We start from the raw sequence: 144,179 nt of genomic DNA, 5'->3' as shown, positions 1-144,179 counted from the left end.
TTGAAGGGAAGATCTATCTAATCACTTGTGTTTGGTAGGAGCCAAAATGGCCACCTGAATGGACGTGCCTCCACATTGCTCCCAGCAGAGCTGCAACCGCAGTCTTCCCCCTATGGCTGTGCCCACGAATCCTCGTGCAGGTAATGCCGGAGATTGCAGGGGTGCTAGGAGGTTTGCTGAGCAGTGCCCCTCCTCGACGATGACAAAGACAGCAGCTGCTATTGAGTGAGCAATCGCAGTGGGCTACAGTCCCCCTAGATGTGGCCTGCTGCCCTGCGGTGTGGCGGTTGGCCTAGGCCCTAGCCTTACCTCCACCGAGTGAGCCAGAGAGGAGCGGCGCCAGCAGGCTAGCTCCTGACCTCAAGGAGACATTCTAATTCACCTCTCACTAAGGGATAATTCTTTGGGCCATTTAGAGATCCGGAAGGCCGTGGGGAGTGATGGGTTCCCCCTGGAATTTTACCGAGAGTGTCTGGATCGGCTGCCCTGCCTACTCCTGGACATGCTTAAAGAAGAAAAATGCGAATATTCTGGGGGAAATCGAGCGGGCAGGCTGGCAAAACCAGAAGAGACCCTGATACACCCCAACCAGATGGCATTCGTGGGTGAGCTAATGACCGCGGCAAACATACATAAAGCCCTACTGATCATGGAACATGTCACTCACATGGGAGAAAAGTGTGCGATAGCCAGTCTGGATGCACATAAAGCCTTCAATATGGTCCATTGGGCATATATGAAATGGACACTCTGCCGATATGACTTAGGGGTCCAATCCTGTGATGGGTATTTCTTCTTTAGCACCGGTGAAAACGGGTGCCTGGCTGTCGGGCAGCTGGAGTATCTGTATGGGAACCCGGCAAGGGTGTCCTCTGTTGCTGCTAATTTTCACATTTACTACTGCACCATTGGAACAACTGATGGGGCGCAGACATATAGACGATGGGGTTTCTCTGGTGGGCCGACGTAACATAATCACGCTCTATGCAGATGTCATTCTGCTGACATTGTGGGATTCCCAGCAGACATGTTCTGCCATAAACCACACACTGAGGCCATCTGGATTTAAGTTTAACACAACAAATTCATCTCTAATCCAGAAGAGGGTGATACCTCCGTGATACCACTAAAACTAGTCACAGTGCCATTTCAATCCCTGGGCATCAAGTTTAGAAGGGTTCAAAAGGAAACCTATGAACACAATGTGGAAACATTATTACAAACCCTTGAGGCTAACATCACCAGATGGTTAAAATTTCCGATGTTTCTCATGGGTCGCATTGCACTAAGCAAGATGATGATCTTACCAAGGGTGCTTCATGTGCTGACCCATATACCCTTGCTGATCACAGAACAGTGCTTCCGTAAGTTAGATGACCTACTGAGGTTTTTATACTGGGTAAATAGTAGGACAAGGATAGCACTGGAGACACTTAAACACCCATGGGAGAAAGGGAGAATGATTGCTCTTAACTTCAGAGCATATTATTATGCATCACAATTACAAAATGTAGTCCTCTCGGAGGGACCCAACTTGTGGCACACTAGACATACTATTGGCACCTAGGCATCTGTTGTCTACCCCACTCTTGTCTAAGAAAGTAGTTAAAACCACACCAGCACACATCCAGGCGCCGATTACAATATGGAACAGGTCGACTTAGACAGGGGGTCATAAATGTTAGTATTTACCTCAACTAGTTCCATGGAGAAAGATGCTCTGTTAGAGCATCTTTCTACATGGTCATCATTCTCATTACCTTGATGTGTGAGAAAGGTAATGCAGATGGGTATGCCTATAGCACTGGGAAGTCTTTTCCCCTGCCTCTGCGAGAAATTGTAGGTGCCCTCTTATTTTAAGCCGGTTTGGCAGCCACAGTATGAAAAACATGGCCCAGTTTTCTCTGGGAGCCTGAAACATATAGGGTAATTCAAGCACTGCTATCTCTAGTGGAAGGAGGGGACTAGACTCCACTTCCACAAGAGGACAAGCGTATTGAACGCCTAAAAGCATAGCGGCACAGGGACCTGGGGAGGGGGGATTACAAGACATACAGTGGTGCACAGTGTTTGACAACTGCAAATCGGTCATGTGTACCGCGCGATTGAAACTTATACATTATAAGCATATACATAGAACATATGTCACTCCAGCACTGCTGCAGAGAATAAACCCTAATAATGTTGCTACAGGCCCTAGATGTATAACGATAACAGGCATGTAAGTACACATGTGGCGGGAATGTGCCATATTACAACAGTTTTGGAGAGACATAACCACAGAACTGGGGAGGTCTGACAAATATGCCTGTGTGATGTGACATGGTCATGTGCTTGTTAGGTTTGCTCGCTAAGATGAAAAAATAAACAACATTTTAAAATAATAACACTGGGGTTAACCATTGCGAAAAAGGTGGCTTGTGGTCAGGTGGAAGTGGGCGTCCACCCTGACGATGAAACAGTGGGAGAATGAGTTGCTGAAATGATTCACAGCAGAGTGTGGGTTTCACAGGAAACTCCAAGGCAAAAAAAAAACAATCAAGGGGCTCACTTGAATGGGACCTGGGAGCACTATAAGTAGTAATGGAGAAGACTTGGAATGATAGTTGGATAGCCGGTTGGTACACAAGTGTATCATGCAAACGTGTCAGAGGAGGTGGGAAGTCAAAGAAAGTTTTGTACACCGATACACGGTTAATAAGTGGAGGAATAAAGTAGTGGAGTGTCTAACCACAAAGAGGGGGTGGGTGTGGCGGGATATGTTTGTTTTCATCCATTTTGTGGAAGTTGTTGTTCTTAGTGCTTGAAACTTAATAAAACAAATTAACAAAAAAATATATATTTCTTGTGTTTATCATTAAATGCTCGAAGATCCCTTCCTTCAATATGCAGGACTTCAAATTGCGATCAAAAACCCAGGCGCGTAAGAATGCATAATCTATAGGGATATACTGATTACCATACATAAATGTCTAACCGAAGACACCCATCCATTTATAATAACTAAACCGTTTAAGGACCAAAAAAAGATCAATGCGATATCTCTGGTAGTAACCATGCTTAGTTGATAGCTCCCAGGACTAATGATATATGCACACTGATTTAGACCTCGGCGGACGGGTAACTCAGTCACAACGGTGACGGATACCCCGTCTACCAAAATGTAAATCTCATTATGTCCTGTGGGATTTATATTTCTGGGGATGGGATATCATTGTGACTGAGTAACCCGTCCGCCAAGATCTAAATCAGGCCCCGAATTTCCTGAGGCAACAGGTCACAGTTACACAGGTCTAATTTATGATTAAATTCCCAAGCAATACAATCAGTTACCATGAATACACAGTGAAAATTCTTATAAATTCTTCCATAAATATTTCCACTTTTGCAGCATAATCATTTACTCTGGCAACATGTACGTTAATATTTATAACAACTATATAATCCATTCCCATTTTGGCATTGTACAGTTGTGCATGACAGTCTAAAATCCATTTAGTCCTTGTACTAATCACCAACACATTTGGAGCCTACTTGGTAGAGATCATCATCTGGATACCCCCAGATGGCAGCCCTAACGAGTATTTGTATTGCTCTATGAAATCACTGCAGAGAACCGTCTATCAGGGCGTTCTAAGCACATCCAAGTCTCCTGGAAACAAATGCCTCATAGAAATACATGCATATTTCTTGATTGATTAGATTCTTTAGACTATAAATATTACAGGAGAGCATTGCAATTCTGTGCATAATGGCGCAACCCTAGTCTACATCAAGTTTACATTAAGTTATCAAAACCCTCCGCAATGTCATAATCAGAGCTCAGACAAGCATATAGATTCATACAATAAATATAATTCCTCTCTCAACTAAGATCTTTTCGTGGAATGGTGATTTTCATCTAGCCCCACCTATTTGCTTTTTTTCTTCTTTTTGTAAATGGTCTCGATAATGCAGCTTTTCCTTATTTTTACATAGTCCAGCTTGACATTCTAAAATGCTTTTTCAGTGGATTCTGTGCTCTAGGTTTCTGATTCCATGGTGATTTTAATTCTTTGATTTAGAATCTCTCTCCCTTCCTTTAGGAAGTCTTCTCTTACCAACTCAGAAAACAGTCAAGTCTCTATATCTTCCTAATCCCTCACAAAACCCACTTGTTTTACATCATTACAGGAAATGCATTGTAGGCTCGGGCATTTCAAGGAAATATGAAGAAACTGGGACCTGCTTAAGGGCTTTAATTTTCTCTGTCTTTTATTCATTCTTTCCCTTTTTAAGGAAATCTACGAATGTGCATAAGTTCTTCTCATTATAAAGTCCTAATTACATTTTTAAAGTAGAGGCCCTAATATTAATACCTCTTTCTGAAAATCCCTGCGGCATATTTTATTTCCTATCAAAAACGTAGGTAGATATTTCCTCTGTGAATTATTCACATGAGGATTGACGTTTCTTGCTATTTCAACTCTAGTTAGTCCTTTAATCGAAGAAGCACACCTCTCGTTACTTATTTTTAGAATACTTCTAAGACACTCACTAGAGGCTTTCACCCTCTTAGTGTCCCTTACCATGTTAGTTGATTTAAAAAAGGCAGCAGCAAGAAGGAGAGAATTATGTAAAAGCTCTTTTAATTGGGCCACCCCTCTATTCTTGCAAGTGAGTGAGAGAAGGAGAGTAGAAATTGAATCCAAAATAGGATTAGAATTCAACGGCGTGTTTTCTCATAATGTTATTATAGAGTCTAAGATGCCCTGTAAGGCATTGTAGGTTCTCAGAAACGTGAACGTGGTCATGCAAGGGACAGGAAACTCAGGAGTGTTTGAGACGCGCTCAAAGGGACGTTGGCTACTTTCAAACAAAGGGGCATATATTTATGAAAGGTTGGTGTTATGCTTGCACCACACAACGTGGTACATTCATGAGGCAAACCTCTACAACAGATTTTTTTGAAGCCACACAAACCCACTTTGCATGGCTCTGAGTGGTTCATAAATCTGGAGTAAGGCAACACAGTGCAAATTGCTGCGTTACCTTACTCTGCTCTGGATAGATGCCTCATGGGCATTGTGGTGGGTGTTCCCAACTCCCTTGGATTTTGACGCATTTCCAGATTTACAAGGAGTTGCAAACCTGGGACTCTGCCAAAATCTTACGCCTTCCCAGGGGAGGCATAACAAGGGGAAATATCTTTATTTCTCCTGGTTCTTTCCTCATTCTATGTGTGCTGCATAATGCAGCACACATAAAAAGAGAAAAAAGCCTCTCAGGATTGTTTTTGTGAAGGAAGGTGTCCCTTCCTGCACAAAAACAATCCTGCCTACTGCACAGTCACCTTTAGACCATGGTGCAAGGTTGCCTGCATTGGCGCTAGGCTGCCAGAAAGGCACTAGCGCACGGGAAGAGGACAGGAATGTGCTGTATTGGACAAATACAACTCATTCCTGCCCTTTGCCTGTAACGCAGGGTAGTACAGCAAGGTGACTTGCTGTGCTACCATGCACCACTATTTTCATAAATATTCATTTCTAGTGGCATTGAACTATTGGCTGAAACACGTGGAGTTCAGGTTTTCCTTTTTACCCTTGGACTGTGAGTTCAAAATTTTGGATCAATGTTCAGTTGAGTAAAATCCCTCGACACCATATGAGGTAAATAAATTGTCTCCTCATTTTCATGATAGACCTGAAGCTTGCCCTGTGTTCATTCTGTTACAAGCGTTAATCCTACTGATATGGTAGTGAGTTAAATGTTGCCGAAATTTGATGGGGGGAGGGTATTATTGCCCAAAACAGATGACCAGTGGTGTAACAAACATTGAGGGGCGACCCCCTGCAAGGTACGTGGAGGAGCCCCCTCCAGACTCTATCAGGAGCTCTCCAGCTGAATTGCTGTGCTGAGGGCCCCCTGGAGCTTGGGGGGCCCCCCGCACCATGGGGGTTGCGGGCTTCTATGTTACGCCCCTGCAGATGGCTCAGTCGGACTCCTTCTTCGATCTCAGTAAAGAAAGACGGAATTTAAGGCAAATCAACCAAAGCACCATTGTGTGCTGATCTTCGTTGAACACTAGCAGAACTTTTTATTCCATTTGGCAGGCAAGTTCATTTTAAAACTATATTCCTATTTCTTAGTTTTTTAATGGTCATCTTAGTTGCTTCCTCTTTAATTTGACTCAATAAGAGGGAAATCACAATGCTTCTGGCCCAACCACATACTCAATCCCAATTTTCCTCTTCACAGGAAAAAGGGAATAAAAACCACACAAAGGACTCCCAAGTGTACTGAAACCTAACTACAAGCCGGAAGGGACACCGCTACCACCCCAGCAGCTTAAAACAATACCCACTCCACTTCACTAAAATCAGGCCACCCTATGTGCTCTACTCCACCTCGTCCTCCCAAACACAACCATCAAGCTATTTGGCCAACTACTATCTAGACAGATCCTAAAGCCTAGAATCTGCCCGTCGCCCTACTACTAAAGCAGAGCAGATCTGGCAAAAAAGATCAGGACTTCTCCTTCATGGGCCCAAAGGCCATTTTTCCGCGGGAGGTCGGGAAAGCACAAAACCGGCAAAGTTGCCAGCGGTGTCGAAGGAAGTTTGGGCATGTTTCAGCATGTGTGGGACAGGACAAGAGCATAAGCACGCTCAGCCAATTTCGAAGGTATGCAGGCCCACCGCGTCTCAACAGTCAGTCAGCCACAGCAACTAAATCAAAAGCACAGTGAGTATGATGAGGTGCCAGTGGACGCCCCTGGTCCCTCAAGGGACAGAGGAAGATCATCTGTGCTGGGGAACATTCAAGCTCAATACAGAGTGAGACAGCAAGGCAAGATGTATAGACACAAAATCATAAAACATATAACTATTGATGAAGAAGAAGATGTGGACGCAGGCCACCATATAGTCTAATCAATATAATACCTTCATCTGTTTGTAAGAAGGATTAGTAAACAATAACAGGTCTAGCTTTAAGATGGTAATGTATGCAAAAAAACACAGGCATGCACTAAGGCACAGAGGCAATTTCTTCCATGTTACTTTGAAATCTGTCTTCTACTGTATTTCCTATACATATGTCCCATATTTTATTTCAATTGCTTATTGTGCTGCATAGTACCAGTGTCACATGATTAGAGCTCTACCAACACAGTAATGCAAAGTTTGTGAATTAAAAACAGGGCACAGATATAGAAAGCAAAGAAATAGACACACATGCACAAATTGTATGTGTACAATTTGATTTGTTTGGCACATGAAAAACAGACCTATTAGCTTTGACAATGTTTATTGTCAATGGTTTTTATGTTCTCTATAGATCACTACTTCTGTCTCAATTTTAGTGTATGGAGAGGGTTTTAAGATCAAGATTTTGGAAGGAATAAAGAAGTGGTTTGACTAATCCAATAAAATTGGTCAGAGTTTTAAAAGCAGTGTTTCTTTAAGAAAATTTGGCGAAGTGTAGAGGCATTATTATATATTATTGTGCTAAGGAGGATGCATAGTGGTAGAAGATTGTAGTCTTGTGCGAAAGGTTTGACGAGGGATGTGTAGGTGTTTTTGTCTTTTTTGCAAGCAAATTTTGAATTCTCCCAGGAAAACCAGGAGAGTGAGCTGAGTGGTTCTATAAACAAGAACATTGTCAAAAGAACTCTTCTTTACTGCCAGGTGGTCAGTTAAGGATATACAGCCTAAGTAGATTAAGTGCTGTGTTTGTAACCTCCACAATCTCCATGATGGAGCACAGGTATGAGGTGGATTTTATCAAGATAATCAATTTTCTTTAAATAGATTCCTCGTGGCTAAAGGCAACCCACCCACTATTTTTTCTGCTCTGGTCGGGCGAAGGGCATTGTGCAAAGGAGTGGGATTGACACTGAGGAGAACCATGCTTCAGTGAGTGTAATATCATCATGGTCACCATCTTGGATGAGAGCAGATTTGGAGGTTGCCTTAGAGTGCACCGATCTACTGTGTAGAAAGCCAGCTTTGATGTGATGTGCAGAAGATGGGTCCATAGCTGAGAGAGGATTCTTCGGCGACTGCTGGAACAGCTCAATCTTAGATTTTGTGTAATGTGTTTGTCAGACCTGTCAGCCTTAGGGTGGCTTTCCCACAAACCTTTTGCCTTCACCCCTCCTAATGTCACTGCTCTCGTTTTTATTGGTCTTAGGACTCTGCACTTTACCACCGATATCCAGCGCTATAGGGCTTGTTCTCTTTCACCTAAACATAGTAGCATTGGCTTATACCCAATTGGCACATTTAATTTACTTGTAAATGCCTAGAAAAGTGGTAAACAATATGCACGTAGCCTGTAAATTAAATGCTACGAGTGGGCCAGTAGCACCTGTTGTGCCACCCACTCAAGTATCCCTGTAAAACATCTCAGGCCTGCCATTGCAGCCTTTGTGTGCAGTTTTAAGCTGCCATTTCGACTTGGACGAATCAAGCTTTTGCCAGGCCCAAACCTTCCTTTTTAATACATATACGTCACCACTAGGGAGGTCCTGAACAGCCCAGAGGGAAGGGTGCGGAGTACTTAAAAAGTTGGATATGCACTTTTATAGGTCTGGTAGTAAAAAACTCTTACATTTGTTCATCACACTACTGCAAGGCCTTCCTCTCCCATTGGATAAAGCTGAGTTGCCTTATTACATTTAATAAGTAATAACTTTCAATTGGACGCAGGTGAACAGCTCGAGTTTGGTGTCTAAAGAATTGTAATTGAAAGCCCTTTTTAATGGTAAAGTCAGATCCTTAGCCACAATTCTGAAAATGCCACTTCTAATAAGTACATTTACAAAAAAGGGGTTGCATCCTAAAAAGCACTAAGTGGGAGAAGGATCAATCAAATATGAAACAAAGAAAAAAACAACTTGCTATTGATCAATTCAATACAAAGAGATACCAATCAGTACCTTAACCCCGGGTGTCTAAACTATATTATTTTTTTCTCATTTTTTCATTTATCTTCTCTTTTAAGCACAGTCACCTTACCTTTCATACACATAAACCAGCTTCTTAAAACACAAAATCAATAAATCACAGTTCCCTATATCCACAAAACAGGACAAATATTGTGATACATTTCCAAATTATTCACAGTGCAAAGAAATGACATACCACGTAAAGTAGTACATAACTAAAACTTCATTTGAGAGTCATTTTCAGTATTCATACACAATATGAAGTCACCATGAGTCACCATGAGCTTAATCACCTAACATAACCTAATTTAACTAAGAAAGTTAATCACACGCCCAGCAATCAAATGACGCAAAACAAACAAGGGCTGGCTCTAATCAGTAAGGCTGAGCCGGATTATCAAATAACAAGAACAAGGTGCCAATACTGATATCAATAATTCTAATCACAACTGGTCGTCCAAATCAAGAAAGGCAATTCAAGAATGGGGATCGCTATTTAATAGCAGTTTATTTCAATATTAATACAAAACACTCTTTTCTAAATTCATTACATAGTAAACAAAGAACATTGAAAGATTTATAGGACACACCACACTACCATCACTTAAAACATCCATTCAAAAAAATCAGGCATATCACAGTCAAACGAATCAACACACTCATACAGAAATATTTATTATAAGCCTATACCATCATCAAAACCACACAAAGGGACCAAAATTTCCATTGAGTAGATTAGTGTGATGGTGCTTTACACTTCCAAGCTGACAACCTTTTTCATTAATACACCTTGGTGTCGTGAAGTCCCAAAAAAATAGAACCATAGAGCTAAGTTTGGCTGTGTTGTCATCACATTTTTGAAAAGCAAGTATTTACATGTGTTTCCATAGAGGTCACCTGATCATAACTTTATATCCCACCATTGTGTTCAAGTTACGAGCCTTGCTTCATTGGACATATATTTCATGGATCACTGACTAAATATCGAGGGACAAAATATAGACTACCCAAAATATAGATTCCAAAATATCGACAGACAAAATATCGAATTCCTATCTCCAAACAGGTAAGTACCAAAATATCGACCCCAAAATATCGTTTATATATATATACATTATAAAAATATCGAATTTCTTAAAATTAATGTAAAATTAAAAAAATATTAAAAATAAATAGCTAAAATATACATACAAATACTTAAATTACCTTAAAATTATTAAATAACTAATTTAACTTATATAAAAAAAATACAATCATATCTGTTAAAACATATATATATATTAACATAATATTAATAAAAAATACACAATATTATTACCGTAGGATAGCGGAGGTGTAAAAATTACTATTCCCACTCCTGGAAGTGCAACAGTAGGGAAAGCGTTGGATAGCGTAGGGGTAAAAATTACTATTCCCACTCCAGAGAGTGCAACAGCAGGGAAAGTGTTGGATAGCGTAGGAGTAAAAATTACTATTCCCACTCCAGAGAGTGCAACAGTAGGAAAGCGCTGGATAGCGTAGGGGTAAAAATTACTATTCCCACTCCAGAGAGTGCAACAGTAGGGAAAGCGTTGGATAGCGCAGGGGACACGCCTTGGGCGTAAACCAGGCGCTTTACAAAACTCCCTAATAATAATAATAATAATAAAATTACTATTCCCACTCCAGAGAGTGCAACAGTAGGGAAAGCGTTGGATAGCGTAGGGGTAAAAATTACTATTCCCACTCCAGAGAGTGCAACAGTAGGGAAAGCGTTGGATAGCGCAGGGGTAAAAATTACTATTCCCACTCCAGAGAGTGCAACAGTAGGGAAAACGTTGGATAGCGTAGGGGTTAAAATTACTATTCCTACTCCACACAGTGCAACAGTGGGGAAAGCGTTGGATAGCATAGGAGTAAAAATTACTATTCCCACTCCAGAGAGTGCAACAGTAGGGAAAGCGTTGGATAGCGTAGGGGTAAAAATTACTATTCCCACTCCAGAGAGTGCAACAGTAGGGAAAGCGTTGGATAGCGTAGGGGTAAAAATTACTATTCCTACTCCAGAGAGTGCAACAGTAGGGAAAACGTTGGATAGCGTAGGGGTAAAAATGACTATTCCCACTCAGAGAGTGCAACAGTAGGGAAAGCGTTGGATAGCGTAGGGGTAAAAATTACTATTCCCACTCTAGAGAGTGCAACAGTAGGGAAAGCGTTAAATAGCGTAGGGGTAAAAATTACTATTCCCACTCCAGAGAGGGCAACAGTAGGGAAAGCGTTGGATAGCGTAGGAGTAAAAATTACTATTCCCACTCCAGAGAGTGCAACAGTAGGGAAAGCATTGGATAGCGTAGGGGTAAAAATTACTAATCACACTCCAGAGAGTGCAACAGTAGGGAAAGCGTTGGATAGCGTAGGGGTAAAAATTACTATTCCTACTCCAGAGAGTGCAACAGTAGGGAAAGCGTTGGATAGCATAGGGGTAAATTTTACTATTCACACTCTAGTGAAAATAAATTAATATAATTCACATAATCATCAATTAATCAATTATTACAAATTAATTATCAATTAAGAATTAATTAATTACGAATTAAAAATTAATTAACAATTTATTCTAAATAAATACCAATTAATTAATTAACATATTTAATTAATTATAATTAAATTACTTCCCACCCTATTCCCCTATAAACCCACAACCCGCTACAGAAAATAAATTAATTTAATTCACATAATTATCAATTAATCAATTAATAAAAAATATTTATCAATTAAGAATTAATTAATTACCTATTAAAAATTAACTAACAATTTATTCTAAATAAATACCAATTAATTAATTAACATATTTACTTAAATATAATTAAATTACTTCCCACCCTATTCCCCTATAAACCCACAACCCGCTACAGAAAATAAGCTAATTTAATTCACATAATTATCAATTAATCATTTAATAAAAAATAATTATCAATTAAGAATTAATTATTTACCAATTAAAAATTAATTAACAATTTATTCTAAATAAATACCAATTAATTAATTAACATATTTAATTAATTATAAATAAATTACTTCCCACCCTATTCCCCTATAAACCCACAACCCGCTACAGAATTAAATTACACAATAATTAAATAACATAAAATTAAGTACTTAAAATAAATTACAAAAATATATACACTTTTCACACATATACTAACATAAAAAACACTTACAAAATTGCGATATTAAAAATTCGATATTTTTAATAAACTATATTATGTACTTCGATATTTTGACTGTCTATATTTTTAAATTCGATATTACATTACTTACCTTCAAAACGATATTTTTTATGTCTATATTCTGTCCATTCGATATTTTGTCCATTCTATATTTTGGACTCGATATTTTGGTTTGTCTATATTTTGGATTTGATATTTTGACCATTTACCATATTTCATGCCAGATATTGTTCAATGGAATTAGTCTTGTGGATAAACTGACCAAACCTTTCTCTCTGTGCAGCATGCTGGAGTGCCTCACCCGTTAGTCAGATCTTAAACAACCAAATATTTCTCTTTGCTGACCTACTCAAAGGTACACACATTATATGCCATCCAAAAGTTTTGGGCAGATCAAACAGCCATGCGTTATTTGTGGGTACAAATACCTAGGCATTTTAATTCCACATGCAGATTACTATCGTTACATATAGTATTTCTTCAGGCATGGCTTTTTTACCTTTCTGATTCTAGTGGCACTCAAGCTATGTCCCTCATTAGTATTTTGGCCTCCTGCAGCTTGCCACCAGGTTCTCAAAACCTCTTCTTCACTTCTTTAGGCAGCCGCATTCTCTCCTCCATTGTTCTGCTTGTGATGCATGTATATTTTTACACGTCATCAATGTAATGTTGGCCTTTCGTTGGCCCTGTGGTGCTTGAGATTGTGATGGTTTCCAGTCTGGTTCCGCAGGAGCGTCAGGAATCCGGAGAATAATCCTCAGCCTTCCCCTCCAGCCTTTCGACTCTATCAGACTCTAGAGTACCGAATGGCTCGCATGGGGAAAACAGGGAAACAAAACAAGGAAATGTTGGGGAAGACAGTAGATCTTGACTGTGGACTTCAGAGTGGACGTTTGGTGAAACACAGGCTGTAAAGGAAGGAGGATATTACCATCTACACTTAATAACGGTACAATGTATTTGCACAAAGTCTAATACATATATAAGAACCTCACCTACCACATCTAAACTTCTGTACTGTTGGATATGGTGGAAGGGTAGTAGAAGGTGTTCGTGTTTCTGTGTGTAATAAGACAAAAGATAATCAATTCTCTTTTCCAACCTACTTATCGTGTAACAAAAAGGAAATAGAGTAGAGATCTCACTTGTGCTAGTTTCTGGATAAATCTGGAAGAACATTCAATTCTCCTCTCAGGGCTGGATACGTGAATACGAGTCTTTACCTTCCATGTGTACAAGATTATCTGCCACATAAGATTCACAATTAGTTATCCACTCTTGTAACTCCCCCTGGTAAAGTGTAATGAAAGCAGCGCAAGGCGCTGTTACTGTGTTTCTTGGCGCTGAGTCCTGAAATCACACCACACTTTGGTCCACGCAAGTTCCCCGAAAGAATTCCAAAAAGAGGGGTAAATGGTGTGAGGATATACACGATGGGAGTCAGCTAGGTCAGGGAACCATAACACTTTTGCTCGGCAGTGCCCGGCCGGATGGCGGGGAAAGACCCGGCCACCGGGCGGAGCACCAGGAATGGGGGCGAGTATGAAGTTGCAGTGCTCTCGGCAGTGCCCGGCCGGATGGCGGAGATAAACCCGGCAACCGGGCGGAGCACCAGGAAATGGGGGCGAGTATGAAGTTGCAGTGCGCTCGGCAGTGCCCGGCCGGATGGCGGAGATAAACCCGGCCACCGGGCGGAGCACCAGGAATGGGGGAGAGGAAGGAGTGACAGTGCCCGGCCGTATGGCGGGGAATGGTCCCGGCCGCCGGGCGGAGCACAAATTACGTGAGCTAATTAGACACAAAGGGACAAAGACAATTCACACAACATAAACTGACTGTAGGACGAGAAGGGACAGGGCGGCAAAGATTACAGAGGAATAGTTGCAGAAAGCCGCCAAAAGAAACCACCCTCACGGAGGAGGTGGCCGGAACACACAGGATCGAAGTAACAACGAGAAACCGGAAGTCAGGCAAACCGGATCGGGACAAAAGTCAGGCTAGACGCAAGAACGCAAAGCGGCGTTCCTATGATCTAGGCGTCTTATATAGTGTCATGCTTAAGGTTACAGTACGAGTGGGACGTCGGGGCATGACAGAGATCTGTAGTCAGATTGGTTTTGGCTACTGGGCTGATATTATGAACTCATGTATTCATATAAAGTGACATCATGTTTATTTTATGTCCTTGAGAAAAAAATATGTTGGTTATATCGTATCAAAGCCTCAACCATTATTTTAATCACTATTAAAGAAAGGGAAAAAGAGTGAAGAGTGCATCCTCCTGGGAACACCCCTCGCTCCTTGACGGGCATCTTCATTGCTGGATTGATGAATTAATGATGTCACTTATTCAGTCACTTGTATATTCTCAAATATATTGGCAATTTCTGATATCTCATCAAAGCCTGTTTCCGCACTACGTATTTTCATAATCATGAAGGCTTCTTGTCTCAATATTGATCTCTCATCACCAGATTTTATTTGTCTTAGAATAGTCCGTTTTACATCCATCACTCTATGCCTCATTTGTGAGAAATGCTGGACCATTGGAGCCGACACTGTTCGGCGTCTTATTCTTGATTTATGTTGGCTCATGAGATGTCTTTTTTCTTGGGTTGTTTCCCCAACATAAAGTTTGTCACATAGGTACAGAATGCAGTATACTACATTTCTGGATCTGCAATTCGTGAATTCCTTATGTTTCGTTTTGATGTCATTATAGACAAAGGCACACCCTTCAAGGGTTGTTTCACATGCTACACAATTGACACATTTGTGGTGGCCCACTACAGCAGTAATCCAAGTAGGTTCCTAAGACCTTGGTGTGGTTTCTGTTTTTCAGTGTTGGATCTGACTAGTTTATCTTTAATGTTCCTATTGTATGTCAATGCAAATATTGGAAAATCCTTGAAAGGTGCTATTGAAGACACCATGCCCCAATAATTCCATATCGTTTTTCTTACTTCTGTTGTCGTGGGGTCAAAGGTGGTCAACCACACCACTTGTTTAGATGTGTTTCTCTCGACTAATTCAAGTAAATAATCTCTGTCAGTGTACCACGTCCTTTTCATTTCTCTTTTTATCAGTTTATGCAGTTATCTTTGATCTTGCAATTTAAAAATAAGGTGGTTAGCATTGAGGAAGAAATATTTTTTTGAACAATTTCTTCTGATCTTTAAAAACTGACTATACAGTAGATTATCTTTTAAATTCTTCTGGTGATGACTTGAATAATGGAGGAAGGTGTTCCTGTTAGTTTCTTTTGTATAAAGGGTTGTAAAAATGTCATTCCCATCACGTTTTATCGACAAATCCAAAAAGTGCAGCTCATTCTTACTGCGATGTTCTATAAATTTTACATTCAATGTTCTGTTGTTCAACAATTCTCTAAAGTTATTGAGGGTCTCTTCTTCCCTCGCCAAATCACGAAGATGCCATCTATAAATGTCTTCCCCAATCGGATCTTATTCTTGAACGGATTCTAGCCATAGATCCATTTCTCCTTGTATTTTGCCATAAAATCACCGCCATTTCTGGGGTGAAGGGGCATCCCATTGGAGTGCCTTTTACTTGTAGATAGACATTTTTATTAAAATAAAAGAAAATCCTTTTTAAACAGATCGGCGCCAGTTCCAATATGAACCCAGTTGGTACTTCATGTGGTCGCTCTCTTGTTTCTTGGAAATATTCCATTTCTTCAACCCCTGCTTTCTGAGGAATATTCGGATATAGGCTCATGATGTCCAGGGTAACGAATAGGTCCAATTACAGGTCAAAGGTAATATCATTGAGTTTGTTTAGCATATCCATTGTGTCCTTAAGTAACTTGGTATTTGATGAATTAATGGTGTAAACAACACATATATGTATTTGCCCACTGGTACAGAGTTGAATTGACCCCTGAGATGATAGATCTACCTAGTGTATTGTGGGGATCTTTATGAATCTTTATGGAAGTATATACCTGACTGGAATTTGTGGATCTTTGTTGGTCAAAAAGAGTTTTTCTTTTTGCCAGCCAACAGACTCGCCTCTTTCACTCACTCCATTGATTTCTTCTCTGATTGAAGGCTTTGGATCCCCTTGTATTTTCCTATAGTGGGATTCTTGTTGTAATTGCTGGAGAATTGACTGTTCATATTTCGAACGATCCAGTATAACAATTGCTTCACCTTTGTCAGCACGCTTTATGATTATTTTTTAATCTTTTTGTAGTCTCTGCAATGCTTCTCTTTCTTTCCTCTGTAAGTTGAATTTAGTATATCTCCTTTTTGATTCTATATGGTCTAAACCCTGCAGAAAATGTTTTCAAAAGCAATCAATTCTACAGGCATCTTTGCGGTTGGTGGAAAAAAGATGATGGTTTCTTCAGTTCTGAAAAACCGTTTGAAGATAGATTTTCATTTTCCAAAAAGAAAAATTATATTATTTCCAAGTTAATCTGTGTATGATCTGGTGCCTCCGTAGGCACAAATGACATGCCTTTAGTTAAATAACCTTTGTTCAACCTCATCTAATGATCTTGTAGTCAGATTGTAGACCGGTATCAATTGTCTGTCCCCCACCTGTACAATCGCCATCTGGTCTGTATCTCCCCTGTTCCCTGTTTGGAGTTCATCCATCTGCCACCTCTTCCCATCCTTCGACCTCTGCCTAAGAAACTTCCTCTTATAGAGTTTTCAGAGGCGCTAGTTGATGTTTCTGAATCATTGCATTATTACCAGAGTATGATGAACTGTCTGAGAAACGAATAAACTTTCTGGTTCTTCTGCACTGATATTGAATGAGGGTCTTAGTATTTCCCTGAGTGTAGAAGTCTTTCTTTAGATATGGATATACATGTTCTTTCGAAAAATTTATGATGTATTTTTTCAGTTTCTTCTGTTTATAGTTTTCTGTATTAATCTTAAACTCACTAATTTCTTTTTCCATGTGAGACAATAGGCTTCTAGCATCTGCAGTTTCTGGATTGGCTTGTATAGCGTACTCCAATTATTTTATTTGTTACACTAATTTTTTACTAATATGCTCTGCTGTTTAGATAGATAGAATTATCCAATCCCTGGAGCACTTGGATCCAGAGCAGTTGAATTCCCAAAGTTGCTCCAGGTCTTCTATAAATATAACTGGAATGTTTTTCACCTGTAGTCCTACCAGGATGGTTTAAAACCATATTGTACTTGAAAACACAGCACCCCCGTCCCAAAGTCAGCGCCTGCTGCGGAGGCACCAATTGCACCACCCTAGCTGGCCTTGATGGATCGTTCGAAATACAAACAGGAAAATCTCCAGCAATTACAACAAGAATCCCACTATAGGGAAATAAAAGGGGATTCATCCCCTTCAATCAGAAATGAAGGAGTGATTGAAAGAGGTGAGTCCAGTGGCTGGCTAACAGAAAAAGAAAAACCCTTTTTGATGAACAAAGATCCACAAATTCCAGTCATGTATACACTTCCGAACATTCATAAAGATCTCTGCAATCCACTAGGTAGACCCATCATCTTAGTGGTTAAGTCAATTCTGGAACCAGTACCCAAATACGTGGATGTTTTTTTAAAACTAATAATTCATCAAATGCTCACTTACTTAAGGGACGCAAAGGATATGCTAAACAGACTCAAAGTTTTTTTCCTTTGATCCGGCATTAGACCTATTCATAACCCTGGACATCACAAGCCTAAATACGGATATTCCTCAGGAAGTGGGGGTTGAAGCAATAGAATATTTCCTAGAAAAAAGACAGCGACCACATGAAGTACCAACTGGGTTCATATTGGAACTGGCACAGATCTGTTTAAAAAGGAGTTTCTTTTACTTTAATAAAAACTTCTATCTACAAGTAAAAGGAACTGCAATGGGGTGTCCCTTCGCCCCACAAATGGCAGCGGTGTTTATGGCAAAATATGAGGAGAAATGGCTCTTTAGCAAGAATCAATTCAAGAATAACATCTGAACATGGATGTGACTTGTAGACATCTTCTTGATTTGGCAAGGGGAGAAGGATCTGCTCAATAACTTTATAGAATGGTTGAACAACAGAACATTGGACATGAAATGTAGAGGACATTGCAGCAAGAATGAGATGCACGTTTTGGTTTTCTCGATAAAACATGATGAGAATGAAATTTTCACAACCCTTTATTTAAAAGAAACTGAAAGGAAAACCTTCCTCCATTATTCAAGTCATCAACAGAGAGATTTTTTACAAATAATCTACGGTATAGTCAGCTTTTAAGGATTAGAAGAAATTGTTCAAAAAAGAAGAGTTCTTCCTTAATGCTCACCAACTTATTTTGGAATTGCAAGATGGAGGATACCTGCATAAACTGCTCAAAAGAGCGATGAAAAGGGCCTTTTACACTGACACATTATTCACTTGAACCCATTGAGAGAAAAACTTTGAACCAAGAGGTGTGCATGAATACCTTAAACCCCACGACAAAAGAAGTAAAAAAAAATGAAATAGAAACATCGGGGTATGGTGCCTTCAATGGCATGTTTCAAGAGACTTCCAATATTTGCACTGAAATGCAAAAGGAGCATCAAAGATAAACTAGTCTGTTCCAACACTGAAAAACAGAAACCACAGAAAGATCTTAGGAACCTACTAGGATTACCCACACCCACACCCCAGTGGGCTACCATAAATGTGGCAATTGTGTAGCATGTGAAGCAACCATCAAAGGGTGTGACTTTATGCATAATGACATCAAAATTAAACACAAGCATTCGTGAATTGCCGATCCAAAAATGTGGTATACTGCATACTATTCCCATGTAACAAACTTTATGTTGGGCAAACTAACCAAGAAATAAGACATGACATTAGCCAACATAAATTAAGAATAACATGTAGAACGGTGTTGGCTCCAATGATCCAGCATTTCTTATAAATGGGACATAAAGAAATGGATGTAAAATGGACTATTCTAAGACAAATAGAATTTGGCGACTAGAGATCAACATTGAGACAAGAAGTCTTCATGATTATGAAATTATAGTGCGAGAACAGGCCTCATTGAGATGTGTGAAATTGGCAATATATTTTAGAAAAAACAAGTCACTGAGTAAGTGGCATAATTAATTCATCAATTGAGCAACGAAGACGCCCATCAAGAAGCAAGGGGTATTCCCAGGAGGATACACTCTTCAGCTCTTTTCCCTCCTTTCTTTAATAGGAATAAATGAATGGCAGAGACTTTCATACAATCTAGCCAAAATATATTTTTCTCCAGGAAATACAATTACCTTGATGCCAAAAGATATGATTGCGTAAGTTCATAATATCAGCCAATCTGACTACATGTCGCAAGAACAGCCACGGCCCGTGGAGGGAGTTTCGGTGGGGCGGAGAGGCGGGGCGGGGGAGGGGCAGGGTGGGGGGTGCTAAAAATTGACGTATGGATAATTGAAGGTAAGTAAACAATTTAATAAATAAAACAAATTTCGTAGCGCACCCTGCATCACATTTTGCGATGCAGGGCGGGCTACGAAATTCGTTTTATTAATTACATTGTTTACTTACCTTCAATTATCCATACTCTGTTTTTGGCACCCCCCCACCCTGCCCCTCCCCTGTCCCGCCTCTCCGTTCCACCGAAACTCCCTCCACGGGCCGTGGCTGCGCAAGAACCAAAGGGCCAACAAAAGGCCGACGTTATGTTGACGATGTGTAAAGATATAAATATGTCACAAGCAGAACATTGACCATGCCCAGACCAGACCAGATGCAGGAGAGAATGTGGCTGCCTAACGAAGCAAAGAAAGATTTTTGGGAACCAGGGGGCTGGAGTTCTGGACTTTTTGGTTGCGTCCAGAGGTGTCAGGGATAACACCCGAAGACCCCGGAGTTCTACCTGTCTCGGTGCACAAATAAACAGAAACACGGGCTTCTCGATGGTGGCGTCAAAAACCAAAGGTTTATTACTGCAGGGACACAGAAGTCACAGAAACTACACACGGGCAGTGTCTAGGAGCCTGTTCGATTTGTACAAAGAGGGTTGCTCCTTATATACTGAATATTGGGCTTCAGGCAAATTCTTTACATGTTAGCACATTCCAAAACCTTTGTATCTTAAACAATAAATATTTGGCGTTGCACAGGAATCGTCAACAATATCTGATGTCAAAACATTACGAACGAGGGGTTCCCACTATTCCATCATAATCCCATGTCAACTTTTCATTCAAGACCCGGACCGCCTCATCGTAAATTTCGTTACCTCCCCCTAATAAAGGCCCAGAAGGAAAGGAGCAGAGCCAGGTGCAGAAGATAGAAAAGCAGGATAAGAGATGTTTGTGGGTCGTAAATGGGCAAGGCTACCAGATTCGACCGCCTAATCATGATCAGGCCAACGAACACGAGAACCAGTATAGCAGGACTGGCCTCAGGCAGAGGAGGCAACTTCTGTCGAGTCATGCGGCCATGGCGTGTTCTGTTCTAAGGTGCATGTGTCGCTAGCAAGGTGAATCTCCGGCTAAAGCCTACGTGTCCTTAGGTGATAGGGGTCACTGCGTGTCCATTGTCTACGTGAGGGCAAGAAACACAAAATGGCTTCCGTGATCTAAGATGGATGCCATGGGTAGATCAGAAATGTGTTCATAACAGGAGTGCTCTTGCTCGTAGCATAGCGAAAACACCAGGATATGCTAAATGGATCATTTGCGGTTCACTTATACCAAAATTATGTATTTACGACAATGTTGAAAACACGGGTTCAAATTGTCACGGAACCTCAGACCCTCCTTTTGCCCTTACGTAGGCAATTACTCTATGTCCGAGTCTATCTCTATGCTCATCAGGTCAGTGACATGTTGTTGCATCATCATTCTTTCTCGCGCCTTTTCTCCAAACGCAGGTGGTTTTCTGAAACATGTTGCAGCACAAAGACTACACAAAGCGGGACCACACTGGATAATCAGGCAGCATGAGAACAGAAATACTAGGATGACACCAATGACCATCAGAACCTTCCATCCCCACGCTGATACCAGAGTCCAAAACCACTCCATGAAGGACCAGTTTCCCTTGTCTACGTGTATAGAGTCGGAAATCTTGTGTAGCTTAGAGATCGCTTCATAGACGGTTGGAGCATTATTGGGAATAAAAACACAGCAGCTCGATTGGATCATTCTGCATACCCCACCTCGATCTGCAAGTATTACGTCTAGAACCATACGGTTCTGCAACGTCATGAGACGATCCGCCTGAAGCTCAGCTGTCAAGTTACTAAGGGCACCAGCAGTTTCTGTAATAGTAGATTCAACTACCCGTGTTAGCTGACGTAGATTTCTACTATTGGCCATAGGCCCCCAAAACGGAAGGAAACCTTTGAAGAAGTCTCCAGCTTCCTGACCAGCGGTATCTTCCTTGCTGAAGACACCTCTTGCTACTCTGGTCTTGTGATAATCTGAAGAAGCAGTGTATGTCGGAGGCAACAATCGAGCAATATAACATGAACCTGAGAAGTCAGCAGGCAGCCATGTATACGCTCTGTCTTGACAGATGAAGTAAGTACCCCTAGCAGTAAGGAAGGCAGGGGAAGCGTTAGACGGAAACACGTAAGTCTCAACGCACTCACTCCTCCCTAGCTGAGCTCTCGGATTTCTCCCATTTCCTTGCAAACAGACCTGACCTCGGTGAGGCACGACCCAGACTGGAGTGGAGCTTTTACGCTTGCTTTCTCCCAAACTAAGGCGATACTCTGTAGAGTTCCAACTCAAATATACCCGTAATTCATCTCTAGGGTAAGATGGAGTATTATTGACGTCTTTAATCATGTCAATAATTCCCTGGACTAAAGCTTTGTTGGCTGAGTTGTATTTAGTGGAACGTGGTGGACGCGGAGGATAGGTCTCAAGGGCATAGGCAAAAATGGTCTGAAAGGCCTGAAATGATCCATTATAGCTAAAAGGCAAGAGTATTAACTACCAGTTGGTGTTGATGCAAGAGCTGTACAAATGTATTGTTAATAAATTCTGAGCGTCGAGCTTGTTCGTGTTCAGGAAACGAGTGAAAAGAATGCATAGAAGAAACAGTAGAAGTAGCAGGATCAAGGGGAGGTACTGTAGTTACCGGCATAAAAATCAAATGCACACCAAAGACGATTCCACCCACCAACGTTATCAAAACAAATAAAAACGTAACTGCACATTGCATTAGAAAGCATTTGCTGTGAAGTATTCTGTACAGTCTATTTCTGCGAACATAAATTACATTCTCTCGTTGCAGCTCAGGAAGCTCCATCTTCTACAATCCGCTCGCGACCACTGATGATGTGTACGTAGATGAAAATGCCTCTATCAGCCCTGGGAGTTCCCAGAACTAACAGAAAGATCGACCTTGTGTCTGACCCCCGCAGATTCAACTAGGCACACAGCCACGACCCTACGGCTACCCAGACGGCAAGGCAATTTTAAAACAACAAAACAATAGCAAACTTCCTGGCTGGAGGCAATGTATCAAAAAATTCAAATGTGAAAATAGGCAGTTTCCTGCTTTATTTGTCCATATTGCGAGATCGTAAATTGTATCTCAGTTTTGCAGGAGCTGTCTGATCTGGAAACAATGTATTTTCAGCCGACGTTGCAATGTTCACGTTCGCAGATGGCAAATGTTCTTTTGATGCAGATGGCAAATGTTCAGGGTTCAAAAGAGCAGTTTCAGGAGGAGAGCCAGAGTTTGATGTATCAGTGATCAGTTCCGCATCGCTGAAAGGGATGAAACTGGGTATTTGTTCTGCTTCAGAGGCACCGATTCCTTTCTTCACCCAGTTGTCGTAAGGAAGTGGCAGGGGCACACGTTTGACGTGTGTCGTGTGTATCCAATTCTTCCGTCCGGCCACACGAATAGCAGTTCTCGTCGTCAATAACACCTGGAAGGGGCCAACGAATCTGGGCTGAAGATTTTTCGTTCTTGCAAAATTTCTAATGACGACTTGATCCCCAGGTTTCAGCTGATGACCTGGACTCTCCGGTGGCTTTGGCAATGCATCGAAAACCTGTTGGTGAATAAGGCTCAATTTAGCAGTCAAGTCGAAAAGGTAATCAATCAACATTGGATATTCCAGCTGTCTAAATTCTTTTGGCCTAGGCACCCCCCAAACATTGGCGGGACGACCAAAAACTATTTCGTATGGACTAAGCCCTACTCTAGAATGTACAGTTGCTCTCGTTGATAACAAAGCCAAGGGTAGTGCATCTGGCCAGGACAAACCTGTGGATGCCTGTATTTTAGCGAGTTTCAGCTTGAGGGTGCCATTGTAACCCTCAACTAAACCAGCAGACTGGGGATGGTTCGCACTGTGGAACTTTTGTTTAATCCCTAAACCGGCACACACACTCTGCATAACTTTCCCTACGAACTCACTTCCGTTATCTGACCATACAATCCGTGGCATGCCATACCTAGGGAAGTATTCCTTGAGAAGAATTTTGGCAGTGGACAAAGCAGTATTGTCCTTCAGTGGATATGCTTCGATCCATCTGGAGAAAGCACAAACTACCACTAGGACGTACTTTAGATTGTTGCAACGATCCATGTGAATGAAGTCTAACTGAATCACTTCAAAGGGGCAAGAAGGAGGAGCGAAGTGACCTGCAGGTGTGGGGATTCCCTTGCCAGGATTATGCATCAGGCATACCATACAATTTCTCACCACTCTCTCTGCACACTTACTAATCCCATCATTCTTCCAGACTGGAGCCAACATCTTACAAATCCCTTTAGAACTGATATGCGCTGCTCCATGTGCCATCGTTACTACTGCAAGCACATACGCATCAGGCAACATCCAACGCTGTTGTTCCGACAAGTCAATCCAACACCCACTCGAGTCCAATTTACCCGTGCTCTCTTTCCATGCAAGCTTTTCCTCCTCAGTCGCCTCTTTCTGAATTTCTTTCACACTTTCCACTGTGTCCTCACACATTCCAGACTCAGAAATCCATCTTGCAGACGTTGCAACATACATTCTACTCATCATATTTCTAGCTGTCTGTTTAGCAGTCTCATCAGCAAAAGCATTCCCACGACCAACATCATCCGTGATTGCTTTATGAGCGCTGCACTTCACAATCGCAACTTCAGTCGGCAAGGTTAGAGATTCCAACAAGTCATTAACTAGCTGACCATGTTGAATCTTAGTCCCATGGGACGTAATGAAACCTCTCTCTTTCCACAAACGGCCAAAACTATGGGCCACGCCGAACGCGTACTGACTATCTGTGAACACATTCACTCTCTTTCCCTTAGCTAAAACACACGCTCTCGTTAGCGCAATTAATTCCGCAGCTTGGGCAGAATTCTGACTCACTCTTGCAGTCTCCACAATCGTACTCAAAGTCGTTACTGCATAGGCAGCAGTTACATCACCATTCTCCAATTTAAAGCAAGACCCATCAACATACAACGTGCCATCCGGATCTGACAACGGAGTGTCTTTAAGATCAATTCGTCCTTTTGTCTCTTCCTCGGTTCTAAAGCAACAGTCATGTGGTTCGGAATCACTCGACTCTTGACTAGTCGGCAACAATGTTGCTGGATTCAATACATTGCATCTTTTGATCTGAATATGACTCGCTAGCAGTGTCAGCTCATAGCCAGATAATCTAGCACTGGTAAGGTGTTGCGTCTTAGTTCGGTTCATGAGTGTGTCCACAGCATGAGGAACCATAACCACTAGCATGTTGTTCATGACCAAACCAGCAGATTGTCGAATGGAAGCCGCAGCTGCCGCTGTAGCTCTCAAACAACTAGGCAACGCTCTAGCTACCGGATCTAATATTGATGAAAAATACGCACAAGGGCGTTGTTTATCACCAAATTTCTGTGTCAGAACACTCAACGCGCAACCTTCTCTCTCGTGAACATAGAGCGTAAATGGCTTACTGTAGTCAGGAGTACCCAACACAGGAGCTGAACACAGTGCATTTCGTAACTCAGAAAAACTCTCCTGACATTCGGCAGACCATGGCACTGGACTCGGAACATTTTTCCCAGTCAAAGCTACCAACGGTTTTGCCAAAAGAGAAAAATTTGGGATCCACTGCCTACAGTATGAGGTAATACCTAAAAAGGCACGTACTTCTCTCTGTGTGCTAGGAACATTCATCTGTGTAATTGCTTTTATTCTCTCTGGGGTCAACTTCCTTCCCTCCTTTGACAAGAGATGACCTAGGTAGGTCACTTCTTGGCAACAATATTGCATTTTCGAAGGTGACACCTTGTGATTGAAATTAGACAAATGATGCAATAACGAAATTGTAGCTGTTTTGCAAGTTTCCTTGTCATCGGCAGCTACTAGAAGATCATCTACATACTGCACTAAAGCAGAACCAGGAGGAAGTACAAAGGAATCTAACTGGCTTTTTAATCCCTGACTGTAAATGGACGGACTCTCACAATACCCTTGTGGAGCACGTTTAAACCTGAAGCTTCGACCTCTTAAAGAGAAGCCGAAAATATCCTTGCTTTCCTCGGCTATCGGAATGCTGAAAAAGGCATTCTTCAAGTCGATAACTGAAAACCATGTGGCTGTAGCAGGAATCAACGTTAACAATGCAGTTATGTCTGGAACTACAGGGAACTGTGGAATCACAATCTTGTTAACCTCCCTAAGATCTATTACAAACCTATATACTGGAGGTTTTGAAGGATCTGTACGTTTCAGAATTGGCAAGACAGGACTGTTACAGACATTCCCTCTAGTTTCTTCTACTACACCTTTCTCGATCAAATCTTGCACAATTAATAAAAGTGCGCGTTCACCTTCACTAGAGATTCTGTATTGTGGAATTTGTGGAAATTTTACATTCGCTTTCAAAGTAACTACATATGGTGGAATTTCTAAAAGACCTACATCATTAGGACCAGTCGCCCAAAGAGTATAAGGGAGAGAACGCAGCTCTGGTGGGAGCGCATCCATCGACAAGTACATTGGAGAGGTGATTCTTTTACCCAACGTAAGCTGTACTCCTTCCGGAGAACAGTACAATGTCGCATGTAGGCGTTTTAACAAGTCTAAACCAAGCAGATTTTCATTACAACCTGTCGTCAAAATCAAGGGAGCTTTCAATTGACGAGGTCCAACAGAAATAGACAAAGGACCAGATACGGGGTTGTAAACAGGGGCGCCTGAAAAACCTACTGAAACATTTGTTAAGCCAGACAAAGGTGCGCCAGGGAGTTTCTCATGTATGATAGAACTTTTTGCTGCACCAGTATCCAACAGAAACGGTTCGACTACACCTGATGTTGCTACTGCGACATAAGGCCCACTCTGATCTACTGGAACTGATACTACTCCCTCTCTTTGTCCTTGGCTGTCCTAGTACTCATTTTGCTGAAATCCTTCATCAGTTTCACAATAGTCTTCAACATGATACTGCTGAGATCTATTTTGCTGAGCAGACTGACTATTTCGCTGATCAAAATGGTTAGAAGGGCGATCGTTCGTTTGTGGAGGCATAGCACCTCGTCCTCGACCCCTAGAATTTTGCATATAACCACCACGACCTCTCTGAGCTGCCGCAGCATTATTCTGCGCTAAGACTGGACACTCATTCTTATAATGGCCTTCCTTCTTACAGTATGCACACTGGTTCCACTGGTATTGCGGTCTCTGAGAACCATAATCTGTCCTTTGATATGAACCTTGCTGCGTATTAGTCTGATTCGTGCGAGGCGGATATGCTTGCTGTAAAAGAACTTTAGTTTTTAAATCTTTTGTCTTCTTCTCTGATTTTTCCTTCTCCTCTTTATCCCTATTTTCATAGTACTGGGCAGTCGCAAGTATTTGCGCAGTCGTAGAGACAGCCCACGCACTCTCGGAATCTTTCAATTTATTACTAAGTTCGGGCAACAAATTGTGTACAAATTTATCAACGAATAGTCTCTGTCCTCCTTCTGTGCTCATATCCTCACCACTATGATCCACAAAAGTCTCTTCGAACCTTGTGAAAAAGTCGGAAACACTTTCGTCCTTCTTTTGCCTGCATGCGGACAACTTGTCCCAGTTAACGCGCAATGCTGGCATCAGAGTCTTCATTAATTCAATTATTCTACCGGGTAAATTAGCAATTAGAGGTTCGGGTTTGGAACCACCTATTTGCTGACCATCCGCTGCAATTATAGCTGCCCAATCACCACCTAGGGCAACTGGATGATTCTCTTTACGAATTTTAGCCCAAATTGGTTGCGGAACTACATTCCCAAATCCCATGTCAATGTCCGCTAGATTCATCACACAAGCCTCAACTGTCTGTGCTAACTCCTTGTAATATCAGGCTGGATTTTTACGCGGATCAGGCAAGGCCTGCTTTACTGCTAATACTTCAGCTCGCTTCCACGGAATGTGTATCCACACTCTCTGGAATTGGGCCGGAGCGGCAACAATACCATTCGGTACATCAGCTTGCACAGCTTCGCGCCAAATTGGAGGAACCTCCCTCATTGGATATTGGCGATTCTGCTTCGTACTACGTTTTTCTAACTCCCTCGGTGACCGAAGGGATGGGTCATTCCTATAACTTAAAATCAGTTCCATCGCTTCTTTTATATTTTGACCAACTATCATACCTGCAGCAAACTCTTTCTGAACATTAATTAATTCTTCTAGATTTGATTCAGAGCCATCCTCTTCCAATTCCTCACGTAAAAGGGAGCACATTTCATCGAACACATATCGTTGTGTCGGTTCTTTCCATTGCATAAATGTATCTAATACATCTCTAGTACTATATCTTCCACTTTTTGAAATCCATCTAAGAGCTGTGGAATCTAATATTCCCCGTTCTTCAGTACTGGGAAGCTGACTACGTCTCTGCACAGAGTCAGAGGTAGGAGTCTTAATCAGAGTTTTATAGATGGGAGATAGAATATTAGAGACAGAATCAGTGATTCTCCGACGAACATAAAGCGGAGTCATAACACTAGCAGAAGCAGAGAATAAAGTAGCAGTTGGGACAGATAGAACAGGATCAATAGGAGTAGCGGGCAAAGTAGCCTGTGAACTAGCAGGTGTAAGCGATACAGGTATAGGTAAAGAAGCCGGCAACCCTGAAAGAGGGGGTGCCGAAGGAACATTAATATTGACCACAGGAGGTACAGGAGCTTGATTCAGGGGAGCAGGAGCACCAGGTTGTCCAGCAACCGGTAATTGAACATTCGGTAAAGGTGGAGCCGTAGCACCCTGTGCATACGGTGGGGGTGACCGTAACAAGTAAGACAACAGAGGATCGTTTTCAGGGTCCTCTACTATCTTAGCTGTACTTGATGGCAAGGCAGGATAGCACTTGTCTATCGCTAAATTACGCTCTCTGTTGGCCACCTCCATTGCTTTCTCAGACTTGTTGAGTTGCAGCTGCTTAGCAGACTGTTCTAAAGTCAACTCTTGCTCTTTCTGTTCTTTCTTCAACTTTTTAATTTCTCTCTGTTTAGATTCTTTTCGCCAATAACGAAGAGAATCAAACATTGCCGGCCGGGCTTTCTTCTTGAACAATTTCGTTTCTAAATTATCAAGAACTTGGGGTTCAAAACTACCATGCAGTGGCCAACTAAGGACACCGTCTTTCTGCGTATATCGGACCCATACCTCATTATAAGATATAGGACCCACTCCAAACTTACAATACAGATCATAAAGAGGAGTCCCAATCGGAGGAACCAGACATGAGTCCTCCAACCGGGAATCACTGTTGCAACCAAAACACGACAACATACAATTTTTCCGACTTACCATTTTATAACCCGGAACACAGAACAAACAAAAACACGAACAAAGGTGCGCACTCGAACCAAGAACTTAGGCCTACCAAAGCGAACAAATGTATCGATACCCAAACTAAACCAAATGATTATCGTAACTAGAACAACCAGTGATAATCTTACGAAACCAAACCAAACCAAGAACTGAAAAAGGATTTTATCCTAACAGGAACAACCCTTACGAAGTAACCAACTAGCAACCACTTAATACTTAACTGAGGCACTGAAGACGTCACCAAGGAGAAACCCGTCTCGTCTCGCCGTACTAAGGACTGCACCTCGGGTCCAAGACAGGGCGACGGTCAAGGCAACGGACCACTGCAGCCGTCTGAACGGGAACCCTCGTGGAAGAGAACGTCGGGCCACTTTTGCGATATGCCGGGATCGATGAAGTGGGGCGCCTCCCTCAGGAATCTTCACACGAAGCTTCTCGAACTCTTCAGGCTTTTGGACCGGTACCGAATGACGTCGCACCACGTTGGGCGCCAATTGGAGTTCTGGACTTTTTGGTTGCGTCCAGAGGTGTCAGGGATAACACCCGAAGACCCCGGAGTTCTACCTGTCTCGGTGCACAAATAAACAGAAACACGGGCTTCTCGATGGTGGCGTCAAAGACCAAAGGTTTATTACTGCAGGGACACAGAAGTCACAGAAACTACACACGGGCAGTGTCTAGGAGCCTGTTCGATTTGTACAAAGAGGGTTGCTCCTTATATACTGAATATTGGGCTTCAGGCAAATTCTTTACATGTTAGCACATTCCAAAACCTTTGTATCTTAAACAATAAATATTTGGCGTTGCACAGGAATCGTCAACAATATCTGATGTCAAAACATTACGAACGAGGGGTTCCCACTATTCCATCATAATCCCATGTCAACTTTTCATTCAAGACCCGGACCGCCTCATCGTAAATTTCGTTACCTCCCCCTAATAAAGGCCCAGAAGGAAAGGAGCAGAGCCAGGTGCAGAAGATAGAAAAGCAGGATAAGAGATGTTTGTGGGTCGTAAATGGGCAAGGCTACCAGATTCGGCCGCCTAATCATGATCAGGCCAACGAACACGAGAACCAGTATAGCAGGACTGGCCTCAGGCAGAGGAGGCAACTTCTGTCGAGTCATGCGGCCATGGCGTGTTCTGTTCTAAGGTGCACGTGTCGCTAGCAAGGTGAATCTCCGGCTAAAGCCTACGTGTCCTTAGGTGATAGGGGTCACTGCGTGTCCATTGTCTACGTGAGGGCAAGAAACACAAAATGGCTTCCGTGATCTAAGATGGATGCCATGGGTAGATCAGAAATGTGTTCATAACAGGAGTGCTCTTGCTCGTAGCATAGCGAAAACACCAGGATATGCTAAATGGATCATTTGCGGTTCACTTATACCAAAATTATGTATTTACGACAATGTTGAAAACACGGGTTCAAATTGTCACGGAACCTCAGACCCTCCTTTTGCCCTTACGTAGGCAATTACTCTATGTCCGAGTCTATCTCTATGCTCATCAGGTCAGTGACATGTTGTTGCATCATCATTCTTTCTCGCGCCTTTTCTCCAAACGCAGGTGGTTTTCTGAAACATGTTGCAGCACAAAGACTACACAAAGCGGGACCACACTGGATAATCAGGCAGCATGAGAACAGAAATACTAGGATGACACCAATGACCATCAGAACCTTCCATCCCCACGCTGATACCAGAGTCCAAAACCACTCCATGAAGGACCAGTTTCCCTTGTCTACGTGTATAGAGTCGGAAATCTTGTGTAGCTTAGAGATCGCTTCATAGACGGTTGGAGCATTATTGGGAATAAAAACACAGCAGCTCGATTGGATCATTCTGCATACCCCACCTCGATCTGCAAGTATTACGTCTAGAACCATACGGTTCTGCAACGTCATGAGACGATCCGCCTGAAGCTCAGCTGTCAAGTTACTAAGGGCACCAGCAGTTTCTGTAATAGTAGATTCAACTACCCGTGTTAGCTGACGTAGATTTCTACTATTGGCCATAGGCCCCCAAAACGGAAGGAAACCTTTGAAGAAGTCTCCAGCTTCCTGACCAGCGGTATCTTCCTTGCTGAAGACACCTCTTGCTACTCTGGTCTTGTGATAATCTGAAGAAGCAGTGTATGTCGGAGGCAACAATCGAGCAATATAACATGAACCTGAGAAGTCAGCAGGCAGCCATGTATACGCTCTGTCTTGACAGATGAAGTAAGTACCCCTAGCAGTAAGGAAGGCAGGGGAAGCGTTAGACGGAAACACGTAAGTCTCAACGCACTCACTCCTCCCTAGCTGAGCTCTCGGATTTCTCCCATTTCCTTGCAAACAGACCTGACCTCGGTGAGGCACGACCCAGACTGGAGTGGAGCTTTTACGCTTGCTTTCTCCCAAACTAAGGCGATACTCTGTAGAGTTCCAACTCAAATATACCCGTAATTCATCTCTAGGGTAAGATGGAGTATTATTGACGTCTTTAAACATGTCAATAATTCCCTGGACTAAAGCTTTGTTGGCTGAGTTGTATTTAGTGGAACGTGGTGGACGCGGAGGATAGGTCTCAAGGGCATAGGCAAAAATGGTCTGAAAGGCCTGAAATGATCCATTATAGCTAAAAGGCAAGAGTATTAACTACCAGTTGGTGTTGATGCAAGAGCTGTACAAATGTATTGTTAATAAATTCTGAGCGTCGAGCTTGTTCGTGTTCAGGAAACGAGTGAAAAGAATGCATAGAAGAAACAGTAGAAGTAGCAGGATCAAGGGGAGGTACTGTAGTTACCGGCATAAAAATCAAATGCACACCAAAGACGATTCCACCCACCAACGTTATCAAAACAAATAAAAACGTAACTGCACATTGCATTAGAAAGCATTTGCTGTGAAGTATTCTGTACAGTCTATTTCTGCGAACATAAATTACATTCTCTCGTTGCAGCTCAGGAAGCTCCATCTTCTACAATCCGCTCGCGACCACTGATGATGTGTACGTAGATGAAAATGCCTCTATCAGCCCTGGGAGTTCCCAGAACTAACAGAAAGATCGACCTTGTGTCTGACCCCCGCAGATTCAACTAGGCACACAGCCACGACCCTACGGCTACCCAGACGGCAAGGCAATTTTAAAACAACAAAACAATAGCAAACTTCCTGGCTGGAGGCAATGTATCAAAAAATTCAAATGTGAAAATAGGCAGTTTCCTGCTTTATTTGTCCATATTGCGAGATCGTAAATTGTATCTCAGTTTTGCAGGAGCTGTCTGATCTGGAAACAATGTATTTTCAGCCGACGTTGCAATGTTCACGTTCGCAGATGGCAAATGTTCTTTTGATGCAGATGGCAAATGTTCAGGGTTCAAAAGAGCAGTTTCAGGAGGAGAGCCAGAGTTTGATGTATCAGTGATCAGTTCCGCATCGCTGAAAGGGATGAAACTGGGTATGGGCACCCGGTACAGAAGCGAGCATTCTACAGAGTCTCCGCTGCATACTCCCCGCACTACGGGGACCGCCTGGCACCCAAGCCCCGCTAACCACCTCACCGTTAATACAGAACTTCAACGCTACTTGTAGACTCTGACGTCGTGAACTGTGTTGTGGTTAAAGTATTGATAAGGGATCTGCATCTCATCCTGCAACCACCTCGTTGCACTCTTGTAACTACCGCGCACAATCTCAACAGTACCTGGCCTCGAGCGGAGCCGGGTTGGAATTATCACCGGCACCGCGACCTACAGATCCCTTACCTCTACACTTATAGCCCTGAGGAGTCGCAGAAACGGTGTGTTTCTGACGACGAAACACGTGTCGGCTGGCGCATGTTTGAAAAATAAAAGAAGATTTGATATTTTGACTTGTGGACAACCCCTTCAATCGTGAACTTGGAACTTTATGTCCATTGTGACATCTTCTATACTGTTACCTTTTTATAAGTGTGCTGCGAAATTGGTTAGTCTTTGTGGATTGCTCAATGACTATTGAGACAAAGGGAAGATAGGTTTTGTCAGGATGGTCTGACTTAACGAAGGGGAGGATATGTCATCTACCACACTTGCACATCACAAAGGCCCTGCCTGGAAACACTCACAAATGGTTAGTCACTGGTCCTTTGTGTCCCCAGACAAGCTGGCACCAGGGCTTGGAAGAGGGGGATGTCTGACACACCAGGGGAAAATGGATGCCTCTAGAAACTTCTAATACTTCAAAGTGGGTACCAAATATAAATATTGGACCTCAGACCCTAAATCTACAGTACACATCTGCACCTGTGGAAGGCTTAGAAAAAGGCCTGCTGTACTGCTTTCCTGCAATAAGGACTGCCACTCTGCTGTCCTGCTGTCCTCTCGCCTGAGTGAAAAGGACTGGACCTGCATCTTGAACCCAGGACCACCAGAGTAACACCAAGGACTAGGTGGCTGGCTTCCTGATAAGAAGCCTCAGGGACATAAAAGGCTTTCTCGACTTTGAACCCAGCACCTGGACTCTACACCTCTAAGTCCTGCCCTCCCAAGTAATGCCACCCTCAAGCCTGGACCCTTGGAAGGTTGCCTGAAGTTGCTCTGCCAGCCCAACTGTGGCACCAGCAGAACCAATGCATTAGGTGGCAGCACCTCTCAGAAACTCCACATCGGAGTCACTGCGCTATGCACGCCTCACTAAAATCTGCATCGGGACCACTGTGTGACGCATTCCAGGTGCAAGACTTTGCATCAAAGCCACCTTGGAACCACTGCTGCGTGATGCATCTTCGACACAGGTCTACACATTGCAAGAACTTTGTTGATGGCATCCTTGATGACAATGCAGGACTCTGTGTCACAAACCCAGCAACTTTTTCCGGATGTGTGTGTGACACATCTTCAACGCAGGACATCGCATCGTAAGCCCCTCAGTGATTTCGTCCTCGACAACGATGCAGGACCCTGCATCACAGCCTCACAGCTTTCCAGAAATTATGCTGCAGGACATCCCCACACCAGGACCTTGCAGTGCCTCGGCTGCATGATGCATCCTTTACATGGTATCTGGCAATTCTCTGCATCCAGGATTGAAGGTGTCTCATTTAGCGGGCCTAACTTTGTAGTGATTACCTTTCAGGAGCCACTTCGGTTCCCCCTTAATTTTGCATCTTAGATGTTTTATGCTGTCTCCGCACTGCATAACCACATGTAATAAATTTTTCTTTGCAACATCATTCTGGATATACGCTGTAAATGTTGTTTGTTATTCAGGGACTCTTCTTGGGATTTAGTCTATACGTATTGTACAGTGTTGCTTGGAATACATAACAACGTAGTGTACTGTTTTCGGTGCTTATTCAGAAACTGCTTCTAACGTTTTAGACATATGACCCTTTATTGCAACAGTTGCATCTGCCAAAGGATCGCAGTACATTTGCTTCATAATAGACTACGATAGTTACAATACATTTACTGTAAACTTTCTTCATGTCTTTCTTATGTTTACTATGGGCATGCATGAGTGAATAAATGAGTAATGAATGGGGGCAATCTGTTTCCAGGGTTCCCTTGGGTAGTAGAGGCCACGTTCAAGGTTACTGAATTCCCGTGTTACTCTGGGAAGGTTAGAAGAGGTGTGGCGCCGCGGCCAGGGCGACTGACGCTGGAATCTGGGGATCACGGTTCGATCCCCGGTGGCAGGTTAGCCCAGCACCATGTGACTCTGGGCAATAGCTTGCTTAATCTTCCCGACGGCCCCCAGCACCTAGAGACCCTAACGGGTGATTGTGCGCTTTACAAATGTGGATTATTATTATTATTATTATTCAGATGAGGCACCTTGAGCTAGCCAGGATTGGGCTGACAGCTACTGGCGCTGTAGAGAGTCTCAGTCCCTACATTCTGATGTTCTGTTGTCCTAACACACAGTTCTGCTTTACCAGCAGAATACGTGCAACAACTTGGTTCCTGTAGTCGTTCCACACTGTGATTGTGTCCCATTGCGGTCGACCTGAACTTGTAACGTTTTCTTGATCTAGCGCAGCAATATAGCCGCATTTGTCACTTTATGCTTTTTGGCGCTATTTTTACATAAATCTTTAAAAATGCATATCTCTGGTTCTACCAATTGGATGTCATTTGGTATTACATTATTTATTAAATTCTACTTTATTTTTCTAAATTTGTGTGGTATTCTCCTTGTATTCGATTTCACTCCATTACTGTTTGAAGAGCTGCATAAATACTTTATACATTGCTCTAAGTTAAGGCTGACGTTTCTGTGCCAAGCTACCAGGGATTGAGCACAGGTTACTTTAGGGTTGTTTGTGACGTCACCCTGACGAGCATTGTGGTTGCTACTTAAGTAGGGTTTCCGTCCCCCTTCAATCAGTATCCCTATGTCTTACTATGTTTCACTCTGGAGATTGTGATAATAGGATGTCCTGTGGGATTTGTGATCACTCAGTATATGCGTGTTGGCGTTGATAGAGGTTCTGTAAATAAAAGTTTTGAGGTTGGAGTGCGTATTGGACTCTTAGAGGGGAGATTTGACGAGTAGAGCATAAAGGATGTTAAGAGAACAACCCATGGAAGAAGAGTGATTGTGGCAGAGAGAGAGAGAGATGGAGAGTCAGCTTTGCAGATATTGTATCGTGGCATGGGAGGCGATTCAACTTCAATTTGACATCACGCAATTTATCATAGAGAGGATAAGGGATTCGTTTTCTGGTCAGCAGTAAGTGGTTGTAATGAAATGTGAGGTGTCACTCCTCTTATGAATTATGCCTACAGTTAGTCTTTTCTCTTGTTTTGGTAGAGACGGGGTGGACCTGAAGGTAGTTTGAAAGATGGAAAATATATTGAAGGGCAGTGATAACTACTAGGAGAGCTGGGGGTTTGGTTCTTTTTTTTTTTTTTACTTTATTTTGATTATTTCAACCAATAAAAACAATCCCCCCTACAAGTGGCATCAATAATACAAGACGTGTAGACAGTTCGATGACCTCATTATGGCATTATTGGTTACAGAAATCACAGTTCAGGCTGCGTCCATGAGGAATGAAAACACAATCACATTGACAACTGGAGATACAGTTAAGGAACGAGCAGAGCACTATACCAGAATGGACCCAACCTCCCCACTCCCCCCCACCCTCCCCATCAGACCCCGACTCCTCAGAAGAAAATAGTTCAGCACTCGTGCCATCGGAATCGCTTTGAGACAACCCCGTAGCACACATGTCTCGCCATGCGAGCAGATATTCCTGCAGTTTCTCGTCCCTGCGTGTACGCTGCATATGTGTCTCTTCGGCCAGAGACCACTCCCTGACATCTCTAAGCCAGACTGACATCTCAGGAGCCCTCCGCCCCATCCAGGTGATCGCTACTCTACGCCTCGCCAACACCAACATTAATTGCAATAGTTTATAGAAAAGGTTCCTCTTTCTAGGCTTAGGGACCAAGGCTAATAAACAGTGAAGCGGGGCCAGGTCGATCCGAAGGCCGGTTACGGCGTGTATACAACCCACCACCGCCATTCAGAAGCTCCCGACCAAGGGGCAGTCCCAAGCAAGGTGTATGAACCCCGCTCTCTCCACCCCACATCTGGGGCAGTTGTCCCCCCTGTCTTCTGAAATACGCTTCAAGGAAACCGGGGTCAAATAGGTACGATGCATAAAATTGAAGTGTGTTAATTTGAACCTCGCATTGCAGGACACTTTACGTGTGAGGCTGCCTATGCGCTTGCGCTGTCCTGGGTCCAGGGTGATCCCAAGGTCTGTCTCCCAAGCCCCCCATGAGGGAGGGACCGGCGGGGTGGAATCCTGTCGCATGGCTGCATACAGCAAAGATATCAGTCTTCGCCCTCTTCCACAAGAAAGGAGGATGTTCAGGGTATGGGACAGCGGGGGCGCCTCAGGAAATTGGGGCCAGGCCGCTCTCTCCACCTCCTGAAGGCCCCTGTAGTGCAAGTATTGCCCCCCTCCCAGACCGAAGGCCTCTGTGGCCTGTTCAAAGGACACGAAGGACTCATCGGGGTAGAGGTCTGCTAAAGTCTCACAGCTTCCCACTCGCCAGTCCCGAAAGGACATGTGTTCTTCCATGGCAACTATAGGGGCCAAAATCCACACCGGCAACTCCCTATGAAAGGGAGCTCATCTCAATATTCTCTCCACAAACCGCTGCCAGATCTCTGCAGTGTGGCGTACCACATACGGTAATGCCTCATCTGCTCCTCGTCCCCGCATCAATGCCACCCGCAATGCCCGCTCGTCTGCTCTGCCGGCCAGAGGTACCATCTCCCAACTATCAGCTTCTGCTAACCACCGTGCAGCCGGCAATAGCTGAGCCGCATAGTAGTACAAGTCAAACCTCGGCGCCTCTAGGCCCCCCTCCTCCCAGCTCCGGACAATGGTATGGAGGGAAACCCGGCTACGCCGTACCGCCCAGAGTAACGAAGTAAGCAACGTGTTAAGTGTGCGGAAGACTCGCGGGGGAGTGGGCACAGAAAATTCTGAAGGACGTAGAGCGTCCTAGGGAGCATGACCATCTTTGCGACGGCTAGCCGCCCCATAAGGGAGAGCGGCAGGGAGTTCCAAAAGGACAGCGACTGTTGTAGGGATTTAAGAACCCTGTCGATATTAAGGGCCAACAACTGTGCATCTGTTGAAGCCACCTGGATCCCGAGATACCGGAACGCCTCCTGCTCCCAGCGCAGCCCTAGATTCGGCAGATCCGTCAACGGTACGGTACCGTAACCCGCCAGGAAAACATCAGAGACTTCCCGCAATTAAGTTTCAGACCCGAAGCCACCCAAAGTGGTCCAAGTGCTGGAGCAGGACGGGCAACGATTCCCGCGGGGCCATTAAATAAAAGAGGGCGTCGTCCGCATACAGTGAGACCGCGTTACACGTGTCGCCCACTGTGATACCCCACTGCGCCATTTCTGTTCGGACGTGTGTGGTAAATAAATAAATAATACCTCTCTTTTTGACTAGACATATATCATAACAGATAGCTCAATAAATAAGAGTCAAGATTCGAGGTAGTAGGAGTTTCGCAGGTTTATTACAGCATAAGGACAGGAACAGGACAACCTGCATAGGAATAGGATGGCAGGGCCCAGCAGCTGCTGGGGCTGGATCTGGGATGAGCGCGCTGACTTTTAATAACAATACATGAGTATATATACAAAACGCAAACACATAGCATTACATTGCAGTAGGCGTAGCAGTGGGTGGAGCAGAAGGCGTGACGCGTAGCAGTCGCGAAAGATAAGGGCGAAAAGAGGTGTAACTGGGCGTATACATAGACATGTGATGCAAACGTAACAGAATATGTCATGAATGGGGCGGAAACCATGGAGGGGGCTACCTAAGGAGCCGGGACCTCTAACCTGATGGTGCGCGCAAACTAGCAATGACGTATCACTAGGAGAAGCTGGGGGCTTCGAACTCTGTGCTAGGAGCAGAGACTGAAGTCTGGAGAGTCAGGGCGACATGTACCTAAACAGTATCTAGTATCTGATGTTTAGAGAACATGTTGATATAAACTAGAAGTTAGGAGGGGAAAGGCTGACTTGATTCTAAGACTGGACCATGCATTATTCTACATGTAGTGCGTGATGAAGAATATTAAATGACCATTGAATGCAGTATTTCTCTAACGTGGAGACGTGAAGGCTAGACAATGACGGAAACTATTGATGAGGTTCAGTAGCTTAGGAATGCAGAGAAGGAGGACTGAACTGATAACTGGAATCATAACATATTCTTGGCAGACTCAGAGACAGAGCCAGGCTGGGCCGGGCACTGCAAGGCAGGAAGTAAGTGGAGGGTCGAGGATACAGGTGGGGGCTGTATCGCTCCTCAGCGAGGCTTCAGGAGACAGGAACTGAATCTGGTGTCCAGGCCCTTTTGAGGCCTAGAAACGGGGACTTTATAATAGAATAACGTGCACACTGAGAAACGTGGCAACGTAGCTTTACATAGGCCTGATATTCGTAGTATTCACGAGGACTGGAAACTGGCATACTAGAGGTGGACACAACTGTAATTGCGTCATTAATCGGACATGGGGAATGCATATGCATATTTAATCATGCACACATAACATATGATGGATGACACGTAGGGACACAGAACATGGCAAAATTTACTTTTCCACATTCCCTCCTTGTCACTACGTTTCCATCAGGAAACATCAATTTTCATGATACCGTCTATCATTTCATACAGTATCATTTGCTCGTCTCGAATTATCCTGGAACGGGATTTAGAACGGGGCTTGGGACTAGGAATACAAGAGGTAGCACAAATGCTGCAAATCGCAGGGCCACATTGTATACAGAGGCAGCAGCTGAATATGATCGCTACTGCAATACCTAGAAAGGACAATATTTTCCATCCCCATGCGGAAATTATATTCCAGAACCAACCGGACCATGTCCAGGTGCCTGGATCTTGGTGTATCAGATGGGCAATTTTATGGAGTCTGGTTATAGCTGAATAAACAGACGGCGCGTTATTTGGAATGAAAATGCAGCAACTAGATCCGATGACTCTACAGGCCCCGCCCCTATCGGCCAGTATGACGTCAAGGACGAGACGATTCTGTAAAACGACAAATCTCATAGCAGATTGCTCTTCGGTTAAGTTACCTAGAGCAGAGGCAGTCACATTTACTACAGCTTCAAGGGTTCTGGTTAACCTACGGATTAGCTTACTATTCTGGATAGGTCCTATACAGAAGAAGAAACCTCTGTTGAAATCTGTATACTGTTCTAGAGCAGTTTCAGTATAATCGACAATTGGGGACTCCCTTCTATGTCTAATGTGTACTAGATGTGTATTTCTATGATAATCAGGTGGGGCTAGGAAAACTGGTGGCAGTAGAAAGGCAATGTAACAGGTTCCCTCCCAATCGAGGGGCAGACGAACATATGCGGTTTGACCACAAATAAAATAAGAATGACGTGAAGCTTTGAAAATAGATTTCCCACTGTCACTATACTTGACAACAGTAGTACAATCACTATGTCCTACATGTACGGAACCATTATTTCGGACACATAATTCGCCTTTGACTGGTAGTACTGAAATAGCAGGTAAGTCTGGAGTAGTATCAGACTGAACATTCAGGACCATAAAATTCGACGAATAATTACCTAAATTATACACTTCATTTTCTAGATCTAAACCTGTTCTGTGGGGGAGACCTTGCTTGTCTGGAAAACATGTACTGTTAAGAAAAGACATATCTGTTGAGGATGACGTTAACGTGGACCATGCTCCACACGAACCATTATGTGAGAATGGATAAGGAAAAAGTGGCAGGACTCCCTTCGGTGTCTGGAAAGGGGGGAGTCGACCACACACCCAACAATTAGTGGCATTGCTGGTCTGGTGTGAGTAATGTAACATGCGGATAAAGGAGTTATTTCGCATAGCGAGGCGGTAAGAGAGTTCATGAGGAGGCAGATCACTAAACGTGTGCTCTACTGTAGCATTAGCAGACTTATTTACATGAAGAACTGGGAAATACAAGAAAAATGCATAACTGGTGCAGGAAATCATAATGCTGAGAAACAATATGAAACATAGAAAAACGATACATCGGATTGAGTTTTGACTAACTCTCTCACTATGGGGGTCTATTTTATACATGTCAGAAACAGTCTAACCGTTTCACCTAGGGGAGGACTTAGACAATCAAACTGACTGACTTATTTTACTAGACCGGAGTTTTAGCTTGTACTCCTGTTGCGGAGTTTTCTCTAACAGGGGAGGGGTTGTAGCAATGTCTTTTGCGGGACAGTCCTTGAGAACAATGCTTTGGCAATCCTTCAAATCCTGAGAAATGTTCTTTAAGACGGGTTTCAGTCCATTAAAAAGTTTAATATGAGAAAGGTGCACCCAGCCTTTGCGTCCTTCCAACTTCACGGCTGTACGGGTGGTGAGGAGGACCTGTCGGGGCTCTTTCCAACGAGGCTCCAGCGGACTTGATCTGTCAAAGTTGCGGACCATCACCATGGATCCTGGAACGATTTCGTGCGGTGCCACCTCGGTATTGTCTGGAAATGCGGCGGCAACCTGTGAACGACAAGAGTTGAGGGCAGACATCAAGGAAGCTAGGTAATCTGTCAGCATATTACTTGAAACATCGGTAATACTTCGGGGTCTAGGAGTACCCCACATGTTAGGGGGGCGGCCGAAAACGACCTCATACGGGGACAGACCTGATCTGGAATGTGCGACCATACGCATATAAAATAAAGCGACTGGTAGAGCTACTAGCCAGTCCACACCTTTTTCTTTACATACTTTAGCGATACGGATTTTCAGAGTCTGATTATGTCTCTCTACGAGACCGGCTGCTTCAGGATGGCGTACACAATGGAACTTCCACTGGTACCCTAACAAAAGGGAAACATGCTTCATGAGTTCAGATGAGAATGGCTGGCCGTTATCAGAATATACGACTCTAGGGAGTCCATAACGGGGGAAGAACTCACGAACCAACTGCTTGGCAGTGGTCGCGGCTGTGTAATCTGGGACTGGATATGCTTCTGTCCACCTGGACAAAGCGCATACAACTACAAGGACATACTTGAAACCTCGACATCGCTCCATCTGAATATAATCCATCTGGAGGACTTCAAAAGGGTGGTCAGGAGGCTGGAATCCACCTTGTTCCACTGGGACACTTTTACCTGGATTAAACTGACAACATATCATACAGGTACGGACTTTCTGCTTGGCTGCAGCTCGTAAATGCTTGTTGAACCAAATGTTCTGGATACTGTCTAACATAGCTTTTTCTCCTAAATGTGCTGGACTATGTGCGGTATTAATAATGACTTGAACCATAGAGTCGGGGAGAAACCATGTGGCTCTACCCTTCGTTAACCATCCTTGATCTGTCTGGACCCCTCCTTGTTCGGACCATTTCTTGATTTCTTCAGGAGTAGCATGTAACTGGATATCTATGACATCTTGTGTAGGGTCCTTAACTGTCATACATGTAGTCGGATCTGGAGCATGTGTCTGTGTCGGATTAACTTGAATGTCTGGAGTCTGTGCTGTAAGCTTGGCTGTGCGATCTGCTAGATCATTACCTTGGGAAATAATGTCAGTAACTTTCGTATGTGCTTTGCACTTCATGATAGCAATAGATGTCGGTAAGTGTATGGCATCTAACAGAGCTTGAATAAGGAGACCATGCTGAATCTTGGTTCCATGAGAAGTCATGAAACCTCTCTCTTGCCAGAGCACTCCGAAGTCGTGTACAACTCCAAATGCGTAACGTGAATCTGTGTAAACATTAACTTTCAAGTTCTTGGCGTGTATGCAGGCTTGTGTCAGAGCAACTAGCTCTGATGCTTGAGCGGACAGGGTATCAATACGGTGTGTTTCAATAACTTCAGTGTCAGTAGTCACTGCATACGCGGCGACTAGTTCTCCTGTACTAGTTCTTAGGCATGAACCATCCACATAAAGTGTCAGGTCGGGATCTGGTAGCGGAATATCTGTCAGATCTTGTCTTGGCTTTGTCGTAATGTTAACTACTTCCACGCAATCATGTGTGGCTGGATTTGAATTAACTGATGGTAACAGTGTAGCAGGATTCAGGATGTTGCAGCGTCTGATTTCTATGTGTGGCTGGAACAGTGTCAATTCATAACCTGTTAAACGTGCAATTGTCAAGTGCTGAGTCTGTGTTCGGTTTAAAAGAACTTCCACGGAATGTGGAACTTGTACTGTCAAGGTATGTCCTAAGACTATGGAATCACTTTGTCTGATAGCTAGTGCTGTGGCTGCAACTGACTTGAGGCACGCAGGCAGAGCCTGGGCTACAGGATCTAATGTGCTCGAAAAATAAGCACAGGGCTTGTATTGTCCTGCTTGATCTTGTGTGAGAACAGATAATGCTGTACCTTCACGTTCAGTGACGAAAAGTGTAAAAGGCTTACTGTAGTTCGGTGTTGCTAGAACTGGAGCTTGGCATAGGGCTTTCTTTAACTCATTGAAACTAAGTGTATGTTCAGATGTCCAAGGGAGGACAGTCGATACGGCTGCCTCCTGTGTCGTTAACTGTATCAGTGGCTTGGCTAGAAATGCATACTGGGGAATCCATTGTCTGCAGTAAGAAGTGAGGCCGATAAAAGCACGTACCTCCTTCTGGGTCTTGGGCTGGGGAAGACTCGCTATTAACTGGATACGGTCTGGTGTCAACTGCCTACCCCTCTTGGACAGTAAGTGTCCTAAGTAGACCACTTGCTGGACACAGAATTGAAGCTTAGAAGGGGACACCTTGTGCCCCATCTCGGCTAGGAAATACAAGACTGTAAGGGATGCTCGCTCGCAAGCACGTTCAGAACGGGCTGTGATCAGTAGATCATCGACATACTGGAGTAGGGCAGTGTCAGTTGGCATGTGAATGTTGTCTAGTTGTCTCTTGAGTGCTTGACTGTAAATACTAGGACTTTCTGTGAAACCTTGAGGAGCTCGTGTAAACATATAGCTCCTTCCATTTAAACAAAATCCGAAAAGAAACTGGCTGTCTGGATGAATAGGAACACTGAAAAATGCGTTCTTGAGGTCTATGACAGTGAAGAACGTGGCTTCGGAATCAATGGCCGTTAATAGGGAAGAGATATCTGGGACAACTGGGTACTGCGGAATAATACATTTATTAAGCTCTCGTAGGTCAATCACTAATCGATATACTGGGGGTGCATTTGGATCAGTACGTTTCATGACTGGAATGATCGGAGAATTACATACATTGGAGTCAGTTTCTACAACCACTCCTTGAGCAATAAGCTCGTCAATAATTTTGGATAAGGCTGCTACAGCCTCAGGTGGCAATCTGTACTGTCTGATTCGTGGCAACACTACACCTGGCTTGAGAGTCACACGATAGGGTGTGATTTGCATGTAACCTACATCAGTTGGACCTTGCGCCCATAAGTGCTGCGGAACATTAGACAGTCTTGAATCAAAATCTCGTAATACATAGTGACCCTTAAAGTCACGTAGGAACAATCGTATTCCCTCTGGGGAACAGCATATAACTGCACCTAACTCTTTCAGTGTCTTAATGCCTAATAGATTTTCTGGACATGACTTAGTAAGTAACAGATCAGTAGTGCGGGACAATGGACCTACTTCTAGAGTAACTGGCTTTGAAATCTCATTTACGATAGGTTTTCCTGAAAATCCAAGGGAAACATTTCTTGAGCCTGAGAGCGGAGCCCCTGGAACTTCGGCGTGACTAATTGTGGTCCTACTTGCCCCTGTATCAATCAAAAACTTTCTGTCTTTCCCTAATACTTGACTGTGAACATAGGGACCTTCTTGATCTACAGGTATCTCGATGAGAGGCAAGCCTACCTCCCTCTCTAGGCTGTTTCATGAATACTGCTGGTACTCTGGATACTCAGACTGTGCATACTGGTACATCTGCTGTGTAACGTGCTGTGTTGCAGCAATAGGCTGCGGTGCGGTAACTGTCTGTGGTGCATTCTGTGACTGAGGAGTCTGTGAAACTTGTTCTTGTCTAGGCGGACGTGGTCTTTCTTTAGTCTTACCAGTAGCTATGTTGTGTTTCAGAACTGCACACTCATTTATGAAATGACCTGGCTGTTTACAATAATTGCAGTTCCCTTTAACGGGAGCTGCAGGATGACTGGCTTGATTCGGACCCCTCTTCTGACTGTCTTGAGGAACAGATTGTGCAACTAGTACTTTCATTTTCGTGTCTTTCATACGTTTTCTCTCGTGTTCTTGTTCTTCTCTGATTCTATTCTGGTGGTATTGAAGCATTTGCAACATCTGGGACGGGGTATTAGCTTGCCAGGTACTTTCGACTTTCAGAACTCGATTTTTAATTTGTGGGCTTGAATTCTCGACTAATTTAGTAACAAAAAGGTGAGGGTATGACTCACTACTTGTCTTGAGGCCACTGTTGATACTGAAACATTTTTCAAATCTAGAATAAAAATCACTAATATCCTCATCTTGCTTCTGTTTACAGGCTGAGATTGCATCCCAGTCTTCTTTTCTCGTTGTCAATAATCTGGGTAAAACTTGTATTAATAATTCCGGTAATTCTTTACATTTATCTCCAAGACCGGTACCTGGTACTCGTGCCTTGTCTTCAGCTTCTAGAACTGCCCAATCGATCTTTTTCTCTCCCACCTCCCATTCTTTTTCCTTGAGCTTTTCATACACCCCTGCGGGCAACAGGACCTTTAACATTTTAATTATATCTGGATATGTGTATTCTCCCATACGGAGCATGTCTTTTAATTCTCTATGGAACCCTGCTGGATCTTTATCATGACAGGGAATTAATTTCTTCATCTCGAGGAGTTCCATCTTTGTTATTGGAGTGTAAACAAACACTCGTTCTAGTTCGCCACCCATTCCTTTGACTGGGTGGACTTCTCGTAACGGATTCTGTCTCTCCATGTAAAATGGTTTACTTTCTGGGGGTGAGACATGAACAAAATGCGGGTTCAGAAACGTTCTATATTTGTGACGCTGTTCTAGAATGACACTAATTAAGTCGGTACCTAAACCTTTCCATCTATACTGGAGTAACTCGTTCAGGACATCATGTAACGGGCCTGGATCAGAGTGCTGACCCTCATACAATGTAATGAGGTGCTGGATCATATACATACCCACCAGTCGTTGCTCGGCTGGGGACATTTTCAGAAACATTTGTGCCACTATTTCGTCTGGAAAAGTGGTAGAATCAGTAATCCATCGGACTGCTGATCGGGCTAGTTCTTGTTCATGCATGGTACTTAACTCACTGTAACCGATTCGTGATTTCAGAATGTGATCGGTAGCTTGGAATACTTGTTCTAGGGAACCTTGTTCTGGTGCTGGAGAATGAGAAATAGACTTGTGTTCTAGGCGTAAATGGCGATCTGGAAATCTAGATTTTCCTACATACGCTATTCTGGCGGAATTCTCGTCCTCTACCTCTTCAGTATCAGAGTTACTTTCTTTCTCGCTTACTTGTGCTGCTTTACGTTGTTCGTGTATCTTTATTATTTCTCTACGGATTTTCTTGTACATACTCTCCATAGCACCGACGGTCTTGTGCTTACCCTCGGCTATATTATCACTCCACCTTGTCAGGGTTCTCATTTCGGCCGGATCCTTAGACGGGTAATCTTGTTCTCTTATTAGACAATTGATCAGAAACTTTAATATCATGAGCTGGATCTCGGCTTTCCTTTGAGACATGGCCTCGCTAATACTTTCTGGATCATCCCCTGTACGGATGAAACGATATATTCTGTCTAGATCTTCTTTCATATTCGGTAAGGTGACTAGATACTCGGCCACCTTTCTTACGCGGAATGAATATAAAACCATATTATCCTCGCCTGGGACTGGATCATAGCCGCATTCGGCAAGGGATTTTCTTATTTCTGCTACAGTCTGATGTCTAGGCGTACGCTGTGACGCTTGTGCATGTAATTCGGATAACGTTAAACGCTTGTGTGGCGGCGGGGTTTGAGGAGTACCTCCCCCTGCGGCCCCTAAACTGGAGTCGTCTACTGAGGCTCTTCGTCCTGGCAGAGTGGGAAATGGAAATGTAGGCTGGACTTGTATGGCGGGCTGGACCGGGGGTACCGTAACAGGTACTCCGGTGTCTGGAGAAGCGGGAAGTGCCTGATTTACAGGGACTGGCGGGGCGCGAACAGGATTTGCATATTCTGGGATTGTGTCGTCCAAATAGGACGAAATAAAAATATCAGCTGCGGTCTGTTTGTGACGTAGCTTGGTCGGAACTAATGGTGGCGGGAAATTACTGGATGCCTCTGGGGTCGCTTTTGGCAAGCCCTCGGCAAGGAGAGGATACATACCCCTAATAAGGGCATGCCTCTGTCTGTCTGACTGTTCGGCTTTGACTTGTTCACCTATCTCGATTAGTTCTTTTTCTTGTGCTCGTTCTAAGGATTCTCTACTTAATTCTGACTTTCTGATTTCCTTTTCAGTTCTTTTATGAGCTTCTTTACGCCATAACTCGATGGCATCTTTCTGTGACTGTCTGGCTTTCTTTTTCCATAATGCTTCTTCTACTCGCATGATGCACTCGGCATCCCATGTACCCGATACGGGCCATCTATACTTTTCTTCTAACTGTTTGGTATACTCTACCCATAAATCTAGATACAATATGGCGCTTATGCCATGCTTCTGATACATAAAATGACCTGGACTGTCCCTCGGCGGAACAGGAACTGCTTCTTCTAACAAACCCTTTCTAGTTTTTAGCTGACGTAATCTCGAAAAGAGAGACATTGTAAACTTGAATCGGAACACAATACAATACACGAGGAACAATAACAACTGGGAAAACAATTCAGGCATACCACGACATTGGAAATACATTGAACAACATCATAACATAACAGTTCGGACAGAATTTTACCTGGAATACTGAGAACAGAAACACAAGAATTTCTCGAGAACGGAACAGACTAGAGTTTACTGGATGCACTGCTGAAACAGTACGGAACATACCGGTCCCATAAAGGGACGCATCAAGACCCGTATCCACCTAGGTGAACACTTCGTTTGTGAGTCTGTGTACCACCAACCCACGGACCAGAGTCAATTTAGATTGACCCTGTCTAGATACTACCCCAGTAATGGTACTCACCGGGCAGCAAGAACGGAAAGCCTCGGACTGGACTGGACTGCTACGACGACGGACGACGAACTTCGGACTTCAGTTACGGGTGGGCCTCCGGATACCTCGGACCTTGGACTCTTGGCTTGGGCTCTGGTCGGGACTCGCCGCGTTCCTCCACCGTCTCGTTTGGATGCTGGACCGCCTCCTCCGTCTCCTCCGTGGGCCTGAGGGATACTTGAAGCAGAAATATCTGCCGGTGCACAGAAGAGTTCCGTCACGACTGCAGAGGGTCAGGGGGTCGGCGTGGCTTCACCGACGCGTGGGGAAAGGGCAAGTCCCTATTCGGGCGCCATTATGTGGTAAATAAATAAATAATACCTCTCTTTTTGACTAGACATATATCATAACAGATAGCTCAATAAATAAGAGTCAAGATTCGAGGTAGTAGGAGTTTCGCAGGTTTATTACAGCATAAGGACAGGAACAGGACAACCTGCATAGGAATAGGATGGCAGGGCCCAGCAGCTGCTGGGGCTGGATCTGGGATGAGCGCGCTGACTTTTAATAACAATACATGAGTATATATACATAACGCAAACACATAGCATTACATTGCAGTAGGCGTAGCAGTGGGTGGAGCAGAAGGCGTGACGCGTAGCAGTCGCGAAAGATAAGGGCGAAAAGAGGTGTAACTGGGCGTATACATAGACATGTGATGCAAACGTAACAGAATATGTCATGAATGGGGCGGAAACCATGGAGGGGGCTACCTAAGGAGCCGGGACCTCTAACCTGATGGTGCGCGCAAACTAGCAATGACGTATCACTAGGAGAAGCTGGGGGCTTCGAACTCTGTGCTAGGAGCAGAGACTGAAGTCTGGAGAGTCAGGGCGACATGTACCTAAACAGTATCTAGTATCTGATGTTTAGAGAACATGTTGATATAAACTAGAAGTTAGGAGGGGAAAGGCTGACTTGATTCTAAGACTGGACCATGCATTATTCTACATGTAGTGCGTGATGAAGAATATTAAATGACCATTGAATGCAGTATTTCTCTAACGTGGAGACGTGAAGGCTAGACAATGACGGAAACTATTGATGAGGTTCAGTAGCTTAGGAATGCAGAGAAGGAGGACTGAACTGATAACTGGAATCATAACATATTCTTGGCAGACTCAGAGACAGAGCCAGGCTGGGCCGGGCACTGCAAGGCAGGAAGTAAGTGGAGGGTCGAGGATACAGGTGGGGGCTGTATCGCTCCTCAGCGAGGCTTCAGGAGACAGGAACTGAATCTGGTGTCCAGGCCCTTTTGAGGCCTAGAAACGGGGACTTTATAATAGAATAACGTGCACACTGAGAAACGTGGCAACGTAGCTTTACATAGGCCTGATATTCGTAGTATTCACGAGGACTGGAAACTGGCATACTAGAGGTGGACACAACTGTAATTGCGTCATTAATCGGACATGGGGAATGCATATGCATATTTAATCATGCACACATAACATATGATGGATGACACGTAGGGACACAGAACATGGCAAAATTTACTTTTCCACACGTGGACCGTCAAAGGCTCGATCGCCAGGGCAAAAAGGAGCGGTGAGAGGGGACACCCCTGCCGCGTGCCCCGTCCCAAGAGCCATTCCTCTGATCGTGCTGCACCGAGCCGCACCCTGGCCCGAGGTGCTTTGTATAGTATGCGGACCCAGCGGCAGAAGTCAGGGCCTAGCCCCACCACCCGGAGGACCTCCAGCAGGTACCCCCAGTCGACGGTGTCGAACGCTTTAGCGAGATCAATCGACACTAGGACCATACAATCCTCCCTGTCGCGTACCTCATGGATAATGTGATTCAATCGCCTTAGGTTCATGGCGGTGTTGCGGCCAGGGATAAACCCACATTGGTCGGAGTGTACCAGGTGGGCCATATGCGGCGCCAGCTGGGTGGCTAATAGTTTGGGCAAAATCTTCACGTCCGTGTTTATCATGGTGATGGGGCGGTACACCACAGGGTCACAGCCATCCCCGCCCGGCTTCAGGATCAGACAGATTTCGCCCTGGTTCATAATGGGCGGAAGGGTTTCACATTCAAACGCCTCAAGGTACACTTGTAAGAGGAGGCGGGCAAGAGTATCGCCGAATGTCTGATAGAATTCAGGGGGAAGCCATCACCCCCCGGTGATTTAGCCCTCGGCAGGCAAGCCATCGCAGCCTTCACCTCATGGAGCGTCAATACTTTATCCAATTCTTCTGCGTCTTCCTTCGGAAGGGCCTGGAGGGTCAGCTCCTGGAGATAAGGGAGGTAGGAGGCCTCAGGAACTGCGGGATCCGCGGCATATACTGTTTGCAGGTGGGATTGGAGGACCCGGGGAATGCCCACTTCTGAGTGTACCATTCCTCCCGCAGGCCCCTTCAGGGCCACATTCCTCTCCGGGGTGGACTCACGTCTGAGAATCCAGGCCAATAGCCAGCCCGATTTGTCCCCTTCACGATGGAGACGCTGCCGATACTGGCCAAGAGTGTATTTGTCTAGACGGTTCAGTATGTCAGGCACACACGATCGGGCTGCCTGTTCCGACTCTTGATTCATGTCGTCGGGATCCGACAACTTTTGCTGGCGCAGAAGATCATCCTCTGCCTCACGTAAGTCTCGAAGCAGCTGCTTCCGGACCCCATAGGTGAGGGCCATACATTCGCCTCGTATTACCGCCTTCAGGGCGTCCCATTTGGTAGAATAGGCAAGGTCCCCCCCTCCCAGTTCAGATCTAAGTAATTAGTGGTGTGCGGTCTCCACATGGTCCCACCCCACTTGGTCCTGTAAGAGGTCTACTGCCATCCTCCAGGTTCGAGGGCGGGAGAGCTGGCTCCGGAGAGTGGTTGGACAAGAAACGGGCCTGATGTGTGATCGTTAGGGAGATAGAAGCGTCAACATTAGCAGTCAGAACCTTGTCCAGTCGGCTATGTGTGTTATGAGTGGGTGAAAAACATGTATACAATTTCTGTGTCGGGTTACCTAGACGCCACACATCGCTGACCCCTAAGTTCTGCATCACCTCCCTAAGTCGCGCTGTCATGCGTGGTTTCGTGCCTGTGCGGGGTGGAAATCTATCTAAGACTGGGTCCAACACACAATTAAAGTCCCCGAACCAAAGCAGAGGGGCCTCCAGGTCCGGAATAAGGACCTCCTGTAGGTGAAAAAAGAAGTCAGGGTCGTCCACATTGGGTGCGTATGAGTTCAGTATTGAGAGATCCCTCCCGTCTAGCTTCACCCGCAGGAGCAGGTACCTGCCAATTATATCCGCCTCCACATATTGGACGGCGAACGGGACCCCAGGGGCCACCCAAATCAGGACCCCCCTAGCATACGTAGAAAAGGAGGAGTGGAACACTTGGCCCCGCCACTTTTTTCCTAACTTTTGGGCTCCCTCATCATCTAGGTGAGTCTCCTGCAGAGATGCAATTGAGATTCCGTGTCTTCGGAGGAAGGATAGAACCCTGTGCCTCTTGGTGCATGTGCCTAGCCCCCTCATGTTCCAGCTTACGAACTTGTATCCCATGGCTGTTGATAGCGCCCCTCCGGGCCTACAGCTCTACTACCAGTGATCCGCCAACCCTGTGCCCAAACTGTGATACACCTGATGCCTGCAACAATCCCCCCCAACATTTCCCCCCACAACCCCAACCACCCCCCACCCACGAGCAATATTTCTGCAACAACTAAACACGCTAATATGCCCTTCCCCTGCCGGTGCCAGGACGTACACAGCACTCCCATACGTCCAGATGGGTTAAACCACCCCAACAACGAAAGAAATAAGATCCCTCCCCCATTCAACTCCCAGCATTGCCAGCAATAGTAACAATCATGTGGAACTCGGACTCATGGAAAATAGACACATTCACATCAGCTGGGACAGTCGCCCCTCTCCAGTGCCCACCCACCCACCAGGTCAAGCATATCCGAGTAAACAAAGTCCCCCATTGTCACCAGTAGGATGTGATCCAAGGGATCCCGCCAGTGTTCACCATATGGGGACCATCAGCGTGACAGCATAATTTCCCTCAGGACTGGCTCTCTGTCACAGACGAGGAGCACCCCCCCGTCTCAGGGATCATGTCTACGGTAGGTGGGAGGGCCTCCACAGGAGGCGGCAAAGTGTCCGGGACCAGTATCTCATCCTGAGGGTGATCTCGTCGAACCTCCGGGAGATCTCCAGACTCCGAGGATTCCAACCGAAGGGCTCCGTCGTCTCCCACCGTGACCCTTCGCCTCTCCTCATGGTCAGTGACATCCGTTGAGCTCTGGCGTCTAGTGCCACAGTTCCTTGCACGACGAGTCCCCCACGTCTTCCTGGATCCCCCACGTTCCCCCAGCGGAAGGGCGTCCCCCCTGATCTCCAGCCACTCCATACCTCTTCAGGACCCTCAAAGAAGTGTGCCTTGCCTTGGGATATGACCTTAAGTTTGGCGGGGTAAAGGAGCATATACTGGAGGTTTATTTCTCGCAACTTCTGCTTGACCGCTAAGAAGGATTTTTGTTGTTCCTGGACCGGACGGGTGTAATCCGGGTACACGGACACCCTGGAATTCTCAAAGGTGAGATCCGCTGTCTCCCTCGCTGCCCGCAGGATGCAGTCCTTGTCTCGGTAGTTCAATATTTTAGCGATGAGAGCCCGCGGCAGGGCGCCGGGCTTCGATGGTGGGAGTAACGCTCTATGCGCTCGCTCGATAACAAATACATCCGACAGCCCTGTAGGACAAGGTGTGGTGCGGATCCAGTGTTCCAGGAAGCGTTTGGCATTCCCCGACTCTGCGCGCTCCGGAATGCCAAGAACTCTGATGTTGCTGCGCCGTGCCCGCCCTTCAGTATCCTCCACCCTTCGCTCCAGCTCCCCCGTAGAGGCAGAGAGCCTCGAAACTGTCTGTTTGAGGGACGCCACCTCCTCCTACAGTTGGACTATATTCCCCTCCGCTGCCGTGACTTTGTCCATCACCTTGCGGAGATCTGCTCTCAGGAGATTTACGTCTATGGATACCGTCTCTATCTGTCTTTCCAAGGCACTGTGGGACCCCTGTTTCGCCTTCAGTATCTCAGCCCGGGAGGGCTTGGGGGTTTGGTTCTTGACAGCATTTTGATCGTTGACAGTGTAGAAGTAGCTGTGTTCCAGATTATAGTCCTGACTATCTTGATTTATGTTGACATTGTGCTATCAGTTTTTATTCTCTCAGGAGTTTAGGGTGGTAATGTGGAAAAAGAGAGCTTTTTAGGGTCAAATGAGCGTGTTGGCTGTCTTAAAAAACCCTCATTCACGTATGTGATACCGTGACGGTATATCTTGATTATCCGCTTGTGTACATACGTGAAAAGCATCATCCATGGGTCCTTTCAAGTGCTTTCCTCCACCTGGAGGGAGACCTACTGGCGATTAAAGTAGTGATCAGAAATGGTGAACCTGTGAATCAAGTGAGTTTTAAAATTCCCTCCATCTCTCAATGATATATTTTATTATAATGGAGATGGGGAATGTGGTGAATAGCTAGAAGGGCTATTGTTCTATTGCACCTACTTTTAAAAGGTGGGTGATCAGTGGTCCACATGTTTCAGCCCCTGCGGTGCCCAAACAGGTCGGCGGGCTTTCTTCAGGATCATTGTCGTGCATGTGACCAAAATGATGGCGTGCGTGTATAAGCTGTTGCACTTACCCTTCTTCTCAGATGTTATGGGTCTAAAGTACCTATAACTTATACTTCCGCTATTGCGCTTCCTTGTGGGTCATGCAGAGGTTTCCTCACTTAATATGGGGAGGCAAGGTCACGACTTGTGCTTACTCCATCTGCTATGCCCCGGTTTTTAGGGTCTTCAGGATATCAATGCTCAATTAGCATGGCTTTGTAAAAAAAAAAAAGTAACACAGAGCATAGCACTGTTTGTTTTGTAGTACCTTGCGTTGTGGAGGTGATACATTGATGGAGCATGAGCGTTCCGGCCACCCACCCATGAATTTTCATGCAAACCCATACGCGTGGCTGACGTTACTTCCTTCTTGCATGTTTGCTGCATTTTGCAGCATATATACAAATAGGAATATGCCTCTATAAATAGTTTTGTGCAAGAATGAATCCCTTCTTGTACAAAAACAATTTTGATCATAACAGAGGCATCCCTGCGTTGTGATGCCAGGGTGTCTCATTGGAAATCATACGTGCGCCGGCGCTAGGAGAAATCAGATCTGCACCATATCTTCGTAACTATGCCGCAGATCTGCTTTCTTCCTTACCCTCAACGCAGCATGTGAAATCTTATGAATTGGATCCATGGTGGGAGGCTCCTTGGTGACTCACTCCAGAGGCCTGGGGGCATATTTACTAAGAAACTCTGCATTTGGGGGGAAAAAAAGCTGAAACGCACATCACAAAATCTTTTTTTTCTCCTGAGGAGGATAGTTCTTTTAACCTCCACAGCCACTGGTCGAGCTTGAGCTTCTCACCTCCAGATCACAAATTTCAAAAAATAAAATTTACCTGAAGGGCTCCTCGCCTGATGTGGAACTCAATGAGGAAGAACACTATCTGGAGCTTCAAAGGTGTAGAGCTGTTCGCAGGATAGGTACACACAGATTGATCCAGCGGACTTTAAGAAGTTCAGAATACAAAACAGAGTGAACATAATTGTGAGAAGTTGGCCTGATATATGATGTTTCCAATTCTGGTACCACCTTGTATCAGTCCAAATAACCCCTTATGGTGTCTGGTTGTAAGTCAACCTTATAGACAAGCTATCTTAAGGGTAGCATAGACTAAGCAGCCTTAAAGGCTCAACTCAAGAGGTCGTGTTAAGCGAGCTGTTTTACCAATCACAGTCCTGTAATATCAAATGAAAGGACACCACACAAGTATATATTATAAAAATATATGTATTTATTACTAAAAATAATCCCCAGTACTCTTTATGAATAAAGGGGCACAAGCGTTAAATCAAAAGCACAGTATAACATACAAAGTTGCACAATTATGGATGAGGGCGGGGGGCCACTCAGACCATATACTAAACAAGTGGTATAAGAGATACCAATCGAACAGTGGTTAGGCCTAGGGCCTAGGGAATCGCTGGGAGCAGTCGGGACAAGCAATGCTGAAGTCGGGAAAAGCCCGCGGGATTCGGGTGCAGCGCTGAAAGCGCACGCATGCACCAATGTTAGTCAATGGTGCGTAAAAGTTACACAATTAGAGTTTTAGGACACTTCCAATGAACCTAGAAAGACAAAACTTAAGACACAGACCCTAGAGGTGTGTACCAGTGTGGGAACACCGGCGTTGCAATGTTACCTCACCCACAGGAAGCGGGTGCACAGGGTCGAAGTAGTGTCGGGTTTCATCACGCTGGTTCTTGGTTCTTGAAGCTGAAGAGGCTGCAGGCGCTGTGAAGGAGAAGTGTCCGGTGGGATCCAAGGGTGGATCGAAGTCGAAAAGTACCTGAAAGCAGAGGGGACAGAGTCTGGGTCACTCAGCAGTGACCAGAGTGGAACCAGGATGGAACCAGGCAATGTCGGGCGCCATCATGTGGTTGTTGAGGAGCTTCTCTCCACTGTCACGTGGGCTCTGGGGCATCTGCGATGTCCAGGAGCAGGTCACAATCTGTCCCACGTAGGTTCTCGCCGTCGGCGCTGTCGGCTTCAAGATTGGAGCAAACAACACTTGGCAAAAGCAATCCATGCGGAACCGGGAGATTGCTTCTCACTCGGACCAGGAGGGTCAGAGTGGGGGCTCCTTTTCTGGGGAGCTGGTGCAAATCTGGAGCAACGAGAATCGCAGGTTGTATTTCGGTTTTCGTCGGCACAGGGGCCACAAGCCAGCTGGCAAGGGACTGGCCAACGCGTTGAGCCAAAAGAAGCAGAAGGGCCCCACGCGGCACTCGTCGAGTGTGGAGGGCTGAACTTCGGTGCAAGAGTGGCTCAGGGATGGGGCTTCTCAAACCCCGGTGTACAGCTTCAAGGGTCACTCGTGGGCTGTACGGTCAGCGTCTCGTGGTCTTTCCAAGATGGCGTGCCCCACGCTTCCGGTCGCCTCCACGGGTCTCAGCTCTGCAGGGACTGTGGATCGGGCTGTAGGAAGGCAGGCAAGCTTGATCTCGTTGATCTCTGTTGCTCGAGTTCCGGCGGGAACTGCAACAAAGCAGACGTCGATGGCTGGATGGTGCCTGTTTGCACAGGGTGGTCACTCCTTGACCACAAGGGAGATTCTTCAGTCTTCTACGTTGAGTAGGATGTCGAAGGGTCCAGAGTTTCATTTCTTATGTTTCATCAGGATAATCTGAAGTGCTTTGGCACTGCTCCCATTCTTATACCAATCTAGGGGGCTGGATTACCTGCTAGGTCCCCTCCTATGGGTGGGACCCAGGAAGGGGGTGGTTACACCCCTTTCCTTTGATCCAGGCCGCGCTGGGTCGGGGGCTGGGGTGCCCCAGAACCGGTTTGGCCGGTTTATGCAAGGGGCAGCCTTGTGCGCCCCAAGCAGTGTCTGGTTTCTTTCAAACCTCCCTGCTACAATCCACTATCTCCTGTCTGGGGGGGTGTGACACCTCCCTGCGACGGGAAACCCTTTGTCCAGGCCCCTTTGGCTGAGTTTCGGTCAGCTTCAGGGGGTCAGACTTGTGTCTGTGGCAGAAGCATCCATTTTGTGGATCTGAGGTTCTATTAGAATTTAACCGCATTTCAGTAAAGTAACATGTCTTCTCCCTCTAGAGGGCTGGAATGCTATCCCCGTCGCCAGGACTGGCGAGGGGATAGTATTCCAAATCGTATGACACCTTACACGACATGTTTTGATAAAGCCAAACCAAAGTTGCTATATAACCGCGAGGATTATAATGCACTTAAGAGTATATGGTATGGCATTATCCTGAAGCAGCTTAGGGAGTTGTTCCCGACAGCTGCAGATAGGCTCAGCTCATGCTAGAGCTCCATCTCACATTAAACCACGCACTCTGCCTCCAGGATTGATGAGGCCTTCCATAGGAGTGGCTCACAGGTTTATATGTGTCCAGATATAGGTTTAGATATAGGTATACTATATCTAAGCAAGGGGTGATTACACCACCTTGCCCCAGCTGAGTGATCAGCCAGTTGTGTCAATTTAAGAACCAGCCAGGGGTGGCAAAAGATATGCTGCAGCCCCTGGTAGGCCTTGGTGGCACCTATGCCCTGAGCACCTATAGTGCATGGTACAGGGGCTGACAAGGAGTCCATTTCCAATTGGGGTATGTACCTATAGCACATGTATTATAATTTAGAGAGAGAACAGCAGGCTGGGGGTCTGATTAGCAGGCCCACAGCCTCAGTAAGTCGAAAACCAGTGAAGCAAAAGCAAAAATTTGGGGTGACCATAGGATAGCAGACCCTACTCTCCTACACAACCCCCCCCCCCCAAACGCAGGGACATTAAACTAACCTTGACCAGATAAGTCTTCATGTTCTAAGTGGAAGTACCTGGAGAGACCATCTGCATTACCATGGTCAGTCCCTGGGCTGTGCTCCACTGTAAAGTCCATCCCCTGTAGGGAAATGGACCACCTGAGCAGTTTGGGATTTTCACCCTTCATCTGATTTAGCCACAAGAGGGGCTTATGGTCTGTCTGAACTAGGAAGTGCGTTCCAAACAAGTATGGCCTCAACTTCTTCAGGGCCCAAACCACAGCAAAGGCCTCCCTCTCAATGGCTGACCAACGTTTCTCCCTGGGGGTCAGCCTTCTGCTAATAAAAGCAATGGGCTGGTCTTGACCATCTTGATTAAGTTGTGAAAGTACAGCTCCCACCCCCAACTCAGAAGCATCTGTCTGTACAATGAACTGTTTGGAGTAGTCAGGACTCTTCAGGATAGGTGCAGAGCACATGGCCTTCTTCAGGTCATCAAATGCCTTTTGACAGCTAACTGTCCACTGAACCTTTTTTGGCATCTTCTTGGATGTCAAGTCATTTAATGGTGTCACAATGGACCCATAGTTTTTCACAAACTTTCTGTAACACCCAGTCAGGCCCAAGAAGGCTCTGACTTGTGTCTGGGTAGTTGGAGGAGCCCAGTCCTGTATGGTCTGGATCTTGCTCTCCAGTGGCTGAACCTGACCCCCACCTACTAGGTGGCCCAGGTATACAACCCTACTCTGCCCTATCTGGCACTTGGTAGCCTTGATAGTCAGGCCTGCCTTTTGCAGGGACTCAAGAACTTTCTTCAGGTGGATCAGGTGATCCTCCAAGGTGGAGCTAAAGACAGCAATATCATCTAGATATGCTGCACAAAAGTCATCCAACCCAGCAAGGACTTGATTCACCAACCTTTGGAAAGTGGCAGGTGCATTCTTCAAACCAAAGGGCATTACCACAAACTGATGATGTCCACCAGGGGTAGAGAATGCTGTCTTGGCTTTTGACTCTCCGGCTAGTCTGATCTGCCAGTAGCCAGCTGTCAAATCAAATGTGCTCAGAAACTTGGCAGAAGCCAATTTATCAATGAGCTCATCTGCTCTTGGAATGGGATATGCATCTGTCCTAGTGACAGCATTGAGACCTCTGTAGTCCACACAAAATCTCATTTCTCTCTTTCCATCTTGGGTATGAGGTTTTGGCACAAGGACCACTGGGCTTGCCCATGGGCTCTCTGATGGCTCAATCACTCCAAGCTCCAACATCTTTTGCACCTCAGCCTTTATACAATCCCTGACATGGTCAGGTTGCCTGTAGATCTTATTCTTCACAGGCAGACTGTCACCAGTGTCCACCTCATGGGTGCACCAGTTAGTTTGACTGGGTGTGAGTGAAAACAAGTGTCTGTGGGCTTGCAAAACTTGTCTGCAGTCCATCTGCTGCTGGTCAGTGAGGCTGCCTGCCAAGGCTACTCCATCAACTGAACCATCATCAGGGTTCTGGGAAAGCAGGTCTGGGAGAGGGTCACTCTCTTCCTCCTGTTCCCCATCTGTGGCCATGAGCAAGCTCATGTCCTCCCTGTCCACAAATGCTTTCAAACGATTTACATGGAGCACCCTGTGGGGGCTCCTAGGGGTTCCAAAGTCAACCAGATGGGTGACTTCTCCCTTTTTCTCAATGATAGGGTAGGGTCCAGTCCATTTGTCCTGGAGTGCTGCTGGGGCCACTGGCTCCAACACCCACACCTTCTGCCCTGGCTGGGACTCAACCAGAACAGCCTTTTGGTCATGCCAAGCTTTCTGTAATTCTTGACTGGCCTCCAGGTTTTTGGATGCTCTTTCCATATACTCAGCCATCCTGGAGCGGAGACCAAGTACATAGTCCACAACATCTAGCTTAGGCTTTTTGAGAGGTAACTCCCATCCTTCCTTCACCAAACATAGTGGACCCCTCACAGGGTGGCCAAACAAAAGTTCAAAAGGGCTGTAGCCAACCCCCTTCTGTGGGACCTCTCTGTAAGCAAAGAGCAAGCAGGGTAAAAGGATGTCCCATTTCCGCCTGAGCTTCTCTGGTAAACCTTTTATCATTCCCTTGAGGGTCTTGTTGAATCTCTCCACAAGCCCATTGCACTGTGGGTGATAGGGAGTGGTAAACTTGTAGTTTACTCCACACTCCTTCCACATTGCTTTTAGATATCCAGACATGAAGTTTGTACCTCTGTCTGATAGTACCTCCTTTGGGAAGCCCACTCTTGAGAAAACTGCAATGAGGGCTTTTGCCACCACAGGTGCTGTGGTGGTCCTTAGGGGAATTGCCTCTGGGTACCTGGTGGCATGATCCACTACCACCAGTATAAATCTGTGCCCAGATGCTGTTTGAGGATCCATGGGACCCACAATGTCTATTCCAACACGTTCAAAGGGCACCCCCACCACAGGTAGTGGTATCAGGGGGGCCTTTGTTGTGCCACCTTACTTACCACTGGCTTGGCAAGTGACACAGGAGCGACAAAACTCCTTGACATTTTCTGACATATGAGGCCAGTGAAAGTGTGGAACAAGCCTGTCCCAAGTCTTGTTCTGGCCTAAGTGTCCTGCAAGGGGAATATCATGGGCCAAGGTGAGAAGTAAACCCCTAAACTTCAAAGGTATAACCAACCTCCTGGTTGTACCAGGCTTGGGGTCTCTAGCCTCTGAGTAAAGGAGTCCATCATCCCAATAAACTTTATGGGCACCTTGAGCATTCCCTTAAGCCTCAGCAGCAGCTTGCTGTCTGAGGGGTTCAAGTGAAGGGCAATCTAATTGAGCCTGCCCCAGGTCTGCCCTTGAGGGTCCCCCTGTCCCCAGAAACTCAACCTGATCAGGCTCAAGTTCCTCTGAGACAGTCTCCTCTTGGACTGCAGAATCAGTTTCCTCTGAAATCTGATCCTCAACCTGGGGCAAGGGGGAAGGCACAGCCTTAACCCTTTTGCTCCTTCTCTTGGGTTGTGGTTGGTCTATTGTTCCAAGATCCACCACTGGTTCAGGAAGGCACTTCTTAGCCTGAGTCCTTGTCACTGCAAGGACATGTGCTGAAATCCCTAGCATTTCTGCATGAGTCCTGTACTCCACTTCTGACCAAACTGAGCTTTCAAGATCATTTCCTAACAGACAGTCTACTGGGAGGTCTGCACTCACAACAACTTTCTTTAGGCCATCTACCCCTCCCCAGGAGAAGTTCACAACAGCCACACTATGTGAAGTAGTGGAGTTGCTTGCATTGGTCACTAGGTAACTTTCACCTAGTACAATCTGTCCAGGGTCCACAAAGTCAGGTGTCACCATAGTGACACTGGCACATGTGTCCCTGTAGGCCTGAGCCAGTTTCTCATTTATCAAAGGCGTCTGCCTATATTTGCCTAGGTTACTGGGACTCACTGCAGTGGACAAAGCCAAGTCCACATCATATAGGAGAACTGCCTGAGTAGGGATTCTGACTAGGCCAGATTCCATCTCAGTACCCAAGGTTAATGTTAATGTTATAGTAATTTATATAGCGCACGGCTGCCCCAGCCAAGGGGCGTCCCGGCGCTGCGAGCAGACAGAAAGCAGAGAGTTAGAGGCGCAGAGAAGTGAAAGAATTATTGGAAGAGATGAGTTTTGATGGCCTTTCTGAAGGCTAAAAGGTCCTGTATACCGCGGATAGCTTCGGGAAGACTATTCCATAGCTTGGCAGCCAGGAAGCTAAAGGATCGTCCGCCTACTCTGGCCAGTCTGGTGCGGGGGATGATCGCAAGATGTTGTCCCTCTGAGCGGAGCGACCTCCTAGGGATGTACTCTGACAGGAGGGGGCACAGCATTGGGGGAGATGCGGTTTTAAGAATTTTAAAGGCTAAACACAGTGCCTTAAACTGGATCCTTTTACCCACCGGGAGCCAGTGCAATTTTTTCAAGGCTCCGGATACCGAGGAATGGCGAGGGAGACCTATCAGAGCCCTGGCTGCCGCATTCTGGACTCTCTGCAGTCTGGTGGTTTCGGCAAGGTTTGCCCCCAGTAAGAGAGAGCTGGCATAGTCCAGTCTAGAAAGGATAGTCGCCTGAACAATTAGCTGGCGAGTGCGGCAGTCAAAGAACTTCAAAATAGGTCTGATGTTACGTAAAATGGCGAAGCAAGTGGCAGCCACCTTTTTAGTGTGGTGAGTGAACTTTAGTGCAGAGTCCACCCAGACTCCCAGATTTTTAACGCATTCCTTAGGCTTGGGAGGTTGGCCTAAGACCTCAGGCCACCAGTTGTCTCCCCAGGACGAGGTGTTTTTCCCCAGGAGCAGTATCTCTGTTTTCCCGGCGTTCAGTTGGAGGAAATTCGCCGTCATCCAGTTGGTGATGTCAGTAAGTGTCTGTTTGAAGTGATAAGCCTCCAGACCACTGTTGTCATTAAGAGCCACCACCAACTGGGTATCATCCGCATAGGATACCAGTGCTAGTCCGTTCCTTCTAGCCACCTCTGCCAGAGGGCGGACATAGACATTGAACAGGGTAGGGCTCAGGGAAGAACCCTGCGGCACTCCCGTTCCGATGTTATGCTCCTTAGAGATGTAAGGGGGAGTGGAGACTCTGAAAGACCTGTTTGAAAGGAAGTCTCTAAACCATCCCAAGGCTATCCCTGTAATTCCAATTTCCTCCAGTCTCGTCAGAAGGACCTCGTGTGACACCGTATCGAAGGCAGCACTGAGGTCCAACAGGACCAGTGCTGCCGTTCCGCCGGTGTCAAGAATGGTACGGAGGTCCTCTGTAACACTGAGCAAGGCTGTCTCGGTGCTGTGACCAGCTCTAAACCCGTGTTGGGAGTCATCCAGAATGTTGTTGGTAAGAAGGAAGTTGGTCAGAATGTTATTGACATGAGCCTCGATGATTTTGGCAGGTCAGGGAAGCAGGGAGATGGGCCTAAAATTCTCAGGAAGCGTAGGGTCTAAGGTAGGTTTTTTTAAGATGGGGGAAACCCAAGCCTGCTTCCATTTGGAAGGAATTCTGGCGGTAGAAAGAGACAAGTTGATGATGTCTCGAATATGTTCTGTGATAAGTTCATGAGCTTCACAGAAAGCATCCGGTTTTAGGGGATCCGCCGGGGAGCCAGATTTAATTTTTCTGCCAATTTTTTGAAAGCTCTCTCGCTCGAATGTAGGAAGAGAGGAGAGAGAGGGCCTGGTAGGGTCAAAAATGGCCGATGACTGCAGTCATTTTGGGAAGGTGTCATAGATTTTCTTAATCTTATTGTTGAAAAAATTAGCCATCTTATTGCAGAGGTCAGGGGAAGTAGTGGTAGTGATGACAGTTTTTTTCACAGTGAGGTCTTTCAAAATTTTAAAAACAGATTTCGAGGTGTTGGAGCTATTGCTGATTTCATTAGCATAGTATGCTGCTCTTGTTCTGCAAACCTTACGGTGATAAGTTTTTTGGAGTAGGACATAATTCTGTTTGAGGTTGGCATCGTAGTTTTTCCTCCAACCCCTCTCCGCCTTTTTGCATTCCTTTTTCAAAGTTGCTAATTCAGAGTTGTACCAGGGACTAGCCGTGTGGGTACGGGCCTTGGTCCATCTGGCAGGGATCAGGGTGTCAAGTGCCTGGGTGATCCAGAGGCAAAACTGGTCATATCCTACATCCAGGTCTTCACTTAGGGGCGGGGGGTTTAACACCAGGAGGTTATGTAAATCTTCGAGGTGAAGTTTTCTCCATGGTCGTTTTTGAACTACCGGAGTAGGCACCGCTGCAGGGCTCGAGTTGCAAAAGATAGACAGTATTACTAAATGGTGGTCTGTCCAGGTCATGGGAATAGGCGGGCCTGCGGATCCACTCGTGATATTAGAAAAGATGGGATCAAGAAGGTGTCCCGCTCTGTGGGTGGGACCACTTACGAGTTGATTAAGTTGGAAGGCCGCGAGATCCGCAAGAAAAGTAGCAACTTTGGGCTCGGTGTCTCTGTCAAGATGTAAATTAAGATCACCTGTGATCGTAAAGTTAGCAGTTTTGGTAATGTTAGTGCCCAAATACTGTAGGAGTGAGTTAATGAAAGGGGCGTCTGCGCCAGGGGGTCTATAGATCAAAAGGCCAGTAGCGCAGAACTGTGGGTTGGCTTTGATGGAAAAGCGAGCGCTTTCGCTTCCCTTAATGTCCACTTTGATTAATTGGCAGTCAAGATGAGATTTGATTATGAGCGCTAATCCCCCCCTCTCGTGCTCCTGTTCACAGTGTGTATGGTATAACCCGTAGGAGTAGCTAGGTTACAGACCGAGTCCATATCTTCAAGGAGCCACGTCTCGGTCATGAACAGGGCATCAAGAGAGTGATCTATTAAGAGGTCATGGATTTCTAAATGATGTTTCTGCATAGATCTAACATTCAGGTGACCTATCCTGAGAGCCTGGCCCTGAGGCGGTTTGGGTTTAGTTTTAGTAGTAGAGCAGAGTTGGGAGGGGTGTAGTAGGGGATGTGGTATATGGGCTGGGTTGCGTCTTGCACAAGAACAGGTGAAGTGTTGAAGACCCAGCAACTCTGCTTTAGAGTAGCACATCTTACCGCCTTATTAGCAGATAGAAGGAACAGTATGCCTTGTGCCTGGCGCTGCCTTAGCGCGGACGGGCGCAGACGGGCAGCTCTTTGGCGGGTCTTCGGCGGGGCTGCGCGCGATCGCTGCGCGCTCGTGGTACAGCGAGGGCTAAATAGCCCAGAGGAAGTTGACCACTAGAGCGCTAACCGCTCTTCGTGCAGGCCGACCGGAAGTGCCTGCGGACCCCTACGAGGAGTTACAGGGAGGCGGCTCCAACAATCAGTGATGGCGTGTGGTGCAGGGGGGTATTGAATTTTAAAAATGCACAATTTTACGAAGCACAAATGACAAATTACTAAATCACAACAGAAATTAAAATGCTATTTAAAATCAAAGCGCTGTCTTTCTCTTACTGCCCAGGTCAGTTCGCCAAGCGGGTCGGGGACACTGCCACTGTCTCTTTCCCGCAGCGCGCTGCAGCCCCTGCTCAGCCTAAATAGCCCAGAGGAAGTTGACCACTAGAGCGCTAACCGCTCTTCGTGCAGGCCGACCGGAAGTGCCTGCGGACCCCTACGAGGAGTTACAGGGAGGCGGCTCCAACAATCAGTGATGGCGTGTGGTGCAGGGGGGTATTGAATTTTAAAAATGCACAATTTTACGAAGCACAAATTACAAATTACTAAATCACAACAGAAATTAAAATGCTATTTAAAATCAAAGCGCTGTCTTTCTCTTACTGCCCAGGTCAGTTCGCCAAGCGGGTCGGGGACACTGCCACTGTCTCCTTCTCCCCACTATACCCTTAGGTTGTGTACCACCACTGCTAACTGTACTAGGGGGTGCAGGTGCTTTAGGAGCTGCAGTGGTGGGGACTGGATTTTTCTTGGTGCAGTCACTGCCCTAGTGTGAAACTGATTTGCAGGTATTACACCAAGGTTTCTTTGGGCCATCATTCTTCTTTTTCTTGTTTCCATTTTGGGAACCACCCTCCTTATTACTAGTTTGGGGGCCTGAAGACTTCTGGTCCTTTTCCTTATCTTTCTGATTCCCACCCTTCTGGTCTGTTTTCTTCTGGTCACCACCTTGGTTCTGGGGTTTCTGCTTAATCCTTGTTCTGACCCATTTGTCTGCCTTCTTTCCCACTTCTTGGGGAGAGGTCAGATTGTAGTGTAGTTCCTATCTTCCCAATAGGCTCTGCGCATTGGAATAATACCTACAGCAGTAAAGGCCTAGGCCAGACGTTAACTAGGTCTACTACTGTCGATACTAGACTTAATTTTTGGGTTTGCCAGCATAGCTCAGAGTTCGCTAGAAACTTTCTCGAATGTTCAAGGAGGAATTAACTTCCCTGATTAGACAAGAAGGGATTTAGTTTCTGACAACCATAGGACATGACAACTTTGCTCTCCCCTAATCAAGAGTCAATCTCGAGAGTCGTGTGAACAAAAGGCAAATTATTTTACTCAGTCAGTACGTGCATTCTTAGTCTCATCAGAATGTAGAGAAAAGGAAGAGACGGGCGTGTTCAATAAAAAGGTGTTATTTATTGATCAGTCTCTTTTCTCATACAAGAGAAATGGATCGATATTATTGCAATACTTATAGTTAAGTAAAGTGCATACATTAAAAGCAATAGTATAAAGTAATACTGTAAAAACATTGATATGGTTTCTAAGCCATAAGATGTTTTAAAATGAATAAAATATATTTACATACCCATATACATTTGACTAAACGTACTCAACTGGTGTTTCTAAATACGCCTACCCCGTGTACCTGACCTAAGCCTAATACGTGGGCGGGAATAGAAAGTTACAGTTTAAGTTAAGTTTGTTTTTGCCAAGTTAATAACTAAAGAATTCTCTGCGAGGGGTTATTCAGATCTGTACCTGGAAGTTAGGATGAATGAGGAATGGTATCTCTTTCTCTGGTCTCGATATTCCAGGCTGCCTGCGAGGGCTACCCAGAAACGCCGGGGCTGGATTCTCGGCAGGAGAAATCAGCGCGTCTCTCAGCGCGTCAGGAAGGCGGGGCTGCTGCCAGCGGGGTCTGCTCTGCTCTCGGCTTCGGCAAGTATGGCTGCTCCGTCTCGTCACCACGCGTGTGTTTGCATAGGGCAAGATCGGTAATATTTATACCTTTAAGGTGCCGAGATTGACGTAAGGATGGACATAGATACGTCAATAAAGATGTCATACGATTTGCTCGTTAGCACATTCTTTCGCTAAAGTTCTCGGTGAAATCAAAACAATGGCCGCAGGGTTTTGCCCAGGTTGTCATAGGTTTGATTTGTTATGAGAACTCCGTATGCCTTATCTGGGGCTGGAGGAATATCGCTTGTCTAATTAGATCGCAAGCGTTATGACCTAATCAGATAACACGTTCCTGTGCCGTAGTGTGACTGCGTCAGATAACGGTATCTGCATCATGGGGGTTTTCTGCCTCATGGGCTGACTGCTAGTTAACTTGTTGGTTTGTTTAACTAGAATAGGGTCAGGAATAGGGGAATCGATTCAGAACCGATAGGAATACATGACAAGATCAGAGTCAATAAGGTATTGATGCAACAGCTGGTTCTGACAGTTATTAAGGATCTGCTCTCTCATTATAAGATTGTACAATCCTGTATAGTCTGAGACTTTACTTCCCTGCAGCCAACCCTCCAGAGCCTTAGTGGCACACTCAACAAAATCAGTCCAGTCCTGAGTCTGTGCTTTTTGGGTGTCTCTGAACAACAACCTGTATTGCTCAGTGGTTAGGCCAAACCCTTCAATAAGAGCACTCTTCAGGACAGAGTAGTTTTTGGCATCCTCAGGTCTAACTGTGAGGAGCCTGTCCCTCCCTTTCTCAGAAAAGGAGTACCATAAAATTGCAGCCCACTGATCCTGAGGAACCTGCTGTACCATGCAGGCTCTCTCAAGAGCAGTCATCCATTTGTGGATGTCATCCCCTTCCTTGTAGGGGGGCACAATTTTTGTCAGGTTTCTATTGTCATAGCTCCTGTCTTTTTCTTTAGGAATTATGCTGCCACCAGTGGCATCTAAGCCACTCAATTTCTGCTCTCTTGCCAAGGCAAGTCTAGCTTGAGCCAGGGCTACCTCTTCCCTCTCTATCTGGAGTGTGACAGCCCTCATCCTGGCTCTATGTTCTATCTTCTGAGAGGAAGTCATCCCTCTCTGAGATTCTCTTGAGGCACTAGAAATGTGAGAGTCCCCTGATGGAGATCTCACTCTTCTGTTGCCTGGGAGAATGATATTATGGGATCTGGGGAGGTGCTGGCCCTCTCCATTCCCCAGTAGGTTTAAGTTGGCCTGGCTAAGCCTGGCAACTATAACCTGGTTACTCCTTAGATCCTGATCTTCAAGATCCTCTACATCTGACCCATCCTCATCTTCTTCCTCCTCTAGATCTTCCTCCTCTGGAGTGGTATCAGTTACAGGGGTGTTCACTCCATCTCCTAAGTCTAGGGGAGCTGCACTCGCCTTAGCTAAGTCATCCTGTTCTAGAATGGCTATCAGGGTTGGAATGGTGGGACCTCTGCCCCTTTTTAGCCCTCTTGATATGCACAAGGCACACAAGTCTTTGTGGCTAAGTTTGTCATAGCTGGAAGTTGCCCTGGTAAGGTCAACTGTCACAGGCAGAGAGCCTGAAGCTTCACCTGTGCCAGACATGACTGCTAGTGAGGTGTAAGTGGTGCACTTACCTACACTAAGTGTTTTCCTACTGTACCTTGCTAGTGAGTTGTAGTCAGGGTGTGCTACTCCCTTTAATCTACAACTACTAAGTTCAGTAGAACTTAATATGCTAAGCTTTTGATTTATATGTACCTAAGGTACTTGATGTGATCTTTCAATTTGATAAAAAGATTGCAATGGTAAAACAACAGCAAGCTCAAATCCGCACCGCTGCGCACCAATGTGAGAAGTTGGCCTGATATATGATGTTTCCAATTCTGGAACCACCTTGTATCAGTCCAAATAACCCCTTATGGTGTCTGGTTGTAAGTCAACCTTATAGACAAGCTATCTTAAGGGTAGCATAGACTAAGCAGCCTTAAAGGCTCAACTCAAGAGGTCGTGTTAAGCGAGCTGTTTTACCAATCACAGTCCTGTAATATCAAATGAAAGGACACCACACAAGTATATATTATAAAAATATATGTATTTATTACTAAAAATAATCCCCAGTACTCTTTATGAATAAAGGGGCACAAGCGTTAAATCAAAAAATCAAAAGCACAGTATAACATACAAAGTTGCACAATTATGGATGAGGGCGGGGGGGCACTCAGGCCATATACTAAACAAGTGGTATAAGAGATACCAATCGAACAGTGGTTAGGCCTAGGGCCTAGGGAATCGCTGGGAGCAGTTGGGACAAGCAACTTACCGCCGCCACTGCCGAGAGTCTGCCACAGGTACCAGCCGCCACCGCCAAGAGTCACGAAGTCAACAAACACCGCGCCGCCGCTCCGGGGACCACAACACCCGGCAGGCCACGCGGCGGCGCGCAGGAGGTGACGACGAACGCGGGGAGAACGCGCCAGGAGGCGCTACAAATTCCCCGACACTCCGGCAGAGCGGGGGAGTCCAACTTACCGCCGCCACTGCCGAGAGTCTGCCACAGGTACCAGCCGCCACCGCCACCGCCAAGAGTCACGAAGTCAACAAACACCGCGAAGCCCGGGCAAAGGGCGGGCCCTCTACGGCCCTCATCGGCAGGAAGAGACAGGGATAGGGCTCCGACCCCTGGCTCAATAGCCCAAGTAAGTTTCCTTCTCTTCATTGGAAGTACTAGTGACTGTGAAATCTCCTAGTGCCTCATATTGCACGGATCTACATAGTCGCTACTTGATATATCTGCCCACTATCATGTCTAAACCCAAAACGAGTGTCTTACTCAACACCATAGACAATTATATGGTACAGAAAGTGACCCAAATTTATAATGACAGGAGATCATCTTTGGGCCTGAGCCTTTCTCCAGATTTGCTCATCGATAATACACCTTTACCTACGCCTGCTCTTGACATTAGTAATGAAGTGTTTCAGTTCCCGGATACTAACCCTTGGCAGCAGCTTTTAGTAACTATTGCTGATCCTGCACCCGGGAGCACACCAGAGGAAGAACTAATACTCCTAGAAGTGGAGGCCCCTACACTGGTACCTGCCCCAAGAGTAGTGAAGGCAGGGGGGAAGAGTTTACCTAAACGGGGTGGCCTTCGCTCAGGGAAAAAATGTCATGATTTACCCCCACTGGACAATAACGGTGACGACACAGGGGGAACTACTGAAGGAAAGGTATATTTGGATGAAGACCAATTCAAGAAGCTGTTAAACGCCCTGGATAATAAGATTAAATCCGCAACTAAGCCGCTCTTAAGTAAAATAGATCAGTTAACGGAAGAGGTGAATAGGCTGGGGGGTCTCCTACAAAAATCACTAAAAGAAAAAGTGTATATCCCAATGCCGAAAACACTCTTAGTTGAAACAAAAAATACCCAAACAGCCCCCAGGTTAGAACCACTTGAAAACATTCCCTTGGTCCCCACGGAGTACACTGAACTAGGAAGGGAGGGCTCCAGGGTTTTACACATCAACCAGAGTGATTCAGAAGGGTCGAGACAAAGGCACGGTAAAGTAGATTTAAACCCAGAGAAGGGGACTGTAGAACTAATAGTGGAAGCATCTCCTTTAATTCTGGTGCTGGCAAATCTCCCCCAATTGGAAGAAGGGCAAGTTGAAAACATCCCATCCCTGATAAATAAATCCCTACATTGGTTATCTAGGAATATGGCTTTTACCCCGGGAGGCAGGGACCAGTTGGCGCAAGAAGTAGTTAAAGCTAGAAGAGTTAAGTGGATCGGGGGTGGCACTAAAAAATATAAAGGGGACTGTGTGGTGTTACACCTGTCTGATCCAGAAGTGCTGCCTAACATTCTAGCGAATATATACCCCCCCCCAACGTAGATCAACTGAAATAGTGCCATTAACATTGGACTTTTTCTACGTGAGTAGAGGAGGAAATACTTTAAACCCAACAATGCTGAAAACTAAATGGATCCCAGTACATAAAAAAGCCAGAACCCTTGAGAAAAGGAACGATTGGGGAATACCGTTGGAAAATAGATTCTCGGCCCTTGCCGGTCTTTCTGACCTTAATGAGTGCGACTGACTGGAGGCTCGGACGACTACAGAGAAGAATAATGTTGTAGAGCCCCAAGAAAGTGGTAACGACGCCCCTATAAAGTTCCTAGAAATAATTACTAGTGTCGGTAAGACATTTGGAACGACCGTAGATGAGCACATTACAGAAGAACTTGTGTCATTAATTCCCCGTAATATTATGTGCAATGAGGGAGTTAGTTCTACACCTCCCTTGTCGTACCATAATCAGGGAACCCCAATGCAAGAGCGGCCTAATCAGACAAAAGGTAGCCTTAGACTTATTTCCTGGAACTTGGCGGGAATTCACCGTAAACTTGATTCCCCTGAATGGTGTGAATTTATCGACTCCCAAGATATTATTATGCTACAGGAAACTTGGGCAGTGGCACCCGTTTTCCTCCAGGGCTTCTTAAATTTCTCGGTCCCTGCTAACAAGAATACTAAAGGACGGCCCTCAGGGGGTCTAATTACTTGGGTACGACAATCCCTACAATGTACCATCAAGCAGAGGCCTGCTAGCAATTGTGATATACTCCCGATTGTGATTACTTGGGCCGATGGCCATAATATGGTCCTATATAACATCTACGCCAGGGGAACCCAAGGGGGCAAAGCATCGGTAGTGATAGATGCATTGGACAATGATCTAGAGACCCTTCCAGCCCACTACACTGCCTTAGTGGGGGGAGATCTGAATACAACATTTGAGCCACTAGGAGCCGAGGATAATGAATTGGCCCCAGAGGAGGATATTAAATGGGGAGTCCCCCAACTAGGTTTACCGCTGGTAAAAAAATGGACAGAAGTAGCAATTCAGGTGAAGAGCATGTGCCTGGCTAGGGGGTTGAGGGCAGTAAATGGCCGCACTCCCTCAGACCAGCAGGGCACGAATACTTTTGATAACTTGAGGTCAAGCAGTCGGATAGACTACATCCTCATAGATCTTAGAGATTGGCACAAAGTAGAAGACATGAAAGTGACACCAAGATTGGAGAGTGACCACAATCCATTGTGCTTACTCTTTAATCAGGACCAAGGTGAAAGCTCAGCTAATAAGGACGGAGGAGTCACGACATTAGAAGTCGTTCCATCTAATAATCTCCGACACGTTAAATGGGCATTTTTGGCAGATAATCCTGGGGTTATGCAGGACTTACAGGAGGTAGTTAATAAAGAGGTTAGTAACCTACAGATCCATTGTAATGAACTATATTTTAACCAATTAATTGAAGAGTCACAGCCTAAGTTCTTTACTAAATTGCAGAAGTTTTTCCTGAAAAAAACACAAAGGGGGAAGGGTACTGGTCCCCCGAGAAAAAGAGGGTGGTATGACCACTCATGCAGGAGGGCGCGACAGAACCTTAGCTTAGCGTTAAGGACCAAAGTAGGCGTACTAAAGGCCAGGGATGATTACAGGAAAGCACAAACCATGGCAAAAAGATTGTGGGAGGAGAACCTATGGCTTGATCTTAAGAAGGCATGTGTAGCTAAACAACAGAAAGAGTTCTGGGCTATTTTAAAGTGGGGTAGTGGGGGAGTAGCAGACTGCCCGAAAAACAATGTAGCGCAGGAAGCGTGGGTGGACTTTTTTAAACCCCAATATGCTGACAATTTGCCCCAATCAACCGAATTGCCTCCAGAAAGAGTATTCTATAGCCATGGAGTATTCTCACTGAAAGATGTAAATGAGGCAATGGATGGAGTAACCAGAGGTGGGGCTCCAGGAATTGATGGAATACCAGCGGACATATTTTTAGCGGACAGAGCGAACTGGTGTAAATACTTTGTATGGCTTGCGAATTCCATCGCACAAGGAGCAATGATCCCAGCAACATGGAAGGACGCGGAGATTATACCAGTCTTCAAAAAAGGGGATAAGTCCCTACCAAGCAACTATAGGCCGATTAGCCTCATTGATTCGGCACAAAAATTGATGGGCAGGATGATTCAAAATAAAATTCAAGCCTGGATAGACGACAAAGATATCCTGTCCCCGTACCAAGCGGGCTTTCGACCATTAACTAGCTCTGTTGACCAGGTATTCCACTTTTTTACTTTGTTCTGGAAAAATGTAACCCTGACAAATGGCCCATTATATGCTGTTTTCGTCGACTTAAAGTCAGCGTTTGATTTGGTTCCTCGACAAAAATTATGGATTGTTTTGCGCGATCTTGGAATAAGCCCCGAATTGTTGACTTTGCTCATAAGAATGCATGAAAATAACTATGCAAGGATCAGGTGGGGTGCACAAGGAGACGTCACTGAACCTTTCCCTGTGGAGCGTGGGGTCAGGCAGGGGTGCGTCCTGGCCCCCACCTTATTCTCTCTCTATATCAATGGCATAGTAGATTTCCTAAAGCAATCTTCGACTGATGCCCCAGAACTAAATGGGGAGCGGGTCCCAGTACTAATGTTTGCTGATGACACTTTACTGGTCTCGCGGACCCCAAGTGGCTTACAAAAGACAATCAACGCCTTTGGAGATTTTTGTCGGATTCGGGGTTTGGAACTAAACACGACAAAGACTAAGTTTATGAATTTGAATCCAGCAAAGCAATTTAAGGGAAAAATGTATTTTAATGGGTCCATCTTGGAGGAAGTTAACGCTTTCACTTATCTAGGTATTTCTTTACAGGCCAGCATGAACTGGAAATCTCATATGGATTCTGTGGTGTTAAAGTTCAACCAATTGGCTGGGGCTATAGCACAAAAACATAAATCTTCATTTACAAAACCTATCCAGCCTACTATGGAGATTTATAGTATGAAAGTGTTGGGCGCTTGCCTCTACGGATCAGAGCTATGGGGCTTTTCCAACTTGAGTAGTCTGGCTACTGCTGAAAACAAATTTCTCCGCAGATTGGTTGGTGCCCCACAGAGCACTCCCTCGATTCCGCTGCTTTATGACCTTGGGAGAAAGAAAATCGAAGACATGGCTAGATTGCGCCCTCTTTTGTATTGGAGGCGCGTAAAGACTACCCCTGAATTAGGCCACTACGCATCTGCTCTCAAGGACATTATTAGCTCTGACCGGTTTCATAAAATAGCCTGGCTCAAAGAAATCAGGACTTTGCTCCAAAAAATGCACCTTGAACATTTATGGACTGTAGTTGAGCCCCAGGCCTTTCCATCTAAGACACTATTGAAAAAGATGTACTGGGACATGATATACAATACTGCTTTGACTACTAGTCAACCGTCCATGTTGGCATCCCAGTTCTTGGATTTAAAAGTAACACCTAAATGTGAACAGTACTGGGATTTGATTATTAAACCCCTAGATAGAAAGCTGTACTTCCAGTTCAGAATTGGTTCCCTACCACTTAATGCTTTTACTGCTAAATGGTTCCCAGGCAATGTAAACACATGCTGTTACTGTAAAGACTTTGTTGAGGACATCCCTCATTTCCTGTTTGCATGCCCGTTATATGCTGCCCCAAGAACAAGATGGCTAAAACCGATTTGTAGGAACCTGGGGATTAGGAAATACCTAGAGGCACTAAGAATATTAAGATCAAATTGTGCCCCCAATCTTGCTATCGCTATAGCCAAATACCTGGGATGGGCCTGGATAATACACACGCGCACTTTAAAATGTAATTAAATCATGTAAAATGGACTGCATAATCATGGGTACCACCTCAATTAGATAAGTCTTTGTACTGTGACTCAGAATTTTAAAATATATGAATTTTACAAATTGTAGTATTCGTCAGCGAATTGTAAATTGATGGTGTTTAATATGTATTTTAAGTTGATCTTAAAAATTTAGAATAGTATTTATAATGTTTAGGATAGGGTAACATGCTTTTATGACAATGCTGTCGAATAAAGTATTTAAACTTGAAAACTTGCAATGCTGAAGTCGGAAAAAGCCCGTGGGATTCGGGTGCAGCGCTGAAAGCGCACGCATGCACCAATGTTAGTCAATGGTGCGTAAAAGTTACACAATTAGAGTTTTAGGACACTTCCGTTGAACCTAGAAAGACAAAAATTAAGACACAGACCCTAGAGGTGTGTACCAGTGTGGGAACACCGGCGTTGCAATGCTACCTTACCCACAGGAAGCGGGTGCACAGGGTCGAAGTAGTGTCGGGTTTTGTCACGCTGGTTCTTGGTGCTTGAAGCTGAAGAGGCTGCAGGCGCTGTGAAGGAGAAGTGTCCGGTGGGATCCAAGGGTGGATCGAAGTCGAAAAGTGCCTGAAAGCAGAGGGGACAGAGTCTGGGTCACTCAGCAGTGACCAGGGTGGAACCAGGATGGAACCAGGCAATGTCGGGCGCAATCAGGTGGTTGTCGAGGAGCTTCTCTCCGCTGTCACGTGGGCTCTGGAGCATCTGCGACGTCCAGGAGTGGGTCACGTTCTGTCCCACGTAGGGTCTTGCCGTCGGCGCTGTTGGCTTCAAGATTGGAGCAAACAACACTTGGCAAAAGCAATCTACGCGGAACCGGGAGATTGCTTCTCACTCGGACCAGGAGGGTCAGAGTGGGGGCTCCTTTTCCGGGGAGCTGGTGCAAATCTGGAGCAACCAGAATCGCAGGTCCTATTTCGGTTTTCCTCGGCACAGGGGCCACAAGCCAGCTGGCAAGGGACTGGCCAACGCGTTGAGCCAAAAGAAGCAGAAGGGCCCCACGCGGCACTCGTCAAATGTGGAGGGCTGAACTTCGGTGCAAGAGTGGCTCAGGGTTGGGGTTCTCAAACCCCGGTGTACAGCTTTGAGGGTCACTCGTGGGATGCACGGTCAGAGTCTCGTGTTCTTTCCAAGATGGCGTGCCCCACGCTTCCGGTCGCCTCCACGGGTCTCAGCTCTGCAGGGACTGTGGATCGGGCTGTAGGAAGGCAGGCAAGCTTGATCTCGTCAATCTCTGTCGCTCGAGTTCCGGCGGGAACTGCAACAAAGCAGACGTCAATGGCAGGATGGTGCCTGTTTGCACAGGGTGGTCACTCCTTGACCACAAGGGAGATTCTTCAGTCTTCTACGTTGAGTAGGATGTCGAAGGGTCCAGAGTTTCGTTTCTTATGTTTCATCAGGATAATCTGAAGTGCTTTGGCACTGCTCCCATTCTTATACCAATCTAGGGGGCTGGATTACCTGCTAGGTCCCCTCCTATGGGTGGGACCCAGGAAGGGGGTGGTTACACCCCTTTCCTTTGATCCAGGCCGCGCTGGGTCGGGGGCTGGGGTGCCCCAGAACCGGTTTGGCCGGTTTATGCAAGGGGCAGCCTTGTGCGCCCCAAGCAGTGTCTGGTTTCTTTCAAACCTCCCTGCTACAATCCACTATCTCCTGTCTGGGGGGGTGTGACACCTCCCTGCGACGGGAAACCCTTTGTCCAGGCCCCTTTGGCTGAGTTTCGGTCAGCTTCAGGGGGTCAGACTTGTGTCTGTGGCAGAAGCATCCATTTTGTGGATCTGAGGTCCTATTAGAATTTAACCGCATTTCAGTAAAGTAACATGTCTTCTCCCTCTAGAGGGCTGGAATGCTATCCCCGTCGCCAGGACTGGCGAGGGGATAGTATTCCAAATCGTATGACACCTTACACGACATGTTTTGATAAAGCCAAACCAAAGTTGCTATATAACCGCGAGGATTATAATGCACTTAAGAGTATATGGTATGGCATTATCCTGAAGCAGTTTAGGGAGTTGTTCCCGACAGCTGCAGATAGGCTCAGCTCATGCTAGTGCTCCATCTCACATTAAACCACGCACTCTGCCTCCAAGATTGATGAGGCCTTCCATAGGAGTGGTTCACAGGTTTATATGTGTCCAGATATAGGTTTAGATATAGGTATACTATATCTAAGCAAGGGGTGATTACACCACCTTGCCCCAGCTGAGTGATCAGCCAGTTGTGTCAATTTAAGAACCAGCCAGGGGTGGCAAAAGATATGCTGCAGCCCCTGGTAGGCCTTGGTGGCACCTATGCCCTGAGCACCTATAGTGCATGGTACAGGGGCTGACAAGGAGTCCATTTCCAATTGGGGTATGTACCTATAGCACATGTATTATAATTTAGAGAGAGAACAGCAGGCTGGGGGTCTGATTAGCAGGCCCACAGCCTCAGTAAGTCGAAAACCAGTGAAGCAAAAAGCAAAGATTTGGGGTGACCATAGGATAGCAGACCCTACTCTCCTACACCCCCCCCCCCCAAATGCAGGGACATTAAATTAACCTTGACCAGATAAGTCTTCATGTTCTAAGTGGAAGTACCTGGAGAGACCATCTGCATTACCATGGTCAGTCCCTGGGCGGTGCTCCACTGTAAAGTCCATCCCCTGTAAGGAAATGGACCACCTATACAGTTTGGGATTTTCACCCTTCATCTGATTTAGCCACAAGAGGGGCTTATGGTCTGTCCGAACTAGGAAGTGAGTTCCAAACAAGTATGGCCTCAACTTCTTCAGGGCCCAAACCACAGCAAAGGCCTCCCTCTCAATGGCAGACCAACGTTTCTCCCTGGGGGTCAGCCTTCTGCTAATAAAAGCAATGGGCTGGTCTTGACCATCTTGATTAAGTTGTGAAAGCACAGCTCCCACCCCCAACTCAGAAGCATCTGTCTGTACAATGAACAACTGTTTGGAGTAGTCAGGACTCTTCAGGATAGGTAAATGTAAATGTAAATGTGGGATACCTGTAAAGCGCACTGTTACTCTACCCGAGTGTCCTGGCGCTGTAGACCGCTGGGGAACCCGTCCTGGTTTTCCCTGTGAGATGCTCCCTTTCTGGGTATCTCCAGGGTGAAACCAGGCATCCCCGGCGTCTGTGGGGGGCCGTTGTAGAGATGAGGCAAGCTTAATGCCCAGAGTTACCGAGTGTGTTCCCTGGTTAGAGTAGGCACTGAGGCGAGAATTATTGAGTCCGTTGACCCTGGTCCAAGACCCTGCCGCGTCGGGAATCGAACCCTGGTCCCGGGCCGTTCTCTGCTTACAAGTCTGCCGCCTCTAACCAGTGAGCCACACCTCTCCACTGGTGCAGAGCACATGGCCTTCTTCAGGTCATCAAATGCCTTTTGACAGCTAACTGTCCACTGAGCCTTTTTTGGCATCTTCTTGGATGTCAAGTCATTTAATGGTGTCACAATGGACCCATAGTTTTTCACACACTTTCTGTAATACCTAGTCAGGCCCAAGAAGGCTCTGACTTGTGTCTGGGTAGTTGGAGGAGCCCAGTCCTGTATGGTCTGGATCTTGCTCTCCAGTGGCTGAACCTGACCCCCACCTACTAGGTGGCCCAGGTATACAACCTTACTCTGCCCTATCTGGCACTTGGTAGCCTTGATAGTCAGGCCTGCCTTTTGCAGGGCCTCAAGAACTTTCTTCAGGTGGATCAGGTGATCCTCCCAGGTGGAGCTAAAGACAGCAATATCATCTAGATATGCTGCACAAAAGTCATCCAACCCAGCAAGGACTTGGTTCACCAACCTTTGGAAAGTGGCAGGTGCATTCTTCAAACCAAAGGGCATTACCACAAACTGATAATGTCCACTAGGGGTAGAGAATGCTGTCTTGGCTTTTGACTCTTCAGGTAGTCTGATATGCCAGTAGCCAGCTGTCAAATCAAATGTGCTCAGAAACTTGGCAGAAGCCAATTTATCAATGAGCTCATCTGCTCTTGGAATGGGATGTGCATCTGTCCTAGTGACAGCATTGAGACCTCTGTAGTCCACACAAAATCCCATTTCTCTCTTTCCATCTTGGGGATGAGGTTTTGGCACAAGGACCACTGGGCTTGCCCATGGGCTCTCTGATGGCTCAATCACTCCAAGCTCCAACATCTTTTGCACCTCAGCCTTTATACAATCCCTGACATGGTCAGTTTGCCTGTAGATCTTATTCTTCACAGGCAGACTGTCACCAGTGTCCACCTCATGGATGCACCAGTTAGTTTGACTGGGTGTGAGTGAACACAAGTGTCTGTGGGCTTGCAAAACTTGTCTGCAGTCCATCTGCTGCTGGTCAGTGAGGCTGCCTGCCAAGGCTACTCCATCAACTGAACCATCATCAGGGTTCTGGGAAAGCAGGTCTGGGAGAGGGTCACTCTCGTCCTCCTGTTCCCCATCTGTGGCCATGAGCAAGCTCATGTCCTCCCTGTCCACAAATGCTTTCAAACGATTTACATGGATCACCCTGTGGGGGCTCCTAGGGGTTCCAAAGTCAACCAGATAGGTGACTTCTCCCTTTTTCTCAATGATAGGGTAGGGTCCAGTCCATTTGTCCTGGAGTGCTGCTGGGGCCACTCGCTCCAACACCCACACCTTCTGCCCTGGCTGGAACTCAACCAGAACAGCCTTTTGGTCATGCCAATCTTTCTGGTAATTCTTGACTGGCCTCCAGGTTTTTGGATGCTCTTTCCGTATACTCAGCCATCCTGGAGCGGAGACCAAGTACATAGTCCACAACATCTAGCTTAGGCTTTTTGAGAGGTAACTCCCATCCTTCCTTCACCAAACATAGTGGACCCCTCACAGGGTGGCCAAACAAAAGTTCAAAAGGGCTGTAGCCAACCCCCTTCTGTGGGACCTCTCTGTAAGCAAAGAGCAAGCAGGGTAAATGTATGTCCCATTTCCGCCTGAGCTTCTCTGGTAAACCTTTTATCATTCCCTTGAGGGTCTTGTTGAATCTCTCCACAAGCCCATTGCACTGTGGGTGATAGGGTGTGGTAAACTTGTAGTTTACTCCACACTCCTTCCACATTGCTTTTAGATATCCAGACATGAAGTTTGTACCTCTGTCTGATAGTACCTCCTTTGGGAAGCCCACTCTTGAGAAAAATGCAATGAGGGCTTTTGCCACCACAGGTGCTGTGGTGGTCCTTAGTGGAATTGCCTCTGGGTACCTGGTGGCATGATCCACTACCACCAGTATAAATTTGTGCCCAGATGCTGTTTGAGGATCCATGGGACCCACAATGTCTATTCCAACACGTTCAAAGGGCACCCCCACCACAGGTAGTGGTATCAGGGGGGCCTTTGTTGTGCCACCTGACTTACCACTGGCTTGGCAAGTGACACAGGAGCGACAAAACTCCTTGACATTTTCTGACATATGAGGCCAGTCAAAGTGTGGAACAAGCCTGTCCCAAGTCTTGTTCTGGCCTAAGTGTCCTGCAAGGGGAATATCATGGGCCAAGGTGAGAAGTAAACCCCTAAACTTCAAAGGTATAACCAACCTCCTGGTTGTACCAGGTTGGGGTCTCTAGCCTCTGAGTAAAGGAGTCCATCATCCCAATAAACTTTATGGGCACCTTGAGCATTCCCTGCAGCCTCAGCAGCAGCTTGCTGTCTGAGGGGTTCAAGTGAAGGGCAATCTAATTGAGCCTGCCCCAGGTCTGCCCTTGAGGGTCCCCCTGTCCCCAGAAACTCAACCTGATCAGGCTCAAGTTCCTCTGAGACAGTCTCCTCTTGGACTGCAGAATCAGTTTTCTCTGAAATCTGATCCTCAACCTGGGGCAAGGGGGAAGGCACAGCCTTAACCCTTTTGCTCCTTCTCTTGGGTTGTGGTTGGTCTATTGTTCCAAGATCCACCACTGGTTCAGGAAGGCACTTCTTAGCCTGAGTCCTTGTCACTGCAAGGACATGTGCTGAAATCCCTAGCATTTCTGCATGAGTCCTGTACTCCACTTCTGACCAAACTGAGCTTTCAAGATCATTTCCTAACAGACAGTCTACTGGGAGGTCTGCACTCACAACAACTTTCTTTAGGTCATCTACCCCTCCCCAGGAGAAGTTCACAACAGCCACACTAATTGAAGTAGTGGAGTTGCTTGCATTGGTCACTAGGTAACTTTCACCTAGTACAATCTATCCAGGGTCCACAAAGTCAGGTGTCACCATAGTGACACTGGCACACGTGTCCCTGTAGGCCTGAGCCAGTTTCTCATTTATCAAAGGCGTCTGCCTATATTTGCCCAGGTTACTGGGACTCACTGCAGTGGACAAAGCCAAGTCCACATCATATAGGAGAACTGCCTGAGTAGGGATTCTGACTAGGCCAGATTCCATCTCAGTATCCAAGGTTAACCCCACTATACCCTTAGGTTGTGTACCACCACTGCTAACTGTACTAGAGGGTGCAGGTGCTTTAAGAGCTGCAGTGGTGGGGACTGGATTTTTCTTGGTGCAGTCACTGCCCCAGTGTGAAACTGATTTGCAGGTATTACACCAAGGTTTCTTTGGGCCATCATTCTTCTTTTTCTTGTTTCCATTTTGGGAACCACCCTCCTTATTACTAGTTTGGGGGCCTGAAGACTTCTGGTCCTTTTCCTTATCTTTCTGATTCCCACCCTTCTGGTCTGTTTTCTTCTGGTCACCACCTTGGTTCTGGGGTTTCTGCTTAATCCTTGTTCTGACCCATTTGTCTGCCTTCTTTCCCAATTCTTGGGGAGAGGTCAGATCAGAGTCAATAAGGTATTGATGCAACAGCTGGTTCTGACAGTTATTAAGGATCTGCGCTCTCATTATAAGATTGTACAATCCTGTATAGTCTGAGACTTTACTTCCCTGCAGCCAACCCTCCAGAGCCTTAGTGGCACACTCAACAAAATCAGTCCAGTCCTGAGTCTGTACTTTTTGGGTGTCTCTGAACAACAACCTGTATTGCTCAGTGGTTAGGCCAAACCCTTCAATAAGAGCACTCTTCAGGACAGAGTAGTTTTTGGCATCCTCAGGTCTAACTGTGAGGAGCCTGTCCCTCCCTTTCTCAGAAAAGGAGTACCATAAAATTGCAGCCCACTGATCCTGAGGAACCTGCTGTACCATGCAGGCTCTCTCAAGAGCAGTCGTCCATTTGTGGATGTCATCCCCTTCCTTGTAGGGGGCACAATTTTTGTCAGGTTTCTATTGTCATAGCTCCTGTCTTTTTCTTTAGGAATTATGCTGCCACAAGTGGCATCTAAGCCACTCAATTTCTGCTCTCTTGCCAAGGCAAGTCTAGCTTGAGCCAGGGCTATCTCCTCCCTCTCTATCTGGAGTTTGACAGCCCTCATCCTGGCTCTATGTTCTATCTTCTGAGAGGAAGTCATCCCTCTCTGAGATTCTCTTGAGGCACTAGAAATGTGAGAGTCCCCTGATGGAGATCTCACTCTTCTGTTGCCTGGGAGAATGATATTATGGGATCTGGGGAGGTGCTGGCCCTCTCCATTCCCCAGTAGGTTTAAGTTGTCCTGGCTAAGCCTGGCAACTATTACCTGGTTACCCCTTAGATCCTGATCTTCAAGATCCTCTACATCTGACCCATCCTCATCTTCTGCCTCCTCTAGATCTTCCTCCTCTGGAGTGGTATCAGTTACAGGGGGTTTCACTCCATCTCCTAAGTCTAGGGGAGCTGCACTCGCCTTAGCTAAGTCATCCTGTTCTAGAATGGCTATCAGGGTTGGAATGGTGGGACCTCTGCCCCTTTTTAGCCCTCTTGATATGCACAAGGCACACAAGTCGTTGTGGCTAAGTTTGTCATAGCTGGAAGTTGCCTTGGTAAGGTCAACTGTCACAGGCAGAGAGCCTGAAGCTTCACCTGTGCCAGACATGACTGCTAGTGAGGTGTAAGTGGTGCACTTACCTACACTAAGTGTTTTCCTACTGTACCTTGCTAGTGAGTTGTATTCAGGGTGTGCTACTCCCTTTAATCTACAACTACTAAGTTCAGTAGAACTTAATATGCTAAGCTTTTGATTTATATGTACCTAAGGTACTTGATGTGATCTTTCAATTTGATAAAAAGATTGCAATGGTAAAACAACAGCAAGCTCAAATCCGCACCGATGCGCACCAATGTGAGAAGTTGGCCTGATATATGATGTTTCCAATTCTGGAACCACCTTGTATCAGTCCAAATAACCCCTTATGGTGTCTGGTTGTAAGTCAATTTTATAGACAAGCTATCTTAAGGGTAGCATAGACTAAGCAGCCTTAAAGGCTCAACTCAAGAGGTCGTGTTAAGCGAGCTGTTTTACCAATCACAGTCCTGTAATATCAAATGAAAGGACACCACACAAGTATATATTATGAAAATATATGTATTTATTACTAAAAATAATCCCCAGTACTCTTTATGAATAAAGGGGCACAAGCGTTAAATCAAAAGCACAGTATAACATACAAAGTTGCACAATTATGGATGAGGGCGGGGGGCCACTCAGACCATATACTAAACAAGTGGTATAAGAGATACCAATCGAACAGTGGTTAGGCCTAGGGCCTGGGGAATCGCTGGGAGCAGTCGGGACAAGCAATGCTGAAGTCGGGAAAAGCCCGCGGGATTCGGGTGCAGCGCTGAAAGCGCACGCATGCACCAATGTTAGTCAATGGTGCGTAAAAGTTACACAATTAGAGTTTTAGGACACTTCCGTTGAACCTAGAAAGACAAAACTTAAGACACAGACCCTAGAGGTGGGTACCAGTGTGGGAACCCCGGCGTTGCAATGTTACCTCACCCACAGGAAGCGGGTGCACAGGGTCGAAGTAGTGTCGGGTTTCGTCACGCTGGTTCTTGGTGCTTGAAGCTGAAGAGGCTGCAGGCGCTGTGAAGGAGAAGTGTCCGGTGGGATCCAAGGGTGGATCGAAGTCGAAAAGTACCTGAAAGCAGAGGGGACAGAGTCTGGGTCACTCAGCAGTGACCAGGGTGGAACCAGGCAATGTTGGGCGCAATCAGGTGGTTGTTGAGAAGCTTCTCTCCGCTGTCACGTGGGCTCTGGGGCATCTGCGACATCCAGGAGTGGGTCACGATCTGTCCCACATAGGTTCTCGCCGTCGGCGCTGTCGTCTTCAAGATTGGAGCAAACAACACTTGGCAAAAGCAATCCACGCGGAACCGGGAGATTGCTTCTCACTCGGACCAGGAGGGTCAGAGTGGGGGCTCCTTTTCCAGGGAGCTGGTGCAAGTCTGGAGCAACCAGAATCGCAGGTTGTATTTTGGTTTTCGTCGGCACAGGGGCCACAAGCCAGCTGGCAAGGGACTGGCCAATGCGTTCAGCCAAAAGAAGCAGAAGGGCCCCACGTGGCACTCGTCAAGTGTGGAGGGCTGAACTTCGGTGCAAGAGTGGCTCAGGGTTGGGGCTTCTCAAACCCTGGTGTACAGCTTCGAGGGTCACTCGTGGGCTGCACGGTCAGCGTCTCAAGGTCTTTCCAAGATGGTGTGCCCCACGCTTCCGGTCACCTCCACGGGTCTCAGCTCTGCAGGGACTGTGGATCGGGCTGTAGGAAGGCAGGCAAGCTTAATCTCGTTGATCTCTGTTGCTCGAGTTCCGGCGGGAACTGCAACAAAGCAGACGTCAATGGCTGGATGGTGCCTGTTTGCACAGGGTGGTCACTCCTTGACCACAAGGGAGATTCTTCAGTCTTCTACGTTGAGTAGGATGTCCAAGGGTCCAGAGTTTCATTTCTTATGTTTCATCAGGATAATCTGAAGTGCTTTGGCACTGCTCCCATTCTTATACCAATCTAGGGGGCTGGATTACCTGCTAGGTCCCCTCCTATGGGTGGGACCCAGGAAGGGGGTGGTTACACCCCTTTCCTTTGATCCAGGCCGCGCTGGGTCGGGGGCTGGGGTGTCCCAGAACCGGTTTGGCCGGATTATGCAAGGGGCAGCCTTGTGCGCCCCAAGCAGTGTCTGGTTTCTTTCAAACCTCCCTGCTACAATCCACTATCTCCTGTCTGGGGGGGGTGTGACACCTCCCTGCGACAGGAAACCCTTTGTCCAGGCCCCTTTGGCTGAGTTTCGGTCAGCTTCAGGGGGTCAGGCTTGTGTCTGTGGCAGAAGCATCCATTTTGTGGATCTGAGGTCCTATTAGAATTTAACCGCATTTCAGTAAAGTAACATGTCTTCTCCCTCTAGAGGGGTGTAATGCTATCCCCGTCACCAGGACTGGCGAGGGGATAGTATTCCAAATCGTATGACCCCTTACACGACATGTTTTGATAAAGCCAAACCAAAGTTGCTATATAACCGCGAGGATTATAATGCACTTAAGAGTATATGGTATGGCATTATCCTGAAGCAGCTTAGGGAGTTGTTCCCGACAGCTGCAGATAGGCTCAGCTCATGCTAGAGCTCCATCTCACATTAAACCACGCACTCTGCCTCCAGGATAGATGAGGCCTTCCATAGGAGTGGCTCACAGGTTTATATGTGTCCAGATATAGGTTTAGATATAGGTATACTATATCTAAGCAAGGGGTGATTACACCACCTTGCCCCAGCTGAGTGATCAGCCAGTTGTGTCAATTTAAGAACCAGCCAGGGGTGGCAAAAGATATGCTGCAGCCCCTGGTAGCCTTGGAGGCACCTATGCCCTGAGCACCTATAGTGCATGGTACAGGGGCTGACAAGGAGTCCATTTCCAATTGGGGTATGTACCTATAGCACATGTATTATAATTTAGAGAGAGAACAGCAGGCTGGGGGTCTGATTAGCAGGCCCACAGCCTCAGTAAGTCGAAAACCAGTGAAGCAAAAAGCAAAAATTTGGGGTGACCATAGGATAGCAGACCCTACTCTCCTACAATAATTTTTATGCCTAACAAGGATGCGTAACAAAATAATAGTATAATAGTGCATTCGCTCCAGATTATGACGTGTTCAGAATGGGGATGGTATTTGCAACACCTGGTCAATACTGACGTCTGATTAAAAGGTAAATATGTAATTACTGGGTGCAGTAAATTCCTCATAAGTAAAATGTTGGCATCGGGAAAGAAGCATAACCTGCAGATTTACTATTTATCTTACCAAAATCAGCATGTTTTGCATATTTACCGGGCCTTTTCCCTTATTATTTTCGGCCAGTTATACTTGGTGAAATCTGGCAGTGGGGGAGTGATAATTATCACACAACTGCAAATTCCGACACCTGAAAAAACACATATGCACAAGAATAGCAATGTATCACTTCGCCTTGATCAGAGCCTAAATGCAGTTCTTGACCCAATTCTACTGCCGCAGAAAAGTAATGAAGGTGAGATACACCTCTCTCCTCAGTGACAAATCGTGAAGGCCCATCCAACAGAAGACAGAGGCAAGTTTATAGCAGAGAAGATTGTGTGCACCTCAGTCACGGTAGCTCCAACTGTCACCACAAAGCTCAACTGACAGAGAGCAGCCTGTTCTAGAATCCGGCGGCGCCAAGATTCTGATGTTCTAGAATCTTCCACGTGGACCGTCAGGGGAGGAAGATACCACACTCAGCCGTTTCCGGGGACATGACAAGACTACCGGCATTGTTGGTAAACTGGCGGGATAACCGTGTCCTTCGTTCAACAGATAGTAAATGAAGCTGCGCAGTCTAGCGCCTCGTGCAGAGTCACGCGCCTGCGGCCTCTACGGTATCCGACCAAGCCTAATGAGCCGGCGTCTTCACAGATAAGCTTGAATGACTCTGTTGCTTTCTTGATTAAACTCTAATGATGAACACTGTTGAAGTAATCAAACGGCGAAGCACAGTGCTACAAGACGTCTTAATAAAGAAATAAGGACAGCGTACGCAAGAAGTTGAAAATATCAACTAAACGCCGTGCTTTGTGATCACCCATTCAGCGGAACAGTGAAAATGTTAACCCTAGCGTTTCACTGTCCCGGATTTGCCTGGACCGTCCCGGTTTTCAAACAATATGTCAAGGTTTTTTTCAGAGGGTAAACTGAAAACAGTGAGATACACTTTTTTAGTTCTTCCAAAGAAGGGATGGTCAACAGCTGCTATTTGTAAGCACTTTAATTAACAGGTATGACGCTAGTTTTAAACATTTAATTTAATTTATTTTCTTAGTGTCTTTTCTGTGTTTCTGGGAGGATGAGGGCTGTCATTCCTTGTCACTTTATTGATGCAAATGTGTAGTCCTTCTTCTAATTTTGCGAAATGTCCCGGTTTTTGAGTGGCACGATCTTTTCACCTTAAGGGAATAGCAATGTTGTGGATCACTACGTTTATTTACATATTGTCTAGGAATTCGTCAGGAACGGTCGGATATTGCTTGCTGACATACACTTAAACAGTGTATAGTCAGCATTCAATTCAATGGATTGTTGCCTCAACCATTTTCTCTTTTTTTAAAGGAAACGGTACATAGGCGCTAAAGATGGCGGATTGGCCTGTCAGTCAGGCAGGCACTGCTAGATGGAGCAGTTTGAATGGACCAGTGTTGGGGAAGTTTCTTTGTTTTAAACTGTTTACACTGGTCCTTTCAAGCTGGCCTACCTGGCAGTGCCAGACTGCCCGATGGGCCAGTCCAAAACTGGTTGCTAACTTGGGTGGTAGAATTTTTAATTTCAATTATGAGAACAAAGGAACACAAGATTTTGAAATACCTAAATTGAAAGAAGTAACAAAAAAGAGAGGTTTAGGCCATCACAAACCCATGAGAACCAGAAGATCAGAGGTTTAGAACACCACAGTTTTATCGCAATAGCCATACTTTTGTTTCAAATACAATATTACTGACACACGCACCTTCTTATTCACTTGTCCGTGTAACAAAAATAGTGCGATACCCTAAAGTCTTTAAGTTAGGTCCACTGTGGCGAGAACACAGTCTGCTACATAAGAAAGAATAGGAAATGCCAATCCTTTTGACTTTTGCATACTGAAAAGATGAAGAGTGAGCACCTAGGCAGCAATGACAGGGGCTGTTTTCACACACAGGGAAGAAGAGTACAATGTTGTCAAATGTCTTGCAAGTCAACTTTATGTTGGGGGAGCTTGCACTGCTGCAGCCCATCCCCTACCTTTGTTGATAGTCAGTAAAGGTGGGAGAACACCTTTCCACTTTGAAAAATCCAAAGTGACTGCCACTACCTAGAAAGGTGGGAGAATGAGAGAGCTAGCACAAGGAACAATGGGAACAATGGGGGCAGTGCCTGATACAAGGTATTCAGTGCAACGTGACGCGATGGGAGCAATGCAGGGCAATGCATGGTTCAAGTGCACTCTTGTTGCCCATGCAAACAGGGGATTTTGTCCAGTTGTGAGGGCTGGATCTCTCACATCGCCAGTGTTCGCAAACGGATAGACTGACATTCCAACATGGTTTCTCATTATTTTCTGAAAGACGGTCAAAGTAGCGCAATGATTCTGAATGAATGCTTCATGTCAATAGTGAGCAATGGAAGCACCTGTTTGGCAACCTGAGGATATTTCATGGAACCAGCTATTCTAATTTCCAATTAAATAGATGAATAGTCAGTTTTTATTTTAAATCCCAAAGTCCCAATTTTCTACTATGGACATTGTTCTCATTGGAGCAGGTGCCAGGCCCTGCTCTTCACTTCCCTGGACTGGTCTTCAGAGCAGTCAAGGCAATTTCGGACCCGGCTTCGCGCTCCTGCTGCTGACCTCCTCACTCTCTCTCCCCTTCTCACTAGTGCTTCATTGCACTTTTCCTGCTGTTTGCCCTTTTTCCCTTCACTAGTGCCTCTTTGCTTCTTTGTTTTTTTCCAGCTTTTTCCTTTTGTTGGCCATTTTGCCTTTCCCTCGTGCCTCTTTGCTTACTTTCTATTTCTCACCTTTTGCTTCTTTTTACCTTCACTCATGTCTCTTTCTTCCTTTATGCTTTGCCACCTTTTACCATCTCTTCTGTCCCTCTTCCTTCACAGCTTCTCCTGCTACCCGTGAATTTCACCTGCTCCCTCCTCCAGGCTACCCCGCTCATTACCTGTCTTCCTGCCTCTTCTTACTGCCTTTATAAGCCCTGCCCACTGCCCCCTTGCGCCCTTTCCACCTCCCAGGACCTACTTAATGGGAGCCAAGGTGCTGCAAGCAGCGGACACAGCACCAGCATACCTAAGGTGTACCATTAAAGCAAGCCTGTCTGCGCCCGTCGACACCTGGACTGCACCCAGTGCCACAAACCCTAAGTGTCGACCCCCCCAGAGCTAAAGCTACGCTGCACTCCTCACCCTTGACACTGGTCACTATCTCAAACCTTGCTGCTATGCTGCCCCACTTAGAAAGGTAGGACCTTTCGACTGTAGCACCTGCCATTCACCTGCTGCTTCATTCACACTACTACACCCCAAGCTGCTCACCAAACACTCCATCAAGGTCTGGGACATCATTGACTTGCTTGCACCAGATGTCTTCTACCTCACACAGACCTGGCTCAATCCATCATCCTCCCCCAACAGCACAACGACCATCCCTGAGGGATACAAGATGCCACTGTGACTGTGGCAGCAAACCAGGAGGAGGGCACACCAGCATCCATCGAGACACCATCCAGTGTCATGGACACCACCTTGGCTGTGCAACACATGAACTTCAAACTCCAGACCAACCAAAGAACAACAATCAAGGGAACCCTTGTGTACCGCCCACAATGAACCAGTTTCCTCATCGCAGAATTAATGCCCCCCCCTCACCATTGACTCAAAAGAGTTCATGCACCTCTGCAACCACAATTTCCACCTAGACGATGTCACAGATGCCAACTCCACAGACCTTCTCGACTACCTGGACAAACATCGGACCCACCCAACTCACCCACGACCCTTCACGCTCACCTCCATCTTACCCTCCAGAAACAGAATCTCACCTCCCAGCTCACCTGGAAGGACCACCTTCATGTACATTTCAACATCACCACCTCATAAGCTCCCCCCTGAAAGGCCCAGCGAACCCAGCTGCAACTGGAGCAAAGTCAAAGAAGCTGACTGGATCAATGCACTCACATCCAACCAGCTGGAATCCACCAGCAGCCTGGACCTCAGCATCAGAAACGTCAACACTTGGTTCACAAACTGCACCAGTCAAACACACCAGACACCGAAGAACCAACAAGTAGGCCAGCCAGAGAGGCGATAGAGAAATAGCAAAAACGCCACCGATAGGACCCCTTACAAAACTGCACTCAGCCACCACCATCACCAACTGTGGGAAACAAGGACAAGAACCCTCACAGAAAGAATTTAAACCAGCCCCAACAACAACAGGGAACTCTTTGTTATTTTCAGCCACAGCAAACAATGTCACCTTTTCACAAGACCTCTGCGACACATTGCTGACTTCTATCACAACATGATAGCCACAATCTACAGAAACTTCAAACCTCAGCCCAAACCGTCAGACTTCATCAACCACTCCACCACCACCACCAGCAGGACAGTCACCCAGCTAACCAACTTGGGCCTACTAACCCCCTAAGACGCAACATCCATCAGCCTCAGCAGCCCACACCGACCAATGCCCCCAACACATCTTCAACCTAGGTGAATCCAAAATCAGCCTCAAAGTCAGAATCATCATCAATGCCTCAAATAGCACCAGCACTTTCCCAGAAAATTGGAAACGCGCAGAGGTGGGTGCCCTCCTAAAAAAACATCAACCAACCCTAGCGAACTCAAAGACTACTGTTGCATCTCACTACTACCTTTCTGGGCCAAAGTTATGGGTAAAGCAATCAACCATCAACTCACCAACACCTGGAACACCATAAATTCCTGGAAAGTTCACAAACAGAGTTTCACAGCAACCACAGCACGAAACAGCCCTCATCGCAGCCATGGACAACATTTGTGTCATACTCAACCGAGGTGAGACAGCTGTTCTCATCCTCTTCGACCTCTCTGAGGCGTTCGTCACCGTGTCACACCATATGCTCCTCGCCAGACTCTGCTACATTGGGATCCAGGGAGCAGAACTCAAGTGGATCCCTCCTGCATCACAGGAAGAACCCAACGATTATGCCTTCCACCCTTCACCGCCGATTCCAAGGAAATCTTCTGCGGAGTCCCACAAGGCTCATTTCTCTAAGCCCCAACCTTTTCAACACTTACATGACACCACTGGCAAAAATCATCAGATCCAACAGACTCAACATCATTTCTAATGCCAATGCCATACAATTCATCCTCGCCCTTCAGAAGATCCCACCAAATATTTTGTATATTTATTCATATCATTCAAATTGTAAGTTATTATTAACTTTATTGTACTTATGATGAAATTCTAAAAATGTCAATAAAAAATTATAACATAAAAAGAAGATCCCACCAACACCATGAACAACTTCTACAATTGTATGATCAGTGTCGCAGACTGAATGAAGGAAATCTGCCTGAGGCTCAGCACCGAAAAGACAGAAGTGCTGATCTTTGTGAACAAGAACCCTCCCTGGGATTCCTCCCAGTGGCCCTCAGAACTCGACCCCACACCAACCAGGAATGAGCACGCAAGAAACCTCTGAATCATCCTCAGAGCTGGCTTTAGGGCAGTGTGACCGGTGCTGCTGCACTGCGCGCTGACCTGTAGGGGGGCACTGTGTTTAGCAATACGATTTAAAAGCAACTGCTGCAGAGTTCCTTGTGCATTCAGCTTTCAGGCAAGAATATAATTTACATGACAATTCTTGTGATTAATGTTCCTGCTAGTGAGAGAGGGATCATGGTTTTTTTCCAGTGGCAGTTTTGACTTACCATAAAGTAGCACAGAGGGCTAATATGCCTGGTGCAAAGAAAAGATCTGTATTTTATGTGGATAGCTGAGTGGAATAGTAAAGTCAGCCTTTATCAGCACTTTAAAACAAATGAAACGTATTTGGAAAGATGGATTATGGAAAGATGAGGGGCACTTTTGCCCAGGTGGTAGTGAGAAGGAGGTCATATGGGGGTCAGCAAAAAAGATTGTCACACAGGCCTTCACCATCATTAAAGGTAGCCCTGATCATCCTCCACAACAAACTTACCATGGCCTTACAAGTCAACACCGTCACATCCTACTGCTTCTTCATACTCTGCATGCTATGCAAGATCTTCAAGTTGCTACCCCTAGACTCAAGACACATCATCACCCAGGCCCTCATCACAAACTGACTGGACTATGGCAACGCAATCTGTTCAGGAATACCAGCCCACCTCCTACAAAGAATCCAGGCAATTCAGAACTCTGCCACCAGGCTGATCCTCCCCACTATAGGCTACTGCACAGCCTCCCGGTCAAGAAACGTTTCCCATTCAACCTCCTCCTCACACTCATTTTAGGCCCTGCACAACACAGGTCCGTCCTTCCTCAACCACCGCTTCCACTTCTGCCAATCCACCAGATACCTTTGCTCTGCCTCTCTCTCTCTCGCCCAAGTACCATGCATACGCAGAAGCAATGCTGAAGGCTGTTCCTTCTCCCACCTCGCGGTGAAATCCTGGAACAACCTCCCTCTCCACTTCAGGAATTTCACGACGCTCCTGGAATTCCAAAAGAAGCTGAAGACCTGGGTCTCAACTAGCACTCTAGTCCCTCCATTGACTACTGCTAGACTTACATTTTCACCTGCCTAGCACCTAAATACACTTACTAGTAACAAGCCACGCTCTGCAAATCCTCTAACATAATACATAACCTTATTACAAAGACTGTAGACAGGTACTGGTGTGCAGTACTGAAATAAAAAGCAAGCGTCCACAATGTCTAAATGGGCTTTCAGAGCACTGTGGAAGGTCGAATTATCTATGGGGATTTGTTGTTTGAAGGCAAGGACTGTGGATCATGGAGCAGATCCTAATGTGGTAGGACTGATTTGAGTGTTTCTGACATCCCGCAATATGGGATGCATCGCTCTTTGACTGATGACATCGACACATGAGGCCGTCTGCAGTGAAATTCAAGTAATCCAAGATAAATATTGACATCATTGGGTCTCATCCACAAAGTGCCGCTTGAGTTCCTATGGGAGATTCAGCTGAGTACCCTGCCTGCTTAACGTCCATGGAGATATGGAAAAATGGACGGATGGAAAGGCTTGAGGCAATGCTTCTCAGAAAACTGAAATCCAAAGAGATGGTATCGTCCAGATCCAAAGTAATAGTGCTGCAGAGCTTTCTCCATGTGTTCGCTTTTGCACTTTCAGCGTAAAGCAACCGCCTGGGCCAAAAAGAGATCAGATGCGAAATGTTGACAGACAAGCGGACCATTAGCAACACTATTTGCCTTGAGTAGGGAAAAGAAGCATGCTTGTAATAAATGTAACCTTTTAAATCGTATCCACATACCTTTTTCATCCCAATAAAGCACCCTTGTCCCCTCTAGCTTACTTTGGGATGTCATCTTAGGGCGCCCACCTCATGGGAGTCCTCAGCACCCTGCCTGTGACCCAAGAGGCAGCAGAAATGCAAAAATATGCTATGTTTTAGGATTAATCTTCCTCGCGGATATTGTGGATATGAGATTTGGCAGAAGCGAGCATGATCTAATTTTTACTTTCGCGCAGGCCAAGACAGCTGGCACCCCTGAGAGCGGCCTTCAAGCCTTAATGAGTGTGGACATGGCCAGGTTTGGGTTGGCAGGGCGCAAGGGGTAATGTTGGTAATCATGAACGGAGCGCTGAAAGTTTAAACCACTTGAGTATGTGCCCTCCTGTTGAGATGAATGTGAACTATTCAATGTAATCAGGGACATAGAGGATCCCGGGTGGACTCTGCAGGAAATAACTGACGGTGGACCAGACTTTCCGCCCACTATGTGTTTTAATCAAGCACATATGCCAAGGCTTTTGATAGTCCCTTACCGACTACAATAACTATGACAGAAGCACTTGTCAAAGATCACAATGAGAATGTGTAGAGAGCAGAAACTCTACTAGCAATGCCCTACCTCTTCAATTTGAAGCATTGTCCACAAAGTATACTGGAAAAACAATGGGATATATATAGAGCCTAGCTTGCAGGTGCAGGGAACAATAAGGCATGCGAAAAAAAACAAATGATTAAACAAAACAACAATAACGATAAGAGTCAGAGAAATGAAAATAAACTGACAATAAAAAATTATGTACAATAGAATTTCTAAGTAATTACAAAATAGGAAACAATATTTACTGTGAAAACCAATTTAGCAACGCAATAAACAGTATACATCGACATAATAAATGCCAAATTTATACCTCTCATTTCTATGCCACCGACTAAATCCAGTCTGCACTGTGTTAAAATGAAGTCCATTTATAATCCGATTTTGATTATTCCAATGACAAATATACTAACCTAGCACTGTGTACAAATCAAATCCCTAGCACAATTCGCATTCAGAAAATAAGTTTTATTAAGAAAGGTAACTACGATTTCACTGCTTTTTTTTCAAATTGAGAAACATTGCCGTCAAACTATACAACTACAAACGGAGTATCTTCTCTGAGATTTTGTTTTAGAGCAATATTAATGTTTCTGCAATTCTTACTGCATAGAACATATTCAGAACGCATCGATTCAACAAAAAACACATTTATATAAATCAAGCGTCCAAAAAGAAAAGAAACAAATTCAAATGCAAATTTGTTTCTCTTAGTTCTCCCTAGATATAGAGTCTACTTTAAATTTTCTTTTTTTTCAACAGATTCGGTCACGGCTGCAAAAACCCTCGTAGTTAGTGGCTAGATTTAGTCATTCGGAATACTTCTTGTTAGCATTCCATACCATGGTTTTAGGCAACTGCGACAACAGATGAAAATCAACAATAACAAAAACAGTTTGAGCTCCATTCTATTGCTGTGCCAATTTTCCCACCGGAACACAAACAACCTCAGTCCGTTTTTTCCAGTCTCAGGGAACGGTACGAGTGGATTTTTTATATATATGTATATATATATATATATATATCAATGCTCGAAGGTGTCCACCTTTGAGTAGCACGCGAACAGCAGCTTGGTTTATGTATAGGTGAGGACGGGGATCCACTCGTAGACGCCGCTCCGTAAGGGATCTGCCCGACGCGTTTCGAAGCTCCATTTGCTTCTCTTCAGGGGCTTTAACGGAAGCGGTGTGCGCAACCGCCGACCCACTTCCCCATTTTATATATAACACACCCACACCGCTTCCGTTAAAGCCTCACCTATACATAAACCAAGCTGCTGTTCGCGTGCTACTCAAAGGTGGACACCTTCGAGCATTGATTTATACGCGGCCGTCCAGCCGCGGAGTATGCACCACCCCGGCACCCTGGGGGTCACTAAAGTGAAGCAGCAGTCGTACTTGGAATCGAGGACGGGCCCACTTGTGGAGTCCATACAGGACTTGATTGTGTGCTTCCCGGACCACACTTCCCAGAATGCACAGTCTCATTTGAGCCTCCCATCGGTGGGTGTGTTATATATAAAATGGGGAAGTGGGTCGGCGGTTGCGCACACCGCTTCCGTTAAAGCCCCTGAAGAGAAGCAAATGGAGCTTCGAAACGCGTCGGGCAGATCCCTTACGGAGCGGCGTCTACGAGTGGATCCCCGTCCTCACCTATACATAAACCAAGCTGCTGTTCGCGTGCTACTCAAAGGTGGACACCTTCGAGCATTGATTTATACGCGGCCGTCCAGCCGCGGAGTATGCACCACCCCGGCACCCTGGGGGTCACTAAAGTGAAGCAGCAGTCGTACTTGGAATCGAGGACGGGCCCACTTGTGGAGTCCATACAGGACTTGATTGTGTGCTTCCCGGACCACACTTCCCAGAATGCACAGTCTCATTTGAGCCTCCCATCGGTGGGTGTGTTATATATAAAATGGGGAAGTGGGTCGGCGGTTGCGCACACCGCTTCCGTTAAAGCCCCTGAAGAGAAGCAAATGGAGCTTTGAAACGCGTCGGGCAGATCCCTTACGGAGCGGCGTCTACGAGTGGATCCCCGTCCTCACCTATACATAAACCAAGCTGCTGTTCGCGTGCTACTCAAAGGTGGACACCTTCGAGCATTGATATATATATATATATATATATATATATATATATATATATATATATATATATATATATGTATATATATACACACATATATATATATATGATTTATACTTACCTGTACAATACTTACATTTTCGTTGTAAAAAATTCTGTTAAGATTTTCGTTGTAATGACGCTGTCATGGTTACTGCGTCGTTGTCAAGTCATTCATGAAAAAAATGCCATTGTTGTTCCGTCATACCTTGGCATGGCCAAATGGTGAAAGATACCAAGATACGGCTGATGTCCGATCCATACACGACTACAGTCTTCATTTACTGGCACATGCATCAACGTAGGCTTTTGCGATTCCTTAATTGCTATTATAAAGGAATCACAAAAGCCTATGCATGTAGGAATCGCTATAAAAATAGCATTTCCTACACATTCCTTAATTGCTACTCGCAAATTGCGAGTCGCAATTAAGGAATGCTGTCCCGTTCATTCCTAGGGGAGTCCAGGTCCGTAGGAATGAATTGGAGATTGCATGATCAATTTGCGAGTACCATTAGGTACTCGCCAATTGCTCATGCAATTTCAAGGGTACAAGGGTATCAAAATGACACCCTGTTGCACCCCTGAAATTAATCTGTGCACATATGTTGCACACACAGATGCCCTGTGCGCAACATGAAACATGAAACTTTGAAAAAATGCACAGAAGGGCACAAAAAGTTTTTGCAAATTACCATGAAGTTCAACTTCATGGTATTTTGCTCCCCCTATTAGCGAAATCGCTAATTTTTTAACTTTATGCATTGCATTTAAGGATTCTCAATTTGGGATTCCTTAAATGCAATCGCAATTTAGGAATCGCAATTCAGAGATTCCTTAAATTGTAATTTTTGCATTTGGGATGATGCATCCCAAATCCAAAAATACCCGTTGCAAAGGGGCAGATTCTGAGAATCTGCCCGTTTGCGACCGTTTTTTCCTTTGATGCATGTGCCTGGTAATTAATAGTAACTTACAGAGGACATGCATGAGGATGTGTGGTAGGGTGACCAGAATTTTAAAGCCAAAAACCAGGACATTTCCCAAAAATAGAAAGAGGACTACAATTTTACTTTAACCCCAGCGTACAGAATGACAATGCTCCTTAGCAGAGAATTCCAGAAGAGGCAGTAAGAACACACATAAAATGCAGTTTTTAAAGCCAGTAGCATGCCTATTAATTAAATTGCTTTCTTACAACAACTGCTAACCCTGCTCTACAAAACATAAAAAGATACCGTCCATCGCTTTCAGCCGAGCCTCTCTAAAAACCGGGACATGTGCTTAATCTCCTGAAATCTATTGGGACAGCTGGCGGAAAACCGGGACTGTCCGGGCAAATCCGGGATGCCTGGTCACCCTAATGTGTGGGAGGGTAAGGTCAAGGCACTGGTGTAACAAAACTTGAGTGGGCCCCCGGGCAAGGTACGTGGACAGCCCCCCGGACTCATTCAGTAGCTCTCCAGCCAGAGTACTGTGCTGACGGGGCCCCCTAGAGCTTTGGGGCACCCAGCCCCACAGGGGCTGCGGGGGCCTGTGTTACACCACAGGGGCAAGGCTCCATGGCTCCTCAAGTTTTGCCACAAAATAAGCAGTTAAGGGGTCAGTTTTATTAAAGAATGTATAAAAAAATCTGTAAAGGGCTTTTGAGGGAGCCAACATGCTAGATAATGAGCTGGGTGGCACCATTGTCTTGTAGATGTGGAATCGTTCTTTGGCTGCGTTCAAAGATTCAGAAATACAAACCTGGAAGTGCTACCTCTATGCTGTGGCACGCACAGATTTCAAGCCCCTGAAGCGTGCACAAAAAGGCATGCTACAAGATAGTAATTTTATTTTGCTCCAACTAGCTCTGTTATAATTTGTCTATGATTAGGGAAAAGTGCCAATAAGCTTTAAGGTGGTGTTTTACTAGATTATTTTAATGTATTTCTGTTGTCTGTGGCCAAATTGTTGTTCATATTTAAACCTGCTTCTACGTCAGTTAATACAGCATAGTAAATAGGCAGTAGATGAGGTGCATAGGTTGCTGTACATGTAACCGATCACATTATTATTACATGCGAAGCACCCTTTGCAGACCCAAACTGCAAGGCCTTGTCCCAATTAAGTTCCAAAGCATCTCCAACTGCAAATCTCTTAAATCCCGAGCCACATCCCTCTTTTACATTGTGTTCCTGGAACATTAGTGGTCTTCAACATAAAATTACCAACTTGGGGACACACTCCTTCATATTTGGGCACACTGTTATAGCCCTTCAAGAAACATAGACTACCCAAAATTGTCCAGTGACCGGCTTTATTGGATTTTGGAAACCGGCAATCAGAGACTGCCCTAAAGGCGGCCTGTCGATCTATGTTTCAAACACTCTAAATGGCCCAATCGTGCCACTAAATTTTGACGAAGACTGGCTACTTGGTGTTAAAATCTACTCATGGAGCAAACAACGTCCACTCTTATTTCTTAACATCTACATTAATCCGAGCTTGTGCACAAAAAAGGAGCATCTAACTCGTTTAATGAAAATTGTGTGCGACTTGGCTGCAGACCAACCTCATTCTGACTGTATAATCTCAGGGGACTTTAACACCAACCTCTTTCAGGGTAACACTGCTGATTACGAAGGGCTTTTACCATTCACATTATCTGAGGCAGAGGCACAGTCCAAACCTGGGTGAACTTTGCGTGCTGCAACTTTACAGTGCCGGCTTCCTGGTAATGAACGGCAGATCCACAAATGGCACTCCACCAAAATGGTCTTGGACAAATGGCCGCAAACAATCTTACTTAGACTACACCATCTGCAATTCAGTCCTGCTTAAACATCTGGGGACCTTCAGTATTCATCCTCGAACGGAAAGCGACCATCGCCCCCAGATCATTCCCCTCAAAGTAAAGCCAGAGTATCATAAACCTGCCTCAACGACAGGTACAGGAACGTTTACTGAAAATTTGAAGCGTCTAAGATGGAGTGATGACATAAGCCCTAATGTTATGAAGGCTAGTCTGGCTCTTATAACATGCGGAACTGACCTGGCGCCTTCCCTCACCGCTGCATGGTCGACGTTCTGTTTACAACTGATAACTCTCTTTCCTGCCAAACAGCACTCCTACAAGGCTTCTTCTAGTCACCACTTTTCAATCTCAAGCCAAACAAGGGCACTGAAGAAATCCAGAAACAATGCCTTGTGGTCTGTTACGAAATCCCCAGTATACAACGAGCTGTTGAGTGCGTATAAAACTGCTCAAAAATCATTTAGGCAGGCTCTACAAAAAGATAACAACTCCACCAAAATCAATTCTGGTGTAAATTAATATGGGAGAGTAAAATCCGCAACGCAAGAAAATTCTGGGCTCTAATCAATCGCCATAACACTAGCTCATCTAGCTTCGGGTCGGCAAATATTCAAGAAGCTGACTGGTTCGCCTTCCTGACAGACTACTTTAGGTCTCCAGAGAGAACAGCGCCTATAGAAACATGCGCCTCCAACTTGACGGAAATAAGCCCGAGCAGGAGCAGGTGGACGCCCTCTGGTCGTTTAGACCTCTGCTGTGAAGATCTGCAAACCACCCAAGAAATGGTTACCAAGGTATTGTCAAAAGTAAGATCAGACAGAGCTCCGGGCCCAAACGGCTTACCACAGAATTTGTTTAAATCAGAAATAGGTCTTTGGTCAGGATACCTAACTGACCTTTTCAACTTTGCACTAAGAACTTCAATCATACCGGACTCTTGACGTGGCGCAATAATTCATCCATTTTATAAATCAGGGTCCCACGCCTCCCCAAACATCTACAGATTAATTGCCCTTTTGGACATCGAGGCTAAGCACTATGCAGGTATTCTTTTGAAGGAGTTGAGAACATGGGCAGAACAGAACAACCTGATTCTAATGAACTAAACCGGATTCACCGCCAAATCTGGAACTCTGACTAACGTTTTGACATTGTCCATAATTGTTGACAAAGCTTTTTCCACATCTAGGGGTGTTTTTTGTTGTTTTGTTGATTTTAAAGCCGCCTTCGACCGGGTTCCCAGGGCTGCCCTATTGGAAAAGCTAAAAAAATGGATCCCAGAAAAACTTTTGGTGGCGATTATTCAATTACACTCAGGTACATGGGTTCAAGTGAAGCTGGGGACCGGCACACATCTCTCTGGGAAAATTATGACAACTAGAGGCGTCAAACAGGGATGTGTGCTGGCCCCACTACTTTTTAACCTGTTTATAGCAGACCTGTCGGCTTCCCTAGAAGAAACAAATAGTAATCCACCCAAGATCGGAGGTTCGCCAATAAGCAACCTTCTATATGCTGACGACTTGGTTCTTTTTAGTCAAACACGGGTATGGCTGCAAAGGCTACTGGACAAACTATACTACTACACCACCGTGAATAAACTAGAGGTCAACCTAAAGAAAACCTAAGTGGTTACCTTTGGAAGAAAATGCAATGTCGGTGGTGGCTGGTTGTATAACAACATGAGCCTTGCAACAGGAAGCACATATAAATACTTAGGGTTCAACTTCGACTCTAGGAGTAACCTTGCCAAACAGCGCAATGAGATATCAGCAAAAGCCATGACCCTACAGGTGACCCTCTCTAAGCTCTCAAACGATCTGTCTGGTCCAAGTTTATCACCTCTATTGGAAGTTATGAGAGCAAAAATGGGGCCGACCCTATCATATGGCATTGAGATTTTCAGGGGTAAACTAAATACCAACTTAAACCAACACATGATCAAAATCTATAAAAAAGTTCTTCATTTGCCTAAAACTGCCTCAGCAGCCCAAATCAGATTAGAACTGGGCTTATTAAATTATGAAGTTTCTAACACCGGCATGTATTTAAATCTTTGCCACAAACTTAGACTGGCAGACATAGGCTCACTTGAGTCACTAGTGTGGCTAGACATTACTCAGAAAAACCCAGGGGGCTTGTATGGTCACCTTTTTAAGGATTCCATCCGCGAATTGTCTGCGGGCGACCTATGGGCACTCAACCCTAGCATGGCAGCATTTAAAACCAGCATTAAGAAATGCGTTAGAATGAGCTCCCTTATTATTGACAAAGCCCACTTTGCCAAACACAGACACGCATGGTCAATTGTGAATTCCTATGGGCGGATATCTCCTGCTTCCTACCTGTCCTGCACTTACTCCCTGTATTTAAAACTTAGCAGATTGGGCGATTGGCAATTCTTAAAAGATTTGCCCCCTTGGCGTCGTACGTCAGAAGTCTTATTGTGCAGAGGGTGCGGTAAGACGGCTGAAACCTTGGAGCACGTGGTCTGTCTTTGCCCCGCACTTATGCTACAGCGCAGACACAAATTGAAAATGGAGTGGAACAGGTTGGGTATTCGGACCTGTAGACAGGCAATTATTGCAGCTCTGAGCCCTGAAAATACAGCTTTAAATATAGGCCTTACAACCTATCTACGCTTTGCATACCGTAATTTTATGAAGTAACTGGAAGAGTCTGCCAATGCGTTTACTTTTAAGTAATTTTTAAATTAAACTGCTCCTCATCTCTAAGCTGTAAAAACTGTATTTTTTATCTGATCGTATTTTATCCTAATCTGCTGCTATTGATCTGTTGCTCCTAATTTTTATATGATCGCATTTTATTAACTTGTAGTCATTTGTTGATCACTAGACTGTTTTTATAACCCCAACATTGCTAAACGTCCGTACCACAAATTTCTTCTGTTTTAACGCTATGCTGACCCAGTTGTTCTCCATATCATGTTTTCTTTTTAATCACCCATACGTAATGGAAGTCGCATTTGGAAGATTCTCATTCAATTATTGATGTTTAATTGATTTTCCTTTTTTCTTAATAAGGTGTACTGCTGTTGGAACTATTGAGGTGCTCTTTTAAGGATATTTTACATCCAAATAAAGATTATTATTAAAACATTATTATTAGCTGACTTTGCGAAACGTCACAAGCCCAATGATGGAACAGTCAATAGGCCTGGCTTTCATGTGCTGATGTGATGTAAACACAGGCATTCACAAATACTATTTACAACCCTTACTTGCACAAGTATTACTTATCATATTAAAATCTACCCTATTGGCATTGCCACTAATGGCCATGATTGCTTTCTGTATAGAATGCATATAGGACATAAAGAATTCAATGTGGCATGTGCCACGATGATTGAGTGTACTTTTCAGATGTAAAATAGTTTCCCAATCATTCCACAGGAGTCACTTCTAGGCCTGGGTGGGGTTTGCAGAGTTATACTCCGTGGAACTCCACGAAGTGCCTGAAAAACTCAGTTGCGCTCCGCGGAGTTCAGAGTCTGTTTAGTTGCACTGCTCGCAATGATTTTTAGCGCCGGGAGTTTTACCTGAACTGTAAAATCAATGTGAACAGCACTACGTGTTACGTCAGGGGGCGCTGCTGCTTTCTTCCGCTCAAGTAAACATTCTACGCGAGCGGCAGTTTCCTCAACGAGAGTGGAAGATTTCTCAACGTCAGTGGTCGCAACCTGCTGCCACACCGACAGCCCGCATCAAGAAATCACAAAGGGAGGAGGTCTTGCAGATAATTTTTTTCTCGCAATTGCTCACCAACATAACGTTGGCTAGCCACTTGAGAGGAAAAAGTTTTCTCAGCATTACTTCATGGAGTTTTGCAGAACCCCACATGGAGTAGGCAAAACTCCGTGAACACTGCCGGCAGAGCAGAATTTTTCGCCCACCAAAGTCACTTTCTGGAAGGTGGAATGATGCACCAATAGCTTGAGCTGAGTGAGCACATACACTTTGAGGTGGAGTCAAAGCCCACTGAATGTATATTTTAAAGAATTGGTCACAATACGTTTGCAGAAAGCTGCTCTGTGAAGCCAGATGTAAAAATCATCATCGCTATTTCACAAATATCTTTTAAATGAGACTCCAAAAGTACCTGATTGGCAACAGAATTTGATCAACAACAGGTGATGTTTTGATTGAGTATCTCATGAATATTTTTAGGAAACAATGGCAGAGCATACCCACATTGTAAGAAGATTCCAATGTGTCCTCTTGATTAGGCAATTAGTACCCCAAACTGAGCTCCTGATATACACCAAATAGTTTTTGAAAAATTATGTCTCACTTTCAAACCTGCTTTTTATTTATTCATTTGCACCTAAAACAAAAAACACAAAGGCTATCTCCTAACAATAAATCTTCACTGTAGTGACATACAATAAAATTCCGTGAGATAATAGCAATAGAAAATGTGGGTTGATGAAGGGCCTTCCTCGTTCATTTAATGATGCTGGCTAATCAATCTCGTGAATAGTCAGTCTACCTTTGTTTTTGGGGAACTCACCGGCCTCTTTACAGCACAATCTAAGGTTAGAAGGAAGAGACTGCCTCCTGCTGGCCTTACATATGTAGTATGTTACTTGAGTCACATTTCAGCGCTCCGAGAGGTGTGGCGCCGCGGCCAGGGCGACTGACGTTGGAATCTGGGGACCAGGGTTCGATCCCCGGCTCCGGCGGCAGGTTAGCCCAGCACCATGTGACTCTGGGCAATAGCTCGCTTAATCTTCCCGACGGCCCCCCAGCGCCCAGAGACCCTTACGGGTGATTGTGCGCTTTACAAATGTGGACTGTACTGTACACTGAATGCCTGTCTCTTTTCACAAACAAGAATGCTGAGTTTAATATTCTGTGTTTTACCAAAGCAAGGGAACCCAAATTGTGCTCAGGGACGTTGAGTGCAGAATGTTTTACAAGAACAGCGGTCCTAACAATGAAATATTTCTCTTATTTATGTTATGTTATGTTTCGGATTTCTTGATTCACTATAGATTGCAACATCTGTGAGTCCTATGGAACGATGGTGCATGTTTGCTACAGTGTCCTGGAATTGCCAGTCTCCCGTGTGGAGTGTCAGGGGTGAGGTGTTCAAGATCCCCACCTGTGTTTCAAGATTTTGTGTAGTTGTGCTGCCTGGCTGCTATATCTAGTGATGAACCGAACAGGTTCAGAGGTTGCCTGTTTGCTATCGTCAGTGCTGCTTACTTTGGGCATGATATTGTTTCTCTGGAGTACCCTCACTCTTGCTTCTGCCTGTTCAATGCCTTAGTTGGGTAACCCCTCTCCCTGAACCTCACTTTCATGGCCTGTGTAGTCTGTTCAAAGGCTGTAGTCATGCAGCAATTACTCTTTGCTCTAAGTAATTCCCTATAGGGTATGCCGCATCTGAAACTGGGTGGATGGCTACTTGCTGCATGCAGGATAGAATTCCCTGTGGTTTTCTTCCTGAACAGATTGGTACAAATGGTTCCCTCCTCAACTGATAGTTTAAAATCCAAGAAGTCTATAGTCACCTTACTATAGAAAAGAAAGGGGGCCGCAGCACAAGCCGCTGTCGAAAAAGGCATTTTGTGCACATCCATGCACCATGTGCCAGGTACCCTGTGGTGCCTGGCACACGTGCATAGATGTGCATTGGGGTACCTTTGGTACAGTGGCCCACAGGGGACGGGGGCCAAGCTTTTGGCCTCCAAAGTCCTTTTCCGACAGCCTGTATGTGACGGTCGGACCCCCATGAACAGGCTGTCAGAAAAGGACATCCTAATCCCTACAACGGTGCCTTCTCAGACACCACCCTCTTTGTAGGAATAGGAGTCTGACCGCCGCCCAGATGAGATCCTTGATCCTGTCAGCCACTGCAGTCTTTCCCCTGACAGCCAAGCTCCGACCACCTGCATCCTAATGCGCCGTTCGGACCGATGGGCTGGATGCCAGTGGAACCGCCACCGACAGCATGTCAGAGGTGGTCCCACCACCATCCTAATTAGGCCCTAAGTGACAAAAACATGAACAAATACGTTCCAAGCATATAACACATGCCCCTTCCTCAATAATTACAAAATATATACCTAATACTCAACAACCATACCTGCCGCTCTTTAAATAACAATGACAAAAAAACTACAAGGAGGAAAAGTGTCCACAGGGTTTCGCCTAGTAGTTTCCAATTAAATATTCTTCCAAAGGATAAGTTTCACAAATATAATTCTTCCACCATACAGGTGGCTTTCTACTAGTATGGGTTCAAGTGAACCAAGTTGAACGAGACCACTCCTTCTACGTTCTGCACAATTATCCTGACTACTACCAGGCATCTTGGAAAACTATTCATCATTAAAAATAGGCTCAGGCTCAATATTAATATCAGTTTCAGAACGTGTTGCAACACCTCCACTGTCAGACGTTGCAGCTCCACTCCCTGATGCCACACCATCAGAATCTGCAGGTACTTACTCTGCATGACCAATGACATTGTCCAAATTCAAAAAATCAGATGAATCATTCATTGCAGATTCAGGCACTCCAGCACTGACTACATCACCACCCCATCCATCATTACAACATCGATCAGCTAAAAGACATGTAGCCCCATTAGGTGAGGAATATATCACTATTCTTATTAAATTCCAAACCTCCCATCCACCAAACGAACTACATTTGTCAGCACTTCAATGAGTTCCATAGGCTCATAAAATTGACTTCCTCCATTTGGAAATGTACCTGGTTTGTTAACATGAACCCACTGACCCACTGCAATATGACAGTCTTTTGTCCAAAACTTGAAATTACACAGGGTTTTTCCCTTGCAACGTGCCGATTCAATTCGGTCACAAACCACATCTTCTGACAATTGTACAACAATAGCCCTGAATAACCATCCTGGATTATATTTAGATCTTGTGTTTCTACCCTGTATTAGCAGAAATAGGGAATACCCTGTAGCATCACAAATCCTCTATACACCCCTACAGTTTTATCCAATTGTATCTCCCAATCGTTCTTACTCTTAAACACCTTTTTAATGCACTCCACCATACCATTGCTGTTGGGATTATACAAAGATGTGGATCTGTGTTTAACATCGAATCTGTCAAAAAACTCTTTTGCCCTGTTAGACATAAATACACCTCGTTATCACTGATCAAATTGGTAGGGATACCCAACAACAAAACACTAACCCCCCCAAAAAAAAAAAAAAAATTGGATCTGTATTCACTCTTTCCACAACTTTGATAACAGGCCATCTGGGAAACATATCCAATAATACAATGACAAACTTGGAAGTCACGCCAATTGGATCTATTATATCAATGGCTACAGACTCCCATGATGATTTTGGTATGGAAAACATATCCGTAGGTGGTTTCAAACTCACCGAGGATTTATCTGCATTTTCAAAAGCAAACCAGTCATGTACATATCACTAAATATAGAAAGGAGGTAGTTCCTCTATCAGGCAGATGCACCAATGGGTGCTATCAAGCCAGAGTGAGTGTCGCTGGGAGATCTGAATTTCAGATCATAATGCCCTCACACACCTGTTAGGGTGTAATGCTTCATCATAGGGCGCTCCTCGTCAGACCGACGCTGCAATGTCTGACGGGCCTGATGGCTACTTTGGTGGAGTTCTTTTGATCTGAGGACGCCATATGTGGTGAGTGCACGTGGGCAATATGAAAGGTGAATTCTAGTGTGTGGAAAGTGACTTAAAATAGGCACCGGAGCTCGTAAGAAATAAACTTAATAAAATATGGACCCCGGGACTAAGTAAAAACAGTGGTGCTATCTTGTGGTCCCTAGGTACCAGCGTTAGGAACACATGGTTAACATGTTTAGTACCATCTAGGCCCAATCGTGGGGCGGCACTTCTTAAGGACCTTAATGAACAATGTTGCCCCCTGGAAGGGCGGGCAGTCTCCCCGCTATTCGAGGATGACCAATGAAAGGATGCTATGGATCCTATTAGGGAGCAAGTATAGTGTTTCACCTCTAATAGAGACTTGACGGAGCAGGGTAGGTGAGACAACACTGACCAATCAAAATACCAAGTGTCCCTCACCATGACCAGGACCCTCCAGTCCGTCTATGAAGTGTTAGACTCCTCTATTAGAGGTGAAACACTACACTGGCTCCGTAATAGGGATCCACAGCATCTTTTCGAGACATTGCAGCGCCGGTCTGACAAGGAGCGCCCTATGATGAAGCATGACACCCTAAAAGGTGTGGGAGGGCGTAAGGATCTAAAATTCAGATCTCCCAGTGACACTCACTCCGGCTTGATAGCACGCATTGCTGCATCTGCCTGACAGAGGAACTACCTCCTTTCTGTGTTATACCTGGTGCTAGTCCTTGGAGGAGCTCGGGAGGAGGACCTGTTTAAAAATGTGCTCTTCCAGCCCCCATTTTGAATTAAGGCTCATATCACTCAATATCCATGGCTGCCCACCAAAAAGAGGCTTTCACGGTCTGTTTCATTCTAACAATTCCCAAACTACCCTAATTGCATAACTCCATAAACAATTTACCTAAGCTTTCGAGGGGAATAACTCACTGACCTCTGCAAATATTCTCAATCTGTTCACATATTTCTCATTTTATTTCCCAAAATACTTTAAATTTTACATCTAGAACATGTTTGCTTGGTCATCCCTTCCTGAAATACACCACAATCTGCAACAGCACATAGTCCTTTCTAAACTCCTGTTCCCAAACTTCTGTTTTTGATGTGTGGGGTACCTCTGTCCTGCACGTATGTAATTTGAGTATGATTCCAAATTTCACCCTCACACATTTTCCATTGCTTTGGCCTTTGTGAAAGAAAATCAGCAATAAAATTTTCATTTCCAGGCACATACACAATTATATCATATTATTCTTGTAGTCTCTCGGAAAATCTAGCTAGTCTAGCTGGTGCATTATTAGAGCATCCTGTGAGAATTTTAACTAATGGCTTATGATAACATCTAAGGGCCTGATTATGATGCGGGTGGGAAAGCTTCCCGAGCGAATCGGTTTGGAAATGATTTCTGACCCACTCAGATCAGGAGACTCCGACCGACGGAGTACGATGCATCCGGATGCTTCCAGATACGATTTGGTTGGACTCCCATTGACTTCAATGGGAGCATATGTTCCTAACCACATCATAATTATGCCCTGGTACTAGGAAGGCAAGACACTTACTAGGCAGGCAAGATGGAGGCTGCTTGACCCATGCGAGAGTCACTCCCTGACCATTGTGCTGCTTGATGAAAATTTAGTGAGTTAATGCCCAAAGTCAAACCATAGTTGAACTGAAGACTGAGACGCGAGCCTGAATGATTTCCCAACAAGGTTTACACTCCTTACTACAGCGTGCATCGGCGGTGTTTGTTATCGGCGCTCAAAGAAGCCGGATGTAGCGGGCGTTGTTTGCCGGGACCCGGCGGCTGAGGGCAAGGCGAGGCGGGATGCAACAACGGAGACCCGCTCCGAGGGAAGGAGCGACCGGCGCTAAGACCGCTGCTGCGCCCAAGAAGCTGGCTACCCCTATGCAATCAGAACCCGCTCACACACCCACCCAGGAAAGGGGGATGAGTGCGGAGAGCAAAGATGGAACTCCCGGCGGGCAACGGCGTTTTCCTGATGGTGTCACGAGGGCGAGGACACAGACGGTTCCCGGGATGTTTTCGGGAACAGGGGTAAGCGGAAGACAGGCAAAACCCCTGTTAGAGGACAAAATTCCAAGTAAAGTGGTTGCAAGAGACACAGATATTGCTAGTAATATTGTCAGCAACAATGTATCGAATATAGCAGGAGGGATGGCTACATCTGATCCCCACAGTGCCCCTGAGACATGCAATATGTCTAATGTTGCTAATGCATCTAAAGCTTTGAATGCTCAAATGGGGGAGGCAGAAGGGATGGCTGGCAATGAGGAACAGGATGATAAAATGGATAAAGTTGTTCCTCCAGGGCACAAAGATGATATCAGCGATCAGCAGGAGGCAGGGGATAAAGTGCCTGGTGCCCCGGATGGAGAGAACTTTTTTTCTTTTACAGAGGAATCTGATCTCAACAATGTCAGTGACCCTGATAATACAGATGTGGGTGCCTCAGGGATGATAGTGACTGCCCCCCCATGACAACAGACACTCTGAAGAGGGTTATCAGTTGGTCTAAAAGAAAGAGTACTGATGGTCTGGAGCATAGAAGCTCTCACTCGGAAACCAGCAAGCATCTTCAATGGGATTACTCCACCACACCACTGGGAGCCAAGGAAGGAGCAGTGCACGGTTTTCAGGATAATGATCCAAGGGCTTCTAGCAGCAAATCTGATTCTGTCTCTTCCATAGGCTTAATTTATGCTACACTTAAGGCTATGCACGTAGAGGCTCATCAGGAACATAAAAAAGCACAACTCGCGACCAAAAAAAAAATCCATGGCGCAATTCGCAAAACAACCAAAGCCTGCACCGAAGTGTTGGGAAAAGCTGAGACTAATCTTGTTCAGGTGTTATCAGAGGGCGAGGAGGCCAATGTAGCATAAATAAAGATTACAATTGCGAAGTCTGCCATAACCAAAATTTCACTTGCCAAATCAGCTGGTAGATATCTAGCCTGGCGGTCTAAATTATATGAGAGTAATGAAAGGGTGGATCATATGTTGGCTGTCCGGGCTAGAGAAAAAGAGGCACAAGCACGTATCACAGGAATTTTAGATACTGATATTGGTTTGGTAACTGATGCAGGGGCAATACTCTCGGCATTCCAAAAATTCTATCAGAAGTTATATTCGGAAGATATAAATGATAATTGTCGGACCCAAGATGAAATTAAGAGGTACCTCTAAGAGGTCAAATCAGATCAACTGACTTCTTTAGATCAGAGTATCTTAGACGCTCCGATAAGGTTGGAATAAATACAAACGGCCATAGATTCACTTCCACCTGGTAAAGCGTCCCTACCAGGTGAATTTTATAAGATCTTTTGGACCCAATTGATGTTAATATTGTTTGAGATGTTTCGTTTAATACAGAGTGGGGATGCACCTCCAGAGTCGTGGAAGACAGCAAAGATCGTAATTTTTTTTTTTTTTTAAAAGGTAAAGTGGCGACAGACCCCGGGGCGTATAGGCCTATTACTTTGATAAATTGCAACATAAAAATGTATTCCAAGATCTTCGCAAATAGAATAGCGTCATTCATTAAAAAAATTGTATCTCCCCAGCAACATGGTTTTGTTCCCGGCTGGGAAACTAGTGACCATATCCGGCAGATAATAGCCCTATTTGATAATACCAAGTTTACAGGAGACCCTATGGCCTAAATACTGCTGGATGCAGAAAAGGCATTCGATAGGGTCTCCTGGCCTTTTTTATGGGCCGCCATGAGACATAATGGTATAGGGAATGGATTTATAAGAGCTATTCAAAGCATGTATAAAGACCCAACCACTAGGATTGTATTGATGTCGGGGATAATTAATATAGCACGTGGCACGAGACAAGGATGTCCGTACTCCCCTTTATTATTTGCCATCTACATTGATCCTTTAATTAGGTACATTTTGGAAGATCAAAGAATTCAACCTGTCCATGCTAGAGGGGGGGTGTCAAAAGTTTGGCACATGCTGACGACTTAGCCATTATAACATCTGCTCCCCGCTCTGCTCTTGAAGAAATAAATAATCTAACATTGCAATTTGGTACTATATCTGGAAATCACCTGAATGAACATAAAACTCAAATTGTTATTAATGAAAAAATTACATTAGTAGATCATCGGATAGCACCGAGTGCCAGATATTTAGGTACAGAAATAAGCTCTAAACCTGAGGACATGCTTGAAATCAATTTGAAACCACTGTTACAGAAAATCAAATCAGGCTCTCAGAGAATGAATAATCTATATTTGACATTAATGGGGAGAAGTAACGTCATCAAAATTATATTCTTGCCTAAAATTTTATATTATTTTAGAGCGATTCCTCTAGAGATAAACAAAACTTGGCTCCAGAAGATAAATCAGCTAGTTTCGTGGTTCCTATGGGCTGGGCAGCACCCACGAAGGGCTCTGAAATATATGACCTTAACCCCTTCTGCGCCGATGACGAGCTCAGCTCGTCATGAGGTTTACCTGTCGTGCGCTCATGACGAGCTGAGCTCGTCATGAACCGCGGGGTTTTAAAAACTTCATTTTTAAAACCGCGCGCATGTGGTTAACTAGAGACAGGGGAGGGTGGTCTGTGCCTAATTTTCAAATGTATTATTGGACAACAGCTCTGAAACAGATGATTGAATTGCTGAAAGGGGGAAATTTGGGATGTGTGGAAATCTCAATTTATCATCTGATCTATGGGTAGAAGCTAGAGGACTCCTTATGCGTCATATAGATTACGCCTATTTGAAGAGGGTTAACATTAAGGTGCTGCTCGGTGCCTTTAGGGTCTGGACAGCCGTTAGGAAAAAGTTTGGGATTGGGCGGATACACAGAAATTCCCCTCTAGCAAATAATAAATTACTTCCCGAGATATTTCAAGATACTTATTTTAAATACTGGAAGGAGAAAGGAATTCTGTTTATAGGGGATCTTATATCTAATACTGAAATACTCACTTTTGAGGTAATCAAAGATAAATTTGGGATCGAGAATAAATATTTTTTTAATATTTGCAGATTAGGGATTTTCTCACCAAAAACTCAGCTCGCGGAGTAGAATTCCTTTATTAGATCTGATCTTCGGGGGTCAATCTACTACGTCAACTTTACATAAACTTATAAATGAAAGGATGGGCGATGATCTGTCAAAGCATTTTGATAGATGGCAAACAATGTTACAAGCTGGGCAGGGAGAATGTGAAGATTTCCTCCTGGTCAGTCAAACGGCATGCATTTCAGCAAGCCTACAGGTTCATTGCTATAAGACATGGTGTAACTTATATATCACTCCGGTCGTATTCATAGATAGGGAGGGACTTCGGGGATACATTGTTCTCGTGTGGGCTGCTCGCAGCAGACAGTATACACATGTTTGCCACCTGCCCTAGCCTTTTTCAATTGCTGGTTAAAATTGAACATCGTCTCAAATCTATATTGGGTTATCTCGTTGTATTGACCCCCCAGGTTATAGTGTTAGGGATTAGTAATCAGGAAATGGAGGAATCCGATAGGAAACTAGTTTATATAGCAATGGCCATATTTCGGCTTTGTCTTGCTAGTGTTTGGCTTGATCAGAATCCTCCCTCTATTCATGTATGGTTTGGCAAACCATTGTCTATTTATATCTGGGAGATGTCTGTGTTTATGAGAAGGGGAATCAGGGCAAGGGAAACGGGGAAAAAGATTTGGGAATTATTAACAAAATGACTCAATAAGGATTAATTGGTTATTGTGGTGTGAATTACACCTATGCTTGTAGTTTATTAGTTGTTTTTGCGGGGATCCACTGGGTGGGGAGTGGGGCAGGATAAAATTAGAAATTTGGACATCAGGCATGTTTTTTGTTTAACCTTGTGCAACATTCTATTTTTCTGATGTCCTAATAAAAATCTTTAAAAATAAATGAATAAATAAATATAATTGGGCCCTGGGTCGGCAAAACACGTTCCCGGTCCGATTTGGAAGGAGCAAATGCCATTTGGAGGCCTTCCTAACCGCATCAGAATCAGGCACACGGTGGGAATGCTTTCCTAACCGCATCAGAATCAGGCCCTAAGAGTGAAAACTTTCCCTTAAACAAAATCTCTGCACTAGTCTGCAGTCCAGGCACAATCAAGAATTTCTTTTTCAATAACGGAATACCTCTTTTCCGAAGGGAATCACAGATCTCAAAGCATTCACAATTACGCATTCAGGACCATCCTCCTCCACTTGAGACAAAACCGCACCTAACTTTTTACAACTTGCATCAATTGTGTTCATGCAAGGTGCATTTGGATCAAAAAATTTCTGTGAAGCCATATTTGGGATATGTTCCTTCTCACTGCAAAAATCCAAATCACATTCTGTAGTCCATTCAAATTTGCACTTTTTTGTCAACAGTTGTCTGATAACGTTTCAGCTGCAAATTCTGGAATGTACTTGGAGCACAATTCTGCAAGCCCAATAAATGATTGCTCTTTACCTTTACAACTAGGAGCTGGTGCACTCCATATGCCATCAACCAAGGACAGTTTGAACCTAATTGCATTACAATCAATTACATGCCCCAAATATGTGACACTATCCTCAGCAAATGAACACTTTGAAAATTCAACAGTCAAATCTCTTGATTTCAAAATGCCCAAAGCCTTCCCAAAAGTTTGATCATGTTCACATTTGTCCCTTCCAAAACCAAAATATCATCCTGGAAAAATTCCACACATTTCATTTTTCAAAAAAGTTGATTCAATCATGTGCCTGGAGACTTCCTACACATCTGGTGGACTTGCCCCGTGATCGCTATCTTTTGGAAGGAGGTGTTGAGCCACATTCGGGGGGTGCTGGGATTTCCTCTGCCTGATGCTGCTAGTACAATGTTGCTGGGAATTAAACCTGCCGACTTGCTGGCCCTGACCCGCAGTGACTGGACCATAGCGATGCAAATGTTGGGTGCCGCCAGACAACTTATCGCCCTGTATTGGAAGAAGGTGGAGGCTCCCCCTCTAGCTATATGGTTTGGCAGATTGTGGCAGGTCATCACTATGGAGCTACTCTCGGCTAGGCTACAGTCTCGCACGACCCGCTTTGATAAGGTTTGGCGGCCCCTAGTGACTTATCTTTGCAGGAGCGAATATGCTAGGAATATGCCCCCGGCGCTGCGAGCATTGCAGCTGGTGGAGGATGCGGTGCTCCCCTTTACCCCTCGCAACCTGTGACACTGGAGTGGACCTTCTGAAGGGTGCTCCGCTGGCTGCGCCCCCCCCCCTCCCCGGGCTCTTTTCGCCCTCGCTGCCCTGGCTGTCCCCCCTAGCTCCCTCTGCTCTTCCTTTCTGCTCCCTCTAGTCTCTGTCTCTACTCTTTTTGCTGCCTTCTGATAGGCTTCTGGTTGAGTGTTGGGCCCCTACGGCCCGTTGTTTGTTTCTGTTTGAACAGTTCGTACCGGCCCGCCTTTCGGGGTGGTGTATAAAGCGGGGTATCACTGGGGCGTGGTGGACTGCGCTTACGGACCTCCCCTTTAAGTGACTTACTGGGGTTCTGGACTGACCTTGATGCGCACGACGACGATTATGATTGAACGTACCAGCTCACGCAGAGTCTACGCCACGAGTTATACAACGTGGCCGGCCCCATGAGGGTTGTAGGCTTATCACTGTGTCAATGTGACCCTTTTATTATGTGTGTCTCAGAATGGGACTTAATAAAAAAAGATGTTGAAATAAAAAAAGTTGATTCATCAGCCACTGAAAAACTGCTATTTCATAACTGAAGTGGAGGCATTTCATCATTTATATTAATACTCTTTATTACATTGATGTAGTGCTTTTACCCTGGTCTTCCACCATAAGCGCTGCTGATGTGACCAGGAGCGGAGTTAATCCCCTAAGGTTTTGCCTGCCGCACAACAGGACTTGATCCACATTCAAAATTTTATATCAAATAACATTTCTGAATTAAATGTAAAGCACATTAGACTTCACAATAAAGACTGACAAGTATTATAATGAAAATCATAAAGGTTTATTGAAATATTAAAGGTATCAGGGAAAGCAAATTAATGGAAAACATCAGTCATTTGTTATATGAAGCTCAGGATAAAGGCATATTATGAGATAGAAAAACAGAGCATAATTCATCTCAGTAAATATGTCATAAATCAGAGATCAGAACAACAAAGTGACGCCTCGTACAGATCAGGGGAAAGTGCACCTAACATTCTCTGTGTGAAGACATTTTATATGGTAAAATACAATAAGCGCTATACATTTTGTTGTGAATGTGCAAAGGCCCCATTCAGTCATATTACAGAAAGAACGATACAGATTTAAATCACATTTGTCAGTCCGAACCCACAGACTTTTAAAATAAAATTCCCATCTTTGATGCTCCTGTGACCCCCTTATAGTTAGTACAAATTCAGCTACAATTCATTGTTAAGTGCTCATGAAAATCCTATTGTGGTTGAATACGTGAGACCTTGAAAAACATTTACTTTGCAAACACAGCATAAGAATGAAGCATGCAAATGAAGCATCATGTTGTACATGAGAGATTGACACTGTGACTCAAACATTGTTTCTATTGTGTCGAGAGCATGGTGTGGTAAGAAAAAAATGACTGTGAGTAGGAATAAGATGGTGACAGGCAGCAACAACCATTCTGAAATCGAGGTCAACATTTTTCATGCAAAAATAAACACAGATTCTTTGCAAAATATCTCAAATTCATTCGATGTTAATTACATTGTGTTAATACAATTATGCATTTTTATTAAAACCGCTACTCCAACCTCCCAATGATTTTTTAAATCATTACAACACCATGTTATCCTTTGCATTCTCTTTCATCACAGTTTTATTTAATTTCACCTTCTGTCCCCTGGCTTCCTCCAAATCTTTAATCTAACCAGAAAACCTTGAACATCATCCATTTCTAGATTGTCCCTTTTCCTTTTTCTTCCCCTCGTTGCTGACAGTTTTTAAGTATTCCCAGAGTTTACCCATCCTTTCATCATAAGACATTTGACACCCAATACACAAATCAAAATGAATATAATATATTGGGATTAGTAGCCAGCTAAGTTTACCAAGCAATTAAAAAACCTTTAAAAATCCCTTTCTAGTTTCACCAAACCATGGAATGATTATTTTGCAGGCACCTGCCTTTTCAAGAACCTTGTCTTTTTTAACTGTTTTTATTGAGGTTTTTATTTATTTTTATCACATCTCTTAATCTGAGCACTGTTGAACCTTTAACATGCAACAGGCTCAGTCCTCTTTTGCTAATAATATATCTAGTGCTAGCCTGCTTGGCTTAGTCATCACAGCCATCATCTCTTTATTAATGCTTGTTACAGTGCTTGCTGTGTTAGTTTTTTTTTATAATCAAGTTTATTGGCATGTATAGCAAATAAAACAACGATAATTTATACAGTGTTTCAGATTCCATCGACATCAGACAGCAGCACATCGGGCATAGGAATAGGGACCTCAACGGGGTCACCTCACGGATACAGCTTAAGTTAAAGGAAGCTTGCATAATAATCAGAACAACAAATTTAGCCATTTGCCCCACACCTTTTTGGACTTCTCATGACATCCCCATGACCCTTGAGCCTGCTGGTAGGTCGCTCCCCCAACACACAGCTCCGCCTGTGTGTCCTGACCCTGCCCCAGCTGCCGCTGCTGTAGAAGTTGAGGCCCTCCTCCACCCGCAGGCTACCACCTGCGCCTCATCCCTGGTGGGCAGTGGTAGGCCTTAGGTTTGTATCACTGTCGCTGTCTGTCTGTCTTCTCTGTACTGCCCATACTGTCTTCTGGTGTCTGTGACCGCTGTTGCCTGTCTACCCCCTGTGCCTGCATTCTTATCTGTGCCCGTTCTCTTGCCTTCTGTTCCCTGGTTGTGCTCGTTTTCTTGCCTTCTGCTCCCCTGATTGCACTTGTTTTTCTTGCCTTCTGCTCCCCTGATTGCATTCGTTTTTCTTGTCTTCTGCTCCCCTGATTGCACCCGTTTTTCTTGCTTCTGCTCCCCTGATTGTACCCGTTTTTCGTGCCTTCAGCTCCCCTGATTGCACTAGTTTTTCTTGCCTTCTGCTCCCCTGATTGCACTTGTTATTCTTGCCTCTGCTCCACTGATTGTACCTGTTTTTCGTGCCTTATGCTCCCCTGATTGTACTCGTTTTTCTTGTCTCTACTCCACTTTGTGCCTCTATGCCACTCGTTTCCCCTCGTTTTTTGTGACCTTTCCGCCCTTCTTGGGACCTTTGTGCCTCGGTGCCACTCATTTTCCCCGTTTTTTGTGACCTTTTCTGACCCTTCTTGGGACCTTTCTGCCTCTGTGCCACTCGTTTCTCCCAGTTTTCTGTGACCTTTTCTTCCCTTTCTTGTGACCTTTCTGCCTCTGTGCCACTCGTTTCCCCCCATTTTTTGTGACCTTTCTGCCCTTTCTTGTGTCCTTGCTGCCTCTGTGCCACTCGTTCCCCCCCGTTTTTTGTGACCTTTCCTGCCCTTTCTTGTGACCTTTGTGAATCTGTGCCACTCGTTTCCCCCTGTTTTTTGTGATCTTTCTGCACTTTTTTGTGACCTTTGACCCTGCTTGCAGGCAGGTCGCCCTCACGCCGCTGCTCGTCACCTTACTGACTGGTTCCTGCCTCCTTGCTGCCTCCTTGTTTCCTGGGTTTTTCTCTCCCCTCTGCCCTGTGCACCAGTTCCCCCCACCGCTCCCGATCCGACCCTTTCCCGACGCTGCATCCCTGCGGACCCGCCCCCCCTGCACACCCATTCGCCTCCCCACCTCCCAGCTGCTTCTCCCTCCCAAGCCACCTCATATGCAGGCCGAGAAGCAGCCGCGCAGGGGGGGCACCGCACCCATCTGTGCCTGGACCACGCCCAGCGCCAGAACCCCTGGACCCCGCGAATGCCACGACACCAGAATCCACTATGACGCCAGTACCCTCCACGCACTCAACGCCGGCCGAAACCACACCTGCTTCCAGGTCGCCCCGAAACTGAACCACTGACCTTTCTCCTGCCACACCTGCAGCTTCACCTGCAACAGAACCACCAAACCTCCAAGGACTGGACCCAACCACCTCCGCTGCATACTCCTCAACTCCCGCTCCGCACGCAAACACGCCGTTGAGCTCTGGGGTCTGCTCGACACCTCCGCCCCAGACGTGGCCTTCCTGACCGAGACCTGGTGGAACGACTCCTCGGCGCCTGACATCGCCATAGCCATCCCGGATGGCTACAAGATCAACCGCAGGGTTCGCGTCAACGGAATCGGAGGAGGAATAGCCATCGTCCACAAGTCCACCCTTAAGGTCGCCACCCACGCAGACGACACCCTCAACACCGCCGAACTCCTGCACTTTCGCATCCACACCGACCCCAACATCACCCTCAGAGGAACACTCATCTACAGACCCCCCGGACCCCGGGCTCGGTTCAGCGACTCCATCGCCGACCTCGCCAGCACCCACGCACTCACCTCCACGGACTACATCCTCCTCGGGGACCTGAACTTCCACCTCGAGAACAACAACGATGCCAACTCCGCCACCCTGATCGACAACCTCGCCAACCTGGGCCTCACACAACTCGTCACCGCACCCACCCACGCCGCCGGCCACACGCTGGATCCCGTCTTCCCCACAGGCTCCCACATCGCCTTCGACCACACCACCAAACTCCACTGGACCGACCACCGCTGCATCCATTTCACCTTCAAGAAACCAACCATGCACCCAACAGCTGCCTCGCCGCTGCTGGAGCAAAGTCACCGAAGACCAGCTGATCACCTCACTCGCCAAGAACTCACCCAATGACCCCACCAACCTAGACGCCGCAGCCCGAAACCTCAGACAGTGGATCGACGACTGCGTCAACACCCTCGCCCCTCTCAAGAAACCCTCCAACAGCCATGCCAACAAGAGAGCCACCTGGTTCACTGATGAGCTCCAGACCTCTAGACGAGCATGCCGGAAACTGGAGAAAACATGGCTCCACAAACGCACACTGGACAACCACGCAGCCCACAAGGACGCCACCCGCAGACACCACCACCTCATCAGATTAGCCAAGAGATCCTCCTTCAAAGACCGCTTGGATAACAACGCACACAACAGCAAAGAGCTCTTCAGCATCATAAAGGAACTCTCCAACCCCAGCGCCAACGACATCCCACCCTCACAAGAACTGTGCGACTCACTAGCCATCTTCTTCCACCGCAAGATCGCTGACATCCAAGACAGCTTCAACACCACGACCGCCCCGACTACGCCAGACTCCACGTCCCCTGTGAACTCCACCAGCGCCAACTGCCTCAACTCCTGGTCCAACGTGAATGACGACGAGACACACAAGGTCATGAACTCCATTCACTCAGGATCTCCGTCTGACCCGTGCCCACACCACGTATTCAACAAAGCAGACGCAGCCATCGCACCCCAACTACGTAAGGTCATCAACATCTCCTTCGAAACAGCGACATTCCCAGAAAGCTGGAAGCATGGCGAAATCAACGCCCTGCTCAAGAAGCCCAAAGCAGACCCCTAGGACCTCAAGAACTTCCGGCCCATCTCCCTGCTCCCGTTCCCGGCAAAGGTCATTGAGAAAATCGTCAACATGCAACTGGCCCGCCACCTCGAACACAACAACATCTTGGACCCATCCCAGTCCGGATTCAGACGAAACCATAGCACCGAGAGAGCCCTCATCGCCGCCACAGACGACATCAGGTGCCAACTAGACAACGGCGAAACATCAGCCCTCATCCTCATGGACCTGTCAGCTGCCTTCGACACGGTCTGCCATTGCACTCTAAAGACACGCCTCCTATAAGCCGGAATCCAAGAGAAGGCTCTTGAATGGACCACCTCCTTCCTCTCCAGCAGAACCCAGAGCGTCCACCTTCCACCCTTCCGATCCGAAGCCACCGACATCATCTGCGGCATCTCCCAGGGCTCATCCCTCAGCCCAACGCTGTTCAACGTCTACATGGCCCCCTCGCACAAGTGGCCCGACATCACGACCTCAACATCATCTCCTACACTGACGACACCCAGCTCATCCTCTCCCTCACCAAGGACCCACACACCGCCAAACCAACCTCCACGAGGGAATGAAGGCCATCGCCGATTGGATGAGGGGCAGCCGTCTGAATCTGAACTTGGACAAGACGGAGGTCCTCATCCTCAGACCCACCCCCTCAGCCTGGGACGACTCCTGGTGGCCGACCACACGGGGAACAGCACCAACACCCACCAACCATGCACGCAATCTAGGATTCATCCTCGACTCCTCCCTCTCCATGTCTAAGCAGGTCAACGCCGTCTCCTCCTCCTGCTACAACACCCTCCGCAGGATCTACAAATGGATCCTGACTGAAACAAGAAGAACGGTGACACAGGCCCTCGTCAGCAGCAGACTGGACTCTACGCAGGAATCCCAGCCAAAAACCTACGACGACTACAACGCATCCAAAACGCCTCTGCCCGACTGATCGTCAACGTCCCCTGCCGCAGCCACATCACCCCCCACCTGAGAGACCTACACTGGCTCCCCGTTGACAAGAGGATCACCTTCAAGCTCCTCACCCACGCACACAAAGTACCTCACAACGCCAGACCAGCCTACCTGAACAGCAGACTCAGCTTCCACAACCCCACCCGCCAGCTCCGCTCCACCAGCCTCTCCCTCACCGCTGCCCCCCGCATCCAACGAACGACCTCCGGCAGCAGATCCTTCTCATACCTCGCCGCCAAGACCTGGAACACCCTCCCTACCCACATACAGCAGACTCAAGACCTACTCGCCTTCAGAAGACTCCTCAAGACCTGGCTCTTCGAGCAGCAGCAGCACCCCCCCCCCCCTCCCCTCAGCGCCTTGGGACACTCACGGGTAAGTAGCGCACTTTACAAGTACTCTGATTGATTGATCCCCTAGCCTCAAAGAGGGGCTCTTCTTGGGACGCACACCAATCCACCCCTCGTCACCATTTACGCACAGTAGGGGGTCTAACCTGGGATTAAGCCACCACAATGTCTCATTTAGCCACCGCAATCACAGTGCCCAAGAAGTGCTTGTCTGCTCTGGAGCCGTTCAGACCATCAAAAACTCCCAGAAGGAGACGTAAGGGGTCATGGGGAACCACCCATCCCAAAGTCTGCGTGAGCTTTGACTCAACCCCCGTCCAGAAGGAAGCTAGAAGAGGATACTGCCAGACCATGTGGTAGAAATAAGCTGGGGTATGGTGACAACGAGTGCAGGCTGGGGAGGAGCGCAGCCCCGTCCTGTACAGATGCGCAGGAGCAAGCTATGCCATGGGTAAATAATAAAGTTGCACAATATGTAATTTAGAGGAGGTTGTCAGGGTTTTAGAGGCCATAAGCGCATCCCGCCAGTCCGCATCTTCTAAGGGGCCCATCCAACCCTCCCAGCAGGTGCGGAGAGAGTGCCTGCTGTGTTAGTAGCCAACCTTCCCACTATTGTAGACAATGTTCTGATCTTCACATTATTAGAAGCTGTCCCAACTGCAGAAATCATGGCACCAAATATATACTGTATCACTTGCCCAGCATTCTGTCTCTCTATACTCAAAATTGTATTATTTCTTTCTCTGATATCACCCATGTGATAAACACTAGGAAACACTAAGCCGAAGTAACAGCTACCCATCCAGTTACAGGGGAGTTAAAAAAATGTACAGCTCTCCCACACAAGTAATAGAACTCCTTAATGACGGGCTCTCTTCCAATCAAAACCATGTTATTTACCATATCACTTTCCTCACAATTATGAATTTTAATTTTGTTTCTTTTCCCATACCCTACAAATGTTACCTTCTTTGCTTAGCAAGAATAAGGGCTTTATTCCGAGAATAGTGAACCTAGTGCCGCCGTACTCGCAGTGGTGGTCTGACCCCCGCCAGCACAGCGTGCCGTATTAGAGTGTAGCAGTTGCACTGCCACAGGACCGCCGCCTCTACCAGGATCCCGCTGTGGCGGCACAGCAAAAAGAGGCAGGAATATGCTGGCAGTGCCACTGCAGCACCGCCGAGCATATTCCGAGTTGCATATCCACCGTCCATTTCATGGCGCTGAGCCTGGCATGATAAGTGTGACGGAAATGCAACTAAAGGGGCCTTGTGGCCCCCTGATGCTTCTGGGCCTGGGTATGCATGCGAGGGGGCACATGTGGTGCCCCCTTGTTAGCAAACAGTTCCTGTATGGTGTGTCATGCACAACATGGTGCATGCCCCATTTTGCAGGCACGTGAAGCATACACTGTCAGAGCAGCGGTCTGCTATTAAGGCTCTCCTATGAGCCTAACACAACAGCCACCGTGAGACCACTGCAGCACTGCCTGCCTTCCTGCCCTGGATTCAACTCATAATCCGACGGGCAGGTGCACCACAGGCTTGGTGGTCCTCTTGCTAGTGCAGCGTTGGGAGTGCTGCAGGAGGGCCACCAAACTCATAATAAGGCCCTAAGACTTGGATGTACTTTCATATTTTCAGCTTCATCTTCTTCCTTGTCTAATTTAACTCTTTTCCCTTCAACCTCAGCTTTTTACTGATTCTTGCCTTCCACTTATTACACTCTTCTGTAAACTTCTTCTCACCTTTGTTCAATTGTGTGTGTACATTTATTAAAACTATGGTTAGTTCAGGTGCATAAGTTATGCAACGTCTCTAGACTTAGGCCTGATTTAGGGCTCGGCAGACTGGTTACTCTGTCACAAACGTGACTGATATCCCATCCATTATATTACAAGTGTATTATGTCCAGTGGCACTTGTAATACAGCAGAGAGGATAGCCATCATGTTTTTTATGGAGTAACTCATCAACTGAACTCTAAATCAGGCCTATTGTTCCCAAGATTTTGCTTACTTAATAAGTATTCGAAGACCTGAGAAGATGAAAAGTTTCCAGTGAAACATCCAAATTTGAAAGATGCAGTTTAAGAACTCCTGTCAATACAACACGTTTATAAACACAGCACATGAGAAAGTGTAGGTTAGGGGAATGTGATGATACTTCACCCCCTCAGTGGCAGAAGGAGGTAAAGAACTGCAAATATAGCAATATCAAGCTTCCTTAAATTTGAATATTTATTTTATAACCTATAGTAAATATTTTCACCATAATGCCCTACAGAGTTACCTGAATGCAGTAACTTAATATTAAATTCCATTCTATCATCTCCTAAAGTCAGGTTAGTTTTTAATTTGAGTGAAGCATGTCCGAATAAAGTGCAATATCTCTCTAGTAAATCAACCATGAATATCAATATCATAATCACTAAAACTAATTGTAAATTTCTGCAACACATTTTTTACCTTTCACCATGTTGCTTCTACAAAAAAAACTAAGAAGAATCAAAAATCTAACCACTGCATTTTGCGGTGCGAAATTAAACATCTAGAAAATATCAAAGTCCAAATAACAGTTTCAGCTCATAAGCTCAATGTTATTTCAAGGAAGAAATCTTCTGTCTTCGACTGGATTCCTTAAAAGGCTAAGGGCCAGATGTAGGTAAATCTAATTTACCGATTCGAAAATACCGAGTCATACCGAATCGGTATTTCAGAATCGGAAAATGAGATGTAGATAAAAAATCTGTAAAAATTACCGATTCGGAAGCACTCGGTATCTGAAATCGGTATTTACTGAATCGGTATTTACCTACTCGGTAAAATCCGAATCGGTAAAACCCATACGTACCAACGGGCCCATGGCCCATAGGAATGAATGGGTAGTACCGATTCGGTAAATACCGAATCGGTAAAATCCGATTCGGAAATTTGAAACTGACAAACATGTGAGCCTGTGAACCACTCAGGAACTCCAACCACACCCAATTCCAAAGGCACTGGGGAATCAACCAATCAGAATCAAGCACCCCTCCCCAGTACCTGGGACTGGCCACGCCCATGCAGGTGCAGAAACCAACAGTCAGGAGAGCAGGAGGACAGAGTGTGGAGCAGGCTTCCCTGAGCTAACCGACACTGCACCATGGAGAGTCAGGATGCACAGAGGGATGCTGCAGAGCGCAAAAGGAAGCAGAAGTTCAGCCAAGAAGAACTGCAGGTGCTTGTTGCAGAGGTTGCAAGAAATTACAGCAAGATATTTGGGAAGCAATCACTGCATGTAGCTGAATCCATCAAGCGCAGCACCTGGATTGAAATACAAGGCAAGGTAAATGCCATTGGTGTCACCCACCGTGACCTGGAAGATCTTAAAAAACGGTGGTATGACATCCGCATCATCACTAAGAAGAAACTAGCTGCCCACCGCAAGGAATGTGCTGTAACAGGGGGGGGAAGAAACCGAGCCCCACGACTCACTGACATAGAGGAGCTGGTGGCATCCACCCTTGAGGCTGAATGCATCCACGACATCGGGGACGCTGACAGCTCAGCAAGAAGTGCAAAGAAACAAGGTAAGATGCAAGTACATTGTCAATTACACATTTAACTATTCCCCTCACACACTCTGTGTGCCCACATCATACTCCTGAACAGGTTTTAAAAATGTTCTGCAATGCATCATGGGAAATGTAGTAATGTGTAGAAACCTCTAAGCAGTCTGCATGCCATGCAGCAAGGGAAGCAACAGACAACTAGCATAGGCAAATTGAGAGACAGGCAAAAGTGCAATAGTAGTGTGTTTAATCATGAGACACAGGTGAACCACTCCACTGACACAATGTCCATGTCTGTCCACAGGAGAGTCAATGCGCAGCACAGCAGAGGATAGAGAGAAGAGGAGGGAACAAGCTGGACCCAGCACATTACACGGAGGGAAGGACCAAGAGCAGGCAGCCCAGTCACCTGAGGAGCCAACAGCACCACAGCCACAGTCCCCTCTGTTATTTGGGAGTCAGGAGACAGGAGCGGCTGCACAGTCCCCCACCCCCACAACACCATCCCCAGTGCTGGGAACGGAAAGGCGCCTTGATGTGCCCCCTCGCAGAATACTGGAAACATCTGAGGAGGAGGAGGAGGGTGACACACAGGAAACAGCCAACACTGAGCAGCTGCCCACTCCCAGAGTTTTGCGGGCCAGTGTCCAAGGGCGAAGGCCACGGGAGGCAGATGATGTGCGTCAGGATCAGGGGGTCTTCTGCGGACTGGAGGCCACCATGGTCAAAGTACAGCGCCTGCAGGCGAAAGCAATGATGGGGGTTCAGAGGCAGGCACGCACAACAAACAAGAAACTCAATGCAGTAGGCAAGGGCATTGGGGAAATATCTGAGAGCATGCAGTCAATGGCGTCTGGCATTTCCGACATAACACAGTGCATGACTGTCCTGTGTGACAAGTTGGACAGGGACCATTTGGAGAGACGCAAGGCTCGTGTTGATGTGCGGCAGCAGACAAAAACCCCGAACAGGTTTGCTACTGCTACCCCCGTGCTGTGCAGACGGTCAGTGGCGATTCAGCATGCCATTGTGCCGTGCTGCACCAATTTATCAGTAGGAATGGCCCGAATGACCTCTGCAATGGAGCTCATGCTCGCTCAACAGACTGGCACTGGAGGCGACACTTGTGTGTTGGAAAGTGAGGGGTCCACCAGCAGGAGTGGCGCAAGCACTCCTGTACAAGACTTACGTAGGAGCGGCAGGCATCGGGCACGTGAGACAGGCCACACCGAGAACATTGACACACAGCCACAGCAGTCCCGCCCTGTGGTCCGTGGCCACAAACAATGACTTTGCCCTCCACCCAAGGAAGAGGTCACGGTGGTGTTAACCGTGACAACACAGTCATGGACAGTTTGATATTGTGTGACTGATGTGTGCTATCAATGCAGTAGCATAGTGAATAATAAACTACGTACACCATTAACTTTGCCTGCCTGTGTCTCATTACTCACTCAGAAATATTGCTGTGTGACCTCTTCCCGTCTCAGTCTCCCATCTGTAGCTGCTGCTGCTACTGTACCATGGGGCTCTGCTGCCACTCCTGTGTCATCATCAATGTCCTCATGATGTGTGATCTCCACCTCTGTGCCTTCCTTTGTGGCGAGATTATGTAACATTGCACAGGTCGCTATGATTTTGCAGCAGATGATTGGGGTGTACTGCCGTGCCCCTCCACTCTTGTGGAGGCAGCGAAACCTGCTCTTAAGGAGTCCAAATGTGCGCTCCACAACGTTTCGTGTAGATCTGTGAGCCACATTGTACCACCTTTCACCTCTGGTGGATGGGTTGAGGTAGGGGGTGAGCACAAAGGACCGCAGGGCATATGCACTGTCGCCTAGGGGGGAGAAAGAATGACATTAATTGCATGTACATGATACGTAGATCTGCTGTGAGTGTCATGGTGTGTCAATGTGATTTACCTAGCAGGTATCCATTTCGAAATTCTCCGGCAAGTAGGCGTCTGTATATTCCACTATTCTGGAATATGTAAGAATCATGGGTACTTCCGGGGAACTTCGCAACGATGTCTGTGATGAGGTTCCCTGCGTTACATATGACCTGTACGTTGATGGAGTGCGTTGACTTGCGGTTTCTGTATATGTGCTCTGTGGCTGCAGGTGGACAGAGTGGTACGTGGGTACCATAGATGCAGCCTATCACGTGAGGGAAGTGTGCCAGGTGATAGAAGTCTGTCTTGGTTTTTGCTAGTTCTGCTGGTGCAGCAGGGAATGAAATGTAATGCTCCATCCTCTGCATCATGGCGTCAAGAAACCTCCTGAAGAAGCGGGACAGGCAGCCCTGGGACACACCACCCACTGCAGCTATCATACTCTGGTAGCTCCCAGAGGCCAGCAGGTGTAAGCTACATAGCACCTGGACATGGGGTGGGATGGCGTGGGCCCTGGGTGTTGGGTGCTCCAGGAGTGGGTGTAGGTCCCTGATCAAGTCCTTGATGGTGTCGGGGTGTAGCCTGTACCTCTGGAGTATTTCTGGCTCTGTCAGTTGGAACAGTGTTATCCTCTGCCTGTACACTTGTTCCTCCCTTTGCCATTCTCTCTCTTCTGCTGCCTGTAGTCTTTGCCACCTTGCTATGACGTAAAAAGCCGCCATTATGGTTCCAGAGGTGCATTTTGGGACTCTTTTTATGGCCCTCCCCTGGTTACCACCTGCATTCAATCCATGGTAAATACCGACTCATAAATACCGAATTTCCGCAAATTCGGTATTTTTGGGCTTTCCTACATCTCCATGGCCATTTTTTACCGTTTCTTATTTACCGATTCGGAATATAAGAATTCGGTAAATATGAATTCGGTATATTCCGCCTCGGTAATTATACCGACTCATATTTACCGAGTCGGAATTATACCGACTCATATTTACCGAGTCGGAATTATACCGACTCGTGTTTTCCGATTCGGTAAATATTAGGCTCCTACATCTCATTTCATGGATACCGGTCGGTAACGGCCAAAATTACAGATTTTCGTCCGTTACCGACCGGTATTGGGCTACCTACATCTGGCCCTAAATCTTCAGCTGGATACATAAGGAAGCCTAATATCTTTAACTGGCTATTTCAGGTCCTAAAACAAACACACTTTAGCTTCAAGATTACAGTTCGAATATCAGTGCAATATTTCATCAGGAATTAGTCAGGAATGATTATCTCTGGTTATAATCAGTTTGTGTTCATAGAGGCTCTTCAAAAACTAATTTGCAATCTGCCGAACAGAAAATTCTGTATCTAATTGCTCAGCTTTTTGGATATCAACTAGATAAGACCATTCATGACCTGCCTAATTTCTATTAGCCACATTCACTCTTTATAGTCTCTTGACCTTTGGTCATCTTGCTCTGTTTGTCCTTGGATTTCGACTACTCCTTGCACTTTTCAATGTTCTTTTTTCCCGGCACAATTTGGCAACTTTCTTCTTCATACATTTCTTCACGTGAGGTGCTAACGACGGGCTCTGAGTCACAGTGATCACTTCTGTTTTTAGATCTGTTTTGACCACTGCTGGTGTGCTAACTTGATTTGTCACCGGTTGAGTATCGTTCTCATCATAACCATTTTCATCCCTTACTGCAATCCAGGATACGATGTGGAGCTTAAGTTTTGATCTTTCTCTAAATGACTAAATGAGGAACTCTTGAGTTTCCCCACCAGGTTTCATACACCTGGATTGAGGTTGTGGCACCGTCCCTGCGCCGCAGATGAAGTTGGCAAATTCACCTGACGAAAGATAGGGCACACCACATCAGTCATTCCTCTTCAATATTCAAGAGCACTATCAAGTGCAGCTGAAGGTACATATTGGATTCTCAAAACCCTCTCCATCAACACTTCATGGTGGGAGAGTCCTGATCTTTAGTTTGGTATGCATCTGAGATCATCAACACAAATGGAAGGGCATTCATACATTGGCCAACCTGGATGTCAACGTGTTTTTCTACCTGTTCCCACTACTCTGTATGCTTTTGGTCTGTAACTTCAATCAAATTTCTGGTCAATCCCAAGAGCTAGGCAGGGCAACTCTTTGACATTCTTTTTAAAGTGAGTACACAATTTGAGTAAAAAGAAACAGGCAGGCCAAAACAAGGTATCAACTCCCTCAACAGTAATCTAGCTTCAATGAGACTGTCACTCCTTCTAGTTGCTCGAATTGGGAGTAAAAAGCAGACTACAACCAAGATGTACCTCGGGCCCTGGAAAACAGCATTTCAACAAAATCAACTTGAATAAGAGTAAAAGTCTGACTTCGCTATGTGGCTCTTGGGTTCAGCTGTCTTTCTGTTGGGATTTAACTGATGGCAAGTAATACATTTCTCACAGAAACTCTCTTCCATAGACCTTGATCGGGTGTTGAAACAGTACTTTTGAAAGGTACGGATCATACAATCCCTCCCAACAAGAGTAGGACAATGGAAATATTGCACAATAGTGGACAGTAGTGAATTTGGCAATACTGGCCTCCCATCATTTGAAACCATGGTATAGCTCTCAACCCTGCTGTATCCAGTTGTATCCCACCTCTGCTTCTCGCAGTCAGGGGTCTCATGTTGAATATCTCTGAGCTCATCTAGGGTATTCACCATGGTAAACAACATATTTGTCACACTGTCGCTGTCAGTTTTACACGTTTCAGTTACATTGAATGAACTGGACTCACAGTATTTGACCACCTTGTTTGCATATTGATATCCTGGTGTGACCATGTAGTCACTGCTTTTGTGTTCAGAACATTTCACAGCAGAAACTACTTTAGGTAGCTGCAGTGCTTCAAAAAGACTAGAACTGTGAATCCAATTTTTCAAAGTGGAATTTGAATATTACATAAAAACCCTTCATTGTTCACAGGAGAACCAAAGGATGTCATAAAACCTCTTTGTGACCACAACTGTCCAAAATAATGAACTACATAAAACCCATACTGGCTATCCGTGTAATTGGCACCTATCAATTTTTCAGCCACGGAACATGCTCTTGTTAATGTGATCATTTCAGCTACCTGTGCTGAGGTTACATTGTTCAAGTAGGATACTTCTACAATACCAAACATTGTGTACTGCATATGCAAACAAGAGCCCTCCACAAACAAAGGCATTTTGGATGATTCAAGTGGTACCAGTATGTCTGATCTTAGCTTGGTAACACAATTCTGTGACAGCCACATAGTCATGATCAAAATCAACATTCTCTTTATCTGATTCTGAAATTACCAATTTATTTTATTTATTTATTTATTTATTTAGTGTATCTTATATAGCGCGCGGCTACCCCAACGGGGTGTCCCGGCGCTTCTGAGAGTGTAAAAGTCTTACTCCTATAGGGGATCAGCAAAAAAGGAAGGTTTTAAGTGCCTTACGAAAGGAGGGCTCTTCAGGAATCAACCTGATGGCAAGAGGAAGTTTATTCCAGTAAGTGGCGGCACAGACCTGGAACGTTTTCCCTCCAGAGCGAGTTTTCTTTAATCTGGGAGAGATGAGAAAGTTTTTCGTGTCAGAGCAGAGAGATCTAACATTTTTGTAAGGGCGCAGACAAGAAGTCAGGTAGGCAGAGCCTTGTCCTTTCAAAGCCCTGTGAGTCAAGATGAGGGCTTTGAATTCAACTCTCTTCTGGATTGGTAGCCAGTGAAGAGAACGCCGGTGAAAGGAAATGCGCTCTCTTAGGGAAATGCCACACACTAAACGTACCGCTGAATTTTGAACTGTCTGTAGTCGGTGGCATAGACCTACAGACAGCCCGGTGTATAAACCGTTGGCATAATCCAAGTGGGAGGTGATCAGCGCTTGGACTATGGCTCTCCTGGTGTTATTGGGGAGGAAATTGATGAATTTTTTTACCATCCTAATTTTGGAGAAGCAAGCCGATGTTACTGTCTGTACTTGGTTATGTAAAGAGAGGTTGGGGTCCCATCTAATACCCAGGTTTTTTACGGATTGTTTAGGCAGAGGGGGGTACTCAGATCATGTGGCCACCAAAGGTGGGGGTCCAAGGGAGAAGGCTGATGGAAAAAGAGGACCTCGGTTTTTCCTGCGTTAAGACGGAGGCAGTTATTGTCCAACCAAAGTGATATTTTACGCAGGCAGTCTTTTAAAGGGTCAAAAGCCGACTGGGAGAGTTTATCATATGCGAACAAAAGTTGGATATCGTCCGCATACGAAGTAGCTTTGATTCCGGCCTGGGCGATCATCTCGGCAAGCGGGGAAAAATAAACATTAAAAAGAAGAGGACTCAAGGAGGAGCCCTGCGGGACTCCCCACCTGAGCGGGCGACTGGTGGACATGAACGGGGGCGTGAAGACCGCCTGAGTCCTATTGGACAGAAAAGAAGATAACCACCTCAAGGCCTGGCCTTGGATACCCTTAGAGTGGAGACGATCCAACAGGACAGAGTGGGAGACGGTGTCGAATGCTGCCGACAAGTCGAGCAGCACCAACACCGCCTTTGAACCTCCATCGAGTTTCCAGCGAACAGCATCGGCCATCTCAATCAGGGCTGATTCGGTGCTATGGCCATGTCTAAATCCATGTTGTGTGTCATGGAAAGACCCGTTGGGTTCAAGAAAATTAGCTAGTTGTTTTTGTGCTAATTTTTCCAGAACCTTGGCTAGAGCCGGCAACAGAGATATAGGTCTATAATTAGCCGGCTCATTAGGGTCAGTGTTAGCTTTTTTCAGGATGGGGACTAGTCGTGCATGTTTCCAAGAATCTGGAAAGATGCCGGTCTGGAGTGAATCGTTCCAAATGTTATTCAAAATGGGGTTGAGGAGAGGGGCCAAGGCTTTATATTGTTTTGCCGGCCATGGGTCAGTGGGCGAACCCGATCTGCATTTAGATAATTCTACCAGCGAAAGATCCAGGGGGATTTCTTCAAAGTTGGAGAAGATTCTAGAAGGTGCTGAATCGGGGGGAATGATAGAAGTAACCTTATTGGAGGGGTCTGGGTGGTTTTTATTAGGGAACAAGTCATAAATGGAGATGATTTTGTCCTCAAAAAAGTCAGATAAATGATTACAGAGTGATTGAGAAAAAGGGAACTGGCGTTTAAGGGCCAAAGGATCAGTGAATGATCTTACCGTCTGAAAGATCTCCCTGGCAGAACCATGGGCTTTGCTAATTTTATCCTCAAGATGTATTCTTTTGTGATCTATGATCTTTTTTCTGTACTTTTTGAGTGCCAATTTATATTCTGCTTTACTGGCGGGAGAGTATGAAAGTCTCCAGCCCCTTTCCAAAAGTTTACAGGCCGATTTGCATTTACGTAGTTCTTCTGAGAACCATGGTGCAGAGGGGGCCGAACGGAAGGTTTTGATTGGCTTGGTGGGGGCAATTGAATCAATGGCTGAGGAGATCCAACTATTGAAATTGTTCAGCCTAGAGTCAAGATCGGTGGCCTCCCTCGGAGCTGTGTTACCCAGCTGCTCACCCAGACTCCCTGGCGAGATAATGCTCCAATTGCGCCCAAGGGTTTTGGCCTGAACACGAGGGCATTTTTGATGGAATAAGCACAAAGAAAACGGAATAAAGAAATGGTCAGACCAAATCACGGGGTACGAGTTGCCAATGATTAAGTCTGGCAAGTTGGAGCAGATAAGATCGAGAGTATGACCCGCCTTGTGGGTGGGGCCACGGATCCGCTGTTCCAAGCCGCCGTCGAGAAGTGTGGAGAGAAAGTTGGAGCTATGCAAATCCGAAGCGTCCTCCACATGGAGATTAAGATCTCCAAGTAAGGTGAAATTTGCGTAACGCAAGCTAGCCTGAAGAATATAGTCCAGAAATTCTGGTAACGCGGAGATCTTGGACTTAGGGGGCCGATAGACAAGCAGACCTGACAGAGTAACGTTAGCCGGAAAGTGGATACAAAAGGGGAGAGCCTCGATAGAATCAATTTGAGTGTAGGGAAATGAGGAAATGGTCCAAGTAGATCTAAAAATAATAGCAACGCCACCGCCGTGGGAACAACTATTCCTGTTCTCACAGTAAATATTGTAACCCGCAGGAATGGCTAGGGCTAAGGCAGGGTTGGAATCTTCCCCAAGCCATGTTTCCGTCAAGAAAAGAATGTCCCAGTTGTTGTCTGTTAGGGATAGGGCAATATCCAGGGAGTGCTTAACTGAAGAGCGACAGTTAATAAGGCTTGCTTTTATCTTAACATTTATATCAATTGATGGGGTCTGCTTAAAGTTCGCGCGAAAGGGGCAGCGTAATTCCAGGTTATCCTCGGCCTGATCAAAATGGCAGGGCATACACGGAAAGCTAGATGAAATCAAGTCCAAGGGGAGGGAATGTGTAAACGCACAATTAGATGGTTGCAAATTAACTAGTGTGTTTCTATCATACCTATGGATAGGGAGACCCACATGGTCTGTAGCCCTAGCCGCAGTCCGGTCACGGACGGGCGCAGACGGGCAGGACTCTGGCACGACTCCGGCGCAGTTCCGGCGCTTCCGCTGGTCGCGTCCGCTGCGCGGAGCCAAGCCCGTCTTCTTTTATACTAACTACTCGAACGCGTGCAAAACGCTTCCCCCACCCAAGATGGCCGCCACGATTTTCATCCCGGCCGGGACCAAGTCACCTCAGCGCCAGAGTCGGGAGAGGCGGGTGGCGTGGGAATGCGGGGGGGGGGGTAAGTGAAACTTCAGCGCTTGTCGCTTCGATTTCGGCAAAATGAGAAGTATCAATCCAATTTAAAAGCTTAGTTAGTCAAGCAGGGGTACAATGCAATTTAAAAAATGCTTAGTGAATCAAGCAGAAATAAAGTGCAGTTTTAAAAACGAAATAGTGAAAAATAAAGCAATGGTTTTCTTTTTTTTAAATTGGCTCAGAGCAATACAGCAGCCTCCCGGCTTCCGCCTCAGGAGGAAATACACAAACAACGGATATATGACGGTACAACGCGTACCGTCACAACGCATACCTTTACAACGCGGCCGTGACAACGCAAGTCGTTACCACGACTTGCGTTGGGGGGGCGCGGATTTCGAATAGTTTAATTTACTATTCTAACACCAGTCCCCGTGGACCCTAGGGAAGGTGTTAGGATAGTAAATTAACTATTTTTAGACCTTGAGCGCCCTCCAGCGCAAGTCGTGGTAACGACTTGCGTTGTCACAGCCGCGGTGTAAAGGTACCGCGTTGTGAAAACATCGTTGTAAACGATGTTTACCCAAACAACAGAATCAGCGTCTGACCAATAGTGTTGCAGGGCTTGGGATATTATGTCTGCGTATTGTAATGTTTTTAGCCACCAGGATTAATTACTTGTATCCGATTAGTCGGCTGTTCGTCATGTCCTGAGTTCATATACGAGTAAGCAAAGTTTGAACTGAATGAGGGACTATCACAAAAAGGGTATTACCGATTAAAATCCACCTCAGTCTTTCTTCACTAATTACAGAAACAGATCTTATACATATGTGAAACGTCATGTCATCAGGATCCAGTGGATGAAAACTAAGCCAATGGCTATTTCCCTTCTCCATGGGTCGGTGCTAACACAAACAATGAGCAGCCATGATATTCATGACAGAAGAGAAAAAAGTCCTTGTTATAGTCTGACATTCTTAGGGTTGTGCACTGAAGATATTGCTCCAGAGCTCTAGGAAGTCACTCACACATTCTTCATTCCAGGGTACAGAATCCCTCACATCATTGTTAGTAAGCCTCTTTAGAGGCTTTGCCTCCAGGGAAAGGTTTAGAATCCACTGATGACAGTAGCCAACCATTCCAGGAACATCCTGACTTCTGTTTGTGGAGTGGGTCGGGCTGTTCTCAGGATCATATAGGTGCATGTTTAGGACACCTTTCTCACTCCCTTTTCAATGCAATGTCACAAACATATAAACTCTTTCTTGCTGTACTGGATCTTAGTTGGATCAACCATGTTCTCATTTTCTGCCTGGTGATTTACCAGGGCAATTGTGTATAGTATGCAGCTTTTTTTCATTTTAGATGTCGCCAATAGGTCGTCTATATAATGCATGAGCACTGATTTACAGGCAACTGTAAGATCTCCAGATTTTTCCTCAATATTTTATTAAAGTTTGAGGCACTTTCGGTACAACTCTGAGGGACTCTTGACCAAACAATGCTTTTATTAAAAAATATGAGTGCAAAAGAAAGGAAGCTGGCTATCATCTTGTAGAGGAATGGAAAAGAATGCTTGACACGCATCTATGACTGTGAATTATTTCACATTCAATGGAATCTAGAAAAGGATTCGGTACAACAGGATGACATGGGATTAAAATGGAAAATAGTGCATGGCCTGAGATAGGCTGTGCCCTGTTCTCCATTTTCTATTTTATGTTTGAAGGTCAATAGGTCATTGATAAGGGAGTTATAGGGACTGCTTTGTACTTCTTTTAACATGCTTTGCTCTCTGCAGTGATTTTGTACTGGGATGTTCGGGGATACACAACATCTGATTTTATCTTTAACACCATGGGCTCCACTCCTTATGTTAGTCCAATATACTGGCCTGTAAAATCACAATCTTCCTCCTTCACTGTGCACTTTACACCAAGAGGAAAGTCTTTTTTTAATCAAAATTGGTTATAAGCAGACTTTCCACTCTTACTATTTTATTTTAAAGACTGTGTCTTCATCATGAGTCTGGATCGCTACTCCATTTGATGTGCACAAAATGGTGCAGTTCCTTTTGCTCAGAATGTCCCTTCCGAGTAAATTAACGGGACTCAAGCCACATATTATGAACTCAAGGGCCAATATTTACAGTTGTTTGCTGAAACTTTATTTGTGGTCTGACAGTTGCAAATGCCTACAGTTTAGAATTGTCTTCCCAAGAGGGGTACGTTTGAAACCTCAGTCGGACAAACCATTGAGGGGTAGCACCGGTATTCAGCAAATGTTATATAGGGTGGCCATTTACCTTACCATTTACATATGGGCCACTCTGGTCTAATGGTATAACTCTAGGTTTGCACCAAGCAAGCAATCCTCCTCCTCCATTAGGCACAGAGATTGCAACTGATTATGCCCAATTCAATGGAACTTCAATAATTGCAAAAAACTGTGGAACACTGTCATCAATTATTGTGCTGAAATCTAAAGCCTTGCTGGAAATAAAATCTTTTATTTTGCTTGTTGTTTGTGACAACTTTATGTAATTCTTTCTGTCTCTGATTTTGCATGTTCTGAACTAAGGTCAATTGGGTTGGCACATTGCCCCACTCTAAGACATGACATTCATGTTTTGAAAATTGGGCTGAGCATCACTTTTTACTCTGTTAAAATTCAGTCTGAATTCTTTCTTGCAATATCCAGCCTTCTTACAGATATGCCATGTGGTGCTCTTTCAGGGTGGCAATGTTCACATTCACATTCAAGTTATTTAGAAAACCTCTGCTTCCTTGAGGAACGATATTCCTTGTAGATGCATACTGTACTCCACCTTGAACACCAGCACCTTGCACACCCATGTGCATATTCGAAACGGAATCCAAACCCAAGTCTACCATGGAAGAACTCCTCTGCCCAATCCCGAGAGATAACTTTGTCTGTACCACCATTCCTTTCTTAGGGCCAGATGTAGGTAATCCCCGATTACCGATTCTTAAATACCGAATCATACCGATTCGGTATTTAAGAACTGGCAATTGGGATGTAGGTATATTTACCGAATTAATTACCGAATCGGTATGATTCGGTAATTAATGAATCGGTATTTACCGAGTCTGTAACTGCCATTGTTTCCTATGGGCCTTGAGGCCCATAGGAATCAATGTCAATTACCGAATCGGTAAATACCGATTCGGTAATTGGGGGAAATATTGAAGGGTGGCAGGGTGTCACTTTGACACCCTGTTGCACCCCTCAATTGTGCATGGGTGCACTTGTTGCTGACATACATGCCCTTAGGGCATGTATGTCTGCAACATGGCAATGTGTAAAAAGCAAAAAAAATGCTTTTAAAATGGTTTTCTTAATTTACCACCAACTACTAGTTGGTGGTAAATTAAAAATTCTTAAACCCTTGTAGCACTGAAAACAGTGCTACCTACATCTGAAATTACAGAATCTGTAATTTTTCAAATTCGGTATTTTACCGAATCGGTAAAATTACAGAATCGGTAAAATTACCGATTCTGTAATTTTACATGCCCCTACATACCAATGTCCAAATACCGGTCGGAAACGGCCGAAAATCCGTATTTTCGGCCGTTTCCGACCGGTATTTGGACACCTACATCTGGCCCATAATCTTTCTCTGCTTGACCTTTTGAATGTCACTGCCACTGCACTACTTCGACGTCTTTAGGATCTCATCTACCGAAGTTGCCAGCCAACACATCACATTCTGTTGTGTCTGAGAATCGAGCTCCAGGATCAACACAGGTACAAAAACTAAACCAAAACCACTACGTTTTTCATGGGCTGGGTCTTATATTCCACAGTTCTGTCTGTAAGTCTGTTTCAATTGCTTATAATAAGCATGCACCACCTCCTTGGTTACCCTCAAACTATTGGCAATTTAACTCTTTCTGGGGACTTTTCTGATTCAAAATGCTTAATCGCCTCTTCTATACATTATCATAACATGTGGAGATGGACCATTTTGGGCTGTTGAAGTAAGCTCTTGTGTGGGCCAATTCCCCTGCACTCCTTCCACAAATCCGTATGGACAACAACCTCAAATAGTGTATTCAAATCTTCCCAAAGCACCTCTGATACAGTCACAATCCTTTCTATGTTTTCGTACCATTTTCCTGGCTCCTCCCTCAGACTCAGGACATTTTTGATAAATGAACGAAAATCAGATCGACTTTAAGGCACATGCACATATACTCCTCCACTTCCGTCAATGAGAAGTTGAAGGTTGCTCCAGACTCAGATTTACTTACGCCAGTTCCCTTTTCGTCTCCACTTATAACATTTTTAGCTTCACTAGTTGTCTTTTTCGTTTTGCCCATTCTCTCCGTAACCACTCATCTTTGTATTTCTTCACCCTCTCCAATCTCTGGTACAGTTAATCAACTCCCTAACAAGAATTCTCAAGCTAGAGGCTCTCATATGTCTCATCTCTTCTTCACCCATCATCATTCTGAGATTTGGTCTTTTCATTCAGATTAATTTTAAACTCCTCAGCTAAAGTCTCCAACTTCTCATTAGTCTCATGGGGTTGTCTAGCAGCTTCCATACTTAGATATCTGAAATCAACATCATCATAAGTATACAACGTCTCTATGTCTATAGTACCCTTTAGAATCTCTTCAAATTCTGTCTTTGATTTAAATACACTAATCTCTTTGGGTTCTGGTTCTCTGTGGGTAGCCTTTGATTCTATGATTGCAACAATGACAACAGCAGATGTGGCAGTTACATCAGTAGATGCCGATGCACCACAGACAATAGAAGTGATTTCTTCTTCTGGAGGGTCTCTTGGGGAGGTGGTTGTACTTGCACCCTCATCTACACTATAATCACCAAGTTTTTATTTATTTATTTATTTATTTTTATTTAATGCGTTTTTATATAGCGCGAACATTACCCGAATGTGTCAGAGCGCTTTACATAAGAACCAGTTGCGATACATAAGGATTTAGGATTACATGCATTACATAAAAGATACAAACAGAAAAAAATTGCAAATATACAAGTTATCAAGTCACACAGAGAAGAGATATTCAAGGAAGGGATACGAATGGATATGCTCTAAGAGTTATAGAGGAATGGTAGATAGTACAAAGGTCTACTGAATATACTAGTGATTAGAGTTATCTCTATATACATAGGGAAGGGATATGAATGGATATACTCCAAGAGTCACATAGGAATGGTACAGTACAAAGGTCTACTGCATATACTAGTGATTAGAGTTATCTCTATATACATAAGGAAGGGATACGAATGGATATACTCTAAGAGTCACATAGGAATGGTAGAGTACAAAGGTCTACTGCATATACTAGTGATTAGAGTTATCTCTATATACATAGGGAAGGGATATGAATGGATATACTCTAAGAGTCACATAGGAATGGTACAGTACAAAGGTCTACTGCATATACTAGTGATTAGAGTTATCTCTATATACATAAGGAAGGGATACGAATGGATATACTCTAAGAGTCACATAAGAATGGTAGAGTACAAAGGTCTACTGCATATACTAGTGATTAGAGTTATCTCTATATACGTAGGGAAGGGATATGAATGGATATACTCTAAGAGTCACATAGAAATGGTACAGTACAAAGGTCTACTGCATATACTAGTGATTAGAGTTATCTCTATATACATAAGGAAGGGATACGAATAGATATACTCTAAGAGTCACATAGGAATGGTAGAGTACAAAGGTCTACTGCATATACTAGTGAAGAATGGATATACTCTAAGAGTCACGTAGGAATGGTGCAGTACAAAGGTCTACTGCATATACTAGTGATTAGAGTTATCTCTATATACATAAGGAAGGGATAGAAATGGATATACTCTAAGAGTCACATAGGAATGGTAGAGTACAAAGGTCTACTGCATGTTATGTTATGTAAAGGCTTTTGTAAAGCGCAGCTAACACCTGACGGTTTCTTGGCGCTGTGAGCAGGGGAAGCATATAGCAGCAAATCAGGGGGGGACTCAGTTGTGTGCATTGCGAAACAGATGTGTTTTAAGAAGAGACCTAAAGTGGGTGTAGGAAACAGAAAGCCTAAATTCCGGGGGGAGTGCATTCCAGAAGGAAGGGGCAAGGAAGGAAAATCTAAGCCCTCCGTGTTTCTTGCGTTTAAAAATAGGAGTCTTAAGTCGGGCTAAGTGAGAGGAACGAAGATTGCGGGAGGGAACATAATGGTGAAGTAAAGAAGAAATGAATAACGGGCCAATGCCAGCTAGGGCTTTAAAGATGGTGCAGCCTAGTTTAAAATAGCAGCGTTCCGCTACAGGGATCCAGTGGAGGATCTTCAACAGGGGACGCACATGCTGGTGCCTGGGCTGGTGGAAAATTAACCGTGCAGCCTGATTCTGGACCAACTGTAGTCGATTCAGTTGATAGACAGGAATACCAACATAGAGGGAGTTGGTGTAGTCTATTCTAGATATGACCAAAGCCAATAGGGTCAAGGTGAGTGCATCGGTGGTGAGGAAACGGGCAATTTTGCGGATTTTACGTAAGTGAAAAAAACTGGAAGAAACTACAGCATTAATCTGGGGCTTCATCGAGAGATCGTTACTGATGATCACCCCAAGACTTTTAGCTGAATTAGTAGGGAGAGGGGGAAGACCCAAACTTGTAGGCCAAAAATTAGACCTCCACGGGTTAGTTGCACCCCCGATAAGAACCAACTCGGTCTTATCGGGGTTAAGTTTGAGGTGGTTTACCCCCCACCAGTTACTGATGTGACACAGGGTGGACTGAAAATTATAAATAGATTGGTCCGATGAGTCGATATCAAAGACCAGCTGGATGTCATCCGCATAATTAAATGCGGTGACCTTGCTGCTTCGTAAGGACCGGATAAGGGGGGTAAGATACAAATAAAAAGAAGAGGGGAAAGGGAAGAGTCCTGTAGGACACCACATGTCATCCCAACTTTCTCAGCAGAGAACTGGGAGAGACAGACAGCCTGGTGACGGTTGCTCAAAAAGGAGCAAACCCAATTAAGGGGAAGATCCCTGACACGGCCGACCAAGATATCATGGTCGACCGTGTCAAAGGCGGCCAACAGATCCAGGAGCACCAAGGCCTGACTGATGTTAAGGTATGCTCCCCTCCGCAGCTCCTCCATCATATACTAGTGATGGATGTATGACATTACAACGCATGCTTTTACATCGCATGCCTTTACAACGCTGTTTTTACAACGCATGCCTTTACAACGCATAGTGCTTTGGGGCGCTGGATAGTGAATAGTTTAATTTACTATTCCAACTCCAGTCCCCGTGGATAGTAGGGAAGGTGTTGGATAGTAAATTAAACCTATTCCCTATCCTAGAGCGCCCCCCAGTGCAATGCATTGTAATGGTTTGCGTTGTAAAAGTTGCGTCGTAAAGGCACTGCGTGGTAAAAGTTGCGTTGTAAAGGATGTTTACCACTAGTGATTAGAGTTATCTCTATATACATAGGGAAGGGATACGAATGGAATCTAAGAGTCACATAGGAATGGTACAGTACAAAGGTCTACTGCATATACTAGTGATTAGAGTTATCTCTATATACATAAGGAAGGGATACAAATGGATATACTCTAAGAGTCACATAGGAATGGTAGAGTACAAAGGTCTACTGCATATACTAGTGATTAGAGTTATCTCTATATACATAAGGAAGGGATACGAATGGATATACTCTAAGAGTCACATAGGACTGGTACAGTACAAAGGTCTACTGCATATACTAGTGATTAGAGTTATCTCTATATACATAAGGAAGGGATACGAATGGATATACTCTAAGAGTAAAACACACAAGATGATGGACGGAATGTTGCACAATGGCAAAACATTCACCCCCAGTCACAGATCTGGGTTTAATCCATCATTATTTTGCTCACCAAGCCACCCCAGTTCAGACATGGCCATATGCAAATCAGTCTTGACCCTGTGCCTCATGGGAACAGTCCAGACTGAACTGCCAAGCCATGTCTTCCCTGGACAGTAATCAAGCATCCTAGGACCGGTTTCTGGCTATCCGCCGTCTTCAGCCAGGATAGCTTGACTCCAGTGGCGTAGTGAGCACGGGACCCACGTCTGGGCATACCCTTCCCACATAGCGTGAACGGCAAAACACACAAGATGATGGACGGAATGTTGCACAATGGTAAACCATTCACCCACAGTCACAGATCTGGGTTTAATCCATCATTATCTTGCTCACCAAGCCACCCCAGTTCAGACATGGCAATATGCAAATCAGTCTTGACCCTGTGCCTCATGGGAACAGTCCAGACCGAACTGCCAAGCCAAGGATTAAACCCAGATAAGTTGACTGGGGGTGAGTGCTTGTATTGTCAATGCTCCGTCCAGCATTTCCTTTGGTTTTGCTTTGTTCGCCATAAGTTGGCAGGGTATGCTCAGACGTGAGTCCCTTGCTCACTTTGCCACTGGATTCAAGCAAGCCCGGCTGATGACGGCTGCAATGTCAGAAACCGATCCTGGGAAGCTTGTTTCTGGTCCAGGGAAGGCATGGCTTGGCAGTTCGAGCTGGACTGTTCCCATGAGGCACAGAGTCAGACTGATTTGCATATGGCCATGTCTGAACTGGGGTGGCAGAGTGGGCTAAAGAATGGTGATGGATTAAACCCAGATCAGTTGACTGGGGGTGAGTGCTTGTATTGTCAACGCTCCGTCCATCATTTCCTTTGGTTTTGCTTTATACTCTAAGAGTCACATAGGAATGGTAGAAGACAAAGGTCTACTGCATATACTAGTGATTAGAGTTATCTCTATATACATAAGGAAGGGATACGAATGGATATACTCTAAGAGTCACATAGGAATGGTAGAGAGTACAAAGGTCTACTGCCATGCTCGCTGATTTGAATTCCACTTTGCATCCAACCAGTTACCAACAGACCGCCTGAACACCTTGTGCGATCTTTCTCGTGAGTAGTATGCTTGCACTGCATGTTTTCAGTAGTGATCTTATTCCATTCCTTAATCCACAGGACAGCAAGTCACCCTTTGTTATGTGTCCTATCGTAGGGAAGTGGGCATTCAGTGGTATTTTCTCTCCCATACAAACAGGACAAAGAAGGTAACTAAACAAAATTCCCCTTTTCTTCCAAAATGTCACCCTTCCACACCACGTAATATCAACAACGATAATACACCAGTCGCAATACAGCGCTCAACTTTAACTTTTCAATCCTAGTGCGGCTTCTGGATCACAGGCACAAATATGGTGACAATCACATAGAGATTCTGCAACATGCACCTCCAGACAACAAATGGCATCAGATTTCACGCGAAATATACAGACCAGGTCAGCCTTGGAGTGGAACAGCCACAACCATCACACACCTTTTGGCTTCTGCGTTATGCAAACTGCCAGTCACAGTGCAAATCACTACACAATCATCACATTTCAGCGCCTCCAGTTAAAAGGTGAAGCAATCACAGTGCGGCTCTGCATATCACCCCACGACAAGCATTCAGCGACAGCGCAACTCACAGCAAACCTATATCTGAATCAAAAACATTTAACAACTATATAATCAACAATCCCTGCCTGCTTTATATAAAGTAAGGAAAGAAAAATCAATCTCTTATCTCTTCCAAGGAAATCGCACAAACAGAAAAGGCAGGTGCTTGACCACCAATAACCTACTTTTGATCAGCTTGTTTGCTCGTGTGCACCCACGAACGAACAGTCACTAATCTGAATTAGCAATAAATGCAGCAATAGACATGAATGAGCACTCAAAATATCATAAACAATGCATAGTCTTCTTGAACACCGCTAGAACACTGCGTAAGCGCACTCAAAAAGAGGCAAAAAGAATCAAAATTGCAATCTCAAGCAATTAACACATTAATCACAATCAGCACATTCAATACCCAAGCGTGAACACTTTATCTCACTGTACATGCATAGCCCTCTCCAACATGATTTTGAGACTATGAAACCACAGTTCAAAAATATGATAGAAGCGTCAAAATCAAAATAACCAAGGTCCCTACTATCCCACAAACCAAAGCTGTATATCCAAAGAGCTCACAACTTGCATACATCTCTCATAACACTGAAACTTGAACTACAAGTCCCACAATACACTGCTCAAAACATAAATACAAAGCTTTCAATTACACAATTTACCACAACTCATCGCCTACCTATGCGCACTACTACTCAATTTGAAGCTCAGCTTCAAGAGCATCCAAAAACTGCTATTTATACAACCTGAGTCCTTGGAATTCAGAAGTGCATAGGGAACCAGGGGCAATTTAGTTTTGTGGTCTAATTTCTTGAACCATGAAGGTCTCACCAAGATCAATTATTGCACACCCAGATATAACCATCCAAGTCCAGTCTGTAACCATTCTCTGCTGCCAGAAAACAGATGTAGTGCTTTTACTCTAGTCTTTAATATTAAGCGCTACTGATGAAACAGGAGCGGAGTTAATCCCCTAAGGATTTTGCTGCTCCTCAACTGGCCTTGGTCAACATGTAAATTGAAAATCAAGGACCCGTTGTTGCTGCTTTGTTGTTTCTGGGGGCAAGTCCATCGCCAGCCCCCATTTCTCCACCCTGGTGGGACCCCCTGTCCCAGGGTGCTACAGTCCCCGCTGCAGCTGACGTCACGGGACCAACGCGCTCCTAGCGATGCCTCTCTCCCTGCGGTACGAGACCTGTTGTTGCCACTTTGTTGTTTCTGGGGGCAAGTCCATTGCCAGCCCCCGTTTCTCCACCCTGGTGGGACTCCCTGTCCCAGGGTGCTACAGTCCCTGCTGCTGCTGCTGCTACTGCTGACGTCAAAGGGAGAGGCAGGACCAACACGGCATGGGCCCATCAGAGATAGGTAGAGGCAGGGCAGGGCCACTCCCCTTGGCTCTGCAAATCGAATGGATTGTGCTCCTATGGACACAAGTAGGTGGACATTCTGAGGTAAAATATATATATCACGGGACACCTGCCGCTCTGGTGTCAATTGGGGCAGGACCACAAGCCCCAATGCCTTGCAGCACCTGAAGGCGCCTATTTCTTTGTTTGAGACTCCCGTAGACCCAGGCAAAGTCCGGGCCAGAGCCCAGGAGAGGCTGAGCTGAGCAATCCCTTGTAGTTTTTCTACTCCTTTCCACATGGGCCCAACTTAAGAAGATAGAAAATAGTTAAGCAGAAACTTGACTCAGGGAAGGGAAAGAGAAGCCTGTTAAGCCCCGGCTAAAGACCACATTGGACAATTATTTGGCAAGAGTGGTGGGGGAAATATCAAGGGAATTTGATATAGCCGTACAACTTCTGAGTTTAGGGGAGGGTGCGGGTGAGGGGCAGTTTGAGCCACCCATACAACTCACAAACAATCAGAGCAGTAATTGCGTATTTACTGCAACACTAACAATTTCCCCCACTGCATCTGATGTACCGGAAGTCGTTCAGACAATTATTGGGGTGGTTAAACTCCCAGATGATAGGGTGTGTGCACCATTAGTTAAAAGAAAATGTAAAAATAAATGCCCAATAATGGTGAAACAAAGAACACGGGGCTCCAAGAAAAAGGCGCTGCCTAAGGCCACAGGCAATGAGTTGGACAAAGACACGGACATTTTTAACTGGGAACTGGATAATGATCATTTTAAACAAATAATAGATAAATGTATTGCTCTTCTACATGAAAAGAAGCATTAGATTGAATTAATGGTGGAAGATTTAACCTCTAAAATTGATCTAACCCATGGTGCTCTAAGCAATAATACTGTGAAGGGACATGAGGTCACTCAAGTAAGTTTGATAGAAAGAGGCGTCATCTCACCCCCAACCAGCTGCACAACTCGGTAAGCGCCATGTTGGCATTCATCTTTCCTTGACTTTCAACAATCTAATCCATCTATTCCATGTAATTTATTTCTTTTTCCATCCTTTTAATCTTTAATCGCCCACACGTAGACTGATGTGCATTTTTCCAAGTTTCTAATGTTCAAAACGTGTCCATCCGGACCTCTCATTCATGAACACGACTGAAGCAACGACTCGTCAATGGCAGTGTTTTATTTCATAAAAACCCAATGCATTTCGGGCTGAAAGCGCCCTTCGTCAGGAGTCACTGTAAGCAATAAACAATAATCACCAGCTTGCACTCTTTTTAATGACAATACAGAAGATCAGTTTAAAATATATTACATCAGGTGTGCATCCCATCCCTACTATATGATGTCACTCAAGTAAGTGCCACAATGGATGAGGTTAACCTCTGTTCAAACGCAAAAACAAGTACCCATACGCAGAGGGATGATGTTGTTATGTCATGTATTCCTATAGGTCCTGAATCGATCCCCCTATTCCTGACCCTATTCTAGTTAAACAAACCAACAAGTTAACTAGCAGTCAGCCCATGAGGCAGAAAACCCCCATGATGCAGATACCGTTATCTGACGCAGTCACACTACGGCACAGGAACGTGTTATCTGATTAGGTCATAACGCTTGCGATCTAATTAGACAAGCGATATTCCTCCAGTCCCTGATAAGGCATACGGAGTTCTCATAACAAATCAAACCTATGACAACCTGGGCAAAACCCTGCGGCCATTGTTTTGATTTCACCGAGAACTTTAGTAAAAGAATGTGCTAACGAGCAAGTCGTATGACATCTTTATTGACGTATCTATGTCCATCCTTACGTCAATCTCGGCACCTTAAAGGTATAAATATTACCGATCTTGCCCTATGCAAACACACGCGTGGTGACGAGACGGAGCAGCCATACTTGCCGAAGCCAAGAGCAGAGCAGACCCCGCTGGCAGCAGCCCCGCCTTCCTGACGCGCTGAGAGACGCGCTGCTTTCTCCTGCCGAGAAATCCAGCCCCGGCGTTTCTGGGTAGCCCTCGCAGGCAGCCTGGAATATCGAGACCAGAGAGAGAGATACCATTCCTCATTCATCCTAACTTCCAGGTACAGAACTGAATAACCCCTCGCAGAGAATTCTTTAGTTATTCACTTGGCAAAAACAAACTTAACTTAAACTGTAACTTTCTATTCCCGCCCACGTATTAGGCTTAGGTCAGGTACACGGGGTAGGCGTATTTAGAAACACCAGTTGAGTACGTTTAGTCAAATGTATATGTGTATGTAAAATATTTTATTCATTTTAAAACATCTTATGGCTTAGAAACCATATCAATGTTTTTACAGTATTACTTTATACTATTGCTTTTAATGTATGCACTTTACTTAACTATAAGTATTGCAATAATATCGATCCATTTCTCTTGTATGAGAAAAGAGACTGATCAATAAATAACACTCTTTTATTGAACACACCCGTCTCTTCCTTTTCTCTACATTCTGATGAGACTAAGAATGCACGTACTGACTGAGTAAAATAAATTGCCTTTTGTTCA

This window comes from Lissotriton helveticus, chromosome 5_1, assembly GCF_964261635.1.
Source record: "Lissotriton helveticus chromosome 5_1, aLisHel1.1, whole genome shotgun sequence".
Classification (NCBI taxonomy): Eukaryota; Metazoa; Chordata; class Amphibia; order Caudata; family Salamandridae; genus Lissotriton; species Lissotriton helveticus.
This window is presented reverse-complemented; position numbering follows the sequence as displayed.